The following is a 101,332-nucleotide window of genomic DNA, read 5'->3' as shown; positions in this document are numbered from 1 at the left end:
AACAGTGTACCATCCCGGGACTCTGACGATAAGTTGAAAATGAGACCACAGATCAAAGAAAAAGAATATAATCTGGAACGGTATATATTTAGAAGCTGGTGTAAAGTTTCATATCGATATGCGTTGGGAATTGGTATAGACACTTTATTACAAAAAGATGGAGGAGAAACAGTAAAACTAGTAATTACAGAAATAATTACATTAAAACTGACATGACGGCAGGTAGCATAAGCTTTGCATGGGTTTCTCCCAACACTTCCCTTCAGAAATAGAGTATCAGGAAATATTTTTACCGGACGGTGGCAAAAATTAAAATTAAATTGATTAAACAAGAAAATATATTGTGAAGTTTCCAAGACATCTGCGCAAATAACTGATTTTAAAAAGCTGTAGAAACCTGTGACATCTTGATGACCTGCCACTAACAGTACCCGCTCGCGTGGCGGTGGGGTTCTTGTGGCTGTTTCGAACACTCTTATTTCCTGTCGGATTGCGGAAGGAAGATTCTCTTCCATTGAGACTGTCTGGGTGAAACTTAGCAGAGCATCTAAAAACGGTTTCATTGGAGCTGCTTACATACCTCCGGAAAAGCAACATGACTGTAATATTGTGCAGTTTCATCTTGATGCCGTGGAATACGTCTGTTAAATCGCAGATTCAAGTGACGAATGGTTCCGGTTTGGAGATTTCAACCAGCCCGGATTCATTTGGACGCCATCTGGTCATGATTTGGCATTCCCAGACCCGACAGCTTCGGACACCACTCCTGCGAGTCGACTCATAGTTGACGGAATAACCTTTCAAGGACTGAAACAGGTTAGTCAAATTTCCAATCATCAGTTTCGCTTTTTGGACCTAGTTTTCGTCAGGGAAAGTGCAGTACGTGAATGTTGTTGTGGAGGCACCCGAAATTTTGCTTTGGAAATTTTGCTGAAGTTCGCCGATCTCTTCAATACGAGGACGTACCGACTCTCGATAAATTTAATTTTCTCAAGACAGATTCCTCCGCTCTTCGCCGCTCTCTAATGTGGATCAACTGGAACGAGTTGCAATATTTTACGAATGTCGACGATGCTGTAGCTCACTACAACTGTTTACTTCAGGAATGTGTTACAGCTTTAGCCCCAAAATATCAACCTACCAGGAAACCACCATGTTCTAATGGAACTTTTCGTAGACTAGTAACTCGTTAGTAACGATTACCGCAGTTATAACAAGGTCTATAGACGTTACGTTTTCTATAGAGGCTACGCAAATCGAATACAGCAGAACTTACGTCAAAATCCCAACGGATTCTGATCGTTTGTTAACACTAAGAGGAAAGAAACTGGTCTTCCATCTGAAATGTTTCTCGACAACGCTGCAGCTTCCTCTGCTGAAGATAAGTGCAACTATTTTGCACGGAACTTTTCGAGGGTCTTCTCTCAAGATTCGGCATCGCCTGAGATGATTGACAACACTGTTCGAGATGTTCCTTCTGAAATTATCAGCATGGATGTTTTCGCCATCGACGATGAAATGGTTCGTTCGGCTATCCAGAAGACAAAAGCGTCTTTCGATACCGGTCCAAGTATTATACCTGCAGTAGTATTGAAAAAATGGACGGACATCTTGGCTGCACCACTTGCGCAACTTTTCAATATGTCGCTTCAGTAGCAACCGTTTCCAGTGCACTGGAACTGGTCAACATTATTCCCAGTTTTCAAAAAGGCGACAAACGTGACGTTGAAAATTACCGTAGAATTGCTTCGCTCGGAGTTGAATCAAAACTGATTGAGTCAGTGGTTAACGAAACACTATTTGCTTCCTGTCTGCAATATATTGGCACCTATCAGAATGGTTTCTATCCTGGCCGATCGGTGAAAACCAATCCAGTAAACTTTACATCATTTTGTATGGATAATATGTGCAAAAAACTTCAAGTGGATGCGAGTTATACAGATTTGAAATCCGCATTTGACAAAGTGAATCAAGATATCCTGATTGCCAAACTGACACAACTTGGCTGCATGACTAAATTTTGTGAGCGGCCTCGATCGTAACTCGTTCATAGTAAAGTTGCTGTATATATTAGCACTGCTCGGTCTGATTGCTTTTCGAAGAGCTCTGGAGTTCCTCAAGGTAGTATACTTGGACCACTGCTTTTTGCGCTATTTATTAATGACATTGCGGGAATTTTGATTGGATTTGATAGGCTATACAGTCGTGATGCGCTGGTTGGACACTTTTTAACTGGACCGCTTATTAGTTAGACCTCCGCTAGTTGAACCATTGTCCAACTAAAAAGCATATAGTATCTTGCACTCCGACAATTGGTGTCGAAAAATCATGTTAATTTATATTTGGTTCCAAGGCATTGTGGAGTTGCAGGGAATGAAAAAGCCGATGAGCTAGGAACAAAAGGGTCTTCCAACAATTGTGTCGGCCCAGAACCATTCTGTGGAGTCTCATCGAGTGCCCTCAAAATGGAACTGAAAAAGTGGGAATATACAGCTATAAAGAATAATTGGAGTACCATACCTGGACTACGGCAATCAAAGAAATTTAACTCACCCAACGGGGAAAAACCCTGGAGTTGCTTATACTAAACAAAACAGTGCTATGCATTATGGCATGACCTCTTACCGGACACTGTCCGAGTAAATATCTTCATAAGAAAATTGGTAAGCTTACAAACGATACATTCCGCGTCTGCGGATCTGAAAGTGAAACATCAGAGCATCTGCTCTGCAAATGAAGTGCATTGAAACAACACCGACTAAGAGTCCTGGGTAAAGAAATATTGTAGCCTTTCGATACTGCAAATCCCAAACAGGTAATAAACTTCATGCGAAGTGGTGTGTATAACTGGGAAGAGTGTGTATCTCAATAACAACTATCACTCTTTACTAGTGTTATGTCATAGCAGATCGTACACTTAGATTAAGGAAGGGGCATAATACAATAGATCTAGAGTCGCAGTGGTTCTAATCCTACAAAAAGGAAGTGTTTTCCCTCCAAATACGCACATCAAAACGAAACAGACCAGTTTTCTTCGCTCCTTTACACAATCTTTCATCAAATCAATTAGGGTATTTTGGGCATTGTCATGCTACTACTGATTTATTTTTTTGAAGATTCATAAAGGTGCGTAAAAACTGTTTTTTTTTTATTTTCAAATATTATCCTTCAAGGCTTCAGCGGTTGAACCTTAATTTTAGTGCAAATTGGACTGATTGGTTCATGTGTCTGATGAAAATTCGGATTTACAGATGAACATGTAAAAAGGGCACATAATACCATATGCACTCTCGGATTTTCTGAAATAGAATCACATATTATAGCGTTGGATTTATTTATATTCTCGAAACTTACTTCCGGTCAACATCTAGGAATCGGATTTATGAACTTAAGGCATTAGAAAAGTAAGGGAATTTTCTATTGGAATAAGTAAAGAGTCGAATGCTACAAGCAGTTTTCTTATGACAATTTCAACACAATATTAGAGATTGAAAACTTCTGTTTAAACTGGCTTAATTTATGCTCGGATTTTCAATCTTTTAACTTCCGTTGGAAGCTAAGTGTTTACTTTTATGATAAATTAATGAAGCAGTATATTTAAAAACAATAAACCGAATAAATTCAATTTTTCAACGCTTTTAAAACGTTTAGAACTTTTCAGGACCCTTCATATTATTCATTTTGGAAAAAAATACTATTGGTTTATCAAAATTCAATAAAGATCGTTTCCTGCTAGTGCTTGGCTACATGCCTACATACAAACTACCAAGTACAGTTCATGGCAAACAACTAATTGTTATTCAATCAATAATTTAAGTGGGCGAACGACCCATTCAGGTTAAAGCCGCAAAAAACAATACAATGCAAAACTACGATTAGTAGATTTCAAGGAAAATCACTCAACCACTACTGGGATTTCTCTCCTATGTTCGTATAATTTTACCAAATTTAACATATCTCTACCGTTACACTCTTGGGAAAATAAGATCAAGCGACATATCTTTTCAAATCTCATGTTAACTGCCCATAACAGCATAAGAGTCCCATGTTGAAAAACAGCAAGCCGAGAAAAACGTTGTTCAAGATTGTCCCATCCATTGAGCCAAATGGATGGGACAACCATGTTTTGGTATTTTTTTTTTTTTTTTGGTATTTTCTGAACAAACCCGGTAATCTTATTTGTGCAGTGTGATTCAGTGGTGATACAGAATACAATCCAACGGATAACTCATTTTCGACAAAAATCCACATGGGACTCTTATGCGTTTATGGGCAGTTAATAGAACAGAAATAAAATGGATTTTGAGTATTTTGTCATTCATACTTGGAATTGTGATAAACTAATTAAAAATATTTGAACGTTTAATGTAGTATATATGAGTATATATTTACAATATTAATCAATAATTGCACGACCTACAACCTATAATACAAAAAGATTGTCCTAAACATTATTTTTGGCCACTACTCACAATCTAAGATGTTTCCTTTGCGGTGCTCGGGCTTTGCTTATAACCGGCGACTTGAGAAAATTTCTGTATTTAATCTCCGTCTCCGGTGAAATTTTCCCCCTGACAAAAGTGGTTCTGACTGCCTGTCCCTCGGCTTCCGTTGGTATGTGCATCAAACATAACCGATCGACGAGCTCCCGTTCTTGCCGGACGCCTTCGGGTGTTGGTTCTGCGTAAACGATTCCCACCGGACGCTCGATAATGTCCGACATGTTGGGCGATAAAATCCGTTCGCTGGAGCCACTTTTTAGAACTGGAGTTGAAGTCACCGGTGATTGTTTTTCCTCGACATCCTTGACAGTGAAACAAACGTTAGAAGTTGGTTGGTTTCTTTCGATATTGGTGTTGTTCTCATTTTCATTAACATGATCTGAGTAATTCATCTCCGTGTAAGCAGAAAAGTAGCGTGTATTGTTCGCAGTGACATTGCTCAACTCCATCGATTCCATCGTTTGCCTCAAGGTCCAAGATATTTTGATCACAAGCGTTACCAGAATTGCACTGAGCCACTCCACAACCTCACACATGGTATATTTCAAAATGTCTTTGTAAATTTATTGTAAAAAAGTTGAAGCAATTTATTTCGTTGGTAGTCAATTAGCTGAGGGTATACAAGCTGTTTGACTGACTGATCGTTGACTGACTGCCTTGGAAAAATGACTTGCGGGGCTGTCCCGCAGGTATATTTTTCGCCCCCTTTCTTAGAAGGCAAGGACAATGGAAGGAAAGAGGAGAAAATGAAGGACGAAGCGAACCGATCGACAGCATATTGGCAATATGTGTAGAAACATTGAAAAGGGCAGGCAATGTAAATGTGTTAAGTTTAGGGAATTCACATGAGAAATGAAAAAAAAAACCGTTGAAAAACTACCTGACTCGAGCGACAAATTGATGCTCAGACATTTTGAACATTGATTTAAGGATTATTACGATACGACAAATCCTATAAATAGCGAAATAAATAATTAAATTAAAGTTGAAAATAGTTGTATAGATGGCACGTCATATTGAGATTTTTGCTTACGTACAGTCGAAAGCAGTTCTTGCAAATCGTTTTCATGAAAATCAGTCAGTAGTCAATGTCAATGTTGATTTTCAACAATATTCTGTAAAGGGTAACGACAAAAACTGCTTTTTTCGATGGCAAAAATGGCCGCTTTTGGGACTTTCTCAGTTGAACCTTACAAAAGACTAAACTGAAATATATTCAAAATCTTTGAAAACGAAGTAAATTTTTTCGTTACCATTTATTGAACATTCGCGTACTGCGGGTTAACTATCAAGAATACAGCCGCGGTTCACTGGTTGGACCACACCCTCTGCCCAACTAACGAATTTGATTAGCTATAGTTGGACAGACTAACATATATCAAAAACTGTTCAAAGCAAACGTTAGTATCCTAAATGCATCTGTTAAAATCTCTAAATATTACCAGACTGATTGTTAAAGTAAATGTGACGTGAAGTTTTATCATTCAGATGCTTTTTAGTTGGACAATGGTCCTACTAGCAGATGTCCAACTAAAAAACGGTCCATTTAAGACGTGACCAAGCAGGGAATCACGACTGTACTTAACTAAAGGCAAACAGAAAACACTAATTACATAAAAAACAAAAAAAAATAGTAATTTAAATTGAGCAAAAACGATCAATATTTTATTATACAGTGGTAACGTTTTTATTTCCACTATATGTTGGTGTTTTGATGAGAATCAGGTTCTTTTCATAAATGAAAAGTAACCGGAACTAATCAGAACCAGAACATTATTTTTGGACTCTTCTTGTGCCTAAAAGTAGTATATTTTCAAGTATGCTAAACCAACACCTCTTGCTAGTCTGATGTTGGAACGAATCGACGGTTTTGTCGGACGACGCGGCCGTTCGAATACGTCAAACGAAATAAACAAGAAATAATTTAATAACTTAATAATCAGCTTATCATCTTCTGGATTGGTGATATTATTTTGGCCTCTGCTGTATTAGAAAGAGAATGAATCTCGCAATTCATCCGATAAATGAAAAAATTCACCTTCTCGGTACTCTCTCAGTGACAGTACAATGAGAGACTCTCGCCGATAAAAAGCCAAAGTTCATCGAAAGAAACGTCAAATTTACCGGTGTATGATTTGTTTACCAACAATCTCATTTCCTTTGCTGAATAGAAATTCTGAAATTTTAATTATTAAGTCATGGAAAATGATCAACCAGAAGTGGTACCAGATGCTCCGGAAGTGATCGACGGCGAAGAAGAACTCTCACAGGATTCACAAGCGGATAGCCAGGAGAGTGTTGAACCCGGTACATCGAACGAATCGTTCCAAACCCAAGAAATCCTCCAGCGCAAATTGTACTTCCTGCTGGAACATCTTAAGAAAATGCACGCAACTTTGCCAGAGTGAGTAGTACGTCTATGATTAAGAAATCACTGTTTACCGTTTTGTTTACAGGCAATATCAGATGAGAATCTCCTACGAATTACTAGCTGGTTTGGCCAATTCCTTGCTGAACGACACCATTTTTGAAATTGTGAAGGGTCTGATGGAAATCCAACATGTGACGGAAAAACATTTGATGCAGGTTCGAGAAAAGGTGGAAAATGATCACCAACGTAGGCCGTCATGTTCAAACATTGGTTTTACCTGTATTGAGCTACATTCCTTTATTTTAGTGGAAGTTAAACAATGGGAATCAAAGATACAAGATCCTGAAGAATTGGAGCATATAATTGCTCTAATGAAAATCAAACACACCAAGAACATGAAGGAAACTGACATGAAGCTAGTGCTGCATCTCGATCAGAAGGTGAAAGATCAACAGTCGACTCTGGAGAAAGCTGGAGTGCCCGGTTTCTACGTGACGGAGAATCCGAAAGAGATTAAAATACAAATGTATTTGTTAGATTTCATTCTACGGTTGAGCCGAATGAAGTTTGAACCGAACAAATAACATCAGGCTGTGGCTGTCGATGAGACAGCATTCCAAGACTGACATTTTCCGTAATAAAAAAGTGACGATAAATAAACTTTGTTAGCTATTAAAATTCATAAATATATATATATCCAATTTACAAGATAGGGAATAACAATATGTCGGTTGCCAATAATCACCCTCAATATGCATACAGCTGTTAAACTCATAACATTCCCATATTCTATAGATTTGCTGTACATATGGGGATGTTATGCTTATCACAGCAGCATACAAAAATCCTTACTGACCGCAATTGAACGTTTGTCACATGCTTGAAGTTATTTCTTTTCCACATAAGATTGACAAGTCTATTTCTAGCGTCCTAGATTCGAGTTAAAGCTACAAAATTTACATTTAATGATCACCTAAGTAAGATTCACAAAATATTTACATCAGTCATCGTTTCGTTAGAATATGAATTACTTGTTTAGGAAATCACTCGAAGGCACTTCATGTGTACGCATTCACACGATCCGTTCATCAAAATTAACTGAGGTGAACGAAATTTAATTTTTTTGCACTTTTTATTCGAAAAACGTGTTTTTCTAGGCAAAACCCCTTAGAAAGTAATCGTAATTGAAAATATTCATATACAATTGGTTCGACGATCTCATACCACAGACTAACAGACATAACACTATGAGAGAATTTCCTTAAAAAATATCGATCCGGCAATTTTCCCAGAGCACTAGCTCCCCCTTTTATTCACGGTCCCAAACACTCATTTGCTGGTGGGTTACCCTTCAGGCTTGGGAACAATTTTTCACTAGTGGTCTATCCCCCATATGCTTGTTCATATGTCAGTGGCGCCATAATTTCAAAAGCGGCCACAGTCCCAGCTACAAATATATTTAAAATGGCCGTTAAAGTGAGCGAACCATTACTTTCGAGTGTTATGCCTGTTAGTCTGTGGTCATACTACCGTTCCAAAAATTTGTGAAAAGGATCTTCGAGATGAATTTAAACACATATTTTCTAAAATATTATACAACTTTTCCAAACCAAACGTAATACATCAGATTTGTTTTTCAAACATTATGAACGACCAAATACTTCATTTTTGCCTTTCTCAATAGAAAGGTATTGCAATTGCTCTGAAAACCGACTTTTTAACGGAGGCCCGGAGGGCCGAGTGACATATACCATTCGATTCAGTTCGTCGAGTTCGGCAAATGTCTATGTGTGTATGTATGTATGTGTGTGTATGTGCGTATGTGTGTGTGTATGTTACCAAAAATGTCACTCATTTTTCTCAGAGATGGCTGAACCAATTTTGACAAACTTAGTCTCAAAGTCTGGGAACGTTGCATCCCATAGGCTGCTATTGAATTTCTAATGGATCCGACTTCCGGTTCCGGAATTACAGGGTGATGAGTACGAACACGCAGAAAATGTCGATTTTAATAAATTCTGCAATGAATGTTTAAAGGTGAATTTTTTTCGAAAATATGACCACAACTGCTTCGATTTGTAGTATTAGGTCACTAACATCCATTCAAAGTCTATTTGGCCACATTGGCCACCATCATCGGTTCCGGAAGCCCCGGCGGAAGTATCTAAATTCAGAATAACAGTCACATCGGTTTCTCGGAGATGGCTAGACCGATTCGACTAAACTTGGCCTCAAATGAAAAGTATTGCGTCCCCGTAAATGGCTATTTAATTTCATCCCGATCCGACTTCCGGTTCCGGAGTTATAGGTTGTGGCGTGCGATCACATAGCAAATTGTGATTCAAACCGATACTCCGATGAAAGCAAAAAAGGTAAAAATTTCGCTAAAATGTCTCTCAAACAACTTAAATTTGCTGTTCTAGGTCACCGACGGCCAACCAAACTTTCGTTCACTACATTGACCACCATAGACGGTTCCGGAAGTGCCCGGGAAAAGCGGCCATCTTTCAAAATTTACGAACTCACATCAGTTTCCCGGAAATGGTTGGGCCGATTTTCACAAACTTAGTCCCAAATGATAGCTATGATATCCCCACAGATGTCTATAAAATTTCGTACGGATCGCATATATGGGGCCGGAAATATAGACTAAATCCTCCGGTCACATATGAAATTCCCATATATTTTGATGCCAAACATCTTTAAAATGCATGAAACGTCGAGATTTTATGTTATCTCGAAAATATTTTTTTTGTAAAAATCGACTTTTTGGGACTTTGCCGATTTCGCACCTTTTTTCAGTTCAATATTACCGTGGCTGTTTTTTCTTCTTCAAAACTTTAGAACTCGAATAATGATTTATTTTCCTATATATAGTTGTCATGTGATGTTCAATAATAAAATGTAATATATGCATTTATTTTTTCCTTTTTTTTATTTCGACTATGTTAGTCAAATTTTCTTTTTTACGTTTTAACGACATTCAATTAGCTAGAGATTACTGGGTAGGGAAAGTTATGAAACTTAGAGCCATAGTACTCAAGTGAGAGCAAGGATGTGAAGTAAACAGATCGGAAAGCTAGAAGTGGCAGGGCCATTAGAACAGGCTTAATATCATGCGGGCTTAATTTTTGCCTTCTGATAATGAGGGTCGAGCTTAGGCAGAATAACTACGAATCACCCGAGTTCACTATCATGTGTCCTGATAAAGGTAGACGTATCTATCTTTACCGTGACAGCCGGACTTCTTGGCGGCGGTATTTCACTTTATACCGATGCCGATTTTCGTGATCCATTTCGCTGCCACTCCAACGGAATAATATTCGGCGGTAAAATTTGACAACGATATTCCAATTTTCTCCCACTTCGAAACGTGAACCGATCCTTCAGAGAAGCCGTCCAACTTGACATACATCGCTTTGCAACCACCCTCGCAAAGTTTCGTCCTTGGTTTCTTCATTGATTTGTTTCTAGAATGACCGAATTCAAATGACAGGGAATCAAATATCCCCAAGGATCAAATATCCTCACTCTCCCCTACTGAAATAATGCGTCCAAATATAGATTTTGTAAGTATTGGCCAGACTCAGCCGTGAGCACTACTGAGACTCCCTGAAACAAAGACCTCAGGGTCGGCACGCTTATCCTGGAGCTTCGAGGGTAGCAAGGAAATGCCTGATTCTTCGATGCAACTACATTTATTCTCCTCGCTTTCACAAACTCTTTCTTCCATCTCTTCCACTTTCCTCTTCCTAATTCTATCTGATCTTTTTGGCTGTTTCACAACCTGATTCTTCTACTGTCGAACTCCCGTTCTCCTTTCCGCCGCGTCTACGGCCTTTGCCGTCCGTTGGACCGATGAAGGGGTGGCGATCGCCGGTTTCGTTGAGTTCCATCAAGGATAGTTGCGGCCTCGGTCCTCGGCTATCTGTTGTGGCAAGCCGGAATATCCGGAACAATGGCATGGCGTGATGAAAAGGCGTACCGCCAACGTATTGCTCGTCGTTTAGATTTTTAGCAAAAACTGCATGGTCCTGTGGGTAACAGAACACGAATCATAATTTAGTTACCTGACGGGCTATTCGTGATTTTTTTGGGGAATGTCCATATCATAGGACTTTACCTGTGTCCGCTTGAGCTCCTCACAATTTAAATTTCACTTTTATAATTTTCAGCTACAATAGCTGCTCTTTGAACCAACTCTACTGTTCGCCGCTTTCCGGGTAAGTGGTCGACCTTTTCCCGTGAGAAGTTGGTCAAAGCAAGCTAGAGTAAACTCGGTCATTCCCCTTTGCCCAAGTTCATTGCCCCCGTCTACGGTATATAACGTGCAGCGAGCTACCCAATCTGATTGATCGCCACCCCACCCGTTCCTTCGCCTACCGCCACCCCCTTTCCGTCCATGGCATCTGGTGGTGGGTTTTAAAAGCTATGGTGGCTGCATGCTGATGGTAGTATGGTTTCCAAAGGTCTATCAGCTGTGAAACTAGTGGAAGGTCAGCAAACACATCAAACAAACACAAACATTTCCTGCTTTATAAAACTAATACGATAATTTATAACACGCGATAGTGACAACAATCTTCAAGGAAGAGACTTCCGACCCTTACAATTTTGTTACAAAACATTGAAGGGATATATCAAAAGACTGCGTCCCCAAGGTTTGTACAAGCTTTGGACAGTGTCATAATTAAAAAAAAATACCATAAAAGGCCTGTGCGCAAGGGGAGGGTTTTTGGGGTCAAACCCCTCCCATGACGATGTTCAATAACTTTTAAAATTTACTAGCTTCCCGTTCAGAGAAAAATTATACCGCGAGCCGTTGCGACATATAAAATATCATTTGACTTCGGTCGGTCTACAAACAAGTCGTTGAAGAAACCTCGATTTTGATTAAATTAGGACGCTAAAATGAAAATTAAACAGCATAGGGTGGTTCTAAAAGTTTTCATAAATTTCAAATTTTTATTGACTTTTCAAAACAGATACTTCGTAAGTGAACAAAAACATTTTGATTTCCTAGGGTAGTCCTTAGTAACGATTTAGCTGGGGTGGTTCCAATTCATCGAAATACGGTGAATAAAAAATGATGTAATTTTATACATATCAATATTAAATTTGCAAAAGGGCGAATAAGATTTGTAAACAAACTTGTATTTTGATGGTTTCTCTTAATTTACTATAATTTCAAAGCAGAAAACAATTGAAATTACTACTACGAAGGGTAAAAATTTACATTAACACATATTTTTCATGAAATTCCACTCAGCGGACTAATGAGCGAAACAAGTTTGCTTACAAAAAATTTTTTCGCCCTTTTGACGAATTATTATTGACTTGTTTGTAGATCTTCAGTCCAATCTGATACCATCTTTAAAAAAAATCATCCCTTCATATCTCTATAAGAGATAATCCTCATGTACTAATTTATGAACGTATGCATTTAGAATAGTTATAAAAGATAGCATATTCTAAGGTGTTTGATAGAATGCCCTAAATTCTTGTTTTATTGATTTATTTATTTATAGCTATCACCAAAGCTATTAAAAGATGACAGGTTTATTTGATTTTGATGAAGATCTCGAATCATGTCCTACTATTCTCTTGCTACTGCAGCTAAACCGCTCAATACTTTTCCATTGATTTTCAATTCCGATGATGATATGAATATCTCTCCCTATGGGTCTGACTTGGTTTTTCGTGCAAAAATATCCTGAGCACTGTGTGTGTATGCTTTGAAATAGAAGCGTTTTTGCATGAAACTCTCGTCAATTTGGAAGTGACTTATTGAAGGAAGTTTAGAATTTGATTGTGATTGATTCAATAGGGAGTTTGCACTTGAAAATAAATGTTGCATCACTGACCATTGACTAAAGAAAAAGAAATCCACCAGCGAATAATAATACAAAACTTTTTGAAATCAAAAAAATACCACCCGTCTCCATGAAAAAACTAATTTTACAAATGACCAAATATCAAACTTTGGCGCAAAACAGCGCAAGATGATACTATGATTTTTGAAAACTCGATAAAATTCTACGTCAGTTGTACTAGATGAGATCCTTCAACACGCTTTTCAGATGAAGAGATGACACTCTGAATGTAAATAAGTCCGCGTTAAACAACGTAGTTATATTGATTTCATTGGTAACTTTTTAAATACTCAAATCTAAAATATTTCTCAAATCGAAATACACCATTGAATTCTTGAGATGATTTTCTATTAGAAACGCCTACATGTGTTGTTAAATTAACATTGCAGTACCTATTAAAGCGAGATGATTTAGAATGAACAAAAACTTTTTGTCACTCAAATTCTTGCAGATTTCCACAACCATGTACGGTTAAAAAAAATGTGGCACTTATCAAAGAGAATAGGGAAAGAGGCGAATAGTGTGAAGCCGAAAATACCTTATTGAGCAGACCAATCGTGCAATGTAAATAAAAATTACTCATGCCTGAGTTGGAGGAGATAAGTATTGTACATCAATCAAAAAAAGAAATTTGAATTTTCGTCAGAATTTAGTTCAATCATGATTTTAAGGTGCATTCTAGAGTATATGTATTAGTAAAAACAAGCTTTAGAATTATTTCATGTCTTTGTTTCAAAATGCACATCATTTGATAAACAAATCCAACGATCGACATACGGTTTCTTTTCAAAATATAATAGGAGTCATTTAAAGTGCTGCCTGTGGAAGCGGTTGCCAAAATTCTAGTGTTGAAATCATCATAAAGGAAGTGTTGCCGTTTTGACTGATTTTCACTCTTCGTCTCTTTCCCTATTCTCTTTGGCACTTATATGTTTCAATCGATTGACTCAAAAATTTGTCAAATACAGCTTTAGGTATGGTACATTTAGGAAAAAATATAACAGGTATGAAAATCGAAAAAAAAATCTTGGGGGTTTTGTCCGGCCCGGCCCCACTGTGGATTGGTTTACGTTCATGTTTCGATATTAGCAACAGTTGCGAGTAGACACAACAAAGGTCGGTCAGCGGGCTAGAAACGGGAGCTAAGGAGGAAAAACACGAAGTTGGAGAAAATCAAGATATCTTTGTCTGGAGAAATGGCATCGCCGATTACCTCCCCGGTCAGAGTGGCTAGCAGCTAACTGGCTGGCGAAAATGGGCGTCGATATCGGGAGAAATATCGCCGCCAAGGGACTCTCAGCGCCAGCTGGCAGATAAATAGGACCGAGTAGCGCCAAGAACGATAAGAAATAATACGATGGTGATTGTAAAGAGATGTAAATCATTAAGATCAACACCTTTGAATTAGTTGGGTTGACGATATTTGCAGCAGAACTGAGCAGGTTGATATACCGAGAAGGTTGGACGGCAGCCAAGAAAAAGCAGCAATGAATAAAACATGACCGATTAACGCAAAATAAAAAGAGCAAGATCACAATCCCTACTGCAGTAGTACTTAAAGGTTGCCCCGCATGGATGAGAATTGCGAGATTTAAGAATTTTAGGTTTAGTCGGTAGGCTTAACTACTATAAACCAATCCGACACTAACATTAGCCAGCAGGCAGCGGTGTCTGTTGAATATTCCGTCACGATAACAGATATTTACCCAATATGTTGAGCTGAGTCGAGCGGTGCACAGGACTTGGCCCTCCAGGCCTCTGAAAAAAAAATCTTTAAAGTTTGAGGATTTCTATACATTTCTTTTATAAGAAACGTAAAAAATCAAAATCCTCTCCTTGGGAAAATTCTGTGCACGGGCTTGCCCTAAGTAACATATGATATTGTGATTTTATGAATATGTTATGTATAAATTGAAGTCGTTTGAAAGTAAAAGTGTTTCAATCTAAAAATTTTCTGCCGCATACTGTAAGTAAGAAATCGTACATCCCATTTGTTGCATAGAACATTTAACGCCAGATCATCAGGGGAGGTTCGCCTTCCCCAGCTTTGGCTCTAGCACAACTACTTCAAACACCATCGATAGGGAAACGATGCTATGTGTACTATTATCGTAGAGCCGGCAACATCACAGTGTTGTTTCGTAGGCCCGACTTTCAATGAACATATCGCTTGTAACGTGTAACAAGTATTCGAATAAATGCTGCCCCATCTGCTGATGTAGTAGTAAATAAAAGGATTCCTACTTAAAAATTGATAACGTCTTGATTTCGCGAGCACTGGCAAACACGCCGACCGTGTATAAATTAGAGCTGCCCTGAACACAGCTTTTCAAACTATTTTCAGCTTCTGAAGCAACCAGAGCCTAGCTAAATATTTAACAGACACTCTACGTGTTAACAATATAAAAAAACTTGAAATTTGTTAAAATTGTAACAGTAACTTGAAAAAATGGTTGTAACCGTAAGTTTAAAAACTTATGTTTTCTTTTATTCGAATTTTACATTTCTGTTGTTTCTTCTATTAGAAATGCCTAGGCATAACCGAGAGGGTTTCCAAAACTGAGAAGCAGCCGCTACATCATGTGAACATTCCATACGAAAAAGCCACCTTTGGAATGGGTTGCTTCTGGGGCTGTGATTCGCTGTTTGGTGCCACCAAGGGTGTTTTGAGAACCTGTGTCGGATACTCCGGTGGTACCACCGATTCTCCCGTGTACAGAAGCATGTAAATTAATTTCTTTTGTCCAGTTTATTTTCTGGTTGCTCATAATTTATTCCACAGGGGTGATCATACGGAAGTGATTGAAATCCACTACGATCCAACAGTGCTCAGCTATTCGGATTTGCTAGATCTGTTCTGGAACAACCACGAATATGGGCTGACCACTCGCATCAAGCGCCAGTACATGTCACTTATTTTGTATCACAGTGAAGAACAGCGTCGCATTTCGGAAGCTAGTCTAGCAGAGGAACAGATCAAACGGGCTCCCGAGCAAATCATCACTGAAATAGCTGCCGCCGGCGCTTTCTACCCCGCCGAAGAGTAAGTATACTTGATTAATGCAGTTTAAGTGTTCTCGGAGAGCGAACAGCGCTTTGCAAGTTCAAGAACAAGGTCGAAACTGGCTGCTATGCAATTACGAGGCACACCAATATTAAACAAAGTTGCTTAGTGCGCGTTTTACTATCGCTGAATCATTTATTCACACACCAGTATTGCTGAGTAGCACGTTTCTTCCATTAACAAAATAGTGTGTAGGTATGGTACTAATAGAGTTAATTTATTTATTCGCAGTTACCACCAAAAATATCGTCTCCAAAGTCATCGCCAGCTGGCAAAAGAACTGGGGCTGACACCGGAACTGTTGCGCAGCTCGCACGTGGCTGCAGGGTTGAACGGTTACCTGATCGGCGTCGGTGGGCTGGAGCAGTTTGATAAAGATGCCGAACGGCTCGGTCTCAGCGAGGATCAGATTCAGTACGTGCGAGATCACGTACGAGATAACGAGGGCGGTGGAATATTCTGCTGAAACAGTGGGGGTAGATCTGGGTTACTTAGAGTGTTTGTGTTTTCGGTAATGTTTTTATAAAATGTTACCGAATTTAGAATGCTATCGCGTAAGGATATATTGTTCGTAGTAGTTGGTGTTATTAGGCTATAGTACCTGTATTATTAATTATTAGCAAGTTAAGAGAAATTGAATACACATGCACTTTTTTTGAACAATTATGGTAGCATAAATATAATATAAACTCCGAAAATTCTTCTGTTTCAGACGGCGATGTTTTTGATTTGAGGAACAAGAAACATTTTTTGAGCTTGTTCACAAAATTCATTACTTTCGTTGCGTTTATTCATTTCTAGTAAACCCTTTCAAGATCATTTTCTTTTCCTAGCGCATATCTGTTTACATATCAATTATTCCTAGAAAATGTTTAGGTCAAGAAACACAAAACAGCTTATTTTGGTCAAAATAGGTACTTCCCTCGCAAAAGTTGCTTGTTTAAACTCAATTTTGCCGCCAAATAATCGCTTCTTTCTCCTAGTCTATTTACAAAACTTCAGTTGCCTGAATAGAGTAGTTCAAAAATACTACAACAAGTTTTGTATATTCTGTAGGAATGCTTAATAAGAAAATTCTCCAAATTAGGAAAACTTCTTCTCAGCCACAATCATCATTAAGCAAACGGTCCGTGCGCAGAAAATTTTCAAGGGAGGGTTTTGATTTTTTTACGTTTCTTATAAATGAAAGGTATAGAAACCCTCAAACTTCGGACATTTTTGCCGAGTCCTGGAGGGCCGAGTCTTGTGTACCAATCGACTCAGTAACTGTCCATTATCTTCCGTTAACGATAAGGAGTCTTCAACAGACACCGCAGTTGGCTGACTCGTGATAGTGTCGGATTGATTTGTAGTAGTTGGGCCTACCGACTAAGCCGTAACCTCTTATATCTCGCAATCCTGATCCATCCGGGGCAACTGTTAGGTACATTTTCAGTAGAAATTGTGCTCTTGCTTTTTCATTTTGTGTGGCTTGCTATCCAACTTTGCAGTATATCTGATCTGCTCAGGACTGCTGCCAATATCGGCACCAGTTGAGACACACACCGATTCGGAGTTATCTACCATGATTTGCATCTCTTTATACCATCTCAGGGTTTCTTATCCTTCTTGGCGCAACACGTTCCTATTAATTTGATAGCTGGTGCTGAGAGTTCCTCGGCGGTGGTATTTCTCCCGATACAGATGAGTGCATCGGCGGTAAAATTTCTGCAGACTACGGTATCCCGATTTTCTCGTACTTCGTTATTTTTCCTCTTTAGTTCCCGCTGTATGACTTTGCTGTGAAACTGATCTACTTACAGCTGTTGCTAATATCTAAACTTGTCCAAACGTGAACAAATCCAGTGAAGCCGACCAACTTGATTTACATCCCTCTCCAGCTACCATCGCAAGGTTTCTTCCATGGTTTCTACAACGATTTGGTGCTAAAGTGATCGAACTCTAATGGAATTTTGTGTGTCAAAACTCGCAGTATACTTTTTCCCTGAACAGGAAGTTAAAAAATATTTATAAGTCCTCATGGAAGGGGTTTGAAGCCCTCCCCTTGCGCACGGACCTAAAAGGCTATATTGATAAGTTTTGACGTAGGACTACGTCTTTGTTTTCGATATAGGGGTGCACGTTGCAAATTCTACAAAAATGGCATGTAACGGTCCAATTTTAAACCCATATAATTCAGCCATCTCACGTTAAATTTTCGATTTTTTTGCGCATATCGTCCCGAAATACTTCTAAGAATTGATTCCAATAGATAAACCCAAAGATTTTTGATATCATGGCATTAAAAATTTAAATAATAAACAACCTAGTAAAAAAAATCTCGCATTCACACACAGAAGATAGAGCTTCCCTAGTCCAGCACGACAGATTTGTGTACCTAGCGCGCTACGCTTCTATGAATGACGTCGTCATCGACTATTTAAACGGACGAATTTCGCAGGACCAGCTCTTTAAAACAAAGATGGAAAGCAATGACTGTATCACTTAACATGAAAATAATGTACAGAAATGTAAAAACATGCGAATCAATAAAAATTTAATGTAAAAAAAATGCAGGACCAGCTCAGTTGCCTGTTGATCGGCAGGCGAAGCAGATTACTGCGCTGTGTGTTTTCACAGCCAGTGTAGCTGAGTTAGAAGTCCGTTACACTGCCTGTGGAGGTCAGGGTTACCATATTCACAGATTTTTCTGTAATGTCACAGATTTTTTTTACTGAAACACAGATTTTAATGTGGCATCCCTGGTGGAGGTACGCTACCCAGTGAATGCGACTGATCTTGTCCGTCCAAACACTATGCTTTCATTTTCAGCACACTTTTATGTATAATTATTCGTACACAAAATAGTTTGTACATGCGAGCTCCATTTGCAAACACGGTTAACATAGTCGTGGTATTGGTTGTCTCTTTCGCTCTACCCATCATCATCAGCGTTGATTCACTTTGCTTTGTGCGCTTGGGTTTAATGTTTGAGGCGAATGTGTAGGTAGGTAGACTAATTTGTTACTAAATTGCACAACGAAAGTTGATTATTTACGTTCGATCAATTCATTAATTCATTTCCCCGTCACGTGATTCATTTCCACTCAGCCTATAGTATTTTGATTCTACTAATAGGTACATACTACAAAGCATATTTATGAATGAATACACTGCCACTTGAAAAACCGTTGCAAAAACGCATCTTGTACATATACAAAATTATTTTCGATTCTTGCATATTTATAGTTTCGATATATGATTAAGCATTCGCTATATTTGTATGCGTACTTTAGGCAAGTTACAATAATGGTAAAATATAACTAGAATGCTTGGTCTATACATGAAATGTGATTATATTGTCTAAAATTTGATTTTTCTTCACTGGTCCGGGTTTTTTACCACACACAATCGAAAAGTTTTTACAAGCTAATCTTATGCTATAAAGATTTAGTTCCAGATATTAGTTCGGTCACAGTTTTCTGTCTTCTGTTTGGTTCAATATGTAATATTCGATGTTGATTGGTTGTGATTAAACCATACGTAAGAAATACAGTGACCGAAATTCCTATAAGCGCATAGCAAATTTTCAGCCACAGGCTCGATTAAAAAATCAAACGACGTCAATAATTACTGTGTGCGGTATGTATATGTAATATATGCTGTTTGAAGTAGTAAATACTTATTTTTATTTATCAATGCTTGGATTGAAGAAATAAAACATACTTTGTGCACAGAAATTGCTATAAGCGCAGCTTTAATTTTATTTAATATTAATGTAACAAAAACAATAAATCTCAACTTTAATATTTTGTTTGTTTTCCATTTTTCAGACGAGATTTTCCAACATATTTATTGGAATTTTTTACCACTCCTCTCTGACAGCCAATTGAAGCTCTCTGACTGTTCCAAACTGGCGTCCACCACTGTATACTCGTCTTGCCAGGATACCCCAAGGGTTCTCAATGGGATTCATATCAGGACTTCGTGCTGGCCACTCCAGCAACGAGATATCTCGCTCGGTAAATCCCTGTTTAGATGCCTTGCTGACATGAATTGCAGCGTTATCTTGTTGGAAAATGAACTCATTGTTCATTACATCTTCAATAAATGGTATTACAACAGTCTAATAAATCAACGTAGCTTTCAGAGTTCATTCTCGTAGAAATAGTTGCCATCGGTGTCTTTCTTTTGCGTGAAAATGCGGCCCACACCATTAGACTACCACCTCCGAAATTTCTGCTAATTTTTACTTCCGAATTCTTCCGTAGATCATGCCAATAATATGCACAGCAGTCGGGACCTTCGAGGTTGAATTTCTTTTCATCAGAAAATATTACGTTGTCCCATTCTATCTTCCAAGACATAATTTTTGGCGAAATCCAACCTTGCCTGAATGTGTCTTGGCGTCAGATTGGGTTTTTTGGTTTTTTTGTGTACACCATATGTCCAGAGCCACGCAATATTTGACAAACTCTCCTGTTTGTGATGGGAAGTTCCAGATCTTCCTTTATTCCTGAAGAATTGAACATACCTGTCTCACCCAACTGAATAATTCGGTTGCGTTCTCGGTTGGTAATATTGGAATTACCTCTATTTTTATTCCGGATGCCGTATTTTTCACCTTTCTTGAAGAAATTTCGTACTACGGTTTCACCTCTACCGATCCTCTTCGCTACTGCACCGTTGCTTAAGCCGACATTCTTTATTCAAGGATTAATCTCCGTTCATTTTCATCCAAAAATGTCGCTTTAGGAATCTTGAAACTTAAAAAACAATCCCGCTTCGGACACGTTGGTTATGTTTAGCAAGCACTCACTTACAACTGATACACGATATAATGACAGATTTTAATGGTGTGTGTGAATGCAACTCAATAAGTGTTGCCAAAATGGGTGTGCGCTTATAGGAATTTCTTGTTCAAATAAAGAGATTCTGTCACAATAAATCGAAAAAGCAACCATACGAATTCAACAACACACAACTACAATGTCATGACTCATGTAATGTTTTGACAAAACAGCGATGTACTTATATGCAATCATTAGTTCAATATTATAGAAAATGAACGTGCGTTTATAGGAATTTCTGCCATATATTTGATTTATTATTACTATAAATGTACTAGTAAAATAAATATTTTACATTAAGTAGTATAGTCCTACGTCTACAGCTCGTGCAACCCCATAGGGCTGCCTCTTGTAGTTTTTTTATAACAGTCTTTCTCTGGACAAAACCAGCCTAGAAGCCGTGGATTGAAGTATCTTAACCAGAAATCGATTCACTGTGTTCCTACTCCCAAGTCGAAAGAGACGACTGAAAACAGGGGTTCCCAAGCCAAAGGCTCCGTACCGTGCAAAAATATGCCAGTCGTGAACAGATTGCAGGGTGCTACAGTGGCTTTGTACTCTTCAAGGCAGGCTGTACAAGTTGTAGCGCTCGTCCAATGCAACGCAAATCATGTTTGAAAAATGTTTTATACCCTCAGAATCATGTTTATGGGGATTTCGGGACTTTCGGCACTAAAAAAAATTTCTCCGCGGTCATTTTTCAACAGATTTAAAATTTTTTAGAGGCCTTTCCGACACACCAAAATTTTGGGATGAAAACTCAGCAAATGAAAGTGTGAACAAATTTTCAATAATCGGGACTGGATTACTGAAAAGTCGGTGATTGTGCTATCAATTTGACAATTAAATTGCAGAAATTTTAAGCAAAAAGTATCTGTCAAATGGTTGAAATTAAATTGCTGAGTTTTCAACACTTTCAATTGCTGAGTTTTCATCCTATAATTTTGGTGTGAACGGTATTCTATGTTATGTTCTTTTGTCAAAAATACTTTGCGGTTTTGGGAAACAATATGAAAACTAGCATTTGGAAACGTTTTCCCTAAAAAATCGATGTTTGTGGCTCTAAAACTGCATTAAAAAATCTTATGTGTAAAACCAAAATTTATGCATAGAAAAGAAATCGTTAAAGTACGAGAAAAATTAATTACGATCAGCTATAAAAATACGAGGAAAATCGTATGACGTTTCGAGATCATTGAGTTTAAAATTTCATGTTACTACTGCTCTTGGTAGACAAAGCGCGCTTCGAAGCGCTGTAACATTCGATCTACTTCTCGAATCTCTATGAAAATTTGGGAAAATATTCTCAAAAACTTTCAGACTTTCAGATAAAAGCATGAAAAGGTATGCAACCCCTTAAGACAAGAGGAGATTAAGATACTCAGCCTTAATCTGCAGTACGACGGATCACATTTTCGAACAAATGTGGATCGAACAAAACAGGCTCCCGTTTGATTTTGCTGTCGTTATTGAGAATGAAAATCACATTCGTGCGAAAAAGCAATCCGTCATAATGCAGAATTAGACCGATTGAGTATCTGCGAATATCCTCAAAGCGGTGTGCTGTCACCACTTATATGGAACCTTGTCGCCGACCACTTGTTGAGGAATGATGATCGATTTTCCGACATGTTAATGACCTTCAACATATGGTTTCGCTTATGATTATCATATAATGTTCGACGATGTTTGATGCAGCATACCTTATGTGCTGTTCAGCTATATTATTATACCACACCTATTTCTATATATCGTTGCATGCGCGCCCCCGTCCAAGCGCGCTACTATATGTACTGCGACACATAATTTTGTATACCAAGATGAAAAGTAAACGCGATGAAAACACTCGTGAATTCAATAGTAAATTAATGTGTTAAAACTAAAATTGGCTGCTGTGTTACCATTTACTTGATCAGTTACAATAAATATAGTGTCTTTATTTTGGATTAACGTTATACTATGCTCACACCAGTTTTCCCAAATGAACATCGTACACAATGTTCGCTCTGGTTCTGTGCACATATTAAATCCACATTTTGTGTACGACCTTTAACACGCTATTTCGTACCAAAACACGTGCACATGTTCGCCTGCACAACCGAACTCCATGTACGTACACAATGTGCGTACACCTCTCGTACACACAGGTTCATGGCACCAGTTTTCTCCTTATCACTTTCATCATCACTAGCATTCTCTTTTTGCCTTGTGTGAACGGTTCTCGTGTACGCACCTGGTGTATGCACACGGATGTTTGAACTAGAGTTTGAACATCATTCGTTTGGGTTCGGCGTTCGAGGCGAACATGTACATCGAGGCGAAGCATGTTTGAGGTTGAACGCGTGCACGAAATTTTGTACACAGGCACAAACTTGTCGATGTTCATGGGAGGTCTGGTTCACACTATAGAGATAAAAATTAGCAAAAAGAAGTTTGTCATCAAGATAGCGTTAAAACACTTTTTAACTCGTATTGTGAAGGTAGTATAATCCAAACAACACCTCAAAGGTGATTTTCACACAACAAAGAATTATAAGCTCGTCCGTTTCAATTCAATGACACTGCAATTATTGACTAAAATCAAGTACTTCAGGGTAATTCGTGAATAAAAACTTGATTAATCTGCTCACATCGATTTCAGATCCAAAAGAGATTGCACAGTCCTCGGCAATGCAGGCAAAATATGGTAACTGAAGCCCTAGTACATTGATTGAATCTACCCAATAATTGACATATGCGTGACAAATTGACATATGCGTACTGGTACTGAGCCACACACGATTGTGACCCGAAATGATTACTTTACACTTTACACTAACATGTAGTTTTCCTTTTAAAACCTTCAGTAAGAGAGTTTCTCCTTGTGAATAATGGCAGTCTGTCTATATTGTGAATCGATGCTGGTGACTACTGTCATGACATGAGATTAGAACAGTCCCATTCGCTTGATAGATACTGCACAGTATTTCAATCGGAATTCTTCGCGATTCTGTGGGGTGTAAAAAATCGACACTTCAAATTCCCATTTGCGATACAAGAATTTATTTTTGCTCTGTCAATCAGGATACTCTAGAAGCACTTAGATATGTAAATTCGAGATCGAAATAAGTAATCACATGTCGACCTGAGATCAGTCCTTTCGGTATTATTGGATATTAATTGGCAGCTGAATTGGCTCGAGTAGGTACTGTGACTGACTTTGTTGGTTCGGAACCAGTTTTACCACTAACGATTAATTGGGAAAAACAAAAGATTCGCTTTTGGAGTGCTTCCGACCATGCCAACCATTGGCCAAGCTGGCAAGCTAGCATTCAAACAAACACTTTTCTGCCGGATGTGAGTCCGAAAATGTTAAAGAATTTGTTGCAATTTTTCCAAGCGCAATTGCAGCATTCTAGTCTAGTCTAGCTCTCGAAAAAAAAAATCGATGGCGCAGCACTCCCATATAAGTAGTGATGAGTGTCAATACACAGCAAAAGCAAGCCCCGCTGCGGACTAACTGTGTCGCTATTGACTTTTCAAAATGTCCCGTAAGACCACCTATTCGGGAAGTGAATCAATTAATCAAAGTGCAGATGGACCCTTCAACTGCATCATATTTCACAAAAAGTGCTAATAATGTTCGAGGACATTACCCAAGCGGAGTCATTCGTTTCGCGAAACAATATGCAACACACGGCTGAATGCGGCATCGTTAACATCAGTATCCCCTCATGTATTGACAATGACTTTATAGAAGTTCGCTTACATGACATCATGATTTAAAATACATGTCAAGATACGGACAAGTGGATTCCGTCACAGCTGATACTTGGAGGAACTTCTTTCCGGGTGTTTCAAATGGTGTTCGTCTGGTGAGAATGCGTCCGATCAAACTAACTTCTTCATGCGTGAAAATTATGGGCAGATCAACCGAAAATGGGACTTTTAATCAGAGAACGCTGTTCACACACCCAAGACAGATTCCTACGTACCAACTCTGTAATGAAACACTACACCACGGAAACCTTGCGCAGAAGAAAGTCTATTAAGGTGACATTTACCACTACTTTGTTGAAGTTATCAAGTTTGACGAATTAATCCCCCATAATTACTTCTAAGAGGATTGATCACCAACATTATTATTGTTAGGCAATACATAATCTAATTACGACATTCCATTCAGCATTTAAATGTACACCATACGGAGGCACTTGCTTGATTTATTATTTATTTCTTATTGTGTTTAATCCCACTGATTGGCAATTTTTATATTTTTATGATGTAATGACATTTAATTAGCAAGGGACTGGAAGGTGTGGAATATTTTCAAATATTAAGAGCCATAATACTCAAGGAAGGAGTTGAAGGAAGAAAGTTTAGAAAAGCGTGGAAAGTGTCATATGAGTAAGCTCAGAGTTTCCCAGCTTTTTGTCTTCCTCACGCAGCAGTCAGAATATTTTCGCATTAAATGCGAATCACCTGAGTCTTCGGCATGTTCGGACAAGCGTTCGTAATGTCACTTAGTGACTTATGCTGTCGGAACCGACAATTTTTTTTTGTGATATAGATACAAAAATGCTCATAAAACCGATCCTGACGTACTCGAGCCAAACCAAAAACACAATTTTTCATCATTTTAGTCTAATATCCGAAAAAGTTGGTTTTATGTAGAACAACGGCGCCGGTGGTTGAGTGGTAAGCGTGACCGCCACTCATTCCAGTTGGCTGGGTTCAATTCCAGCCGAGGTCGTTGAGATTTTTTTTGCGGTGAAAAAATGACCATAGATCCTTCGGAAGGGAAGTAAAGCCGTTGGTCCCCGGTCCATGAGTTTGATGGATCGATATCTAGTCCAGATAGTGGAGTCACCTCTCTGACGTCGCTAAAGAAGAAGTAGAAGCCAACTTCTATACATATGTATTAACAAATATCCTCCTCCAGTGATACTTTTGCAGTAGTATATACGGCCTCTAGAAAAGCAAGTGTCGGACTAACCATTCCTTCCGCGCTTTAGGATTACCAGGAGTTGCACATTGAAAGATGTTTCGCTACTCCCAAGCAAAATTATTTACTTATTCCCTGTGACGAATTTCGTGCTAAATCGTATTCAGAGTTGGTAGCACAGATCTTAATGAAACTTTCTGCTTATGAAGACTTTGTCACAAAAAGCCACTTTGCATACTTTCTTATTCTAAAAATAATCTAGGCTGTCTTTTGAAAAGGGTCAAACTTTTTATACCAATTTTTTTCAGATAGCTATAGTCTAAAAATGATTAATCCTACAAAAAATGTTGCAGGAATAATTTTCACAAAATTAGTAAAATTTTTGAATAAAAATATTGAAAAAAATCTTCATTGATTCCTACACTGAAAAAATCGATTTTAAAAATTTAAAGTCGATTTACATAAAAGACGGCGCCGGTGGTTGAGTGGTAAGCGTGACCCCCACTCATTCCAGTTGGCCTGGGTTCAATTCCAGCCGAGGTCGTTGAGATTTTTCTGAGGTGAAAAAATCTGTGGTCACGTCTTCCTTCGGAAGGGAAGTAAAGCCGTTGGTCCCCGGTACATGAAATTGGTGGATCGATATCTAGTCCAGGTAGTGAAATCACCTCTCTGGCATCGGTAAAGCAGAAGTATATCCAACTTCTATACTCTACTAACAAAAATATCCTCCTCCCGTGATACTTTGGGATTACCAGGAGTTGCACATTGAAAGATGTTTCGCTAATCCCAAGCATAATTATCTACTGATTCCCTGTGCAACTTCAGCTAGTCCCGATCGATAACGGAGTAGCAGCCAGGGGTGATCGCACAAGCTCAAGCTCACGCTCAAGCTTTAAAGTCGATTTACATAAAAACCCCATTTTTTATTTTGATGAAATTTTGTTCCAAGATAGATGATAATTATGTTTCCTACCTACCGTCCAAAATTCAAGTTGGACACTTTCAAGGAAAACAAATTATTTGAAAAAAAAACGTTTCCTTGTCCAAACTGAATTTTTTTTCAGTGCATTTTCATCGAAAACCAAACCAATGAAAGTCATAATCATCTCAGAATCCAATAAAACTGAGTTTGTGAAAAGATATTGTCTAATTTAGCAACTAAATATATTTTTATTGATCAAGAATTCCATTGAAAAGAATTTATGACATTAAACAAATATTCCATTATTACTTTTTTATTTTCTTGTTTAATTCTGAGGAAGGATCAGGGAAAGAAATAACCACCACAACATTATATATTGAATTTTACATAATTATTTATTTAATTTTATATATAATTTGTCTTAAATCTATCTTCATGCATGCTATTTTGTATTATTTCTATATAAGGAAAATATTTTTGGTTCAACTTCTGAATTAGAATACCTTTTTGCCTCTACTTTGCCACCAGGAATAAGCACAAAAATGTGGAATTTCTAAGTGCCAGATATTGTTTTGGCGTTATTATACAGTTCTTCGAATTCTTCTGACATTTTGTTGCACTGTTCAGTGGATATGTAGCAGAAATTTAATTTTGTGATATTTTTATCAGTTTGTTCAACTGCCCAGTTATATAACTCTCGATAAGGTAATATGGCATTTCCATAGTCGCAAGCAACACTGGCTCTTTTGCCATTCGCTCGAGAGTGTCACCAATAGCATCTCATGGTCCTTTTCCATGGGATGTTGCAAAAAAATGCCATTCTGCGCTCAATTCATACTTTGACTGGAATCAACACATGCTTGCGAATTTTTTTATTTTTGTATATTGCTGCTGCCCCATCAGACATAAAATAAATTTTAGAAAAGTTTGTCAATTGCTTCATAAAATTTATCATTTTTGAGATGAATAACTGAACCGCAGTCTTGCAGTCTTCCAATCTTCCAGTCTTCCAGTCTTCCAGTTTTTCAATCTTCCAGTCTTCCAGTATTCCAGTCTTCCAGTCTTCCAGTCTTCCAGTCTTCCAGTCTTCCAGTCTTCCAGTCTTCCAGTCTTCCAGTCTTCCAGTCTTCCAGTCTTCCAGTCTTCCAGTCTTCCAGTCTTCCAGTCTTCCAGTCTTCCAGTCTTCCAGTCTTCCAGTCTTCCAGTCTTCCAGTCTTCCAGTCTTCCAGTCTTCCAGTCTTCCAGTCTTCCAGTCTTCCAGCCTTCCAGTCTTCCAGTCTTCCAGTCTTCCAGTTTTCCAATCTTTCAGTCTTCCAGTATTCCAGTCTTCCAGTATTCCAGTCTTCCAGTCTTCCAGTCTTCCAGTCTTCCAGTCTTCCAGTCTTCCAGTCTTCCAGTCTTCCAGTCTTCCAGTCTTCCAGTCTTCCAGTCTTCCAGTCTTCCAGTCTTCCAGTCTTCCAGTCTTCCAGTCTTTCAGTCTTGCAGTCTTCCAGTCTTCCAGTCCTCCAGTTTTCCAGTCTTCCAGTCTTCCAGTTTTCCAGTCTTCCAGTCTTCCAGTCTTCCAGTCTTCCAGTCTTCCAGTCTTCCAGTCTTCCAGTCTTCCAGTCTTCCAGTCTTCCAGTCTTCCAGTCTTCCAGTCTTCCAGTCTTCCAGTTTTCCAATCTTCCAGTCTTCCAGTCTTCCAGTTTTCCAATCTTCCAGTCTTCCAGTCTTCCAGTCTTCCAGTCTTCCAGTCTTCCAATCTTCCAGTCTTCCAGTCTTCCAGTCTTCCAGTCTTCCAGTCTTCCAGTCTTCCAGTCTTCCAGTCTTTCAGTCTTGCAGTCTTCCAGTCTTCCAGTCTTCCAGTCCTCCAGTTTTCCAGTCTTCCAGTCTTCCAGTCCTCCAGTCTTCCAGTCCTCCAGTCTTCCAGTCTTCCAGTCTTCCAGTATTCCAGTCTACCAGTCTTCCAGTCCTCCAGTCTTCCAGTCTTCCAGTCTTCCAGTCTTCCAGTCTTCCAGTTTTCCAGTCTTCCAGTCTTCCAGTCTTCCAGTCTTCCAGTCTTCCAGTCTTCCAGTCTTCCAGTCTTCCAGTCTTCCAATCTTCCAGTATTCCAGTCTTCCAGTCTTCAAGTCTTCCAGTCTTCCAGTTTTCCAGTCTTCCAGTCTTCCAGTTCTCCAGTCTTCCAATCTTTCAGTCTTCCAGTCTTCATTCAACTTTGTTATGAATATATACCAAATTCGTTACTGACACTTTTTGCATGTATCAGGCAACTAGCAGCTGGGAAATTGGATTCTAATATTATTATTACTTTCATTGGTTTAGTTTTCGATAAAAATACACTGAAAAAAATAACTTTGGACAAGGGAAGTTTTTTTTTCAAATAACTTTTTTTCGTTGAAAGTGCCCAACCTGAATTTTTGACGGTAGGTAGGGAACAAAATTACCTATCTTGGAACAAAATCGACTTTAAATTTTAAAAAAATCTACTTTTTTCAGTGTAGGAGTCAATGAAGAATTTTTTCAATATTTTTATTAAAAAATTTGACTAATTTTGTGAAAATCATTCCCAAACCATTTTTTTGTAGGACATGTCATTTTTAGACCATAGCCATTTGAAAAAAAAATATGGTAAAAAAGTTTGACCCTTTTCAAAAGACAGTCTAGATCAGCTTTGGAAAAACTAAGTATGCAAAATGGCTTTTTCTGACTAAGTTCTCATGTACAGAAAGATTCATTAAGATCTAAGAGGGTACTGCCAACATTTGTTCGAGTTGGCGTGAAATTTGTCCTGTTCAACTTCAACTAGTCCAGATCGATGGCGGAGTAGCAGCAAGGGGCTCTAGCTCAAAGAGTTAGTTTTATGTAGGGCAGTGCAAGTACACATTTTAGCGTCGTTGCTTCAACTACTAGTCTTTAAATAGACTGATTAAGAGAAAACAAATAGGTATGCTATTCCAGTTGAAAAACTCTAGCAGCCAATTTCTCCACTGGATGAAAACCAGTTTTCCCTGAAAACTAGTTTTCGGATAGCTGGAGAGCGAAAGTCGAAAATCGGTTTTCATCGAAAACTGATTTTCATCCAAGTTAAGAAATTGGCCGTAGGTCCATGAGCTATCAAATATTTCGTCCGAACTGAATGAATGTTCAATCTGAATTGCTATTAAGGTTCAACTGAGAAAACTTGGGAAAGCGCCCATCTTGGAAAGCGAAAAAAGCAGTTTTTTCACACCGTTGTAAAAATCTTCATGAAAATAAGTCAATTTTATTCGGGGCATTTGTTAGAGTACTATTGAGTCATGAAGATTTTTCCAACGGTGTCTTGATATTCCTTTATGGTATTCCTTAACCATCGTAACCTATAATTCCAAATTCACGGAAAACCTTTTTTTTAAATCATCATAAAGGTATTGTCTATTCCGAGATAAACTAGTATTTCGTCGATTTGTTGATATATGTTTCAAACATCAGAGCGAACGAAACAAAAATAAACGTCAAATCGTTTTTCGCTTGCACTAATGCAAAGTAGGCGCGTGATTCGGCGCATGGCTGATATGTCACGATGTGGATTTTAGAAAAGATTCGCAATACTCGAAAGTAAACGTTTCTCGGTTGCTCAATAAGTCACAAACAATAATCAGCTGGGATTTGTAAACAAAAACTGGACTTAACTGAACCAACAATAAACGTGACCACTGGCTGAGAAACACGAGGGGAATAAAATCGATAGAAGTCAGGATCAAATTGCACGTCATTAGAACTCAATAACCGGCCAAACGACCGTAAAATTTATGAAATTAAATATGTTGGGGTTCCCCGGGACCACCAAAGGTTGCAAAATGTTGCCATAGAAACGATTTTAGTAGCTATCTGCAGGTTTCAATGTAATATGTATTTAATGAACTATATCTGATGGTTTTAAACAATCACTTTGCACGTGTGATAAACGTCTTCAATAGTATAAAAATTTACCCCAAAAACTTGCAGACAAATTTCCGACCTACATTTAACTTTAGTAAAGTCTTCAAATATTAACCTTTCATCGCGACTACACATATTTTTCAGACAAAGAGCTATTTTTTCGCAAATCAGTTGATAAGTTGATCTTAGTATGAGTGGTTTTGTGCACGCGCCTGTATACGTCGCAAATTTGTGCACGAGCTCGCTCTTATCGGTAGCTAGTTGTTTGTTCCCGTTGCCTCAAATGTATTAGTCAGGACAGTCCTCATCATTACTTGCAAAACAGGAAAATCATGCTGTCACATCGTGTTACATGACATTGAATTGAGTGCAATCGGAAGATTCCGCGCCTCAAACTGCACTGCACTGCACTATTTTGCATAGGTATCTGGAAACACGACACCGATTGTAGTAACCTGGCCTAGTAACAATTTACTACGTGTTGATTTAGGAAAGGGACGAGGGGTTCAAGAATCGTGTGCCACATGCAACGCTATTAGCGTCGTCTCGCGTTATTCCACTTGAGAGATAGGAAAAGTGACGAAACGGCGATGACGAACGGCTTGCTATGATCGTGGTGAGGAATTTCATTCATACTGCAACTTTGAAAGCGATTTGAGGACTTGTTTTTGGGCGGAATTTCAGGAAATTGGTATTTTCCGATTCCTTGCGATGAGTAGAGTGTACCGATGGCGCTTTCGAGGTAGATTATCTAAGGATGACAAATTTTCCCGAATTCGTGGGTTTTTTGGACACCACCCTAATGTCAACATCTATTTTTATCCTCAGACTTGGTTCCGTATGAAAATGTTGCTAATTGATATCGGAAATCTAAGTATAAAGATAGTTTTAAATGACTTGATGCCGGCTGTCTCGGTACTATACAGCACAGCAACACTATCTATCGCCAGCTGAGTATACGGTTTGTTTTGACTCGTTCGTCTTTACTTGAACCTCATTCACCACGCGCCGTACGTTTTTCTTGTTTTTGTTGTAGCGTGAGAAAAACGTGACAGGTAGATCGGAACGAACATTTTTGCGGAATGCGTTTTTTTGATCCTTTCAAATTACTCAGCCTTGTTAAGGAAATCATGTAGAAAAGCTAAATATGAAAAATCGCTCAATTGAATTTTTTTTTGCATCTTTAGAAAGCTGTCATATTTCCAAATTCAATTACATAAGTCTGGAGATATTTGGACAATTTATAATGTCCAAAATATGGGTCCAAAGATAAAAATGAATGACTTAGAAGCAACCTGTCGGATTGTTTTGTTTCGGTCTCTCTCCTTGTGGTTTACTCCAACCACATGAAGTACTCTCTCATACTAAAGTACGCAGCTTTTGAATGTTTGCAGCTGTTTGTTGGTATAGTGGTTTAAGCATGTGTTCACGTTCACTAACATCGTTCAATATTTCGTGTGTGGGTTTTACAGGTTTTTCACCTCTCGTTCTCGTCACCAAAAAGATAGAAAATTTGACTATCAGAAAGCATAGTCTCTTCAGATTAGAAATAACACAAATATTTTTAAAATAATTGTCAATGACATTGGTTTCATAAAATAACATCGAGCAGTTTGGATTTCTATGAACCACGAGTATATCAATGGGAAAATGTTACCAATACCAGTGTTTGTACGGCGAAGCAGACAGCTTAACTCACTAGTATATTAAAGTTTAAGATAGTTTAGTTCATTATCATTATCAGTTCCCGTTATAATGGTAGGTAGTTTTAAAAAATTATAAAAAATTCCCTTTCTGATACGAGACAGTTTATGTTCTGCAGCAGAAACAACCATTGCACCATGTGGATACTCCGTACGAAAAAGCTACCTTTGGAATGGGTTGTTACTGGGCTCCGGACTCCTTGTTTGGGGCAACCAAAGGTGTATTGCGAACTTGTGTAGGCTACGCAGGCGTAACAACAGAAACTCAAAGTGATATTCAGGAGTACGATCTTATACCTAGAGCAGATACAGCTCAATAAACACGATCATTTTTCAGAAGGGATCTAACCGAAGTAATTGAGATTCACTATGATCCGGAGAAGATAACATACTCAGATTTGCTAGAGTTATTCTGGAATAATAGTGAGTATAGAGTGGTGGCAAAACTGAAGCGGGAGTATATGTCGGTGATAATGTACCACAATGAAGAGCAGCGCCAATCAGCGGAAATCAGCAAGGCCATCCGGCAAGCTAAGGACGGAGACGAATTGATTGCTACCGAAATTGTCCCTGCCAGTGAGTTCCATCCAGCTCAAAGGTAATAGCAATAAAGCTACTGCAAATGCCTGGTCAAGATTGACATGTTTCTATTTTAGCCATAATCAAAAGTACCGCTTGCAAGGACATGTTGATATAACCCAAGGTTTAGGACTGACCCCGGATTTGTTGATGACCTCACATGTTGCGGCACGTCTCAACGGCTATCTAGCTGGATTAGGAGGTTTGGAACAGTTCGAAGCGGAGGCTGACTATTTGGGGCTCACAGAAGCACAAATTCAATACGTAAAAAACTATCTTTCGTAGTTTTTACCATCCTTATATAAATTAAAAGATCTTTCGTCAACCGAAATTATAGTTTTCAATTTATTTTTACAATATAATAAATGACTAATTATTATCCTTCGGGCAGTTGCACTGAGCGCACCACTTACGTATCTTCTGTCAGTTTCTTCAAGATTTGCTAATTATCACCGATTATTGTTCAGATTACTTTCCAACTTTTGTATGTGTTAAAATATTTTCCCAAAAATCGAACGATGTAAACAGATATGCCGAATTCCTTTGTTCGCGTGATAAGATTTTGCACAATTGCCTACTCCATCTTCGTACACATGTGGCTCAACATTTGACAGCGTCCTGGCCTAGGGCATTGCTCAATAAAACATTGAGGTCATTGATTTGCGATTATCGAGAGTAAATTAGCATCGCAATCAAGGTAGGGAAACACCGAAAAGGATGATATGTATTTCTGGCTATCCTAAGCTATTTGGATGATCTTCGTATTGCCTCTGCTCTTTAAACATATAGAAGTGTTACTTATACTACAGTGGAGATTGACTCACATAACATGTGCTCTTTGAATAGTGTTAGTTAAGAAGCACAAACCGAACGGGAGTTTTGGGAGGGGATAATCTACCATCTTGCATTCAACATGTATTCTTGCATGCAATGAAATTTTCAGTATTGGAAGTGTAGTAGGTTTACTGTACCCTAATTCATCTTAGCCCCTCTATTAATCTCACGCATAAATATTATAGTTAGAGCAGCGAATGCAATTTTTCTTTTTGCGAGTATTATTCTAAAATTATCAATGTTTGCCATCTGAGTAATATGTTCTTGTTTCTTTATAAGCGATTCATTAAGATTTTTAGATGGAGCACTACGCCTTTGATCACTGAAAATTTCTCCATTATTCGCCCAACAGGTGTTTCATTAAAGAAAAGCTTATAAGCTATGCAAAGCTTTTTATGCTAGCTTTTAAAAAAGTAATTGTATTGAGTTTATTTATTATTTCTTGCCACATATTTAAAATAAATTAGTCAAAGAAGACATTTAAGTAATCCCAACAAACAATTTAACTGGATAATTGCTTGAACAGCTCTTGTTCAGCTTATTTTCCTGTATCAAAGGCATGTTCAGCTTTCGTTGTTGTTGTTGGAAATTTTGGGATATTTGGGAATTTTTGGAAAAATAGTTTCGAATTTAGGTAAACAAGACGCAAAGTGTTGATTCATATTTCGCAGCTGTAAGCCTTTAGGTCGATTATACTAAAGAGTGAGTTGTTATTATTATTGTTTATTAGGGGTTTTCGCCCATGAAATAAAGATGAGTTACAATTAAAAGATATTACAATTCATTTCGTTTGAAGTGATTTTCACTTGGTGTTGGAGTCAGCTGCTGTCTAGGTTGATTTAGGCAGCGGGAAGCCTTTCCAGCACTCCGTCAGGGTGTGGCAGAAGGTCGACATTTGAGGGGGTCAGTCGCGGTGTCCTAGAAGATGGTGTCTTGTAGAAAGCTGGCTGATAGATAGATGGACATCTCCTGGGAGTCTGGCAGAGGGCCTACGTTATCCGTGTTATTGTTTAAAAACGGTCATATAGGCCGGCGTCCTTTAGGAAGAGGAGAAGTGCCTCCTCCCGATCCGGATCGTTAGACACCCTCCTGTTTCGGTCCCGTCAGGTCGTATACTGACGCCGTAGGTCCTCCAGTTCTCAGCAGTCGTTCGACGGTGTGCCGGGTGTTCCAGGAGGCACATTCTGGGATGGGCTCGCTGGCCACGGTGTGTGCGTGTGTTACTCGGGTGCACCACACGCGGAGTCGGGAGAGTCTGGCTGTCTCGGTCGATCCAGATCTCTGCCGATGAGTGCCTATCGGTCGACGTTTGTATTACCCTTGATGCCGCTGTGGTTCGGAACCTAACAGACGGTAACCAGTGGGTATCGGATTGTCTCGATGGCCCGGGTAACCTATCCTATCAGGGCCGTCGGGATTTACTCGTGCGTTAGTGAGAGCGACGGCTGTAGGCGGCTGTGGACTTTGGCGTGAAGGTCATGGGGAAGACTTCGAGTCTGCTTTATTGCTGAGCGAATGCGGCTGGTAGGGCTTTGTCGGCGGATTCGAATTGGCAGCTTTTTTTTCCGCGATTTCCTCGGGGTCAGTAATGGTGGAATTGTTATAGCCGTCTTCACAGCTCCGTGATTGAGGAGTTCGCGTGGATACCGTCCGTGAAATTCCTTCAGCTGGTTTCTTTAGCCGCTTGCATTGTTCCGGCATTGCGGAGCGTTCTGAAGTTATCCGCTCGTTGGTCCCGAATGGAGTGATCGGGGCGGTGTGTTTTGTATGATGCGGAACGCTCTCTGGCGAGCTTTTATGGCAGCGGCCATTTCCGGAATACACCAGTGTACGACACGGTGTGGTGGTATTTGTTCGGGGGATGGTTTCTTTCGCTGCGTTGGCAATAGTTTCAGAAAGTTCGACCAGCGAATACGTACGGTCTCGATCAAGGTGGGACTGTATGGCAGCGTCGTAAGCATCCCAGTCGGCGTTCTCGTATAGCAAACATCTTCTGGATGACCAGCGGACGGGCCGGTGCAGAGGAAAGGGTTTTCCCCTAAAGCTGTTGCCTTTAGTCCCGGTGTGTGGAGCGTAGGTTTCTGGAGTTGGCTCTTAAGCTGGGCGATCTCGTCGCGAAGCAGCTGTATAGTTCAGTCCTTGACATCATTTTCGGGTTAAGACGTTCTCCAACCGCCTCGGCGCATGTCCGGGTGGGAACTCTGAGACTGACTAGAGCTCGTGCTTCGGGGAATGATATCCCTCTGTTCGTTTTGATTCTAACGATTAACTGCTCCTTTTCGAATGTGAGACAGCTCTGATCCCTGGCGGAGTGGCTCCCCAGGCAATTGACGCATTTACTCGGTCCTTTGCAAGGGTTTTCTCATGATATTTCGTGTTCCTGATGGCTGCAGTTTTTTCTACCATATCCGTACCTGCCAGAACGGTGGCACTGCATCGGAGAGTACTTTCTTAGCGCGATTTTTATCATTCCTATGTCTATAAATTCCGGAAGATCCGAGCCAGATAATGCTAGAACCAAGAGGGGGTGTTCGTTGGAGTGCGGTCAACCTTCTTTCAGCGGACTTTTATCAGACCCTGATCCTTTAGGCCTTCGCGTATTATCTCGTATTATTCTTGGTGTCGATATCAAAAATTAAACCATGAGTTTTGTTGATGTGTGGGTGGTCGACGATTGTCACCTTGGTAGCGATAGCGTGCTGGGTGATACGGGTTAGTTTCTCGTAGATCCACATAGATGACGTCCGCAGCACGTATTACGATTCACGTAGCCTTGGTTGTCTTATTCTGGTCTTCACTGATGGCGTTCTTGAGTGTCAGAAAAATCTCAAAGGAATTTTCCGGTAAACTAGGGCAATTCCCTTGGTCATCCTTTACGACCCGTAGGACCAGTGTTTGCTGATCGATTTCGTCGCCGTTATTTAGAAATTGGGGTATTCAGTGGCACAGAGAGGGTTCTCCCGGGGGTGGGGGGCGTCCATCGCCTACCTCTTTTGGTGTGATTTTTAAGGTTGCCTTTGTTTCAACACCGCTAGCGTCCCTCGGCAGAAATGGCGTCTGGTCGGCGTCATTTTGGCAAACCGTTTTGTATTAGATTGTTTTGCACGTAACCTGTTCGCTATCTGACACGAAATCTTGCAGTTAAAATTTTTAATTACACGTAAAATCTTTAGTCACACGCGGCTATCGCTCGCTTTTAGCAACGAGATAAAAACCCTTCGTGGGACATCCCGCACCGGGAGTCGACGGTCCGATGTGCGGAGTAAGACACTATTTAGTTTTTCTATACGCCTTTTTCTTCCTTTCTTTCACTCGCGGCGACAAATTAATCCACTAGAATGTAAAATTGTGTTTTATGATTTAGGGAACTACTTTACGATCGCAAGTCATGAGCCAGTTTACAAGGCATGAACGGATCCACGAATAACATTCCGAGTTCCATGAAATAGTTCATGAGAACGTCAAGACTGTTCATGTTTTGTGTTTTAATTCAAAACCACCATCAAGATGTAATAAATCATGAATCAGTCACATTGTATAGTTCGACCGTAAACAATGCAGATTAATGGATATAACCACGATTCAACAGTTGGTTGATGAGTAATATTCATAAAGTTGTAAACTAGTTCCCGGGCAGAAAAACAATTGTTGACTGTTATATAAGACCAAATTAAGAACATGTACCTGCACATAGGATCATTGAACGACATTTTGACGTCAAAAGAGAAATTTTAGCTACATCATCTTCAGCCATTGAGTGCGGCATCTCACCCGCAGTTGTGAAGCGTCATCTATCCCATTTTCAGTGTTCATGATCAGAATGTCTTCTAAACAGATACTATCTAACTGATACATGATTTACACCAAAAAAACAAAATTTAAACACGGCATTGAAAATTTTTGGTACTCCGCGAAGGATAAGGATTGGTTTGCATCTCCAGTATTGTAGTTCACCTTTGAATTCCATTTTATCGTAGTAACGAGATATACGAGGCATCTCTCCCGACGCAGCAACTCTCCCGAAATTACTTTATTCGACCGTCAGTAAAGGGGAGTTTGAGACTTATGTTGGTCGTGATGATTTGCTACTGGAAGAAGAAAAGTACTGTTCGAACCACATGTATATGTTCAAATCATTGAAACGACCATAAATTTGTTTACAATAATTTTTCGAAATAAGCACTGTAATTTTAAATTAAAGTCCCAAAAAGCCGATTTCCGTCAATAAAAACTCGACATTTCATGCATTTTTAAGACATTTAGCATCAAAAATCTAAAATCAATTAAATTAGCTACGGAATTTGCGCTTCGTCTCATCAGAATCCAACACTAACTTAGTGACAGGACAAAGCCAGCGCCAGAATAACGCTAGCTCCAAAAAACGAAAACATTCTTTGTGTTCTGAGCAAACCCCTGGTCCTACATTATTGTCGGATTGTGATGAGACTAAGTCGAAACGCAAATACCATAACTAATTTAGTTATAAGTTTTGTGCCTTTCACGCGCAAAAGTGGTTTTAAACAGTGTGGAGAAAATATAGTTTTTGACCTATTTTTTCTCTACTATCAAGAAATATAGCACGGTACAGAATCAATTCCTGAAGTTTCATGTATTCCCCCTTCGAAAAAAATATTGTTCCGGCTTACATGGGAATATCATATGTGATCGGATAATTCGAGTTATATTTCCGGAGTCATAAACCCGATCCATACTAAATTTTCTGGCAGTATAAGGGGATAATATTGTTTTAATTTTGTGAAAATCGGCCCAACCATCTCCGAGAAACTGATGCGAGTTTGTAACCTATTAGGGTGCTGCAAGTGACCAAAGAGACTGCAGAAGGGGGGTTCTTGATGGTGGGTGCAATGCGGTTTTATACTTTTCATTTGTTGCTTGGTTTGCAAAAATCAATTCAATCATCATCCATAATTTGAACCCTTTTATGCCCAACTTTTTCTATGGTTTCAAAACTATTTTTTCTTAGAAATGGTGGGGTCGAGAAACACGAAATGCCATTTTTCATAAAGATCAAATTGATAAGTTTTATTAGTTTTCAATATAGCAACATAACGAAGATATATAAAAAATTCATTTTCCTTCTTCAACGTAAACTGCATCTGGCAGCACTGTTCCATCGAAATCCAATCAGATTAATTGCAATAACTGTTCTAGAGCTGATCCCTGTAACTGTTAATACTTAAATGAAAGGCAATGGTCACATTTATTAACCTTACTTGAGCAAATCGTGCCTCAATCAAAAGTTACAGCAATTTAAAAATGTTGTTGTCCATAAACATGGCCATGAAGGGGTAATATGTTCGAAATCCGGGACTTCCGGAATTGTCGCTACTGAACAATATTCAAGGAATTCTGAATTCAAAGAATCCTTAATTGGCGATCAGTGATCTAGATAAACAAATCGAAGTAATTCGATGTGTATTTCAATAAAAATTTTAACCTCTGAGGTATTAGGGTTGCATCAGATTATCAGATTCCTGTGTGACCTTACTAACCAACCGATAACTCCGGTACCAAAAGTCAGATCTGAGAAACAGGTGTGACATTAACTTGAAACTTGGCAAGTTCAGCGGGGGCATCAAGAAACGTGATCGGTGACCAATGTGGTCGAAGCTACTTTGATTGATCATTAGTGATCTAGACCCACATATCCAAGTAATATTACATATATTCTAATATGTAGCACATCATTTAGCCATTGTGGCGGTACCAGTTTATAGGGGAATTTGCTGTGTGATCGCACTCTTCAACCCGTAACTCCGGAACCGGAAGTCCGATCAATAAAAAATTAAATAGCAACTTAAATAGATGGGAGACAAAGTTTCATTTGAGACAAAGTTTGTGCAAATTGGTCCTGCCATCTCTGAGCAACAGAGGTGACATTATTTGCCACATACACAAATATCTTCCGATCTCGTCGAACTGAGTCGAAAAACTTCGGTTAAAAAATCATTGTTTGGAGCTATTACAAAACCGCTGTATATTAAAAAGCAAAAAGTGAACAATATTTTAAATTTTGTTTAGGAAATATAGCTTCATCTAGAAATTGCAGCTGACATTAAAAATTATGGGTGTGTTATGTAGTTTAAATGAATTCAAAATTGTTCGAATAATCGAGTCAATGTCTCCAGATTGTCGGTTCACCAACAATCGAGTCCATTTCGAGATTTGTCCTGTAAGCATGCGTCTACTCAATTTTTCAAGTAAGGACCTGATGCCATATTACTCTATTTCGAAAACTAAATTCAAATATTTTAACTAGTTTTTTGCATATGTTCATTCCGAAACCTGACTTTTTTCAATTTCATTGAACTGAGTCGAATGACCTTGGTTAAAAAATCAATGTTTGGAGCTATTGCATGACCTTTCTGTATAAAAAAGCAAATATTTTTAATTTTGTTTAGGAAATATAGATTCTTCCAGGAATTGCAGCTAACATTAAAAATTATGGGTGTGTAATGTAGTTCAAATGGAACCAAAATTGCTCAAATAATCGAGTCAATCCCGATCAGAACATCATAACAGAAAGCTATCAAATTTATATCTCATGTTGATATAAATTACTCGCTGTGTTATCTTTATGATGTACCGATCAGGAATGCAAGAAAGCTTATATCAAGATTATATTTTCTGGTGCTATCATCGGATTAATAATATGATATTAATGTATGCGTACAACGATGATGTTACTGTAAGTTATATATTCTTTCACAGTTATCTTTGAACGCTAACGGTTACACAAATGACAGTATATTTGCTTATACACTGAGGTCTCTTTTTATGCGTCGTAATTCAACTTTTTAAAGCGAATTTTCTAAGTTTTTGATTTTTTTGATTTGGATTTTCAAAATTTCGCGTTTTGAGTATGGACAAGTTTTAGATGCAATTGGTCGGAGACAGTGGCGGATCCAGGTGGAGGGTCTTGGGGGTCCGGACCCCCCCCCCCGAAAATTTTTAACATCTTGATAATTTTCAAAAAAGCTTCTTTTTTAAATTCATTCTAAGTTCAAAATTTTTGCAAACCAGATTCGATTACCAAAACTGATTTTAATTAAATGAGGATATTACATATTACGTATTGTACAATGAACATTTTAAAGTCGAAATTTTGGACCCCCTCCGAAATATTTTTCTGGATCCGCTCCTGGTCGGAGAACTTGTCAGTGAGGTGTTTGATTGACTTACTTGGTTACAGTTGGATTAAGAGATGACATTGCCTATTTTCTGAGACACTCGTCTGACACATAACTTCGAGTAGGAGGCGTACGATTTAAATGTTAAAACCACTATCATAACAAGCTTTGGAATCTTGAAGTTATCAAAGAACTCTTCTAAAGATTATAATTTTCCTATAAAACTTATTTCGAAAAATATGCAGGAAGTATCAAGCAGTCCAGATGAAATAAATATACGCGAATTGAAATCAAAAAGCATCTTAAAACTAGTTTTCATGGCTTAGTCTAATGATGAGTATATAATTAATTTTCCTCTAATCTATGCTGCATATTGCGAAAACGTATTTTCGGGTTACAAAAAACTATCTGATATATTATACTAATCTCCAAAATTTTCGTAGTGTATTTTGAGGATCTTGTTAAGACTTTCAGTGCGATTTCTCCAATTTATGCAAGTTTTTATGAACACTTAAACCTTATCCAGTTTGTGGCTTTCTAGTTTGTGCGTTTTTTAAATTTTTAAACTATCGCAACTTTTTTATTTTATCCTCCGCATAAAAAGTGTTTGAGTTTACATGAGTATATTTAATGGTTGAACTGGCAAGTGATTTGAATGCGTTTTAGATAATCCTTGAAATATCTAAAAACTTTAATGCAAAAATATTGTTAATTTCCTCCTTAAAATTTAATCAAATTTGGAAAAAAATGTGTAACAGAAATAACATGAAATATTCAAGAATCCGTCCCATCGAACAAACATCAACAATTTCTCGAATTTTCTCATAAATCTGTTATATTCGCAGTTGATAGATATAACTTCTGTGAAAGATTTGCATTTCTAGCAATTTATTGGGTGCGAGATAATTGTACTGGTTTGTTTAGTCTTTCCCATATCAAAAATGCCAATAACAAATCCCCAAAAGAGACTTATTTTGAAACCTAAAAACACATTTGTTGCTTTGAATCTATGCGGAATCCTAAATAAGATTTCTCGTATTCTCCGTAAAATAATGTGCGTAAAATATCCGCTCAATGTTACCATGTCGCATCGACATTATTTCTAAAAACCACGTAAAACACGTTAACGTACAAGAGAAGCGCCAAAGCGCACTATTTAGAATCTAAAAATAGCCCCTCTGTCCTAATCTGAAAAGATATTATAAAGCTATTCAGTCTATCGTCATATAGATAGCTGTATTGGTGAGTAAAACTTCATAAAAACAAAGCGTATGGCACCAGGAAAACAAAGAGCACTTAGGCTTGGGCAAAGTTCAATGTGTGTGTTCTGGAAACGTCTTCTGCATCTATAATCGTTTCGCCCTTGACGGAAGCGTGGAAAATTATGCTAACTTTAAACATCAGTCGAAAACAACGTCGTTGGTTCATGCAGGAAACTTCCCCATCAAACTCAGAATACCCAGGTTCAAAGCGGCAATATCGACAAATAATAATCTGCATGTCATATATTCACAATAACAATCTGCCAGCAAGTATGCAAGTATTTGGCAATGCTATAAAAGCTTTTGATGCATGAAGCTTTTTGCTCCCAAAGCAAAAAGCGCCTTAATGTATGCTTTATTTTTCTCGTATTCTATTTTTAGACACGCACGCTAAAATCGTTGATATTATACAATAAGTAATACAGGCTATGTTGGGGTCAATTATGCTATCTCATGTTGTTATGATCGTGTTATATTGCTATCAACGTTTGTTATAAATGTGATATTCGTAGAGAATTTTTTGTTAGAATTTTTGTTATTTTAACACCTAACGGTTTCTGCTTTATAACAAAATTTGATAGGAAATTTTTCGTAACAAAATATCAGCATGAGTTATAATTGTGTTATTTCCTCCTGGTCGGGATGTCTCCAGATTGTTGGTTTACCAACAGTCGAGTTCATTTCCTAGGATAATCGAATCTGTCCTGTAATAAGATTGATAAGCATGCGTCTACTCAATATTCCAAATAACGACCTGATGCAATATTACTCCATTTTGAAAACTTAAATAAAACATTTGAACTAGTTGCATGAATATTTTTTTCATGAAAACCGATAATATAAAATATCTCATAATCATGGTCATATAGGTACATATTTTTCCGGATAAGCAAAGCCCTACCGTACCCACAATCGCTCGGTACACTTTTGATTCGACGAAGCAATTCGCACATTCATCCAGTAACAGGCAGTATTCATCCATTTATGGTTGTATAAGTGTAAACACGGAGTCGCAAAGAGCATTACGCGTATATACCTTACCGAAGTTTTTTCCGATTCTAGTCTACATCAACCTTCCCTTGCTCCATTCATCGTTCGGTCGGCGCCTCGATAGATAGTACGTACTCGCGTAGTCCGCTCGCAACCCTCTTCCTATTTTTTAGAATTTTTGCTTTTGAATAAAAACAGTACTGACTCGATCAGGAAACTAGTGCTAAAATCTAATATTAGACGTTGTAACCGAACTATTTGCATTTTTTCATACAAACAAACACCTCAAAAACCCAAAATGTGCAAGTGCATAGCTGGAAGCGTTGTCTGCTGGTAAGTAGGTTATATTAATCATAATAGGTGTGTTCCGTCCGGTACATGTTTCGTCTTTGGAAAGGGGATGAATGTTCTACGCATCAAATATCCCATTCTTTGGATTGTTGAGTTTGACGATTTATTCTTATATTGTTAATGCTGATCGGCTGCATTGGTTTAATTGATGTTAATAAAAATAATCTACAAAATTTTGTTTTATTGCGTCAACATATTTTTTTTAAATAGCGAAAAAAAAATCATTCAAATTGATTCAAATAATCTCACATAGTTTGTAAAACAGAAACCAGCTCGTATAATAATCTGCTCAAGATCTCAATTGAAGGAAAGGAAATTTCAACGAGTAAAAGACTGTTTACATGATGTTATAAAATCAAGTGCCGTGAGATGAGGATATTAGCTGCAAACATTCTCTCCTCGGGCTCACCTAAAAGCAAATAATGGTAGAATGCGACAAAGCGCTGTACGAGATGCTTGCTATCGTTCATTTACGGTGGACGCTTAATGTCGGTTAAATTAACAGTGCCAGCCAAAAGTAGGCCAATGCTATGTCAATCGATCTGTCCTTAGTCACAAAAGCTCACGCATACAAAATAATAAACTATATTCACCTGTACTGTTCATTTTAAAAAGTATCACTTATAGTGGACCAACAGTTCGAAACCATAAACACTGCAATATTCCTCGGTTGCAAAAGTCAGCAAATATAGGGTCTACGAGTTCTAGATTTTATGTGTGAACATTCTGTAACATTCTCTATTGCGGAATTTGCTTTACAAGCTCATTAGCCTTTCGTCCTTTCTCCCTGCAGCGATGCGTTCGATGTCAACTGCTTTGTACCGTGTTAGTGATTTGAAAATGTTGATCAACTATTTGAACATTTTCAAATTTGAGAATCAATTCTGTTCCAGTTCTGAACACATTCAACCAACTGTGTAGTCGCAGATGCGGTGGCAATGCGCATACTGTCTAGATTGCTGTACAGAATCACGTCGTGTTGGATTTGACCTTGCCGAAAACCGTCGTGAGATGCTAGTTGCAAAAAATAAGTTGGATAGTTTGTTGACCTCTCTTGTTTTGTATTCCTCAGTACGGCAGAGCTAGAAGTTTAGAATTGAACCTCTCAAACGATTCTAAGCTATTTTAATCACACTTAAATATAACTTCCGAGTAAGGAGATGAACGTGAAACCTATGTAAAGGTGATGGTTTCTATCGTAAACTAGTAGATTTTTTGAATCTATAATCAACTCTTGTTATGAGTTAAGATGGTCTGAAGTATGCATATAAAAAACGAACGAATAACAATTTTATCTATCGTGTCAGTTTTAATCTATAATAATGACTCACCTACATTACATTTCTACAAAATTTGCTGCATTTTTTACTGATGCACGCGATGGTGTTAGCAGCAGTGAAAGCGGAGTGGGAAATCTACTGCCACACCCTCGTAAATGGGCACTGGGACCAGTCCGACTGGCGCCGCCGATCGTCTCATCTCGTTTTGTCAGTATGTCCACCGTAACACTTAGCATGACGTCAGCGTGATATAGTATGCTATCGCTAAAAAGACTGGAAAGCGTGTGGGGAATACGATATCCCGGAATAGAAACTGTTGGCCTTGATGGCTGGCAAAAAGATTAAGAGAGCTCGCGCATTTGTCGCTTGTTGCGGATCCATCAAAATTCTGCTAGCAATATTATTTTTTCGCCGACAATATAATATTCATTTGGTGAGGAATATCTATTTGGTACAGCAATGACCCGCTTTTCTTAACCAGCCAATTATTTTCAATTGATAACATCGGGAAAAATCTTGGCGCTTCATTTTTCTATCCGACATATCTCAGTGTATCAAAAATTGTCCGTAAATGGATTGCTCGCATGTGCAGTTGTACGTTGAACACACTAAGTTAAAGAATAGTTAAGGTTTTAATTCTTATTTATTTATGAACACAAATAACTCCTTGATTCTACCAAGACATTAAATATGGGAAAAAATCATTCAACTGTAATAAAAATTAATAAAACAAATATCTCTTCTTAAATTAATGTCAAAAAATTGTCTGTACATGACAAGAAATCCAAATGAACTGACTTTTAATATAAAATCAATACCTGGTATGAACACCTTTTGCTGCAATTGTGCTCTGCAAAGGTCTTTTCATCGAGGAAACCAGTTTTTGGGTTGTTTCAGGTGAAATTTTCTGCCATTCTTCAATTAGAACCTTGTTCAACTAGTTCTTGTTTTAAATCGGATTTTTCGCTCAAGATGATCCCGCAAACTTTCTATGAGATTAAGGTTCGGTGTTTGGGGAGGATATAGGAGCTTGGGATCATTATCCTGAACAAAGCGTTCTTTTAAATTGTTCTTTAAAATGTCAAGATACATGGCGCATGAATCTATCCATAAGATTCCATAAATGTCAAGTTTCCAGAATCACTTGCACTGAATACACCCCAATCCATAGCATGACCACCGCCATGCTTTACTGTCGGCCGCAGATTTTTCGGACTTAACTCAGTATTTGGTTTGCGACACACACTAACTAATCCGTCAGTCCAGAAATTATTGAATTTGTTTTTATCCGTGAATAGAACGTTGTTCCAAAAATCCTCTGGTTCTACCACATATTTTTGGGCGTATTCCAACAGGGTGAGGGTGAAATATAGCATAGTATTCCAACAGCTTTTTGATATTTTTAACAGAAATTAACGATTTTTTTACGCGCGATGCATCCTCGATATCCTTTATCGTGGATGGCATTATATATTGTTTGGGGGTTAACTTTTAAAATGCCATAGTATGTGAATGTGACAATCTGTAAGCTGCGGTTTGCGAACTCATCTCAGAGCAGTCTCAAGAGATTTTATTTTCTTGAAGCTCTGAAGTACATACTGCACCGAAGATCGTGGGTGATTCACAGTTCCTGCAATTTCGGACAGGCTTTTACCATCTTCCTCTAAGTCAACAATCAGTTTTCGTATAGCCAGCGGAATTTAACTGTGAGAATCGGCCATTATACCGACAAAATTATCTAAAATCTTTAAATCACCCGAAAAAACTAAAAAAAGGATTTTAGCTAGAATGCTGTAAAAATCACCAGAAAGTTATTCTAGAGGACACGATGCAAGTAATAATTTCTGCCTGTTTGACACATATTTGTTTACCTCACAATGTTTTGAAACAAACGTAAGTGTAAAGACAATTTTATGATGTCGGTTTCGTTACTTTTTTGAAGGTCGGAAATATTTTAACAAAACAAAACGAATCTGAAAGGAGCGTTCGCCTAACACATTTTTCCAATGATTTATTATTGAAGTAAATGCTGTACGGACAATTTTTTGATACAATGTAAAATTAAAGAACCTTTTAACAATTCCAAATGATCAGGTTACAGAACATATGAACTCTAGACACCTATAAGTGCTAAAATCATAGTTTAGCAGAACCTTCCAACATGTTATTGCATACCTTCCAATCATCGAAACGGTCTGAATCGTTCCAGATAGACTTGTTCTCTAAGAATATGAAGATGTTGAAAAATGGCGTTCTCCATTTTGCTCTTGTACGTCAGTATCGGTTTTTAGGAGCATTCAGAGATTTTTTGTATTAAGAATTATAAAAATAGCCATCCAATATGATAAAAAATTTAAACATAGGAAAAAAACTAAAAAAAAATAAGAAAAATAGAAAAATGAAGTAAATAGGGTGTACATATGTGTGCAGAATTGAATGGCGCAATTAGATTGTGTGAACAATGTCTCATTCTAAAGTTATGTACTTAAAAATAACTAAAATCTGGGGGCCCTATTATTGAAGAAATGAGTAACATGCTTCAAATTACATTTGATAAAAATAAAAAAGTATCAATTCGCAGAAATGATTAATTTCAGCGTATCATGTTTTAATCCAATGTGTCTAAAAAGCCAGTGAGAAGGTAACGAAATATTTGAAGGCTACAAATATATTTGCCTGTATTTCTCTTAAATTCATCCACAAAATGTAATCCGTAGCTAGTAGGTTCGTAACAGAATTTAAACGTGGTAATGTGATCTAAGTGGTCACATAGCATTGTTTAAAGAGGAACAGTATCATACCTACAATCAAAAATGAATAACTGGTTGTAGTCCACCATTCGAACTTAGCTATTAAGACCAGCTCTTAGCATAAAAACTGGAAACTAACGCATGATAATAATCACAATAACACCTCCCAACTTTTGTATTTTGCACTGGATGAAATCGGAAGTGCATGTGCCAAGGATTCGTTTGACTACTCCATTTGACCATGCATTACTGATGGCGTGATATTACACGATAGTTCAACTGCGGAAACTTATCTTTTTTGCATAGTTCAACTTTGTTGGCGTAATGAAACTCGACGCAATCGACTCCCAACTTCGAGAAAAGTTACGTTCTCTATCTACGTACGTTTTGTTTAAAACATACGTTGACAGATAGTCAAATCTTTCTATTCTTATATTCATATTGGCATATTCGTTTTTGACAGTGCACTACACCGGTGTAGTCGGTGCTACACTCATTCAAACTTGGGTGTAATCAGTCTATCTCTTTCTTTGCACTACACCGGTGTACAGTGGCGCAGCCAAGGGGGGGTTTCGGGGGTTAAAACCCCCTCCATACCAAAATATTTAAATTGAAGAAAAAAAAGTTTGATGCTGACTAGTTTATTAAATATTCAAATAATAATTTTAGATGTTTATTATCTGTTCATTACATTGAGAACCTAATGTTTCCAACGTTACAGATTAAATGTCATCAATAGACCAGCCACCATTTTTGAAAAATCTAAGATTTACGTCAAAACCCCCTCCAAACCAAATTTCTGGCTACGCCACTGCCGGTGTAGCCCCAAGAAAAAACGAAAACGCCATAATAATAATAATAAATTTGCGAGAACTAGACCCTAAACCAGTCGCTTTTTACAAACTGCTTGTGCTGTAAACATAACATGGTTGCTATACAGCAACAGAAGATCAAACAAACAAAGAAGTGTTGCTGAAGAAATTATTTTTTGCCGCTTCGAGGGGTAACACAATGAACTAGTAACTGACGGTAAACTACTCGGATACTTTTTCTTCAGAAGATTGCATGAAGTTTCAGGTCGTGTCGTTGGTAAAAATGTCGAAAAAATCGCATGAATTTGTAAAAGATAATCACAGTAGGCCCCATACGCTGCACAGTTCTCGAGCAAGGTGCTTAGAGGGGGAAAGAGGGTAACAGTGGAACTATGAAAACAATACGCTTTCATAGTTCCACTGTTACCCTCTTTCCCCTAAGATACGAATCACCTGGCAGTAACTAGGTGGGGAGTGAGGTAAGCGTGCAGCAAGCTGCGGATTAGAAAAATGACGGCGTACAACTTTGTTTACATACTGAAATCCAAGCAAACATGCATGGGGATGTAGTAAACAATGTTGTTAGCTGTCATTTCTAGAACCAACATGGCTGATCGGCGATTTCGAGGATCGTATCACCTGAGAATAAAAGCTCCTTGGTTCTCGAGATTTCCTCTTCTGACGGATAATCAAAATATTGAGCTCTCTATAACACGTAATAATTGTCATTACATTGTTTCTTGATATCTGTAACAATTCTATAGATTGTCTTTTTTCCGTGTAGAATCAAGTTCCAAGAGTTTCTATTGCTGATTTTGTGGCACGAAAACTATCGCGCCCTTAATGCACTCAAGAAACATGTGCGGAATTCTCACGTTAGTTGGTGTAATAACGTTTTCGTTTTGACATTAGTGCAGCACCAGAGCGACGAGCGAAAGAGATAGACTGATTATACCCATATTGAGAGAAAGTAATCAATGGTATACCGGTGCGGATTCAGTGTAAAAACGAACGTTGAATTATAACAGGGCGATAAGTTTTGTAATAGTTCTCTTGTGTAGTATACAAAACCTTCGATAACAAAACATTGCATTGTAACATTACTAATAGCATTTTCGTGCACTACACCGGTGTAGTCCAACCAAAGCCCTTATATACATCGTTGCCAATATTCCAGATTTATCTGGAATCTTCCAGATTTTTCCTAACTGAACATTTTTCCAGATTTTTTAAATTTTGCCAGATTTTTCCAGATATTCTGAATTCTACGTTAAACCCCAGAAGGAATGCCATTATGACAGATTTATCTGGCACAGCTAGAGTTTTTTTAAGCCTTTAGCAGAAAGGTGAACCTCTCATTCTACCAGATTTATAAATTATAGAGATTGTTACACACAATTTTTGGAAATCTGGGTCATATTTTCCAAAACAAAAATCGATTAATGTTCTATGAAGACCAAAATGTATGCCAAATTTCGATGACTTTGAGCTCGCTGTCAAGTAACAGATTTTTCCAGACTTTTTTATTTGAACTGCCGGATTTTCTTTGAAAAATAGTGGCAACCCTGCTTATATAGGAAGATCCTAGCATACGTCAAGACAAAAACTACCACTGTGCTCGTATGTGTGATAGTTTCTAAAGGCGAATGGTAGCGTTTACGTCATCAACACCACGTTTTACAGGTTGTCTCTGTTCACTATCATTAATAGTTTTTACGCATGTCGATCATGTCATAATCTCTGAACTATTGTAAAATAGCAGTTATTTGTCCGCGAGACTCTCCTTTGACACTTTTGTAGAAGATCTATAGATATTTACCCCTACGGAAGTGTCGTCACTTATTACATATGGCCGAGCGTCTGGTGGTCTAAGGCCCGATTTCTTCACCATTGTTCAAATTTTCAACCAAATATACCGGTGCGATAAACCTGGTTTAAACATTAAGCGAGGGTAAAGAAATCCATTCTGAGACGTTTACACTAGAGCTCCTGAACGTGGGACACTCAGTAGAAGAAGCCGAGGAGGATCAAAACTGAGGAGCCCTTTGCTAGTGAAATCATACCGTTAGAGATTTAGCAACAATATGTTATACATACACGAAAGAAAGAATATTTTTGCCAGTTCCCTAACTGTATAGTTTCGGTAACAATGGACTGTTTCAACTCACACAGGTTTCCCCTAAACTACTCATTTACCGGAGTTTTACCGGAGTAGTTGTTAAACATTGTCTGGCACGTAAACTAAGTAACAATTTAAACCAACACACGGCATTATTAGTGGCATTGTGCAGGTTTTTTTTAAGTCAGTTAATATAATACCGATCCATGAAGCAGAAAAAATTCTCGACAAACATATGATTACGGCTTAAAAGCCATCTGTCAAAATTCATTTTTAAAGGTAATTCTGGACAAACTGTTACTCGCCAATCACAGATGTTGGTAGTAAACAAAAAAGAAAAGTTTTCTCTTTCATTAACTGCTATGAACTGTGTTTAGCCAGTAACGGTTTGTCCGGAATTTCCTTTCAACGAGAATTTTGACAGTTGACTTTTAAGCCGTAATCATATGTTTGTCGAGAATTGGTCGCGAATTATCACGATCTGTTATCTCAGTCAATGAAACCCCAATACCGCTGTAGCCGAGAACAGCGCGAATGCAATTCTAATTAATCCATGCACTGTGAAGTGAATTATGATTGAACCGATAAGAGAAGGGTATAAAGAACAAAAGAACCAATATTAATCCACCTAATGATGCTGTTACATGCCTGTCTTAAAATACAATCAATCGGCTGATAATACAAGCAGTATCTATTTTATAATCTAAATATTTCTAAAGTAATTGACATATAAAAATATAAATCCAAAGATTCCCAACACATATATGCATGAGTATATAGGTATTATAATTGATATTGGATTACGGTTACTCTCTATTTAATGAAATAATCAGGGTTTTCAGAAAACGTCTGAAGTCGACCGTGATATATTGACTGACAACCAATTATCAAGATACGCAATACTAAAATTTGATAAGGTTTATTTATACTTAATTTAAGCACTTCCTCCAGGTTCTAACCATCGAATCTGGTTAATGAAAACTATCGAATCTGGTTAATTAAAAGAAGGGTGCTTTAGTTGACCACTGATGAATTCTATATACACTCAAGTTTTTTTACGCGGTTTTTTTACGCGGATTTTGAAATTTACGCGGTTTTCATTTACGCGGATTTTGAAATTTACGCGGTTTTCATTTACGCGGTTTTTGAAATTTACGCGGTTTTCATTTACGCGGATTTTGGAATTTACGCGGTATCCATCAACGAGGTTCCCTTTAACGCGATTTTTTAAATTTAAGTGGTCTTCATTTACGCGGATTTTGAAATTTATGTGGTTTTCATTTACGCGGATTTCGAAATTTACGCGGTTTTCATTTACGCGGATTTTGAAATTTACGCGGTTTTCATTTACGCGGTTTTTGAAATTTACGCGGTTTTCATTTACGCGGATTTTGGAATTTACGCGGTATCCATCAACGAGGTTCCCTTTAACGCGATTTTTTAAATTTAAGTGGTCTTCATTTACGCGGATTTTGAAATTTATGTGGTTTTCATTTACGCGGATTTCGAAATTTACGCGGTTTTCATTTACGCGGATTTTGAAATTTACGCGGTTTTCATTTACGCGGATTTTGAAATTTGCGCGGTTTTCATGTACGCGGCCTTTATCCCCCGCGTAAAAAAAACCTGAGTGTATAATTCTATGAATTTTGATAACCATATTAATAGTTTTGATATAAAGCTGGAGGTAGTTTGTATGGGTATTTCACGTGTGACAGCTATTTTTTAAATTCGATTATAGAGGTTTTAATCTTAGGGTCATTCTCCTTTACAGCACTTATTAACATATACCTTTGGAATCGACAATATGATTCACAATAAATTTAGCAGCGGAGAATGCACTATTCCTACATTTCGTTCACAATCCACATTTCAAACACACATACACTCATATGTATTCCAGTCTCGTCAAACTAAGCCTTATAGTACCTATAACACAAATCTTTCTATTAAATGGTTAAAATAGGAGGTATTACGTAGCTGTTTATGTATGCGATGAAAGCAAAAGCCAGTGGATAAAAAGTCTTCATCAATGAAAAATTCGTTAAACACGCACAACCCATATTACAGTTCCCGTAATCCATACCCAAAAACAGGTCACGACAAACCGAGAACCGAGCTGTCTCAACCGAGAAGTTTGAATTAGTTCACGTACGCCAATATTGCGTCACTATTCAAATAAATTTGTTTAAACACCTGTATAACGAATCCGCTCGCGCTGTCTTCAGAACTTTCCTCAACGACAATTCAACTAATTGTTTCTTCTAAACATCTTTTCCATACTTCCAGCTGCTGCCAGTGCGCCATGAGCGTATTCATCTCGCTGCTGTTTGTGGGCATACTGCTCGCGGCGGCCATTGCCGCCGGGATCTACTTTGGAGTGCTGAACGTCGACGACAAAGCCCCGGAGCTGTCGGAGTTTGTGCACAAAACTGGCGACTCGATCAAGGATGCCGTCAAAGATAAGCTCAACTAAGTGACTAAGCGACAGGAAGGTGTCAGCGGGGGAGTTTTGAATCTCTACAAATGAACATTTAGATCTGGATATACCTTTGTATTTATATACATAAAAGCCATCAACTGGATTACATTAGCTAGATTTTTTTTAAACCATGAGAGGCGAATTTTAGCGCGTATTAGAATATACAAAAAAATGCAAATCAGATCCATGTGCTTTAACAGCTAAAAATACAGCAGCGGGTTTCTATATGAAACCTATTTGCATAAGTACAATAACAATGAATAGATTATAACCAAAATAAAAACAAACCATAAACTGCAGATAAAACAATCTCCGTCGAACAACAAAATTCAAATCGAAAAGTGGCTTGATAAGTGTGAACTATGCAACATATGTAAATATGATTTCGAGTATTTATGTTCTTAAAATATAATAATTTATGTATACTATTGATTCGGATGCATTTAAAATATACATCACTATTGTATGACATCAATGAGAAAAGACTTCCTTTTTGGCTATTTTTGACGGTGATAGTGTGTACATATTCAAATTAAATCCGAACCATGTCGTTGATCACTAACGTTACTGAACCTGTACAATCAGATATACAGTAAGCATTCCTTAGTTGACGGGAAGTTGTTTGCTTCAAGTCATTATAGTAAATCAATAAGTTTAACAGTTACTTTCTCAAAGATGACGGTTTATAACAAACGCGATGAAACTTTTGCGATTGACTATTCGCACCGTCGTCCGTAAAGCGTAAATATGACTGAAAACGGTCCTCAATTCAAGACAAATACATACTACAAAAATTGCAGTACTAATAGAATTTAAGAATTAATTTCTGCAACAATTTCTAGTAGGATTCTCATCAAAGTATGTGGCATTTCTTCATTAGAAACATAAGCACGATTCCGTCGGAATCCAAAACAACTCATAATCGTGAGCAAAAGTTCAGAAACTTGAAAAGTTTTCCGTCCAGGTCCTACGGAAAATTCCTCCAGAATACCGTGAGCAGCATACAGCCTGCATCCTTAAAATCACTCTATACAATTCCCGAGAATATACTTAGTCGGATCTATCGGAATGCTGAAAAAGATTCAGTTAGAACCTTGAAAACTAAATAAAAATGCTCCACTAAAACTTTGAACAGGATTCTGTTAGCATCTTTAGCAAGATAACGTTAAAATAGTGAAAAAGATTCCTCCAAATTCCGGAGAAAACTTCGATTACAATCTTTGGAAGTACAGCTAAGATTCGTTTGTTGTGCCTCAGTCTCTCTCTCTCTTTCCAAGTAATTAATTTGATTCGCTAGTTGGAATGACTGACCGAAGCAAAATATTGAGTAAAATGGGAAGTTAGTATTTTGAATGAATCTGTTCGCATCTCTAACCGTTGTCAGCTTGATTGCCAAAGTGAATTTGACATAAGATTTTGACATTGGGATGATTTTTAACTGGACAATTGTTCGACTAAAATTCACCTAAAAAGCGTCCAACCAGCGAATTACAACTGTAAAGGGAGTCCCACATAAAATTGCATCACGTAAAAAACGCTGTAGAAAATTACTTCCTTTTCCAATATTTTTCAAACTTTCAGATAATGCAATATAACCTTGAATATAACCCATTAGTAAGCTATTTATTTCATTCAACTTCAATTCCATAAACGTACACTCAGACCTTACACTTAACTCAACTCATTAGGTTCTGCACAACATCTGGCTGCAGTTTCTTCGGTAACCTATTTTTTCTTCATATCTTCTTCAGATTTGACCTCCTTGGGATGCTTCCGTAGTGCCTGCTTCTTAATTGCCCTGTATTTTTCGATGGGCTTTAGCTCCGGTGCGTTGGGGGGTTCATGTCCTTAGGTACGAAAGTGACCCCGTTGGCTTCGTACCAACTCCAGCACAACATTTGAATAGTGGCACGAAGCTAGGTCCGGCCAGAAGATTGTAGGGCCCTGGTGTTTCTTCGACACAGGAAACAGATGCTTCTGTAGATATTCCTTGAGGTAGACCTCTTCGATTATAGTCTTATAGTTACGGTAGTCACGAACGGCACACTCCATTTGCCACATGAGCAGATCGCTTGCCACATGAGCAGATCGCTTGCCAAATCATTTATTGACAAAATTTGAAAATTTTTGCTTCCTTACTTCCTCTGGAACATCAAACTTGTGCTGGGCGGTGAAGAACAGTAGCCCCAGAAGATGCCGTAAGTCCGCTTTAACGTAAGTCTGATCATCCGTAATGAGACAATGAGGCTTCGTCAGCATCTGGGTGTACAGTTTCCGTACCCGTGACTACACTCATTTGCTTTATTGTACTCATAGATCACCTACGTTTCTTCATAATAATCCATAAGATTCCTAATTTGGCCTTCTAATGATCATTTAAGGTGGCAGTTCCATGGCGATCCCCTTCGAATACTGCAATGTACAAATTTGTTTTCCCAAGTGTTTGCCTTACAAATCGTATTAATCAAAAGAAATTATAACTACTAGAGGGAGCAAAGCGCTACTGTCTCCATGTATTCACGGACTGAAACATGGGGTCTCGCTCTAGCATATTGTATCCCATTACTTTGACAGGTGTAAACCCGGGCAACATGTGTCAAACTAATGGGCCTAGCATATGTAAGGGCAAGATGATAAATTTTCAGTGTTAACAGCGACATGCGACCTCTAGTAGTTATAATCTTTTTTTATTAATCATCTTATAAAAGAGTAGAGTTTAGGTTTAGTAACGCCTAAGAATAACATATACATAACACGCGGGATTAACAAACCTTCACCAAGCAATGCAGTATTCTTAAACAGTGAGTTTGGTTCCTAAATCATTTTCCTTCACAAAATACAGAACAAAAATAATACCAAACCATTTCCTGTCAATATATGAGCTTTATAGCAGAAGAATCATAACGAAAACAAAGGAAAACGCCAGACAGTGACTGGATTCCACAGGTACGAAATGGGCGTCAGGTAAAACGTTTTGATCATTCATGGTGTGTGATCTCGATCTCGTGCATTATTCACCGTCACATACACGATCAAGATACGGAGGCAGCGCACCGAACAGATCGACTTGATTAGCACTCACAACTGTTATGGGGAGTATTGCTTTCGGAAATTGAATTGCTAGTCTATTTGAATATCAATTTCTACTCATTGAAGGCGGTCGTTAGCTTTTTCATGCTTTTCAATTCATTTTATAGGGAATAACAAATAGACATAATATCTCGGTATTTTATTAACTATTCGAAAAATTTTCTATTGTTTTTCTTTCATGACAATTTTGAAGATAAGTCGTACAGACTTGTTCTACTAGGCCAACGTAACTCTCCTGAACTTCCTCGTAAGGATCCTAGGTTGCCACAAACAAGGGTACAAAATAAAAATAATTTATTAACTGCTACAAATCCGAAGATAATACCTCCTGGATTTGAGAAATTCAGATACAACCAGGAGTTCCCAGCACTCTTCAAAATTGATTCATTAAAACATTTGCTAGATTACAATAATTCTGATGCCTTTTCCCTATGTGAAGCATGGCTTACTTCTAACATAAACCTCAACTTCCACGATTTTAACATTATGCGCTTGGATCGAGAAGACTCATATGGAGGGGTACTCTTAGGGATCAAAAAGTGCTACTCCTTCAATCGAATCAATCTCCCTTCGACGCTAGGCATTGAAGTTGTCGTTTGTCAAACAACAGTCAAAGGCAAAGATCTTTGCATTGCTTCTATTTACATTCCTCCTAGAGCCATGATAGGATATCGAAGACTCTCCAACGTGATTGAACACCTTCCCTCGACCCGCCTGCTTCTTGGAGACTTTAACTCCCACGGTACAGGGTGGGGATGTCGGTACGACGATAATCGATCCTCGACAATTAAAGACTTTTGTGACAACTTCAATATGACAATTCTGAACACAGGGGAAATTACTCGGATTGCTAGACCACCAGCGCAAGCAAATGCACTGGACATAATTCTATGCTCGACATCACTACGGTTAGATTGCAAGTGGAAGGTAATATGTGACCCAACGGTAGTGACTACCTGCCGATTGTAATTGCAATCACCACTCGTTCAAGACCTTCGGAACTAATGCATGTTCCCTATGACCTCATACGAAACATTGATTGGAAGACCTCAGACCTCAGACTAACAGACATAACACTTAAAAACAAAGCTTCGCCCGCTTTAACAGTCATTTTAAATATATTTGTAGTTGGGACTGTGGCCACATTTGGAATTATGACGCCACTGACATATGAACAAGCATGTGGGGGATAGACCACTAGTGAAAAACTGCCCCCAAACCTGAGGGATAACCCACCAGTAAATGAGTGTTTGGGACCTGAAATATCTCAAAGAGGACTACCGCGGGAAACAGCAACAGATAACTTCGTAGGACGTGGTATGCGCTGACAGGAATACACAAGTAGTTCGTCTACTGTACAATTTGATAATGATCTTTATTTCTGAACTCGCTTCATGCATAGCGATTATATTCTCTTTTTCTCTCTTTCGAATGACTGGCTCTCTTCTGAGCGTCATATTCTTCAACACAAACGTAACAACTCCTTCCTACTTTAAGTAAGAAATCTATTCCCCTATTTACTTAAATCTGAATTCAAAACTTTTAAACAAATTCATTTATAAACTTTAAATTTGAGCTAATAGTACAAGAAATCCCGTTTACGCTTCTGCTTAGCGATTCGATTTGATCTTCTGACTATATCTGACTGCTGGTTATTTTCATGACAATTTAATTGTTGTTCGATCGAAGGTTCTCCTCCAAAAATGAAAGATTCCGCCGGGAATCCATAAAAATCAGGCTCCTGTTCGGAGACGTCTCCGGAATTTTCACCATCGCCATCTTTTCTGCGGTTCTTGGAATTGGTCTGCATATTTTGTCCACTAAAAACAAAACTTGGACCTGTTTGCTGGCCAGAAGCATTAGAAACTTTTAGCTGCTGTCTGTGTGCCGCAATCAGCCTGCCACCTACCGAAATCTGAAAAATAGTTGTAGAAATTCGTTTGAGAAAAGTTGCTGGTAACCATCGTCTTATATCACTTCTGTTAGCGTTTTTGTAGTAGATCAGGTCACCGCACCTAAGATCAACGAACTGATCATTAAAACTTTCAGTAGTTGCTGAATTGGCGGGCGAAATTTCATCATGCCTTACTTCTGAATTGTGTTTGAAATTAGACTTGGGATTAATCAAATCCAATAGCGTTTTGGGTTTGTATGAAAGGAGTCTTTCAGATGGGAAACGACCATCGTCCTCTAGACAAGTGTTCCTATAATTCAAAAGGAAATAAGAAATTTGCAATTCAGTCTCCAGTTTCTTGATTTCAGGATCTATCAAAAATTTCTTAAAAACGTCCTTCACTAACCGAACCATACGCTCGGCCTGTCCATTGCTTTCAGGGTGATATGGCGGACTTTTCATCACATGCACTCCTTGTTTTATAAAAAAGTCAACAAAATCCAATGAGTTAAAAGGTGGTCCGCCATCCGTCACTAGGACATCAGGTAACCCATACCTAGCGAATATGTTGAGAAAAACTTTGATGACATGTTTACAATCCGTGCTAAACCTCATGTATTCCAGCTCGATCCACTTTGTGTAGCTGTCTACGATTACCAGAAATGTTTTATGGTTCAGATAGAAGAAGTCAGCATGAACTCTGCTAAACGGTTTTTTTGCCGGAGTCCACTGTGAGTACGCTGCTGGTTTCGTAATTGGAGTCGTTTCATTGCATGTTCTGCAGGATCTAACGTACTCTTCTACATCCTTATTCATCCGAAACCAATATACAGTTCTACGAGCTAGTTGTTTTATTTTACTTATACCTCCATGGTTCCTATGTAGCAGCTTCAAAATCTTTAGTTTTAAAATGTCTGGGATGATTACGCGATCTCGGAACAATAAACATCCCGCTACTTCCTCAAGCTCTTGGTGATGTGAATAAATGTCCCTGAATTTCCTATCTAGACGATCTGGCCAACCTTTTCTAAGGTAAGATAGGACTTCGATCAAAAACTTATCCCTTTTTGTTTCTTTGGCAATATCCTTGTAATCAATAGGGAAGTCTTCTGTAAAATTTAAACTCTTTATGTAATCACGATCCAAAGTTTTGGGAACAGGTTGCGCAAGTGGGAATCGGGAGCAAAAATCTGCATTTGCCATTTTTGAGGAAGGCCGATAAATGATTTCGTAATCGTAGACAGAAAGCTCAATAACATATCGCTGTAGCCGTGTTACTGAAATTTGGTTCTTTCCTTCCTTGCCAAAAATCCCGATTAAAGGTTTATGATCAGTGTAAATCACAAACTTCATCCCGAAAACAAATTTGTGAAATTTTTTTACTGTGCATACAACTGCCAATGCCTCTAAATGTAAAATTGGATATTTCTTCTGTGCATCGTTTAGGCTAAAAGATGTGAAACAAATAGGCCGTTCTTCATCATCTATCACGTGGGACATCACTCCTCCTAAACCATAACTAGATGCATCTGTAGTTATGACAATTGGTTTCTTGGGGTCAAAATATTCCAACAAACACGGTCGGAGGAGAAAACTTTTACAATCGTTAAAAACCCGTTCGCACTCGTCTGCCCAGATAAATCTTACGTTCTTCTTTAACAACCCGTAAAGGCACTGAATACGGGAAGAAAGATTGGGAATAAATTTGGAATAATAATTCAATAACCCTAAAAACGCCTTGAGCTCTGACACATTTCGTGGGGCTTTCGCTTCGCGAATAGTATCAATTTTTTGCGGACATGGCAACAAACCCTTATCCGTCAGAATGTGTCCTAAGTATGGCAACTCCGTCACAAAAAATTTGCACTTTTTCAAATTAACTTTTATGTTTGCTCTGGCCAATCTTTCCAGTACTAAACAAAGTTTTCTTTGGCAATCTTCCAAATTATTTCCCGAAATTAAAACGTCGTCCAAATAACAAACAACGTTCTCCAAACCTTGGAGAACTTGGTCCATAATCCTTTGAAATATGGAGGCGCTAGACGACGCTCCTTGTGGCAGACGGTTGTAAACATACAATCCTTTTATGGTATTTATTACCATGAACTTTCTAGAGGCTTGGGATAACAATAGTTGCGTATACGCACCCGCTAAGTCGAGTGAGCAAAACATTTTTGATCCTGAAAGAGAGGCAAAAAGGTCCTGGGCGACTGGTAATGGGTAAGTATTGGGTATTATTACTTTGTTGATTGAAACTTTGCAATCGATTACTAAACGGATATTTTGATCCTTTTTCATTACGATCACTACCGGCGACGCCCATTCACTGGTCTCAACTGGTGTAATCACCCCATCTCTCTCTAAAAGGTCTAAGTGCTCAATAACTTTGTCTCTTAACCTTAGCGGTACACCGTATGCTTTTCTAAAAATAGGTTTGTCATCCTTTAACACAAGATCTCCTTCATACCCAACTATTGGAGTTGAAAAATCCCCATCAAAAATTGTCGCAAACTTACATTTCAAACCTTCAATAAAGCTGTCTTCGTCTAGTTTATGAATGCTCTCTTCTTGGACTGCAGGGTTCGAAAAAATGTTCCTCCATCCTACGTAAAAGCAGTCCAACCATGTACGACCCATTAATGGGACGAAATCATTGTCACATCGAAGAACTATCAGGCTCAATAGCTGCCTTATGCCTTTCAATTGAACGAAAACATTTATTCTCCCTAGAACCTGCAACCTTTTGCCATCAATCACCGCCAGTTTCTTGTTACAAGATAAAAGTTTACTGTGTTCGAAATTCCTTAAAAACAGTTCTTCAGAAATAACGGTCTCCGCCGAACCACAGTCAATCTCCATCGTTAGAGTACTTTTTTCCACCAAAATATCAACATAACAGGCTTCATTAATACGATTTACCGAAGAAATCATCATGCAAGGTAAATCCTCTTCATCTTCTTCATCAGTAAGCTCCGGTCTTTTAAATGTTCCACTTGAGCTGCCAATAGTAAGTTTCCTCGGAGGGCCTAAAAACTTTACATCTGCCTGATGCTTGTTTCTGCCGTGCAATTTGTAGCAAAATTTGCGCGTGTGACCTCTTTTCTTGCAAAAGGAGCATAAATATAATGGTTTATCTGAGTCATATCTCCGGTCACTGTACCTCTCCTGCTTATTTCTAGGTGAAAATGAAACACTGCGATTATGGCTTTTGCTTCTACTCCTATACCTTTGCTTTGAACGAGAACGAACTTCTTTTCTACCTAAATGTGCCACTATTGAAGTATTATGTTCATCATCGTCCTTTAAAACACTTGTTCTGTTACTAGAAATTTCATGGTTTAATATAAGTTTTTCCGCTCTAGCAGCAGTAAGGTCATCTTCGTCGCATAAACGTTTTTGAATATCTCGGTTGTGAACTCCTATCACTAAAAGATCTCGTATGGCCCTATCCTTAAAGGTACCAAAACCACACTGCTCCGCTAAAACTTTAACCGCGATCACAAAATCCTCTGATTTTTCATTTTTTCCCTGTCTTCTACTCCAAAACTTGTAGCTATGAATCACTTCTGAGTCACATTTGTCAAATCTTCTTTTAAGTGCTTCCGTAATCTGCTGGTAAGATAGTGTTTTAACATCTTGACCGGGAAAAAGCTTTTTTATCTCAGAAAATACCGTCACACCGCAAACTGCTAAAAATGAAGTCTTGTAACGTTCTTCGGGCACACTGTTGTTGATAAATACATATTCAAGCTGTTCAATGTATTGAGCAAAAGGGATTGAATTTGGCAGATAAGGTTCAACCGTTGTTGCTACCGACATTCTTGAATTGAAAATAATAATAACAAAAAGTAAAACACAAAATAAATGCACATAAAATAATTTCACACTGGTTCAAAATACTTTGCAAAAAAATATAATTAATAACCGAAAACAAATACACGTACCTTATTCACTGTAGTGTTTTTCCTACTGCTTGCTGAAAAAAGCTATGAAAAAATTCACACTCGGGTGTGCAAATCGGCAAACTGTTAAGACCCACAGCAGGAGCGTTGTTTATGTCCGTCCGTCTCTCCAAACTAGCAATTATGGATAAAATTCTGCTGTATGCACACAACTTGTGCCCAGCTGTCCGACCGGCCTATAATAGTTGTATACACTGGTGCTGGTATGGTACTCACTGACGTAGTTCGCCTAAATCGAACTGTGCGCTCTTCGTCAGCCAACACTGTCAACCACACAAGCAGAACACCATTCACCGTGAGTGAACTTCGGCTAATTTGGGCGATCGGAGAACTCACTCTCACCACTCTCAACGTCTTGCAAAATGGAGTTACTATACAGCGGTAAAAGAAACAAAATGGTGTTAAATAAAGGCCCAATAAATTTAAACGATGCCACACTTGCTAAAAATCTATTTCTTAAAATTTAGTTTTGAGAACAAAGAAAAACTCGATACAACTCAGGCTGACTAAAACAAGCGGAAGCCAATCGTGCTATCAAATCACAATGGGCACTTTCAGCGGCATTTACTTTTAAACAAAACCCTTATTGAAAGCGCAACAAAAGCACTTCGAAACAATGCCAAAACGCAGATTTGGTCTCCTATCTGGGAGAAGACAAAAAATACTTACTGCGGAAACAAAATTACTTTCGCAATTAATATCGCGAAATTTCACTTTCCGAAACGTACTTACTCCTCGTCGCCAATTGAAATATCTCAAAGAGGACTACCGCGGGAAACAGCAACAGATAACTTCGTAGGACGTGGTATGCGCTGACAGGAATACACAAGTAGTTCGTCTACTGTACAATTTGATAATGATCTTTATTTCTGAACTCGCTTCATGCATAGCGATTATATTCTCTTTTTCTCTCTTTCGAATGACTGGCTCTCTTCTGAGCGTCATATTCTTCAACACAAACGTAACAGGACCGTGAATAAAAGGTGGAGCTAGTGTTCTTGGAAAATTGTCGGATCGATGTTTTTTGAGGGAATTCCCTCATAGTGTTATGTCTGTTAGGCTGTGGAGCTACGCTGCTGAGATATCCTAAACTATCGATTCGACACAGGTACTTCCCCTGTAGGAAGAGTATAAGTTTTTGTCCAACTCGATTCTCGATACCACGATTCAAACTCAGACGAAACGAGTACCCGATGTGAACACCCAAAAACGTGCTCCCAACCCGTGGTGGTACAAAGAGTGCTTAGACGTGTACGCGAAGAAGGCTGCCGCATATAAAGCCTTCCGGAACGACGGGTTAGTCGCTAGCTATCGACTGTACGCGATATTAGAAAAGCGAATGAAAATTTTAATGAAAGCCAAAAAACGCAGTACTGGCGCCGGTTGTCGACGGGCTAACAAGAGAAACATCGATGATCACTCTTTGGGGCACGGCCCGACGTATGCGAAACCGAAACAGGACTAACAAGAGCGTGAAATATTCAAACCGTTGGATATTCGATTTCGCCAAGAAGGTTTGTCCGGATTCCGCCCCGGCACAGAAAATCTACCGCGCCGCGTCGCCTTACAATACCGCGAACGAAACACCGTTTTCGATGGTGGAGTTCTCACTTCCTCTCTTATCATGTAACCATAAAGCTCCAGGGCCAGACAGAATCAAATTCAACTTGTTGAAGAATCTATCAGACTCTGCCAAGAGACGCTTGTTGAATTTATTTAATAAGTTTCTTGAGGGTAACATTGTCCCACATGATTGGAGAAAGTGCGTGTCATCGCCATCCAAAAACCAGGAAAACCGCCTCGACAATTGGGTCGAAGCAAATGGCTTACTGTCAGATACAGTTGCATTGCTCTCGACAGAAATTCAAATGGCATATGCTAACAAAGAGCAGATGGCATCAGTATTCTTGGATATTACGGGGGCTTTCGATTCAGTTTCTATCAACATTCTTTATGAGAAGTTGCACCAGCATGGTCTTTCACCAATTTTAAACAACTTTTTGCTAAACCTGTTGTCTGAAAAACAAATGCATTTCTCGCATGGTGATTTATCGACATCACAATTTAGCTACATGGGTCTTCCCCAGGGCTCATGTCTAAGCCCTCTTCTCTACAATTTTTAGGAGAATGACATTGACGAATGTCTTATCAATTCCTGCACGCTAAGGCAGCTTGCAGATGACGGTGTGGTCTCTATTACAGGTCCCAAGGTTGTCGACTTGCAAGGACCACTGCAAAATACCTTGCACAATTTGTCTGCTTGGGCTCTCCAGCTGGGTATCGAGTTCTCTACGGAGAAAACTGAGCTAGTCTTATTTTTTAGGAAGCGTGAACCAGCGAAACTACAGCTTCAGTTAATGGATAAAACTATTGCTCAGGTTTCAACATTCAAATACCCCGGGTCTGGTTCGACTCTAAAGGTACATGGGGATGTCACATCTGAAACAGAAGTGCCAACAAAGGATCAACTTTCTCCGTACAATAACCGGAACATGGTAGGGTGCTCACCCAGGAGACCACAATCAGGCTGTACCAAACAACGATATTATCAATGATGGAGTACGGATGTTTCTGCTTTCGCTCCGTTGCGAGCATACATTTTATCAAGCTAGAGAGAATCCAGTATCGCTGTTTGCGTATTGCCTTGGGTTGCATGCACTCGACCCATACGATGAGTGCTGGCGGGCGTCCTTCCACTAAAAATCGATTTTGGGACCTCTCGTATCGATTGCTCATTCGATGCGATATTTTGAACCCATTGGTGATTGCAAATTTCGAAAGGCTTGTCGAGCTTAATTCTCAGACCAGATTCATGTCCTTGTACTTCGATTACATGGCACAGAACATCAATTCATCTTCGTATAACGTTAACCGTGCTCATCTCTTAGATACTTCTGCTCCAACTGTATTTTTCGACACATCCAGGAAGGAAGAGATTTGTGGAATCCCGAATCACATTCGCCCACAAGTGGTTCCAAATATTTTCTATAATAAATATTTACCATCAAATCGACTGCGGCAAAAAGTTCTACACTGACGGATCAATTCTCGACGGGTCCACAGGCTTCGGTATCTTCAACGAAAATCTTGCTTGTCGCAGAATTAGCTGCCATTCAGTAGACTCTCGGGATCATTGACACCCTGCCCTCAGACCATTACTTCGTCGTTTCGGACAGTCTCAGCTCCATTGAGGCCATCCGTGCGGCGAAGCCTGGAAAGCACTCAACTTAATTCCAGTGGGAAAATACGGGAACATCTGAGTACTTTATCTGAAAAATCGTACCAGATTACCTTGGTTTGGGTCCCGTCACATTGCTCTATTGCGGGCAATGGGAAGGCGGACTCTTTAGCCAAGGTGGGCGCATTAGAAGGCGACACTTACGAAAGACCAATTTGCTTCAAGGAATTTTTCAGTATCTCTCGTCAGAGGACGCTTGATATTTGGCAAACTTCATGGAGCAATGGGCATCTGGGACGGTGGCTACATTCCATTATCCCGAAGTTATCAACAAATGCTTGGTTTAAGGGCTTGGATGTGAACCGGGACTTTATTCGTACGATGTCATGGCTCATGTCCAACCATTAGACGTTTGATGCGCATCGTCCGTGTTTCCAGGTCCTAACTAATAGATTCCCTTCGGGCCCGAGGTAGATCACCTTACGTGCCAGTCCGGGACGTCCTGGCAAGCCACGACCACCCCTACATTTTGCCTGCGAGGGCAATTTCTTTAATTTTATTACATGAATTTTTGATCTTCTACTTGCTAGCATACTCATTTGTAGCTTCAAGTTTCTGTTATCGCCTCTTTGACAGTTTTCATGACACCACCCGCGTTACGGTCAAAGTGGTGTATAAGGGTGTCAATCTATTATTTTATTTTTTTAATTAATGTTTCTGTTAATAATGTACGTACGTAATACTCATTAATAGTAGTGTTTGATTACCTCACGTTTGTAATGTCTCTCAAAATTCTCCACAATTGAAAATAAGGTATCATCTGCTAAAAATTCACCTTACTAATGTATTTAAAGATGAGTTTTCCGGTTTTACCCTTATGTATGAAGGGTGATTATTGTAAAAACAAACGAAGCAAAGCCGACACTAAAAAAAGAACCACTTGTTGCATTTATTTATTACATTTTAGTTGTATTCTGGCAACAATGATGGCACGTGGCGCGTTTCGTTTCTCGATTTAAAGGCAGTTACGCGTGAGCTCCAACCATAGCATCCAAAAGTATCAATAATGTAGTTGTAGTCGTGTTTAGTTTGTTATTTACACTTTCGAAACGTGTATCGAAAGAGAAAACGCAATCAGTCTTCATTTCGTCGCTTGTTCGTTTGGGTGTATTTTTGTCGTCTGCTTTGTATCTCTCCTCTATATTTCAGTTATTCTTATTAGATTACGTTCCAGTGTACATCGAAAAATTATCAATAATTATTCCAAGCGCTCGAGTTAGAGTAATTGTAGCTCAATTACTAATTCGATTTACAATTTGTAGAATAAATTCCGCGACACGATCTCAGACTTTCTCGTGGCATTTTTCTACGATCGTTTCATTAGTGAGGTACTGAGTGAAATCCATCGCTTCCAAAATGTGTATGAACTGTGGAACTATCATTGTATGGTAAATATCACCCATCTCTTTCTGCCAAATACATTCAAGCATCGCTCGTGATCAAATTAATGTTTTCTCACGCCTACGAGCGATAATAGCAAGAACGTCGCGTTCTGAAAGATTAATCATTTTCCTCGCTTTTCCATTTAATTTTCTCAAAGCTGTCTGATTTTCGCCATCGCCATTGCTGTAGCTATTTACTACGGCGTATTCAACGTCGATGACTCAGCCCCTGAGGTGGGAAACTTCATCAAGAATACCGGAGACCAGATCAAGTATGGAATAAAAGACGGCATCAAGAAGCTGGAAAATTGATTCATTGCGCCCTGGGACCTCATCAAGCTAATAGGCGTTTCACAATAAAATGGTAAACCGTGAGTGGTCGAGAGTATAGTTCTTTCAAATACTGTTAATTTAAATACCTTATCAAATTTCAGCTAAGATAAGAATCTTCACCACAACATAAAACCCAAACGGTTTGCAATGAAACCAGAAGTTACAAAGCACGGAATAGGTGCATATTGTTTTTATTTTTTCTACTTACATCACAATTTCTCGAAATACGAAGAAATTTACTCAAACTGGAGTATCAAATGTCCTACCGTCGCGAATCTCGTGATCAGATACTTTAATTTAATAATATCTATACAAACAGGTAACTTCTAGATAGTTTTAATTATTTATCAATCTTGGGACCAGTTATGAATTTCGTTTCGATAACCCCTAACCAGGAATAGAACTCTTACGCGGGTATTTTGTTTGAATTGAATTTTTAAACGCGCTGTAATTTATCGTTGGTCCCTGCTGAAATGTAAAATACAAAATGATTGGCAAAAATAAACTGAGCAAGCTATCATATTAATTTTACATTTAACTTTATTTTATACCAGGTGTTTTATTCGTGTTGAGAATATCGTACTACCTCCTCATTGACTGTTGTCGATTCCCTCTGGTCCCTAAAGAACTTTGATATGTTACGCAAAGAAGTCTCCCTGATTTATTCACGATCTGGCAATCCTTTAGTAAAAATCATTGAACTCATTCTGTGTCTAGATGTTCCCTCCGCTTCATGTTATTTCCTAACTTGACCAAATGATATCCAAGTATGCATAGGTCCGTTAAAAACTATATTTAATATCACATGGAGAAACACTTGATGGTACCCCATGTGGACAAGTCGTTGATTTTACTTCACATCATTCCAACTTTCATAGTCCAATGATCTAGTAGGCTATACCATCCAATCAAAAATATTTTGACGTTAAAGAATTATTCGAAATGGATCAAAATTCTGAACGCTCATCGTTGCAGCCCGTAACCTGCATGTGGTAAGATTTATTACGAAAATTTATTCGATTCTAATTCGTTAAAATTCCTTTCAGCGTAGTTACGGCAACAATAGTAACTATTTTGATTTTCGGAAATCTAATTCTAAACATCTGGCTCCTCTTCAAAGTTATGGAAATCGTGAAAAACTAATTTCTTATATACTTTTATTGTAGTCAGTGAATTTTTACCCCCAAAACGGCACCCCTAGAAAGCAAGTTTCTTCATCAGCAAATACATGTTCTGATCAATCTCGAACCCGTGCAAATTATTTGCATCTCCCTGCAGTCGCATCAGCAAGCCGCCGAAGGAAACGTAGGCAGAAAGTCGGTTAGCAGATTCGGACTGTGCGTCGTCGCCCTCGATTCGGTAAACTTTTCCGAACATAACATACTCGAAACTGTCCGCCCGGGATCCTTCGATTTCAGCTGCATTGTATTCCATGCTTGCTGCAAATCACAAATCGAATTTATTTTTTTGTTGTATTAATATAGTATAGTAAACATACCAGGAGTGCCATCTTCGTGCAACGTTGTGGCCAGCACCAGCCGAAATTTGTCCCCGAGCTCCATTGGGTACAACCAAGAATTGATGTCCAGTATCAGGTCCATTTTGAAAGATTCTGATTCGCAGTGCAGTCTACTGCTTCGGTCGAACTTTTTACCCTCCGGATCCATGTCCTTCACGTTGAAAATATCCTCAAACAAGATTCCAGACATTGTGCCTGATGTTCCGCTCTTCTACTTTTGTAACGAGGTTATGATTTTCGGTGTCTACTTTTTCACTTGCATTAATATATTATTACGTATATCGTTAAATATTACTATAACTACATAAGCATAAACTCGAAAACTTGTTGCAATTTAAAATTCAATTTTGAGTTACTGAGGAAAAAACATCTGAAAACGCAAAACCGAACACAAAACGCCGCTCCGTTGAGATTGTGATTTTTTTCTCACACTTGCTCTTCTGTCATTGTGACGTTCAATATGCCGACAATATTCAAGGGGTTCTTGTAAGTATTCCCTCTAAAAAGGTTGGTTTCAAAATCGTCCAATGAAGGACGTCCGTTGGCCCAATTTGGACAACGTCCAAATAACCGTTCAATAAACGTTCATCGTTAAACCCGTGTTGAACGATTTTGAAACAATTTTTTTGGACATCTCAGTGGGTTGGGGTGGCATTATGCATCTCGATTCAATCAAAATTCTATTGGCGATTCTACATTGAAAACGTTCAAAGTGCTGCTGATTTTATTTTGTTCTGCTGTAGTGGATATAATTTCTGTAAACTTTGGTAAGAAAATAACTTTTAAGCGACAGATCACCTTTTATCTTGTTGCCAATTGCTCACGATGACGAAGAAAAATAATCATTTTATAAGATGGTAAGAAAACATCTTACGAAAATGCAGCAAAACATTTCTAATATTAGTCGCAGAACCAAAGATAAACTCAAGATAGAGTGGTCGGATGATTCCCATGTACCATCAAAATGAGACCCCTCGATGAATCTGGTTCACCGTCAGTGTGACAGCTCAATAATAAATTGAAGCGAAGCTTTGCGAAATAGAAACAACGTCGATATTTGCATCGTATCTATGACAATGCGTTATTTCGAAGATAACAAGCAAGCTTTCGTCTGGAAAATAAACAAACTTTGAGGTTTTTAAAGTTCGGTAATTAATTGATGTGACCAATGCCGATTTCGTTTTTAGATTAGTGTCACTCTATTGGTTAAAGTGACCAGGCGTCCCGGATTAAGCGGAACAGTACCGGATTAGGCGGAACAGTCCCGGATTTAAGGATCTTGTCCCTCACGGTAAAATGGACCGGGAAGTTTAGCAAAATTCTGATTTTTACCCCAAAATACCCATTCATATTGTTCAAAACTCCCATAAAAGTTTTGGGCCGCGCAGCCTAATTCCCGAACTAAGTGAGGAATGTAAAAAATGAGCCGATTTATTCTGATTCCCTCGGGCCCCTTTTCGACTTTTAATACGAGCCAGGTCATGTAAAAGTTTGGTTGAATATTTGAGAAGCATACATTTTAAGGGTTTTCTTAAGGGCGTGTCCCGGCCTTTAGAAGTCAGTATGACTATAATAATAATTTTACACGCCAATATAGACAACGTGTTTCTTTTATAAAAAGATTGTTTACTACATTGATTTGATTCGTAACCCAGGTAACCAACAAGCATTAGTGTATGCAGTTAAGTAGCGTAAAATTTGCATTTCGGATGCTTCTTGCCGTATGCTAGCATTCGTTATGCATAACTGTTGTTAATCAGCATTCGAAAAACTGTTTAAAAACTTCTTGCCACTAAGCAGCATTCTGAATGCACAACAGCAGTAGAAAAGCATTTTCATGGCACAGCAGTAATTTAGCCGTATATTTTGCCAAAAGCGACCTTTAAATAGCATTTAATATGACTTAAGTGCTTATCAAGTAGCCGTTAAGATGCATTTAGCATGCCTATTGGTTACCTGGGAACCATAGCATTTTGTCGACGCATTCTAAATATTTTCGACGCCTATTAACGAGGGGGCAGCAAAAGCATACTATTATTCAGTTCACCGGTTCACGGTTACTGTAACATCATTTGTTAATGGTTGGTACAGGACCTGGTAATCTTGAGTTTATCTTTGGCAGAACTACAAACTGAAATGTGGGCGGTATCGAAATGTAATTTGTTGCCGCCGCAACATAATTTTCCGTTCGTCTTAAGTCAAGCAAAACCTTTATGAGATGGTATAAATTCATAAAACTCTCTGGATCACATGAGGAATGAGCATATCGGGCTCATTGGGAAGTATCAGTGAGAAGAAGACGAGTTGGTGTTTTAAACAGTAAAGCCTAGTAACTTTTTTGTGCCCCATAGAGCACCTTTCTCTGTTTTTGTAATTTCCCATGCTTGTTTGGTGCAATGCAAGACAAAATTTCATATTCTATTTGTTCAGAACTAAGTAGGGTAAATAATCTTGAGTGCGACAATTTGTTGTCCTACTATTGATTTTACACATAAATTTTTGCAATTTGCGGTGGCATATAGACACTATTTGCTGTCTCATAAACCTAATGTTCTAATCAATTCTAACTAATCTTACATTCACATTTCATAACTATAAAGCATATAAAATCCGATTCTATAACAATGCGCACATATAACTTATGTGTGCGCATACATAGTCTATACACATGACACATAGAAGGTATGTGTGCGCTGTATAACATTAGCATTTCTTCTTCATATGGATTTTAAGTAGTTTGAAGCAAATAGAATTAACGTTTTGATTTTTTGAGTGTGCAGTATCGTCGACAATTATCTTTATTCCGGCATAAAATTAGAAAAATATTTTAGCAAACAGGTATTGGATGACAGGTAACTCTAATAATTTTGATAATTTGTGGACTTAAATTTAAATTAAACTGTGATTGAAACCAGAATAACAGTTGTACTGACTGATGAATATTGATCATGAGTGGGAATGTACTTATCTTGAATGGAACAATAAATAATTTTAATTAGGACTATTATTTCTGTCATTTTTAAAATTTGCAACATATTGCAAATGAATTACCAGTATACCAAAATGGATGAAAAATATATTTGGAAATGATTAATTTAGTTATAATGCTCGAATTACTATGAAATATAATTCGAGCATTATAACTAAATTAAATCTATCAAAACATACCAAAAGCAAATCAATTTTTTCCCACGCAGCTTATATAACCCCCGAATTTAGATTTTCTTCGTAACAAACTGCTACCAAAAATAGCTCCTCTAGGAGTGGATATTTGAAACTGGTGGTCTCAATCACGATTAATGCGATTTAATATCAAAAAACCATAATCATACTTTATTTAAAATCTCTTTCATGACATTTTCCGTAGTATTTTGAATCTATTTGAATGAAAATGTACAAGTGTTTGCTCACATTAGGATTCATAAAACTCCAATTTTCGAGCGTTTTATCATGAGCAAGCTTATTCAACAATGCTCACTCAGAACGACATAATTTATCAGAAAAAGAAGTAATTTAGATTCGGAAAATTTAGTGTTTTAGAAATATTTCTTGCTGAATATATCCAGATTGACTAAAATATGTTAAATTTTGTGGTATATGATATTTTTGGCGCATTATTTCATTTTGATATGTCGTGTCGCGTATTTTTCAAATAGTCCCAAACATGATCAGTTTCGCTAAAGCCCCCCTTAATATCATTTACCCTAAAATATGTCGGTAGTAAAAAATCTGCATTCCATAGTATAACGGCACAGCTACTGGTTCAGATGAAGTAGAACAGCCAATATGTTTGCACTGAGTGGATACTGCTTTGCATGAGCAGCACCATTCAGAAACACCATTTGTTATACATGATGATATCCAGTATATTACCAGGATGAAAAGATTTTGTTACGTAAACTTTAATGCTTTACTATATCAATTTTGTTGGCTATTTTCGGCAATTTTTTAAACTTGCGAAACGAAAACAATGCAATTAAAAAAACGGATTTCCAGGGATGGGTGAGCTTTGGGCAAGTTTTTTAAAAATATAGATAATGAAAATTTCTTGATTTGCGAAGGTTCATTATATCAGTTAAACTATTATCACAGACTAACAGACATAACACTATGAGGGAATTCTCTCAAAAAATATTGATCCGACAATTTTCCCAGAACACTAGCTCCACCTTTTATTCACGGTCCCAAGCACTCATTTACTGGTGGGCTACCCCTTAGGTTTGGAAACAATTATTCACTAGTGTTCTATCCCCCATACGCTTGTTCATATGTCAGTGACGTCATAATTTCAAATGTGGCCACAGTCCCAACTACAAATATGTTTAAAATGACCGTTGCGAACTGTAGTAGGTTTGATAAAAGTTCAACTAGGTTATGAAAACATTTCTTGTGTGGACGATTGCGGATTGTATTTACATTTGCGAGTCATTATATATTTGTTTCAGGTAAATATAAAGAAAAGCGGTAAGAGCTCCGAGCAAAAACCCTACGTATGAATATACGATAAATAGCAGGACGAATGTGAATAAAACGGGAGACAACGGAAAATCTACGGTTTCATATCGGTGTTCTCTAGAAGGGTAGATTGAGTTCATGGGCATACATCGCCTACTCAAGTTCAGCTGGAAAATGGTTCGGAATTCTGGCTGAATCTAGTTGGAACCCGCCCGAATAGAATTTTACAATAGCATTTACCGTCAGGGCCTAAAATTCTCATACCCATTCAATGAACGTTGAAATTCACTGAATTCACCTTCGTCTTTTCGCTGCCTCCTTCGTTACTAAATTCACACAAAGCAAAACAATAATGAAAACGCCCCTTCTTCTTTCGATTCTATGGAAGCGAGTAGCAGAAGTAGTGACATTCGTTTTCCTATGACAATACGAAAATTCAATCTCGTTTAAATTTCAAATCAGTAATTTTGATTTTTATTTTTTTTTTCATTAAATGAAATTATAGCAATGTGCATCATAAAATGCAACTAGAACGCCGCAAACACAGGAAATACGCACACCACTGCCCCTCCTGTCGTCCAATATCATCGCTAGCTTGTAATTCTCCCAAATCGAGCAACGGCAAATAAATATCGTTACTAGTTTCTTTTCGTTTGGCCAGCGCTATGTGCAATATCGAAGAGACTAATGTCGTTCTCAATTTCGAAGCGAAAACGAATGTGTGGAGGAAATAATGAAATTGAATTTACCCGCATGCTTTGTCGTAGGCCGTTGTCTCATTTTCGGTTTCGTAATGTTGTAGTGGTTTAGAAAGTAGCATCGCTCGCTCGTCATTTTCGACAAATTTTGGTAAACGAAAAAAACATTTTTCGACTCTGTTTACCGTACAATCAACCATAATACAATAAATATTATATTTATTACTGTTTCAACATTGTTCGTTGCAGAGTTCTCGCAGTAGATTTACAATAAAATTTCATGCAAGAATCAATTTTACTGTTCAGGAAAAAAGTAATACACAAATACACTGCTTTCGATATAAAAAATGTATAGAGAAAAATCGATTTTTGAGATACATAACCACCCCCCTTTTTCGTTGTAAAAGTTCTGTTCGATTTTACATTGAAATTTACTGTAGAAACTTTAAAGTGTATTGTTTTTGTATTGCAGCATTACACTAGAACGTACTGAAAATTATTGTAAATTTTCTGTACTGTTACAGTGAAAATCGTGGGTTTGTTACTGTATATTTCTATTCGGGCGGCTACGGTGTCATCGTATCCGGATGCTTACTAGAGCCAGCCAGAATTCCGACTCATTTTCCGACTCCTTTTTACTCCAGTTTGCTACCTGAAGAAAAAAGTAAGAATACAGGAACAGTATTATTCTTGTTTGCCGTGCAGAGTATTTCCGGTTTCTCCTGGTACTGGAATAAAAAACCAATTAGGTTTGTTCCAGTACACGGAAGTCACTCCCTGTTGCTCCGGAGCAAAAAATTCTTGCTCCTTTTCACTCCGATTTGCTACCAGAAGAAGAAAAAGAAAAGAAGATAATACAGGAACGATTTTCTCCCTGTTTGCTCCGGAGTACTTCCAGTTTCTCCTGGTACTGTAACAAACCTATTATGTCCGGTTCGCAGTCGATGTTCGCTTTTAACAATTGAGCTTTGATATTAGTATTTTGGAAACCATTTTATGATATTACTCTGTAATAAACATTGAGAAAGTATTATTTTTTTTATTTTGATGGTAGAGGTTTTGACCTCTTTGTCGGGTTAGAGAAATCTCTTGAAAAATCTCTAACCCTTTGTGCGGGGTTGGGAATTGAACCCAGGTGAGCTGCGTACAAGGCAATCGATATACCAACTATGCTATCTCCACCCCCTGCATTGAGAAAGTAGTGCGGAGAGGAGTAGAAGAACAGGATTTGTCCACTGAAGGAGAGAAGGGGGTCAAAAACGGATGTTTTTGGTCCACGTGGTATATGATCGGCCCCTAACGTTGATAACTATTCGATTTCTTCCTACGATGGCGACACATCCGTTGACCGATTTAGAACAAATATTTTGATAGCTAACGCAAATCAATTCCTTTGCTTCAGTTTGCACTCCTAAGTTTCCATTTGGAATTTATTTATTTCGCGCATTGAATTAAAGCAGCAATATTCGTAGCGTTCACAGGAAGTCGAACAACACAGTAGCTCCCAAAACGTCGACTCTCGGTAACCCCGAAGTCGTCTACCTCGAACTTTAGAGCTTCTTGGATATATAATTTTGTTTTGGGGCTAACAATTGCGATTGATTGATACGCAAGATCAAACGAAACCATAGGAAGTATCTACAATGGTGTTAGTTTTCTGTCATCAGTGCAGGAATCTATAGGTTGAAATGATTCCTTATTTTCCAGTCTGCATCGGTTCTATCCCTTTTTTAAACGACGATAAAATTAAAAACGCGTCTGTTTGCTCTAGAATTTGTTTTCTGAATGCCGAATCAAATCTTTCAAGGACTACCAACTTATTTTCGAACAAACGACGGTTAGTTTATCGTTTATCCATTTAATGATATCTTTCTTCTAACAATTTCAACAAAACTAGAAAGCACACATTTATTTTACGGCCAATTTCTTCACTGGATGAAAACCGGTTTTCGCTGAAAACCAGTTTTCAGATTGCTTGTGACCAATTAGCCGAAAACCGATTTTCAACGACTCCAAAAAGTTCCAAATCGAGACACTCAAAACGAGATGCCACTCCTGGAAGCGATTACCTATCTACTTTCAAATGGTTTGATATGTGGACCCCTCGTTGAAATAGAAAAATCAGCTGTCGGCATTACAAGGTCGGTAAGAAGCAAAACCTCTTTTGTTACAACAGCAAGTCAAAACAAAACACTGCCAGCAAAGGTAAAAACTTGCGAAAAGCAACGAAAAATAGGGATTGATTGGTAAGCAAACTTCATATTAAATAAAATCCTTGTTTATCCTCCGCTCCCAGTTCACAGAATGACTCCGGATCTGAACATTGACGATGACAACCCGGCTCAACAGCATTATTCCGCACACAACCCAATCGAGCAGTATGTTCTTTTGTCAAAGGGTGCCAAAGGAGCCGCCTGTCTGGAGTTAATCAAGCAGGTCCTGGAGGCGCCAGGAGTGCACGTTTTCGGCGAGCTTCTGGCAATGCCAAACATTTTGGAGGTACGACCCCGCTTAATTGTTAAATTTCCTCTAATTCACACAGCTTTCATACATAGCTTCAAGGTGGACCGAATGCCAGCTACTACAACACATTGAATCTTTTTGCCTATGGAACCTACCGGCAGTATTTGGAAAATCAAGCCCAACTGATCGAACTGACTCCTGTGATGAGAAAGAAACTACAACACTTAACTATCGTTTCGCTGGCCATCAAAACCAAATGTATCCCGTACGAGGAACTGCTGACCGAGTTGGACATCAAAAACGTCCGTGATTTGGAAGATATGATCATCGAAGCTATCTATGCAGACATTATCCACGGTAAGTTGGATCAAAAGAACAAACAGCTTGAGGTAGACTACGCTATTGGTAGAGATATTCGAAAGGGCGATGTGAAAGAGATTGTCGGAACATTGCAAGAGTGGTGCGATTCGTGTGAAACCATTTTGGCCTGTTTGGAGAATCAAATTCATCGGGCAAACTCGGAGAAGCAGAAACGATTGAAACACAAGGAGGTCATTGAATCAGAGGTGATGTAGATTTGTCTAACTGGTGCTTTTCTTGGCGAAAATTGACTTATTTTATTATTTTAGATTACAAACCTGAAAAAATTGATCAAAGTTCAAGCTGGGAATGATTCCGACGAGGCGATGGCTACGGATTCATGCCGAGAGATGTCAGTCGGCAATACGGACTCGCGCAAGAAGTCAACGAAATCCAAGAACCTGAAAGTGAGCGGTAAGTCATGGTTTAAGAATTTCTCTTGAGCAAAATGATTCCCCGCAGTGTGCGTTTGTCCGTGTCCTAGTTCTCCTACTCTTTTCCGGTGAAATTTATGACAAACAAATCATTTTAACTAACCAAACAAAGCAAAATTAAACATTAACAGAGAGGTTCCTCTAACCAAGAAACACGATAACGACTTTCATTTATTTTCTGTTAATTATTTGTGGCGCACGGAACTCGGTTGCGAATACAGAAAGAAATAACATCCTTGAAATAACAATCCTTTTTGCACGAATAGGTGTGGCCAAAATGCTCTCGAGACAGATGCCCTAGCGATGGTCGAGCGGAAATGCCGTTCTGATACTACTCCCGACTGTTTTTAACATCATTTTTTGAAATACTTTCAGTCTGCGTTGAAATACCACTGTGAATAAACAAAATTTGTATGCATTATGTCCTTTTCCGTTTTATTTTTTATTTAGTGTTTTATTGGATCTATCATTTATTTTTTCTGTTGTTCTAGATGATCCTCAATGAAGAAAGAAACAGCCCTATCGTTTACCAAGCATAGACCATAACGCGGAAATTTCGAGTATGATTTCCGTCTAGATTGTTTTGAAAGTTTTCGATAAATTAAACTTACACATATCTATGAATTTTTAGTAGAAAATTCATCTGCACTTTTTCTCAATATTTTTCTAGCACTGTCTCGGACATGTGCATTCATTCACTGAACATTTGGTACTTGTACATCGTTAGTTTTGGAGAAGATCCTTGAAGTTAATGAAATATGATAAATTTAAATAAACCGCTTATTCTACAATACAATGGATTGAAAAAATGTGATTCAATCAAATCGGACTACCATTTCGTAGTGATTTTGTTATTGCCAATGGAAATAACTATTGTGTCAAAAAGCAGTCTGATGAAATCGAAATTGGACTGTGGAAGTTGTAGGTGTTATGATCCTAACTAAGCAGCGTCTCAGTAAGCAAAAGATAAAATCTCTTGAACAGGGTTAGTGTTCTTAAAAAGCATTTTCTCGTACATATAAAACTTAAATGAAGGCGATTCCACCAGTACTAAAACATTGGTGAACTAAACATGTTTGTTTGACATATTTTGATTATAATTATTAATTATTAATCACATTTCTTAGCGGAGGAGGGAATCTCGAGCATACTACTGGAATATACGACTCCGACACCAAGGCATGAATTATGCATTTGTAATATTATAGATTCAAAGCATCAATATAGTGGTGGAAGTATTCATGGGCCTTAGCGTGAACATATGCCCTTATGAAATATTATCGGAAATTCATGTAAATGCAGATCATTAAAACGGCAAGAGTCGACCTTAACACAAATTTTGTTTAAAATTAGAGGTATTTTTCACTCACTTAAAAACCATTACAAGATCTGGAGTATGCTGGTTAACTTGAACCTAACATACTCTGTGACCTCTTCGATATTTTTGTAGGAAATACCATCGACCCTGCGTTCAACACAGGATTAATGATAAAAAAATTCTTTCAAAAAAACGGGATAATTTAATGCTTCTTCTTCATCGAGGGCAGCAAACGCTCCCTCACTTAGCTACCTATTGTGGTTGTAACAATAGTAGTACACTCAGTGTTGAGCATGGCTTAGCATTTTTTGATTTTTTTCATCAGTGAGTCTAGCTTATGCTAGGTTGGAAAATTAATCATGGATCATAGACATTTGGAGCACCATAAGATGTTGCTTGAAGTTATTGCCAACTTTTATTTGACAGTTTTCACGACGCCACCCGCGTTACGTGTCTGTTGTGGAAGAGAATCAATTCAGGTTGTCTGACGTGTTCTAGATGGTCACACCGTTAGCGTTTCGGCTAAGATTCGGCAGATAGACTCGGTTGATACCAGTCTCGAAACGAACGCCGAGCTCGATGACTTCTATTCCGATTGTAGGGATGAAAGACACAACTCACTCGCCTCCACCACGTCGAAAATTCAAACTAGGTAAAAAACTAGCGCCCTCATCATAGCGTCGTCCGCCAGGGAAATTTGAATCGGTTAATAGGTGCGTGCGTGCGAAGTGATCTCTACGACTATCTGGTGACACACTCCAACCGAGCGATCTAGCATATCCAGTCACAACCAGGATAGTAATAGTGTGGGTGTCCCCCTAGAAGGACGAGTCGTACTAGAAAAACTCTAGACAGAGAACTGCGGAGAGAAAAACAGCGTTTTTGGCAAGGTATACCTCGACATTGTATGGCAACACGTCCAAAGTTGTAATAATAAAATAACTTTGAATGTTGGAATATATATTTGAAATGTTTATTAATTTCGCATAATGGTTTCTTTTTCATGCTTCATAATACAAATAGTTTTTTGAAACGCTAGTCTATTTTACCCCACATTATTCCAAGGATCCCTTTAGATCGCCCTATGATTTATATTTGTATCAATATGGCAAATAAAATTTAGCAGCTGCTACCTGCTACTCTACAAACCGTAGCCCCTTAAGGTAAGCCCAAACAACCAAAAAACAGGCATACATCCTTAAAACGAAGAGATAGCGAGTTGATCTATTCTGCAAAACGTTGTGTTTTGAATGCATCTACAACTTTCTAGAACATGGAAAAACTGCAAAAAACCAAAAAAAAAATTCAGTAGAAAAACGCTTTTTAAGGGGATATCCCGACATGTACTTCAATAACTTTTCGCTTACCAGATAGCGATTTTGCAACTTTTGTCTACTAACTTTCCATGCATGACTATCAATTTTGACAACAACTTGTAAAGTTATTTTTTTTATCTGCGTATATACCGCCTTAAAGGGCGAACACGAAATTATTGCGACACCGAAAATGTCATGCCAATTTTCTTATAATGTTTAAAATCAAACCAAAATTTTAGGGTAGTTTTATACATATATTTACTACAAAAATCAAAAAAAAAGTTAATCCATGGAGCCTTGAGTGTAAAATTGAACGCATTTTCGCTTGATGCCCTCCATCAAAGTCTTTACAGTGTCATCCGGTACCAGTTTCTCAGTTTATTTCCATTTTCTTAACATGTCCTTCTCGTCTTTGACTGTCTTCTTGCTCTTCCGAAGTTCCCGCTTCATCATTGCCCAGTATTGCTCCACCGGGCGCAGCTCCGGACAGTTTGGCGGATTCATGTCCTTTGGAACAAAATGGACAGAATTGGCCTCATACCACTCCAGGACCAAGGTGCGGAAAACTCGCTCACCGCCATGAGCGTACATGAATTTGTTTCCTTATACATCGTCGGGGGTTTACGCTCTCGTTAAAAAGATACAGACCCACACAACTCGTTCCGCATCACACCGTATGCGATTACGAAGGGAGAGAGAATCGGAAATCTCAAATTTTTTTAACGCGTTCCGCATTGCCGATGCAGTGAGGTAATGAGTGCCATCGAACATATTCGGCAGCGAACATGTTCGTTCGGAAAAATGATCCAAATCTTCGTGCGCAATCCTGGAACTAAACGATTGAAATATATGGCTGGCTTAAAAATATCGGTAGGAGTCAGTGTCCGCCTGGACACCGCACGGAGTGGCAATTTCTGCTGTGTAGGTTCAACTCGCAGTCATTTCCTTGCTGCGTGTTAATTTTATCATGCGCTATACATGTTATCGCTCGAGTTGAACTCTACCATTGTATGTACAAATGCCGTACTTGCGATGTAGACAAGATGTGTGGTAATGTACATTGGTTTAGATTTATTTGTTTGGATTTAGTTTAAGGTTGCACAGAGAATGCGTAAAATTCGCAAACGAAAAAAGCAGTTTTTTTCCACACCGTATGTCAGATCTTCATAAAAATCAATCAGCAGTACAGTAACAACATTCTACATACGCTGATTGATTTTTATGAAGATCTGACATACGGTGTGGAAAAAAACTGCTTTTTTCGTTTGCGAATTTTACGCATTCTCTGTGCAACCTTAATTTTCAATGTTCAGGCGCGTTCGGCTCCTTCCATGCGCTACATTCGAGAGGAAACTTAGATTTGTCTTCTTTTCTATGCCAATAAATAATCTCGAAAGTTGTGCGTTTTATAGCGTATCATTGCGCGAATATAGCTCACTACTTCCGGTGATATGCATTTGCATAAAATTGACAAAATATCGATTGTCGCAGATCAATTTTCTTGTTTTTAACTGTAATGATAATATCTTTTGCTTCAATAATATGATTATCCACGTTTAGGTGGTTTTAGCTTGAGACGAAGCTGGCCCAGGTTATAACTGTTGATAATACCGTAAGAAAACACGAAGTATTTCTGTAGGTAGGTTTGAGATAACTTTATTTGATTCTTGTTCGTCAAGTTATATAATGCTAACATAGTTCGATATCGATTGATATTTCATGCACTGTTTATCACAGTCCCTTATTGACTGCCATACCCTGTCATACCCTCTGCCTATAGTAAACAACACATCCATGCGCGGCGTCCATATGCAAAAGCTCAAGTTACCCACTTGAAGCTTTTGTCACATGACGTTCTGTCAGATGACATCTCAGAGCTTTTTATAGCACGTTCCGTATGACAGTTCTTACTGTCAACTGCCGTCCCGTGAATGGCGAATTGTTTATATACAAAGAATATTTCGTACGTATATCACTGCGAAATATTCTTTTTCAACAATAACTCAAATTGATGTCAAAATAAATTAAGTGATAACAGTTTCGGTTGAAACCTGACTCAGTTTCGAGATCAAACAAAAACACATTCGTGCTAGGGCATACGAGTCCGGCGCATAGAATTCATACCTTTTTGTGTGCATGAAATTAGGTGTGAATAAATAGATAGAAAGGGAATCATATGTATCAACTAATAACAATATAATAAAATATAATAGATAAATCGAAATTTTAAAAACAGTTTACCAAACGAAATTTTCACTGAAATGCTGTTAAGTTTATTAAGTGTCTTGGAACTAATAATTGGAATGTGGATTGCGTGAAATTTAGTAACAAGGATCACCGTTCTGGCGGAGTAACTATTGGTGTTTGTTTCAGGCAACGTTCACAAAAATAGATAAGGCTAATAACTGGGACTATAACCATTCATGTATGCGCTTACAGTTGTATTATCTATAGCATTGCAGTTATTGATATTAGTCTGAAAGGATTCCGCTGGAGCAGTGCTGCCAGGGACATTTTCAGTTAGCAGTGAAAATGAAATTTGTAGATATTTTCGTTATATTGCATTATTATTGAAAACTGATAAAAGCACATAAATGTAGTGCAGAGTCCCTAATTTCCTCCGGTTTCAATCCCGGTAATATTCAATCATCATTTGCCAATCTCTTGGATGCTCGATTCCATGAGTTAAGTTGCATCATAAAGGATTAGCCTTAAGCTAAGTAAGTTTCATTAACGCTGCGCCTTGTATACGCGAAGGCAATGTTTAATAACAACAAAATTGTTTGCTTACGCCGCGACCCTACTGTAGCAGGGGCATGGCATCACCTTATGGAGCAGTCCATTGTTTTTAAATGAATCGGCCAGCGACCGACAGTTCTAGAGAGAGCTTTAGAAATGCTTTCTCAAAACTTCGTGCATTTCTCTCAGAAATGCGCGAAAGTGATCTAAACCCGCGTTGTTAAAAAGTCTTTTAAACCCGAGTTAAGAAGTCAGTCGTTAAAAAAAGAGTCAGTCGTGGTATCCAGTCGTTGTAGTCCGTCGTGGAAGTCGGTCGTGGAAGTCAGTCGTATTAAGGCAAGTAAGTGAGCCGCAAGTAGTCAGTCGTTGTAGTCAGTCGTATTAAGGCAGTTAGTGACCGCACGGAAATCAGGCGTGCGCGTGTCGGTCAGTCGATATAAGTTAGAGTTAGCACGCGAAAACCGGGGTGCGTCGTAAAATTAAGCGGAAAATTCGACCGTATGTGAACATGTAGGTATGTGCCTGAAGGTGTAACGCAAAACAAATAAAGATAGTGAAACTTAGTGTTTTTTCTGTGCGATATTTAAATGAAAGAAAACGAAATAGCTTACGTCCACCCTACTCCTGTCATATAAAATCAGTGGCCACCGGCGGCTACGCTACATTCTGGTGACAGCACAGTAGACTATCTTTGTCTATCTTTCCTGTGCTATGGGCTATTGAACAATTGGGCAGATCATAGCACTCTGATAGAAGCATCACTCTTGATAATCAGAGGTTTTTAGTGTTTTTTGATACAAACAAATCAAAAAAAAGTTTAGCGTGAAAGGTTTTGAGTGATCGGTGTGAATGAATTTGTTTATAGACATTATTCAACAACCGGGGATGGAAAACGTGTGCAACTTTCGTAGCCATATATTTTTCCAATCATAATAACTGGCCAACAACATTTCGATCCACCTCAAATTGTTTAAAATCACAGTATTTTCATATCGATTGGCATTTCTGAATCGGACAAGATCAGTTGAGTTTGAATCGAATATCAATAGTAGACCCCATGTTATATAATACTTTCAGAGAAAATTGATTAAATCTCACGGTATAAAGATACTTTCCTAAGATTCAAATTTGAAAAATGTTACATGGTTAATTTTACGAAGATGCGAATCCAGGTCGCAATTCTATGAATGTGACTATTGTGTGAATTATATTAGAATTTAAACTAAACAGTTCTCATTAGGGTCAGACCCAAAAGAATGTGAAAAGCCTTCAGACAGCACAGAAAAGCTGTTAGGAAAACTTGGAGTCTCAAACCGAATTACATCTTTGAGTTTATATAAAAAATTGTTTAATAATGTTCTTGTGTGGTGTCAGATGAAAGAAGTGATGACAATCCTGTAAAAGCTTAGCTATCTGCTGAGAATGGTGTCCATTGCGATAGCTGGGGCACTTACGACACAGAAATGCGTAGAACTGAAGAACTTATAAATACTATCAATTTGGACAGTCTTCGGCTATCTTTTCCAAGCAATTGGATTTTTGCAAAGATTCTAGGGGAATTCTATTGTGCTTCGGAAAGTAAACATTAAGTAGTAGCTTATTACTGAAAGAGAAGCACATACCACAGAGAACAAACGTCCATCTTTAGCGTTCAACTTGTGTAAAAATCACTAACGTTGTCGAAGCTAATTGGGATATCTCCACCCGGTGCGTTACTGTCGTCATGTTTTTAGTGACCGAGTTCGATAGATTGAAAATCGAATTGTAATGCCTGAAGATATTTAGGTTTGAAGAAAACCATTTTTGTTGTAAAAATCACTGTCAACTGTCCAAACAAAAGGTTCTTTTGAAAATTTTCTCCAAAAATAGTCTTGTTATCCAGTGTACCGCATTCCTCTGTATTTGACTCCTAAAGTGCACAGACTCTGGGTCTTACTATAAAAATTGATTCCGTCAGACACTAGTTACACTGTTACCAGTTATATTATACATAAATAATACATTTCTATGCATTGTGATCGAAAAATATAACACGTATAGCATAAAATATGGTTAACCCTTAACGCTGTTTTAAAACAATATTACGCAAAACATCTCAAAATTATCACAGTAATGTATTGAAACTATGAAACAATTTTCACAAAAGTTTAAAAAAAAATTATTTGCGCCTTTGAGGGTAATATGACTCCCATGTTTGGAAATAAAGTAAAATGTGATATCAATTGATACAAAAATATCTATTGCACATTTTTAAAAGACCTATTATGTACAACAATAATGTTTTTTTTTTTTTTTTTTTCCCTTCGACTTTATTTGGTTGGCTCGGGAGCCTTTCGGTGTTAATGAGCCGGAGTATCATTACAATATATTATGAAATATAAGAAATAATATAGTTGCTGGTCTGTGGGTCATGACGTGTATCTAGGTGGCGCGTCCGCTTATCGAATCGTCCGCTTTTCTTCCTGGCAGGTGTGGCAGCAACCGGTGGTCCATTACGCTGATTGGTGGTCCTTGGGATGGATCGCTCGTTGGGTGGTATGGCGCAACTCCCTCGTGCGCGCCGACGTCGAATCTCGTGACGGATGGTGTATCTGCAACAAGGAAATCCCAGTTCTCGTTACAGTCAAAATGTCTGTAACGAGAACTGGGGAGAAGGGGTACTTGATGTAGATATCTGCTGATGAATTGTGATACATTGCTAAGTATAACTAGTATAAGAAAAACAAAACATTATAGATTCACATTAATCGACTTGAGGAAGAGATATATGGGTAAAAGGGTTTGGGGGTCTCGAGTTGCCAGGGCGTCCCGAATTGGCATATCGGGCGGCCTTCCTTGCGCTTGTAGAACTCTATTGAGTTTTTCTCTGGCTTCACGATGGTCGGAGCCAGGCTCTGAGCATGACCAGACGATATGGTCAATATCTTGGTAGCCTTTACCACAATCACAAAGGGCGCTCTCGGCAAGTCCTATACGTGAGTGGTGAGTATTACTATTGTAGTGATTTGACATTAGTCTTGACGCGAAACGAATAAAGTCTCTTGGTAGATCGAAACTTTTAAACCAAGGTTTAGTTGAAACCTTTGGGACAATAGAATACAACCACCGCCCTTTATCGCCCATTGTCCATCTCGTTTGCCAGGCAGCAAGGGCCTTTTGCCGAGGGAAGTTGAGGTATTCGCTGTACGTGATAGGCCTTTCGAGGACATTGCCTTCGGTTGCACCTTTTTTGGCGAGTTCGTCTGCTTTTTCATTGCCCTGTATTGAGCAATGGGCCGGGACCCACACAAATGTCACGTGGAATGACTGGTCGACCAAAGCACGAAGACTCCTTCGTATTTCCAACAGAAAATGCGAAGGGTACTTGGTCGGTTTCATTGATTGGAGAGCTTCAATAGAGCTGAGGCTGTCCGAAAAAATAAAGTATTTGGCAGAAGGCAGAACCTCTACTAGGCCAAGAGCACAATGTATTGCTGCCAGCTCTGCAACATACACACTACATGGCTCTTCCAATTTGCGAAAAACACTATGATTCACGTTGAATACTCCGAAACCTGTTGATCCATCAATACTTGATCCATCGGTGAAGAATTGTTTGTCTTGATCGATATGATTATAGTTAGCCGAAAAAATAGCTGGTATAATCGACGGTCGCAGGTGATCAGGGATACCTTGTGTGAAATGTTTCATGGTTAGATCAAAAGTAATCTGTGGGTTGTTAAAATGCAGTGGGATATTTTCAGCAGGATTTATTTTTGATGGACTAGGTAGCGTTAAGTAGTCGTAATAAGGGAACATGCGCTTTGTATGCACTTCTAAACTGTGCAGCGCTTCGAAATTGTTGATTACGAGCGGATTCATTACTTCACTGCGTATCAGAAGTCGAAGTGAGAGCTCATAGAACCGTTCGGCAAGAGGTAGCACTCCAGCTATTACCTCAAGGCTCATCGTATGAGTAGAATGCATGCAGCCCAAAGCTACACGTAAACACCGATACTGAATTCTTTCTAACTGAAGGATGTGCGTTTTGGCAGCGGATCTGAAACAAAAACTTCCGTACTCAATCACCGATAAGATAGTTGTTTTATACAATCTGATCAAATCGAGAGGATGAGCACCCCACCAAGTTGCAGTAATAGAGCGAAGAAAATTTACTCGCTGCTGGCACTTTTGTTTCAGGTAACCAATATGTTTACCCCATGTGCCTTTGGAATCGAAAAAGATCCCTAGGTATTTGAAAAACATCGAATGGGTAATTGGTTTGCCATCTAGCAGAAGCTGGAATTTAGCGGGATCGCGTTTTTTCGAGAAAATAACCATCTCTGTCTTTTCCACCGAAAATTCAATGCCCAGGTCGTTAGCCCAGACAGATAAATTGTCTAGGGTGTCTTGCAGAGGCTTTTGCATATCTTTGCCGTTCGTGCCTACTACCGACACTACGCCATCGTCTGCAAGCTGCCTCAATGTGCAATTACATGTCAGGCAATCATCAATACTGCTGACATAAATATTGTACAGAAGTGGGCTAAGGCATGAACCCTGGGGGAGACCCGAGTAGCTAAATCTCAACGTCGACGAAGAACCGTGCGCAAAACTCATGTGTTTTTCACGTAGCAAGTTGGTTAAGAAATTGTTCAGCTTGGGTGAAAGACCACTACAGTGAAGTTTCTCTGACAGGACATCGATGGAAACTGAATCAAACGCTCCTTTAATGTCCAGAAAAACCGAGGTCATCTGTTGACGTTTGGCGAAAGCGATGTCCACCTCCGTTGTGAGCAGCGCTAGACAGTCGTTTGTTCCTTTGCCTCGGCGAAAACCGAACTGTGTTTCCGAGAGCAACTGGTTTGCTTCGGCCCAGTTGTCAAGATGACGAAGGATCATTTTCTCGAGCAACTTTCGTATGCAGGACAACATAGAAATTGGTCGATACGAATGATGGTCTGAAGCTGGTTTACCAGGCTTCTGGATAGCAACGACTTTAACTTGTCTCCACTCGTGCGGAACAATGTTTTGTTCGAGGAAACAGTTGAATAAATTCAACAAGCGTTTCTTAGCCGAGTCAGGCAAGTTTTTGAGCAGGGCAAACTTGATGTTATCCGGCCCCGGGGCATTATTGTTACACGATAGTAGAGCTATTGAAAAGTCCACCATCGAGAAAGAAAGCTTGGTGTCATTTGAAGTATCTCGGGAGAATTCTTGTGCGGGGACCGAATCTGGACATACACACTTAATTTGAATTACTGGGTACAGTAAAATTTTGCTGGGGTTTTGAACAGCAAACCGTTCGGTAATCAATTCAGTAAAACAATTCGGTTACCGAACTCTCCGCAATCTGTTCTCTCCAAACGTCAAAAAATACTGGTCAGTCAGCAGTTTCCTCTGAAAATGGCGACTTGACAGATGATTTGCTGTACCTGTTTTGTAAGTTTTTGACGAGGTTCGGTAATGTTGGTACAATTTTGCCGAACAATCAGTCAGTATTTTACTGGATAATGTTTATGTACCGAAAAAAACAGAAGTACTGATAAATTCAGTGAAAAATATTGCGGGTTTCAGCAAATTATTCGAAAAATTACTGAAAATCGCTAAAAAGTGAAAACTTTACCGCAATTTTTTTAACAACTTGCTGATAGCTCCGTAAAAATATCACTTTACTGTTCATGTCGTCAAAAGAAATTACTGAACAACTTTTGGCTGGTTTAGTGTGTACCTTTTTAGCAAAGTCAAAGATCCAGCGGTCTGAATATCCAACATCCTCATTTGTCGTTGACCGATTACGCATGTTTCTGGCTGTCTTCCAAAGAGTACTCATTGAAGTCTCTTTTGATAAGCCTTCCACAAAATGACGCCAAAAACCTCTCTTTTTTGCTTTAATAAGGTTTTTCAGCCTACGCTCAAGTGAGGTATATTCGGCACGAAGTTCTTGCTTGCCTTCTCGACGCCATTTGTAGTATGCATTAGATTTTTTTTCATACAATTCCGAGCATTCTTTGTCCCACCATCGGTTTGGGGGGCGTGCATGAAAGGTGTTTTCACGGAAGTGCTTAGTTTGAGCTTTAACTGCACTGTCGTAAAATAGGCTGACGAGGAAGTTATACTCGTCCAATGGTGACATAACTGCAGTAGACTCAATTGTCCTTGCTACCGATTCCGCATATTTCTTCCAGTCAATATTACGTGTAAGGTCATACGAAATACCTACTGGCTCCGCTGGACTGGGTCCATTGGAAATATAAATAGCGATCGGCAAATGGTCGCTGCCGTGAGGGTCTTGAATAACTTTCCAAGTACAATCAAGCGACAGTGAGTTCGAGCATAGAGAGAGGTCCAACCTACTTGCTCGAGCTGGAGGGGCTGGGACTCTTGTGGCTTCCTTAGTATTCAGGATGGCCATGCTGAACTCATCACAAAGGTCAGAGATGAGAGGGGCACGATTATCATCGTAAGACTCCCCCCAAGCGAGACCATGTGAATTGAAGTCCCCTAAGATTAAGCGGGGCGCAGGGAGAGCTTCAGTTATACCTTTGAGCTGCTGGAAGTTTATCGGGGCTCTAGGTGGGATATAAACTGATGCAACGCATAGGTCTCTTCCGTTGATCTGTATTTGACAGGCCACCACTTCAATACCTGTGAAGGCAGGAGGGTTGACTCTATAAAAGGAGTAACATTTTCGTATTCCCAAAAGTACTCCTCCATGATGATCGTCCCTATCTAGTCTAATAATATTGAAGTCACGAAAGTTTAAAGTATAATCGGGCCGAAGCCATGTTTCAGAAATTGCAAAAATGTCACAATGTGTGTGGTGCAGAAGTTGCTTGAATGAGTCTAATTTTGGGATGAGGCTTCTACTGTTCCATTGTATTATGACGGTATTCTTAATACTGTTCGACGTATTAGCCATCGAAACTGATTAGTGAAGACAGGAGGGGCCATTTAGCGACTAGTTGCTTAGCAAAATCACTAATAGTTGGAAGCCAGGCAGAAATAATACTCTTGAATTGCGTCGGAATATCAAAAACATTGAAAATCCATTCTACAATTGTTTTGAAGGAGATCAGACCTGTGTCAGTCTTTTTCTCCTGCTGTGGTCGAGCGCTGCGATTTTTATTTTCAGTTGGAAGACTCGGAAAGTCCTTGCCTTGAATTTGGAAACCAGGGGCTGCTAGTTTATTTGTCGATGGCTTTTTTGAGGTAGATGGCTTGGCCGGTGTCCGCCCTTTTTTGCGTGGGAGCTTCTGGGAGAAGGCAGCACTTCTCTTCCTTTTGGCACCGACAGTAGGTACATAATCGGTGTCCCCTTCCGAGCTACATCCATCATCGTCAGATAAATCTGAGAATGTGTTTTGCAACGGTATGGGGTTCGGATTCGATGCTTTTAGAATTTCCGCAAAAGTGCGTTTGGATCGCTCTTTCGTGGAACGCTTAAGCTTATCAGAACGTAGTTTGTATGTCGGACAATCATGTGTAGAGTGAGGGATGCCACCACAAAGAAGGCATTTTTCAGCCTCCTTTGTACATGTGTCATCGTTGTGTGCTTCTCCGCACTTTGAACACTTCACTTTGTTGCAACAGTAGGTATTTGTGTGTCCCAGCTGTTTACAATTAGTGCAGCTCATTATTTTGGGTACATACATGCGGACTGGAAGTCGTAGCTTGTCCAAAAGTACGTAGTTTGGTAGTGCAGCCCCTTCAAATGTCAGTCGAAATGATCTCGAAGGAGTGTAAACTTTTGTATCGCCTGTGCCTGATACTGAGTACAACTGTTTAACTTCTAGTATCTTAACCTGCAGAAGGGTTTGGGCTCTAAAAATTCCCACACCATTCATTAGGTCGGCGGAAGTTAATGATTCTTCCGTTACAACGCCATCTATTTCGACTACGTTGGCCGGAATGTACACGCGATATTCAATATTAAAGCGTGGATCATTAACTATTGTGTTGGCCTGTTTCCGATCTGAGAGCACGACACGAAGTTTATTCGCGTTGACTTTAATAATTTCGCGCACGCTAGAGAAATTGGCAGCACAAAAGCTCTTACTAATTTGGGAGACCCTCAGAGGTTTTCCTTTTGGCCGGAAATAGACCACGAATCGATCGCCTGGGCGGTCATTATATTGTCGAACGCGCGGAGCATGGTTAGGGACGATGTTATTGTAACTGGTACCACCAGTACCACTACCCGAACCCGTACCTAAACCCGTTCCAGAACCAGTACCCAAACCCAAGGGAATCAGGGGAGGTAGGGGGAAAGAAGAGTTTTGGTTAGAGTTTTGGATTTTCGGTATTGCACCGGTTGGGTTAATCAGGGGAGTGACGCCCATGTCGTCCTCGTCAGACATTGGGACGGCAGGTGTTACCGTCACAAATAAAAAATTTATTAAGAAAATCAGATACAATCAAAGATGAGGAGATAATAAAATAAAAGATAAAAACTTAACTTTTCTGCTGCTCAATGAAGCGCCTGCTGAATGGCGCGAAAAGTCAAGACGCCCAACGCAGTCCAATCAGCCTACGCTGCAACACCGCTGCTGACTTCTACTGCTTTGCTTACTGGCTCCCGCCTGAAATGTGTAGCGTCACCACCACAAGCAAAATAACGCCGCGCCGCCTATCGATGTCTCCACAGCACAACCAAGCTGCCGCCGAAACACTATCGCTGACGGAAAGCGAAGACGCCGTCTCCACCCACCGCCCGCCACAAAACTCACACAACCAGCACTGTGCACTAACGGTCTTGCCGAACCGACGCGTTACAACCACGCAAACGAATTGCGCGGGAGAAAACCAACGCGATGCCAACACCACTACCGCTCAAAACTGTCCCGAAAGGGCAACGTACCACGAACCAAACTCACAACGAGCAGACGATAGCAGAAAACACGTCTATCTCTCTCGAAGGTAGCCGAAGCAATGTACAATAATGTTGCCAAAAACGGAACCTATTTGTTGCCAAAATCTGAGTGTACCGAAAAGGGAGCATGCAAAAATCGGAACGTGCCAAAAACGGAATCTTACTGTACTATCATTGAACAGCCTCCAAGAAACATAAAAAACACATATCGTCAATACTTCCACCATTCCATTACACGTTGAAAAACCTTGTCAATACGCTCCAGTATTGACAAAACAACTGAACGTGTAAAGACCGCTAATATGGAACACAAACAAGATCAAACATTCTTTACTAGTATATATGATGATTGACAGCAGGAAAAACAAAAAGCACCACAAAAAGTATAAGCAATCAAAACATCGGGAAAACAATATTTAGAACAGATGGATAAATCGTCGTACCCGGAACATCACGTTCCAAATCCATTCTTGACCGCTCATCATTCCGAATTAGATCCACATGACATCACTGTGAACAGCCTAGTGAAAGAAACCGATTACACGCACCCCGGCATGGCCACAAAGTCAGCTTACTGTACTATCATACTACAAATTATGCAAAACATCAAACTGTCTTGAAAACAAAAACTCGAAAGTCTGATAATGATTAGCGGCTCTTAAGCGTTCAATAATCCATTGTGGTATAACAAAATACTGAACGCGTAAAGTCCGCTATTCATTTTTACCTATGTGGAATATGAACGATATACAAAGGGACAATCTGCTCGCTTAGCAAATTACAAACACGCACATGCACTCGATACAAAACACCGCGGCAGCGTCAATGCAAACAATCGCAAGCACCGTTCCCGCTCGCATGCGGTGGGAATTGAATCGATTTTCGATTTAGGCGAACATAGATCGCGATCCAAATTTTTGAGGAAGAATCGCATTGCCGAACGGATCCGATCATCATAGTTCGGATACAATTCCGAACATGTATCGGAAAGAACCTAAATTGCAGCGATCCAAGGTGAGCGTGAGGGTGAAAAAATACGAAAATGTGAGATACCATATTCACTTGGCTTTGGCCGATTGGGCGCTCAACAGATGCACACTCATAAACAAGAAAAACAGAATAAAGCATCGGAGGTAGGTGAGTGCGCATGAGCCTTGAGTGAGCGTAAAACGATGCGATTCTTCCTATCCTTGTCCAGGACACTTTTAGAATAGTAGCATGATGCCAAATCTGGCCAAAATAGTGGAGCTTCGTCGTGCTGCTGCAAGAACGCCAAAAGGCGTTTCTCGAGGCACTCAGATTTGTAGATCTCGCCATTTACTGTGTCCTTTGTCACGAAAGGCTCACTCCTCAGTCCGCAAAGGCAGATAGCCTGCCAAATGAGATATTTGGAGGCGAACTTCGACATTTTCTTCTTCTTAAATTTGTCGTCCACATAGAACTTGCTCTTGCCGGTGAAAAACTTCAACCCCGGAATTTGCTTAAAATCGGCTTTTATATACGTTTCCTCGTCCATCACACAGCAGCCATATTTTGTCAGCATCTTATCGTAGAGCTTCCGTGCCCGAGTTTTAGCCGTCGATTATTGCCGCTCATCGCGGTTTGGGAAGTTCTGTACCTTGTATGTACGTAGTCCAGCTCTCTTCTTTGCATTCTGGACGTAGCTCTGCGACATGCCGATCTTTTTAGCCAAATCACGGCTTGAGACGTTGAGATTTGCTTTAATCATCCGCTTCACCTTTCCCTCCGTGTTTTTGTTCTCCGGTCCCGGTTTTATTCCAGCTCCTTTGCCGTGGTCCAACGTCAACCGCTCCTGGAACCGCTTCAACACTCTGGAGACGGTTGAATGGTGAATGTTTAACATTTTTCCCAACTGCCGGTGCGACAGGTCAGGAAATTTCAGGTGTTTGGAAAGAATTTGTTCTCTCGACTCGCGTTGGTTCACCTCCATTTTCGTTGAATCGAAAAACACGACTTCGAGTTTGACAGCATGTAAACAATACACATCAATGAGAAAGTGTGCAAAATTTGGTTGATTTTTACCCAATGGTAAAAAAGTTATGCCCTGTTGAATGTGTCGCATTAATTTCGTGTTCGCCCTTTAAATCAAAATTTTCCAACATTATATTAAATTATCAAAAATAAAGAAACCTTTCCGAAGACATTAAAGTGCTATACCCAATAGTTTCGTCGCAAATATCAATGTCCGGCTTTTTTGATGTCGTCCCACTGTGCGATGTCCGAAACAAATTGCGGAATCTCTTCAAAACACTGCAGACTCCCTTCGGTGACGCTAAATGATGGCAGTATAACCTTTCTCCGAGACCGATCCACATCCACCTTAGACTTAATCATATGCTATAGCTCCATCGCCGGAAACTGCGGATTGTCGATTCCAGCCGACATTGGAAACATAGATTACTTCCATATTGTTATCTCTCATGGTCGGATGCCCCCATCGTTGTCGCGACACCACCGTTGAGTCTACGATCAGGCGCATTGCCCCACTTAAGAAGACAATATTTCGGACGCTCTTGATCGAGACCGAAATCACTCGCCAGAGGAGTTTGTAGAAGTCATGACGCAGTCCGCAAAATCATGTATCCTCCGACCTAGCGGAGCATTACCAAACCGGGCGGGTCACCGGTGGAACCCAGAAGTAGCGAAGGCAAGCAAAGATCGGCGAAAAGCTCCTCGAGCTCATAGAAATACCACCCCACTATCATCGATGGTATGAGAGATCGGCAGATTTTCGACGACTTAGGAGTCAGGCTAGGCAGTTGGGCTCTCTTCCTGAACGGGATAAGTTCCGATTCGTCGATTGCGGGACTGTGGAGAAGGGTAAATGCCCTAAGTGGCAAAAGAAGACAAAACGGCTTTGCATGATCAACGCTATCACGACAAACGAAATCGGGAAACACTTCGCCTTGATCCCGGGGGACTCCTTCCTACCACCCTCCTTCTTCAAAACGAAGAGGATCCTTAGAAGCCACCTTTACAATATTCACGCCAGATGTGAGCAAAAATTACAACAAACCTTTCTCCGGTGTTGATCTCACCAATGCGCTAAGTACAGTACAGGGCAATTCTGCCGAACTCGTTAAGGCATCTACTTCCGGCTGCCAAGTGACAGGATTCAACAGAATCTGGGGAGGCGATCCACTACCAGACAGCTGGAGAACCGCACTCATGATCCCCATCCCAAAGAAATGCGAGAGAACCAGAAGCCCCAATGACTTGAAACCTATCAGTCTCCTCCCCTGCATTGGGAAAATGATGGAAAGAATGGTGAGCCTATTAACCCTTCTCGAGAAACAGGTTCTTCCTGGCTGTCGTCAGTTTACATTCCGAAAGGGACTCGGCACAGGCATTTGCCTAGGCTGCCTCGGCGAAATATCAAGCAACGCCATAGCCAACGACTTGCATGCAGACATCGCCAAACTGGATCTCGCCAAGGCTTACAAAACGATATGGTGCGAGGAAATACTTCGCTGGCTACACCTCTGGAGCATCTGCGGAAATCTTGGTTGCGTCATCAAGCAGTACCTCATTGACCGAACATCTTAGAACTTCACTAAGTCAAGCTTTTGGGTTAATAATATTGTTGATATAGTAAGGGTGGAAGTGAGGAGGGGCTCCTGAATTTTTTTACTACGTAACAGGCCGACGTGGGTACCCGGGTACCCACAAAACTAAAATGCCCATAACTAAGGTAATATCCAACCGATTTCGATACTTTTGGCCGTTTTGGATTCAGGAACTCATCCACTTTTGAACTTGGTAAAGTGAATCGAGTTACTTCATTCCATTCCCGGGAATCCGGCAATGGAATACTAGCAATATGGGTATCAAAATTCTTGGAATTGCATCAGTAGGCTGTATCTCGTGATTTTGGAGACATTTGGTGATTTGACCCCGGAACGGACATTCCGGAGCAGGTTCCCGTGGGGCCGTGAGTGGCCATTCCATTCCAATTCCATTTTTCAAATTGCCATAGCATCCCGTAACAATAAAAAAACAGTCTTCCGAGACAATTTGAAGAGTTTTGATACTCATATTGTTAGGACATTATTAAAATTTACAAATCATATCCTAGTACTGGAACATTACTCCGGAAAATCCGGATTACCAAAAACCAGATCCATTATTCCAGTTCTATTGTACAGAATCGAAAAGTAGACGAGTTCCTGACTTCAAAACATCTAAAAGTGTCCAAATCGGTTAAAGGGAGCCATAATTATGAGCATTTCAATTTGTGGGTACCCGGGTACCCTCGTTGGCCTGTTAAAGGTGTTTTTTTTGTTGGACACATAACTGTTAAGGGTAAGTGTTATATATTCTGGAAGCACTGTTAGCTGCTACCCAACAGAGTAAGAGATACCGTCGCATAGTGTATGGTGCACTATTATTTAACTGCCATAGAAAAAGAAAGACGCATGTAATTTGAGTTCAACAGTAATAAAAGTTTTGTGGTATGTTCCTGCTGTTTATTAAAGCCTTCGGTCCTGCGAGTCATCCCTGCAACAGTCAGCTACAATAACTTGGCGACGAGGATAATCCGCACCCGGAAATTGAAAATCAGCACAGGAGCTGGAGATAACCTCACTTTCCCGAAATGGCAAACCCCCTACCGGCTATTCCTCCGGCTCAGTTTCCTACTGCGTTTACTTTCGAACCATTCAATCCTTCTAGTAAATTCGACCGTTGGCTACAACATGTAGAAGTTTCGTTCTGCACTATTATTTAACTGCCATAGAAAAAGAAAGACACATGTAATTTGAGTTCAACAGTAATAAAAGTTTTGTGGTATGTTCCTGCTGTTTATTAAAGCCTTCGGTCCTGCGAGTCATCCCTGCAACAGTCAGCTACAATAACTTGGCGACGAGGATAATCCGCACCCGGAAATTGAAAATCAGCACAGGAGCTGGAGATAACCTCACTTTCCCGAAATGGCAAACCCCCTACCGGCTATTCCTCCGGCTCAGTTTCCTACTGCGTTTACTTTCGAACCATTCAATCCTTCTAGTAAATTCGACCGTTGGCTACAACATGTAGAAGTTTCGTTCTGGATCTACCGAATAGACCAAGAGGATAAGCGGGACTATCTCTTGCATTACATGGGGAGTGCAACATACGACGTGCTGTGCAACAAATTTAAAGCGGAGTCCCCGGAGACGAAAACTTTCGATGAGATTGTTGCGTTACTTAAGGCGCATTATAGTTCAGCACCGCTGGAGATTTTGGAAAACTTCAAGTTCAATAGTCGGAAGCAACTGGACTACGAGTCATTGTGCGATTACGTTACGGATTTGAAAAGCTAGCTCAAAGCTGCAACTTCGGTGAGCATTTAGACAACGCAATTCGCAACCAGTTTGTCTTCGGCATACGAAACCGTACTGTACAGTCTCGATTGCTAGAAATCCGGGATCTTACTCTTGCAAATGCTAAGGAAATCGCTTTCGGTATGGAAATGTCTCACGAGGGAGCAGATGAAATGCATGGTTCCAGTTCAAGAGCAGACATTCAACATATCGAGCACACCAAGACGCAGCAGAAGCAGTTGGTGCCATCATCACAAACTGTCAAAATGAAGTACAGGCTTGCACCGGATGGCAAACCGAAACTGTGTTTTCGATGCGGTGAAGCAGATCATCTTGCGAACAAGTGCAAACATCAATCAACCGAGTGTAACTTCTGTAAAACCAAGGGCCACTGAAATAAAGTGTGCCAGAAGAAGATGATGGCTGCAGGGGAGCAGAAGAAGGACACACACTTCATCGACGAGACCTGTTCAATCAAAGAAATTCTACACGTCCAAGGGATTCGGGACTTGGTTGACAAATTTCTGCTGGATCTGCGAGTAAATGGGAGGAAAACGGTTTTCGAGGTAGACACTGGCTCTCCTGTTTCACTAATCAGTGCCGCGGACAAGAAGTATCATTTTCCGCACCTGGCACTAAACTCTACCAGTACTCAGTTAGTGAGTTATTGCGGTACATTAACATTTTAGGTAAGATTTACGTTGATGTTATTTCAAATGATCAGGAGTGCAGATTGCCTTTGCATGTCGCGGATTCTAAAAGACACCCACTACTAGGTCGCGATTGGTTGCTCCAATTGAATCTTGATTTCAATCGCGTTTTTAAACCGATTACTACTGGTTTTCAAAGTTTTGAACAACAAACCGTCACTGCGCTCAAGGATCTTTTGGCAAAATACTCTTCCGTTTTCGATGGTAATGTTGGGAAAATTTCGGGTGTTCAAGCGTCTTTCAATCTGCGTGCCGATTCCAAGCCAGTCTACATAAAGGCAAGGCCTGTTGCGTTTGCTGTTCGTGATGCTGTCGGTGAAGAGATCGACAAATTCGTTGAAGCTGGCATTTGGGAGAAAGTCGATCAATCGGACTGGGCTACACCTATCGTTCCAGTTTGCAAAGCCGGTGGTAAGGTTAGACTATGCGGCGACTACAAAATTACCGTGAACCCTTCTTTGTTGATCGATGACCATCCACTTCCTACGGTGGAGGAGCTGTTCGTATCCGTTGCGGGAGGAGAACGATTTTCTAAAATTGACCTGTCCCAAGCATACTTGCAGTTGGAAGTGAAAGAAGAAGATAGAGCTTTACTAACCTTGAGTACTCACAAGGGGTTGTTCCGGCCGACAAGGCTTATGTACGGTGTGGCTTCCGCGCCCGCTATATTTCAAAGACTCATGGAGCAGATCCTGCTGGGTATACCAGGTGTCACGGTGTTCATCGACGATATTCGTGTCACGGGTCCCGATGATAGGTCCCATTTGCAAAGGTTGGATGAAGTACTTAAGAGGTTAAGTGCTCATGGTATGCGTGCTAATCGAGAGAAATGTGATTTCTTCTCAGATAAAATTGAATATTGCGGATACATGATCGATCAGCTAGGAGTTCGTAAGCTTCGGAAAAAGATAGATGCAATTCAGAATATGCCCGTTCCTAAGGATAAGGAACAAGTTCGTTCATTTATTGGTCTGGTAGGATATTACGGACGTTTCTTTCCTAACCTGAGTACGACTGTTTACCCGTTGAACAACTTGTTAAAAAACGATGTACCGTTTTGCTGGAATAGGGAGTGCAATAAGTCGTTCATGTTAGTGAAAAACGAGATGCAATCGGACCGATCACGTATTTCTGGATGGAACTGAGAGACCATTACAGTACGCGTCTTAAACATTGAATAGAACCCAGCAACGGTATTCCCAGGTTGATAAAGAGGCGTATGCGATCATTTTCGGCATTCGTAAATTTCACCAGTATCTGTATGGTCGTAAATTCACCTTAAAAACTGACAACAAACCTGTGAGTCAGATTTTGTCCGAGACTAAAGGTTCACCAACGTTATCTGCTATGCGCATGTAACATTATGCTGCATTTCTACAATCGTTCGAGTACCGAATTCGTTTTCGTCGCTCGTCGAATCACTCCAATGCGGATGCTATGTCCCGTCTCCAATTCAATCCAAACGTTACCTTTAACTGTGGACGAATTGGGTTCTGCTACGCTGGCTGATCAGAACGTTAAGGAATTGGTATGCGGGTTACGTTGCGGTAGAATAGTTGAAGCTAAATTTCGTTTTGGTGTTCGACAAGAAGAGTTCAGCCTTCAGAAAGATTGTATAATGAGAGGCTTACGTGTTTATATACCACCATCTTTGAGCAAGAAAGTACTGGATGAGCTTCATTCTACTCACTTCGGCGTTTCGAGAATCAAGTCGTTGGCAAGAGCATATTGCTGGTGGCAAGGAATTGATGGTGATATCGAGAGACAAGTTCAAAATTGTGCGTCGTGTCAGGCTACAAGATCAAATCCTTCGAGTGTTTCGTTTCATTGTTGGGAAACTCCCTCAGAACCATTTCAACGTGTTCATGCAGACTATGCCGGTCCATTCATGGGACTGTATTTCTTAATACTAGTTGATGCTTATTCTAAATGGCCTGTCGTTAGAATTGTTAGTAACATGACTACCGAAACTACTATCCATGAGTGTAGGGAATTTTTCAGTGCATATGGCATTCCATCGGTTTTCGTGAGTGATAATGGCCGTCAGTTCACTTCAACTGAATTTGCTAGATTCACGAAGATGAATGGAATCGTTCAAAAGTTCAGTGCACCATACCATCCAGCCACAATTGGGCAAGCAGAAAGGTTCATTCAAACTAAAACCAAGCTAAAGGCTATGCAATGTGATCGTTCTGAGGTCCACAGTGTATTATGTTCCATCTTACTTACCCTGCAACTGGATCGCCATCGATGTTAGTTTTTGGTCGTCAAATGCGCTCTCGTCTGGACCTTATGGTACCCTCTAACGATTCAAAGGGAAGTGAAATCGAACAAAAACACGTGAGTTGAATGTTGGGTCTAGAGTGGCTGCGCGAGAATACGTCCACGAGAACAAATGGGAATTCGGAACAGTTAAACTACGTTTTGGAAAACTACACTATCTAATTTCACTTGACGATGGAAGAGAATGGAAGACATATCGATCAAATCCGTTTGGTCGGTACGGAGCTACGACGTTCACCAAGGGACGACCAAATCTCTAGAGGGGGCAGACATGTTTTCGATGAGAATGTCGCTGATCATGAAGCGGAGGCTGCCCATACGGATCGAACAGTAACTCCAGATTCGATTAAGAGCTCAACAACTACGCCCAGTTTCGGTTTGTCCACTTCAGAAACCTCTTCGGATGCGGAACTACCAACTCCGATAAAGCATACGGATTCTCAGCAACCTTCATGTCCGGTGGAGTTTGAACTACGACGTTCTAACAGAACTATCAAGCCACCCGTAAAGCTGAACCTGTAAAGCAACGTAGCAATCGTTCGTACGCCGCGGAGAGCTGTTATATATTCTGGAAACACTGTTAGCTGTTACCCAACAGAGTAAGAGATACCGCCGCACAGTGTATGGTGCACTATTAATTAACTGCCATAGAAAAAGAAAGACACATGTAATTTGAGTTCAACAGTAATAAAAGTTTTGTGGTATGTTCCTGCTGTTTATTAAAGCCTTCGGTCCTGCGAGTCATCCCTGCAACAGTCAGCTACAATAGTAAGGCAGACACACTATTCCTGGTCAGCAGGGACTCCCTTTTCGCAACACTCCTGAAAGGCATATTCGTGTTTATTTACGCCGACGATGTCATTCTTGTAGCTATCAGAAAAACAACCGGTCGGACTAGACTCAGCCAATAACAGTCTCAGCCTCAAATTGCGCCATTTCGCACTGTTGCAATTCTCACCACGCAATCGCTGGAACAGTAATACCATTCCGGAAGGAGCCAAAAATCCTTGGCGTGACTGTTGACCGGAAGATGACGTTCCTTCCGCATTTTCGACAAGTGAAAAAGGACTGCGAAAGCAGAAAATGACTTATACGTACCATCTACTCGCGACACCTGAAGTCATTCATTTTTGTAGAAGAACAGACTGTACCTCCGACCCAGGATTGAAACAATAGTGTTTGTTAACCTATTCATGCCCATGTTGCTTGTGGACAACAACGTTTTTAAACAGCTATAACTTTTGATTGAGGCAAGATTTTCTCACAAAAACAAGTAAGATTAATAAATGTGACTATTGCCTTTCATTTGAGTATTAACAGTTACAAGGATCGGCTCTAGAACTGAAGTTATTGCAATTAGTCTGATTGGATTCCGATGAAGCAGTGCTGCCAGAGACAGTTTACGTTAACGACCGAAACTGAATTTTTCATATATCTTCGTTATGTTGCAATATTATTGAAAACTGATAAAACCTATAAATTTAGACTGTCTTTGGCTACGTTTTCCACGCAATTGAACTATTGTAAATATTTTAGGAGAATTGTAATGAGCATTGGAAGGTAAAAATTGAGCAGTTTCTAGCACTGCGAGGAAAGCACTTATTTTTATGAAAAAAGGCTTTTCTTTTTTCTTGACTCCACCGTTTTCACGGATAAATGGTTTTGAAACCCTACATGCACTAGAAAAAAGTTGAGCAGGAAAGGGTTAATATACATAAGTTCCTGGAAATGCTTTTCGATCGAAGGCTTAATTGCACTGCACATATCAAGCAATTGAAACGAAATGTAGACCAACCCATCCGATTATAAGAACACTCTCGAACGCTACCTAGGGTTCCCATCGTAAGATTCTCCTTATTATGCGTAATGCTCTTGTGTTGTCTCAACTAGACTACGGGAGTGCCATCTATAGTACTGGAAGGAAGACCATACTTCGTCAACTAGACACAAATCAACATATAAGAATTCGTTTAGCAACAGGCGCATTCAGGACTAGCCCTGTCGAGAGTTTACACGCTGAATCTGGAATTCTACCTCTATGTCTTCGGCGAGATTTCCAAATGATATCAATAGGTCTCAAGATATGTTCCCTGGAAAACACCCTTTATACAAAATTTTTGTGCAGATGATTGATGGCACACTTCCACCGAATGCCTTTAGGGGTCATACACTAATTACGTAAGGGAATATGGAGGGAGGGGGAGTTTCAAAAAATCTTACAAACTCTTATCTAAGGGGGAGGGAGGGTTTGTCTTTTCTTGCGTAATATCA

The 101,332-nt window shown here is 39.2% G+C and overlaps 6 protein-coding genes and 2 long non-coding RNA genes across 10 annotated transcripts; 7 read left to right on the top strand and 1 right to left on the bottom strand.

Annotated features, from left to right (window-relative positions):
* The first annotated feature begins 6,642 nt into the window (after positions 1-6,642).
* LOC131690860 (gonadal protein gdl) lies at positions 6,643-7,529 on the top strand. The gene is made up of 3 exons (XM_058976930.1): positions 6,643-6,906; positions 6,959-7,119; positions 7,180-7,529. Exons 1-3 carry the CDS (start codon positions 6,701-6,703, stop codon positions 7,455-7,457), a joined length of 645 nt encoding a protein of 214 aa, XP_058832913.1. The 5' UTR covers positions 6,643-6,700; the 3' UTR covers positions 7,458-7,529.
* A 7,540-nt stretch (positions 7,530-15,069) lies between these two features.
* On the top strand, positions 15,070-16,474 carry LOC131690344 (peptide methionine sulfoxide reductase-like). Its single transcript, XM_058976049.1, has 4 exons — positions 15,070-15,207; positions 15,272-15,471; positions 15,529-15,789; positions 16,042-16,474. Exons 1-4 carry the CDS (start codon positions 15,196-15,198, stop codon positions 16,274-16,276), a joined length of 708 nt encoding a protein of 235 aa, XP_058832032.1. The 5' UTR covers positions 15,070-15,195; the 3' UTR covers positions 16,277-16,474.
* Positions 16,475-31,851: 15,377 nt separating this feature from the next.
* On the top strand, positions 31,852-32,984 carry LOC131690345 (peptide methionine sulfoxide reductase-like). 2 transcript variants are annotated; one of them, XM_058976051.1, is made up of 4 exons: positions 31,852-32,140; positions 32,205-32,368; positions 32,426-32,683; positions 32,742-32,984. In XM_058976051.1, exons 1-4 carry the CDS (start codon positions 32,138-32,140, stop codon positions 32,947-32,949), a joined length of 633 nt encoding a protein of 210 aa, XP_058832034.1. In that variant the 5' UTR covers positions 31,852-32,137; the 3' UTR covers positions 32,950-32,984. The 2 variants fall into 2 exon arrangements, with proteins under 2 accessions (XP_058832034.1, XP_058832033.1); XM_058976050.1 differs by having other exon boundaries at positions 31,854-32,140; positions 32,423-32,683.
* Positions 32,985-42,988: 10,004 nt separating this feature from the next.
* On the top strand, positions 42,989-53,127 carry LOC131690348 (uncharacterized). Its single transcript, XR_009305569.1, has 2 exons — positions 42,989-43,234; positions 52,503-53,127. It is a non-coding gene; the product is annotated as an uncharacterized LOC131690348 (long non-coding RNA).
* A 12,681-nt stretch (positions 53,128-65,808) lies between these two features.
* LOC131690347 (uncharacterized) lies at positions 65,809-67,142 on the top strand. The gene is made up of 2 exons (XR_009305568.1): positions 65,809-66,267; positions 66,420-67,142. It is a non-coding gene; the product is annotated as an uncharacterized LOC131690347 (long non-coding RNA).
* Positions 67,143-67,734: 592 nt separating this feature from the next.
* Positions 67,735-68,551, bottom strand: LOC131690346 (DNA-directed RNA polymerases I, II, and III subunit RPABC3). Its single transcript, XM_058976052.1, has 2 exons — positions 68,093-68,551; positions 67,735-68,033 (listed from the first exon to the last, which is right to left on the bottom strand). The coding sequence occupies exons 1-2, from the start codon at positions 68,301-68,303 to the stop codon at positions 67,792-67,794; spliced, it is 453 nt and encodes a 150-aa protein (XP_058832035.1). The 5' UTR covers positions 68,304-68,551; the 3' UTR covers positions 67,735-67,791.
* Positions 68,552-75,384: 6,833 nt separating this feature from the next.
* LOC131690343 (COP9 signalosome complex subunit 7) lies at positions 75,385-77,154 on the top strand. Of its 2 annotated transcripts, none has more exons than XM_058976048.1 (5): positions 75,385-75,512; positions 75,563-75,765; positions 75,822-76,295; positions 76,359-76,503; positions 77,015-77,154. In XM_058976048.1, exons 2-5 carry the CDS (start codon positions 75,571-75,573, stop codon positions 77,026-77,028), a joined length of 828 nt encoding a protein of 275 aa, XP_058832031.1. In that variant the 5' UTR covers positions 75,385-75,512; positions 75,563-75,570; the 3' UTR covers positions 77,029-77,154. The 2 variants fall into 2 exon arrangements, with proteins under 2 accessions (XP_058832031.1, XP_058832030.1); XM_058976047.1 differs by lacking the exon at positions 77,015-77,154 and adding an exon at positions 76,790-76,944.
* A 19,333-nt stretch (positions 77,155-96,487) lies between these two features.
* Positions 96,488-97,923, top strand: LOC131686813 (uncharacterized protein K02A2.6-like). The gene is made up of 2 exons (XM_058970806.1): positions 96,488-96,727; positions 96,793-97,923. The coding sequence occupies exons 1-2, from the start codon at positions 96,488-96,490 to the stop codon at positions 97,921-97,923; spliced, it is 1,371 nt and encodes a 456-aa protein (XP_058826789.1).
* The last annotated feature ends 3,409 nt before the right edge of the window (positions 97,924-101,332 follow it).

The sequence above is a fragment of the Topomyia yanbarensis genome, chromosome 3 (genome assembly GCF_030247195.1).
Source record: "Topomyia yanbarensis strain Yona2022 chromosome 3, ASM3024719v1, whole genome shotgun sequence".
Taxonomy (NCBI): Eukaryota; Metazoa; Arthropoda; class Insecta; order Diptera; family Culicidae; genus Topomyia; species Topomyia yanbarensis.
Note: the sequence above shows the minus strand (reverse complement) of the source record. Positions and strands in the feature narration are given on the sequence as shown.

What these genes read in the sequence shown, in the direction of transcription:
- LOC131690860 (XM_058976930.1), top strand. Translation starts at nt 6,701, where the DNA reads ATGGAAAATGATCAACCAGAAGTGGTACCAGATGCTCCGGAAGTGATC. An exon ending in ATGCACGCAACTTTGCCAGA is followed by an intron (nt 6,907 to 6,958) that starts GTGAGTAGTACG and finishes TTTTGTTTACAG; the next exon opens with GCAATATCAGATGAGAATCT. An exon ending in GGTGGAAAATGATCACCAAC is followed by an intron (nt 7,120 to 7,179) that starts GTAGGCCGTCAT and finishes CCTTTATTTTAG; the next exon opens with TGGAAGTTAAACAATGGGAA.
- LOC131690344 (XM_058976049.1), top strand. An exon ending in TCTCCCGTGTACAGAAGCAT is followed by an intron (nt 15,472 to 15,528) that starts GTAAATTAATTT and finishes TTTATTCCACAG; the next exon opens with GGGTGATCATACGGAAGTGA. An exon ending in GCTTTCTACCCCGCCGAAGA is followed by an intron (nt 15,790 to 16,041) that starts GTAAGTATACTT and finishes ATTTATTCGCAG; the next exon opens with TTACCACCAAAAATATCGTC.
- LOC131690345 (XM_058976050.1), top strand. An exon ending in ACTCAAAGTGATATTCAGGA is followed by an intron (nt 32,369 to 32,422) that starts GTACGATCTTAT and finishes ATCATTTTTCAG; the next exon opens with AAGGGATCTAACCGAAGTAA. An exon ending in GAGTTCCATCCAGCTCAAAG is followed by an intron (nt 32,684 to 32,741) that starts GTAATAGCAATA and finishes TTTCTATTTTAG; the next exon opens with CCATAATCAAAAGTACCGCT.
- LOC131690346 (XM_058976052.1), bottom strand. Translation starts at nt 68,303, where the DNA reads ATGTCTGGAATCTTGTTTGAGGATATTTTCAACGTGAAGGACATGGAT. An exon ending in GCACGAAGATGGCACTCCTG is followed by an intron (nt 68,034 to 68,092) that starts GTATGTTTACTA and finishes TGTGATTTGCAG; the next exon opens with CAAGCATGGAATACAATGCA.
- LOC131690343 (XM_058976047.1), top strand. Translation starts at nt 75,571, where the DNA reads ATGACTCCGGATCTGAACATTGACGATGACAACCCGGCTCAACAGCAT. An exon ending in CAATGCCAAACATTTTGGAG is followed by an intron (nt 75,766 to 75,821) that starts GTACGACCCCGC and finishes TTTCATACATAG; the next exon opens with CTTCAAGGTGGACCGAATGC. An exon ending in CAAGAACCTGAAAGTGAGCG is followed by an intron (nt 76,504 to 76,789) that starts GTAAGTCATGGT and finishes TTGCACGAATAG; the next exon opens with GTGTGGCCAAAATGCTCTCG.
- LOC131686813 (XM_058970806.1), top strand. Translation starts at nt 96,488, where the DNA reads ATGGCTGCAGGGGAGCAGAAGAAGGACACACACTTCATCGACGAGACC. An exon ending in ACTCTACCAGTACTCAGTTA is followed by an intron (nt 96,728 to 96,792) that starts GTGAGTTATTGC and finishes TCAAATGATCAG; the next exon opens with GAGTGCAGATTGCCTTTGCA.